Source organism: Eleutherodactylus coqui, chromosome 9 (genome assembly GCF_035609145.1).
Source record: "Eleutherodactylus coqui strain aEleCoq1 chromosome 9, aEleCoq1.hap1, whole genome shotgun sequence".
Lineage (NCBI taxonomy): Eukaryota > Metazoa > Chordata > Amphibia > Anura > Eleutherodactylidae > Eleutherodactylus > Eleutherodactylus coqui.
In genome coordinates, this window is record NC_089845.1 from 138,081,876 (window position 1) to 138,214,458 (window position 132,583).

Below are 132,583 nucleotides of genomic sequence, written 5' to 3' on the forward strand. Positions count from 1 at the left end.
GTTCTTAGTATTACAACTGAACACCTTGAGAAGAGTGCGGAGTTACATATACAGCTGCCCCACATTAATAATAATAATAATAATAATAATAATCTTTATTTGTATAGCGCCAACATATTCCGCAGCGCTTACATAGACAGGGGAAATACAGAAAGACAAAAGTACAAAAAATTACAGAACCACGGTTACAATCGTAATCAGCTGATGGAAACAATAGGGGTGAGGGTCCTGCTCCAACGAGCTTACATACTACAAGTAATGGGGTGATACAGAAGGTAAAATGGCTGGAGGTGTGCACAGTATCGCGTGCTGGAGAGTGAGGGATGCTATATACAGACAACAGTCAGACATTTAGCTATGCGACGGCAGGATCAATATGACTACAGGAGCGGTTTATGATGGCTAGCAGGGATTGCAGTCAGTAGGTCAGGAAACATGTTATCAGGCGGTGTACAGAAGGGTTTGTTTAGGGAATGCGGTATGCCTCCCTGAAGAGGTGCGTTTTTAGAGCACGCCTGAAGTTCTGCGAGTCCTGGATTGCTCGGGTAGCCTTTGGTAGTGCGTTCCAGAGGACCGGTGCTGCTCTGGAGAAGTCTTGGAGGCGGGAGTGAGAAGTTCGAATTAGAGGGGTGTGCAGTCTAGTTTCGTTTGCCGAGCGGAGAGCCCGGGCTGGGTGATGGATTGAGATGAGGGAGGCGATATAGGGGGGCGCTGCACTGTGGAGGGCTTTGTGGATGAAGGTAATAAGTTTAAATTGAATTCTGTATTTAACTGGCAGCCAGTGCAATGACTGGCACAGGGCAGAGGCATCTGAGTAGCGGCTGGACAGTAATATGAGCCTGGCTGCCGCATTCAGGATGGATTGTAGAGGGTAGAGTCTGGTGCAGGGGAGGCCGACCAGCAAGGAGTTGCAATAGTCGAGCAGTGAGTGGATGAGGGCAACAACAAGCGTTTTCAGCGTGTCTATGGTGAGAAAGGAGCGGATTCTTGAGATGTTCTTTAGGTGCAGCCGACATGTTCGGGCCACTGACTGGATGTAGGGGGTAAATGATAGATCTGAGTCGAATATGACCCCAAGGCAGCGGGCATGTTGTCTAGGAGTTATGGTGACGCCACACACTGAGATGGAGATGTCAGGAGGAGGTCGGTTGGTGGAAGGAGGAAACACCAGTAAGTCAGTTTTAGAGAGGTTTAGTTTTAGGTAGAGAGAGGACATGGTGTTAGAGACAGCAGACAGACAGTTGGTGATGTTTTGGAGGAAAGGTGCAGAGATGTCACGGGAAGAGGTGTATAACTGGGTGTCATCAGCATAGAGGTGGTAATGGAGGCCAAAGCTCCTGATGGTTTGTCCAACAGGGGCTGTGTAGATAGAGAAAAGGAGGGGGCCAAGGACCGAGCCTTGGGGGACCCCAACAGCAAGGGGAAGAGAAGGAGAGGTAGAGCCAGCAAAGGAGACACTGAAAAAGCGGTCAGATAGGTAGGAGGAGAACCAGGAGAGAGCAGTGTCCTTTAGGCTGATGGAGCGAAGCATACTGAGGAGGAGTTTTTGGTCAACTGTGTCAAATGCTGCAGAGAGATCGAGGAGGATCAGTAGGGAGTAGTCACCCCTCGATTTGGCTGACAGTAGGTCGTTTGATACCCTTGTAAGGGCAGTTTCTGTGGAGTGTTGGGGTCGGAAGCCAGACTGTAGGGGGTCGAGGAGAGAGTTCTCTGATAAATAGCTTACAAGGCAGGAGTAAACCAGCCGTTCTAGTAATTTGGAGATGAAGGGGAGGTTTGAGATGGGTCGGTAATTGGCAACGTCAGTTGCGTCAAGAGTCGGCTTCTTTAGCAATGGGGATATGATGGCATGTTTGAAAGAAGAGGGAAAGATGCCAGAGGCCAGAGAGAGGTTGAATATAGTGGTGAGATGCGAGATGACCACTGGGGAGAGGGATCGGAGGAGGTGTGAGGGGAGAGGGTCGCTAGCGCAGGTGGTGGGGCGAGCAGAGAAGAGCAGTTTGGAGACTTCTTCCTCTGTTGCTGGTCTGAGTACAGACAGTGAGCAGGAGCTAGCTGCAGTGCTGACAAGACTAAGGTCAGGGCTAGTCTGGGATTGGGAGGTTATTTCTTGACGGATGTCATCAATTTTCTTTTTGAAATAGGCAGCCAGTTCAACAGCACTGAGATCCGTCACCGGGGGCTGCGGTTTAGGGCTGAGAAGGGAGTGAAAAGTATCAAAGAGCTGTTTAGGGTTGTGCGATAGTGAGGAGACGAGAGAGGTAAAGTAGACTTGTTTGGCGTGGTGGAGGGCGAAGTTGTAGGTTTTGAGCATGAATTTGTAGTGGAGAAAGTCTGCAGACGTTTGCGACTTCCTCCACAGCCGTTCGGCACTTCTAGAGCACCGCCGGATGAAGCGCGTTTGAGGTGTGAGCCAGGGTTGCCGTGGTCTACATCGGATGGCTTGGGTCCTGGGGGGCGCCGCTTCTTCCAGGGCATGTTTGAGAGCGGTGTTGTAGTGAGCGGCAGCCAGGTTGGGGCAGGAGAGGAGAGAGATGGGGGACAGAGAGGACTGTAGGGATTCAGCAAAGTCTTGTGTGTGGATGGCCTCTAAGTTCCTGTAGGTACGATAGGTAGGTGGGTGTGGAGAGATGTTAGGGAGTGTGACAGAGAAAGAGAGGATGTTATGATCTGAGAGTGGGAGAGGGGAGTTAGTGAAGTTGGAAGCAGAGCAGAGCCGGAGGAAGACCAGATCCAGAGTATTGCCATCCCTGTGAGTGGGAGAGGCTGTGAGTTGAGAGAGACCAAGGGAGGTGGTGAGCGAAAGAAGCTGAGAGGCAGATGGGGACATAGTGTCATTAGTGGGGATGTTAAAATCGCCTAAGATGAGGGTTGGGATTTCGCAGGATAGGAAGTGGGGGAGCCAGGCAGCAAAGTGGTCCAAAAACAGGCGAGCAGCACCTGGGGGGCGATAGATGACTGCTATTCGCATGGACAGCGGGCGGAAAAGCCGTAGCATATGTACCTCAAATGAAGGAAAAGTGAGTGAGGGTACAGGGGGGATGACCTGGTAGAGGGGCCGCTGGTTACAATATTTTCAATGAACAACTCTCTGTAATTGTGACCCCTGTGACACAAGGACAGTTTATGGACACCCTTCACAGAAAAACAAAACAGAAAACAAAAACAAAAGAACACTTTACTGAAAAGTTAAATAAACTAATTTTAACAGCTAAATTCCAACAGATTCAGAAAATTCTCAATTTTTAAAGCAACTGTCTTTGGTGGTCTTTCTGTCCAACACCGCCCCTCTCGCACTGTGCTGTATAAGGCCCCCTGTCCACAAGCGTCGCGAAGTCTCGCGGCACACCTCCACCGCTTGAGCCGCCGCCAGGGAGCAGGAGCCGCACACGAATCTCTGCGGGTCAGCCTAATCTGATAGATAGGCTGACCGCGGAGAATTGGGGCAATTCGCAGCATTGCGATTCTCCGCTCGTGGACACGGGGCCGGCGCTTTCCATAGCAACGCCATGGAAAGCTTCAGCCTGCTCCAGCCTGCGTGATTCTTCGGCGATTTACCGCCCATGAATTCACAGTCGTGGACAGGGGGCCTAAGACTGAGCATGGGCTCTGGTGCTTGTGGACAGATCAGCTGGCTCCAACTGTGCATGCGCCACTAATTCCCCACTTCCTGATATACAATTCTCATGTCTGTCATCACATCACAGTACCAGAAAGCAGCTGTGGTAGGGGGACCTAGTCCATCCCACACACTTGACTGCGTGCCGTGAATTTACATGCAGCGCAAAAAAGTTTATATCATTGTTTAAGAGCCAAAACACTTTGCATTTGCAAAACTTCGTAAAAGTACTCTTACAGTTTAGCAGGGTTTTTTTGGTACACACACTGACATGTTCCCTTTAAAAAGTTTCCCAGGCAGTACCTGCTGTCAGAGCCAGGATTGGAGCGGAAGCCGCTACTCTAACCCCTGTGTAGTGGCCGATGCTAGTAACTACAGGTGCAGGTGTGGTGTGCTACAGCTGCCAAGACACAAGGCCCCCACTGAGGAGCTGGCGGGGCAGAGATGGCACTTGTCATGGTGGCTCTACCAGACTCCTCCCCAGAGGGATGCATGTAACCTCAGCCAAGTTACTGCTAGGCCTCTTCCAGGCAACGCTGGGATAGTGGTTACCTGTATATATGTGTAGTGGGCTGAAGAAGTTGTCACTCGTGACGCCACCGTTCCTTCACACTGTTGATTTTCCAGCGATAGAAAATAAGAGAGTTCATACATGGTTTAACTTGGGAAACTCAATCACTGGGAACGGACCGTGATCGGAAACTCTACTTCTTGCTTTTCAAGATACAGCTTTGCTCGTCAGTGCAGAAAGACAGTTTAGCAGACGGTCAGGGAGGAAGGACACAGAATGAAATAGGGCCTACAGTTGCTTTCTACATGACTTCGCTCCTGGACACACACACTCCGGGATGCAGGATAACACCATAGGGGGACACAACACTCCGCAGGCACTCACTTGAGATTTAGGAAATTAATTGCTCCACTACGGACTCTTTCTGTTCTCTCTCACTCCTCACAGGCGATTCCTGGAATAGGAGACCTCAGGATACCTTTGTTCTGCTTTCATCCATTCACTACATGAGGGTTTAAGGTACCCCTATGTGGCCGGCGTTCTAGCTCCTCTCACAACTGTTGAAGAAGATAAAAGCCCACACCTAACTCTCAATCACTTGTATTTATATCATTCAACACCACATAACTAGACAAACTTGTTACATTTTCCAGACACTCTCAGACATTAACCTCTGACATGCTGCAGCTGTGCAATACACATAAGTGAAGACAAGACCGCTTTGCACAGTGCATCAACACAAGACATACATGTATCACATTAATGGAGGGGACCAGAATGAAGTACTGGGTCACTACACAAACTGTACATGTAATTCTGTAAATCATATTCTGTGTTGCAGATTATATAAAACCAGATGGTATTATTAACTCCTTCTGTCACAGACTGGCTAGGTTCTACAAAACCACATGTGCAGCAGGGATAAGGACGACATTTAAAAAGCAGTCTTTCTGCTGCAGCCATATGCACTTAGAACACTTCTTATATTCTCGGAGGAATATTTCTATCTCTAAGTCTAAGGTTGGATCTCTCCTATAAAACACATTGTAGCCAGGTTGCACATTGCTGTGCAGTAGTAAGTTTAGTTTAGGTTTGGAAGAACTGCCTACTACACTATATAGTCAATGTTGGAGTCTTTAGCTCTGTTTCCTTAAAATTTGCCACCATTTAATAATTCTGTACAAATATCTTGCATGAGATACCATTGGTGCGATTTACCACAACCTAGGATTTCCACAGGAGGCTAATCTGACTTTAGTACTTCTTGTTCATAATCTGATACCTCCGAGCGATTGTGTGTAGCCTGTATAATAGTGCATTCCCTAACTGGTATGGCCCCATGTAGACCCACACCGAATACAACATAGGTCAGTCAGATATTTAGTAGACTAGCTGTATGGACAAAAATCAGTAGCGGAAGAGTCAATGCAGATATTTTTCTTAAAACAAAAGTGCACATGGACAGTGGATGTACATGGATGAAGGGGCAGGTTTCTCAATGATGCAGTTATATTCGGGCAGAGTTTATAAAGAAAAACGATGTCTAGAAATAAGACAAAGACCAATGTTACACACAAATCCCCCCCACTGTCATGTGTCCTGGTGCTGCTTTTACAGACCCTCAGATGAAGGAGAGAACAAGGAGTTGGCAGTGGGTCGGTCTCTCTCTCTCTCTCTCTCTCTCTCTCTCTCTCGTAGTAGTAGCTTGCCTTATCTTGGGACAACTCAAAGCCTTCTGGTTTAGTTGCTTCCTCAGCTAAAATTAGGAAATCCATATACAGTGCGTTCTTTATGAGTCTCTTTACACAATACAGTCCTTCTTGCTGCAATTAATACAGTTATAGTGTAAAGGTGGTAGTGAAGGTATAACTGCTGTCCCAAGAGCACAGAACATCAGGAAGGCAACATTTAACTGTTCAAATTGCCCTTTTACAACACCCTCGCTCTAAGGATTAAAGCCACGTGGGCTGTGGATGTGACAGCTTCATGCTGTTGGCTGCCGGAGCTGTCATGGGGATGGGGCTGCGGCAAGTGACCCCCGGTCATGCCATTGCCGTTATCCAATAGATAGCGGCGATTGCATGAATGTAAATAAAAAGCAAAGAAAAGTTAAAGCTTCAGCTTCCTTCACACATCAAATCCATGAGGGGATCTGAAAATACTCACCCCTGGCCTCCTTGATGTCTCACAGCGATCTGGTCATGAAAGGACCTGCAACAGTCTTCTGTGCATGCACGTCAAAGAAGACGTGGTTTTTGGACCACTTTGCTGCCTGGCTCCCCCACTTCCTATCCTGTGAAATTCCAACCCTCATCTTAGGTGATTTTAACATCCCCACTAATGACCCTCTCTCCCCATCTGCCTCTAAGCTTCTTTCGCTCACCTCCTCCCTTGGTCTCTCTCAACTCACAGCCTCTCCCACTCACAGGGATGGCAATACTCTGGATCTGGTCTTCCTCCGGCTCTGCTCTGCTGCCAACTTCACTAACTCCCCTCCCCCACTCTCGGATCATAACCTCCTCTCTTTCTCTGTCACGCTCCCCAACATCTCTCCAGACCCACCTACCTACAGTACCTACAGGAACCTTAAGGCCATTCACACCCAGAACTTTGCTGAATCCCTACAGTCCTCTCTGTCCCCCATCTCTCTCCTCACCTGCCCCAACCTGGCTGCCGCTCACTACAACACCGCTCTCAAACATGCCCTGGATGACGCGGTGCCCCCCAGGACCCGAGCCATCCGATGTAGACCACGGCAACCCTGGCTCACGTCTCAAACGAGCTTCATCCGGCGGTGCTCTAGAAGTGCTGAATGGCTGTGGAGGAAATCGCAAACGTCCGCAGACTTCCTCCACTACAAATTCATGCTCAGAACCTACAACCTTGCCCTCCACCATGCCAAACAAGTCTATTTCACCTCTCTAGTCTCCTCACTATCCCACAACCCTAAACGGCTCTTTGATACTTTTCACTCCCTTCTCAGCCCTAAACCACAGCCCCCGGTGACGGATCTCAGTGCCGAAGAGCTGGCTGCTTACTTCAAAAAGAAAATTGATGACATCCGTCAGGAAATAACTTCCCAATCCCAGACTAGCTCTGACCCTAGTCTTGTCAGCACTGCATCTAGCTCCTGTTCACTGTCTGTACTCAGACCAGCGACAGAGGAAGAAGTCTCCAAATTGCTCTTCTCTGCTCGCCCCACTACCTGCGCTAGTGACCCCCTCCCCTCACACCTCCTCCGTTCCTTCTCCCCAGTGGTCATCTCCCACCTCACCACTATATTCAACCTCTCTCTGACCTCTGGCATCTTTCCCTCTTCTTTCAAACATGCCATCATATCCCCACTGCTAAAGAAGCCGACTCTGGACGCGACTGATGCTGCCAACTACCGACCCATCTCAAACCTCCCCTTCATCTCCAAACTACTAGAACGGCTGGTTTACTCCCGCCTTGTAAGCTACCTATCAGAGCACTCTCTCCTAGACCCCCTACAGTCTGGCTTTCGACCTCAACACTCAACAGAAACTGCCCTTACAAGGGTATCCAATGACCTACTGACAGCCAAATCGAAGGGCAATAACTCCCTACTGATCCTCCTTGACCTCTCCGCAGCATTTGACACTGTTGACCACAAACTCCTCAGTATGCTTCGCTCCATCGGCCTAAAGGACACTGCCCTCTCCTGGTTCTCTTCCTACCTATCTGACCGCTCTTTCAGTGTCTCCTTTGCTGGCTCTACCTCCCCTCCTCTTCCCCTTGCTGTTGGGGTCCCCCAGGGCTCTGTCCTCGGCCCCCTTCTTTTCTCTATCTACACAGCCCCTATTGGACAAACCATCAGGAGATTTGGCCTCCACTACCACCTGTATGCTGATGACACCCAGCTATACACCTCTTCCCGTGACATCTCTGCACCTTTACTCCAAAACATCACTGTCTGTCCGCTGTCTCTAACACCATGTCCTCTCTCTACCTAAAACTAAACCTCTCTAAAACTGACCTGCTGGTATTTCCACCCTCCACTAACCGACCTCCTCCTGACATCTCCATCTCAGTGTGTGGCGCCACCATAACTCCTAGACAACATGCCCGCTGCCTTGGAGTCATATTTGATTCTGATCTCTCTTTTACCCCCTACATCCAATCTCTGGCCCGAACATGTCAGCTGCACCTCAAGAACATCGCAAAAATCTGCTCTTTTCTCACTGTGGACACGCTAAAAACGCTTACTGTTGCCCTCATCCACTCTCGGCTCGATTATTGCAACTCGTTGCTGATCGGCCTCCCCTGCACCAGACTCTACCCTCTCCAATCCATCCTGAATGCGGCAGCCAGGCTCATCTTCCTGTCCAGCCGCTAGTCGGACGCCTCTGCCCTGTGCCGGTCACTGCACTGGCTGCCCGTTAAATACAGAATACAATTTAAACTCGCTACCTTCATGCACAAAGCCCTCCACAGTGCAGCGCCCCCCTATATCGCCTCCCTCATCTCAATCCATCACCCAGCCCGGGCTCTCCGCTCTGCTAACGAAACCAGATTGAGCGCCCCTTTAATTCGAACTTCTCATTCCTGCCTCCAAGACTTCTCCAGAGCAGCACCGGTCCTCTGGAACGCACTACCAAAGGCTACCCGAGCAATCCAGGACTCGCAGAACTTCAGGCGTGCTCTAAAAACGCACCTCTTCAGGGAGGCATACCGCATTCCCTAAACAAACCCCTCTGTACTCCGCCTGATAACATGCTCCCTGACCTACTGACTGCAATCCCTGCTAGCCATCATAAACCGCTCCTGCAGTCATACTGTTTCTGCCGTCACACGGCTAAATGTCTGACCATTGTCTATGTGTATATCACCCCTCACTCTCCACCTCGCCATACAGTGCACATCTCCAGCCCCTTTACCTTCTGTATCACCTCATTACTTGTAGTATGTAAGGTCGTTGGAGCAGGACCCGCACCCCTAGTTTCCATCAACTGATTACTATGTAACCGTGGTTCTGTAATGTTTGTACTTTTGTCTTTCTGTATCCCCTGTCTATGTAAGCGCTGCGGAATATGTTGGCGCTATACAAATAAAGTTTATTATTTAAGAAGAAGTGGCGACACATGCATAGAAGACCAGATCACCCGGGAGATTTGAAGTTTGAAGGTAGCCAAGAGATGTCACCGAGGACCATGGTGACCGGTCCCGTGATCGCCGTTATGCAGTGGATAAAGGCGATTATGGAAAAGTAAAAAAAAGTAAAATGAAAAGTTAAAGTTTCATCTTCCCTCACGGATCAGATTCATGAGGGGAGATGATAATACTCACCTAAGGTCCCCTGAAGCCTCCTATAGTTCCGGGTAGCTCCGCTGATCTGCGCATACACTGACAAAACGGCAGCGCTTGCGCTGTAGAACATTATGGCATAGTAACCAGCAGGGACCATAGTGATTGGTCCCTGCTAACATAGACGGCTGTGATATACTTATCACAGCCATCCATGCCATAGGTTTATAAATACGGCACAGGATTAGTGCTGTGTATCTCTCTCCCCTCACTGAGAGAGCTTGTGAGAGGAGAAGTAGAAGAGAAAAAAATCCTGTGCTGTATAGGGTAGAGCAAAAAAAAAAAAAAAAACACCAATCACCTTGTTATTACTGCCACAAACACCTTAATCACCCCGCTTCATCTACAAAGTGAAGAATACCCACGTCAGTTATTTTGGGTTAATTTTTTATCATTTTGTCTAAGTCAATAAAAAAAAATTTCCTAAAAGGGAATGTAGACGTTATAGTGTAAAGCAGGCATACACCCTGTTTGCTAGCAGTTCAGGTAATGATACCGAAACTGCATCGGAAGACCTAGATTCTGACAGCGACGACTCTACTGCTAGTCCTATGGAGGTTGTGCAATGCCTAAGAAGGGGTAGTGGTGGGGAAACGACCAAAGAGCGGACCACGGCCTAAGAGATGGCGAGGTAGAGTCTGGGCCTAGTCACGGTGGCACTACCATCTCCCACCCAGAGAGCAACCGTGCTGCGTCCAAGGGCTGCGAGCAGGTTGATAAAAAGTTACCTTAGCTCTGTTTGTCATTCGTGATACCACCATTTTATCTGCGACGGGGATCCCTGGTTGGCGGAGTAAATCCTCCCAAGTGCAGCTTCCATTGGGGAATTCCAAGTTGGCGGAGTAAATTCACACGAGTACCTTTTTAAGACACAGCGTCCGGAAATGGACGGGTGACTGGTCGCTTTACTAAACTTTAACAACTCGCAAACTTAAGAGTAAACTAGTCCAGTGGTATGACAGGGAGAATTCACGGAGAAACAGGAGAAACTACTGTCCAAGTTAACCGCAGGTCCTGGTCTGGTTTCACTCTAACTTTACGCCGCCCTTTGCTTCTCTACCGATCCACACACACTGGCCACTCCACTGTACGTGGCTTCTCAGGCTTTGGATCATCACACTACCAGAGGTTTATTCTCTCAGCTTCCTCCATTCTGTGTCTGTGGGTTGATGGCACCCGCAAACAGCTGCCTTGAACACCTCTCCTCACTCTCTCCGAACTCAGATCTATCCAGAGCACTCTAGCATTTTCTTGCATTCCAATGAAAGGTCTTGGTCACCTGATATACACAAGAAACATCACTCAAACATTTAACACATTCAGTGCCGCCAGTTATGCAACACCCCACAATTACACAACACAGAAAACACTAACAAGACAATATACAACATCCACACTTCTTAGGAGGGGTCCCATTGTACTGGGCCACTACAGTTGAGGAAGTAATTGGATCATCAGGGCGGAGTAGTGCAGTGCCTCCCAAATTTATTTTCACCCCCTTCCACAGAAGCCCCAGCAATCACAGTGACCCCCCTTCCACAGAAACCCTAGCAATCGCAGTGACCTCACCCCCTCCACAGAAGCCCCAGCAACCACGGTGACCCCCCCCCCCCCCCTCCACAGAAGCCCCAGCAATCACAGTGACCTCCCCCCCTCCACAGAAGCCCCAGCAATCACAGTGACCTCCCCCCCTCCACAGAAGGCCCAGTAGTCACAGTGACCTTCCCCCCTCCACAGAAGCCCCAGCAATCACAGTGACCTCCCCCCCTCCACAGAAGCCCCAGCAATCACAGTGACCTCCCCCCCTCCACAGAAGCCCCAGCAATCACAATGACCCCCCCCCCTCCACAGAAGCCCCAGCAATCACAGTGACCTCCCCCCTCCACAGAAGCCCCAGCAATCACAGTGACCTCCCCCCCTCCACAGAAGCCCCAGCAATCACAGTGACCTCCCCCCTCCACAGAAGCCCCAGTAGTCACAGTGACCCCCCCCCCCTCCACAGAAGCCCCAGCAATCACAGTGACCTCCCCCCCTCCACAGAAGCCCCAGCAATCACAGTGACCCCCCTTCCACAGAAGCCCCAGCAATCACAGTGACCCCCCATTCCACAGAAGCCCCAGCAATCACAGTGACCCCCCATTCCACAGAAGCCCCAGCAATCACAGTGACCCCCCTTCCACAGAAAACCCAACAATCACAGTGACCCCCCTTCCACAGAAAACCCAGCAATCACAGTGACCATCCCTCCACAGAAGCCCCAGCAATCACAGCGACCCCCCCTCCACAGAATCCCCAGCAATCACAGCGACCCCCCCTCGACAGAATCCCCAGCAATCACAGCGACCCCCCCTTCCACAGAAGCCCCAGCAATCACAGCGACCCCCCCTTCCACAGAAGCCCCAGCAATCACAGCGACCTCCCCCCCTCCACAGAAGACCCAGCAGTCACAGTGACCTCCCCCCCTCCACAGAAGCCCCAGCAATCACAATCACAATGACTGCCCCCCTCCACAGAAGCCCCAGCAATCACAGCGACCTCCCCCCTCCACACAAGCCCCAGCAACCACAGCGACCTCCTCCCCTCCACAGAAGCCCCAGCAACCACAGCGACCTCCCCCCTCCACAGAGGCCCCAGCAACCACAGCGACCTCCTCCCCTCCACAGAAGCCCCAGCAACCACAGCGACCTCCTCCCCCCCACAGAAGCCCCAGCAACCACAGCGACCTCCTCCCCTCCACAGAAGCCCCAGCAACCACAGCGACCTCCTCCCCCCCACAGAAGCCCCAGCAACCACAGCGACCTCCTCCCCTCCACAGAAGCCCCAGCAACCACAGCGACCTCCTCCCCTCCACAGAAGCCCCAGCAACCACAGCGACCTCCTACCCTCCACAGAAGCCCCAGCAACCACAGCGACCTCCTCCCCTCCACAGAAGCCCCAGCAACCACAGCGACCTCCTCCCCTCCACAGAAGCCCCAGCAACCACAGCGACCTCCTCCCCTCCACAGAAGCCCCAGCAACCTCCTCCCGTCCACAGAAGCCCCAGCAACCTCCTCCCGTCCACAGAAGCCCCAGCAACCACAGCGACCTCCTCCCCTCCACAGAAGCCCCAGCAACCACAGTGACCTCCTCCCCTCCACAGAAGCCCCAGCAACCACAGCGACCTCCTCCCCTCCACAGAAGCCCCAGCAACCACAGCGACCTCCTCCCCTCCACAGAAGCCCCAGCAACCACAGCGACCTCCTCCCCTCCACAGAAGCCCCAGCAACCACAGCGACCTCCTCCCCTCCACAGAAGCCACAGCGACCTCCTCCCCTCCACAGAAGCCCCAGCAATCACTTCGACCTCCCCCCCTCCACAGAAGCCCCAGCAATCACTTCGACCTCCCCCCCTCCACAGAAGCCCCAGCAATCACTTCGACCTCCCCCCCTCCACAGACGCCCCAGCAATCACTTCGACCTCCCCCCCCTCCACAGAAGCCCCAGCAATCACTTCGACCTCCCCCCCTCCACAGAAGCCCCAGCAATCACTTCGACCTCCTCCCCTCCACAGAAGCCCCAGCAATCACTTCGACTTCCCCCCCTCCACAGAAGCCCCAGCAATCACAGCGACCCCCCCCCCTCCACACAAGCCCCAGCAATCACAGCGACCCCCCCCTCCACACAAGCCCCAGCAATCACAGCGACCCCCCCCCCTCCACACAAGCCCCAGCAATCACAGCGACCCCCCCCCTCCACACAAGCCCCAGCAATCACAGCGACCCCCCCCTCCACACAAGCCCCAGCAATCTCAGCGACACCCCCCTCCACACAAGCCCCAGCAATCAAAGCGACCCCCCCCTCCACACAAGCCCCAGCAATCAAAGCGACCCCCCCTCCACACAAGCCCCAGCAATCAAAGCGACCCCCCACTCCACTCAAGCCCCAGCAATCAAAGCGACCCCCCCCCCCTCCACAGAAGCCCCAGCAATCACAGCGACCCCCCCCCTCCACACAAGCCCCAGCAATCACAGCGACCCCCCCCTCCACACAAGCCCCAGTAATCACAGCGACCCCCCCCCTCCACACAAGCCCCAGCAATCACAGCGACCCCCCCCCTCCACACAAGCCCCAGTAATCACAGCGACCCCCCCCCCCCTCCACAGAAGCCCCAGCAATTACAGCGACCCCCCCCTCCACACAAGCTCCGGCAATCACAGCGACCCCTCCCCCTCCACACAAGCCCCGGCAACCACAGCGACCTCCTCCCCTCCACAGAAGCCCCGGCAACCACAGCGACCTCCTCCCCTCCACAGAAGCCCCAGCAACCACAGCGACCTCCTCCCCTCCACAGAAGCCCCGGCAACCACAGCGACCTCCTCCCCTCCACAGAATCCCCGGCAACCACAGCGACCTCCTCCCCTCCACAGAAGCCCCGGCAACCACAGCGACCTCCTCCCCTCCACAGAAGCCCCGGCAACCACAGCGACCTCCTCCCCTCCACAGAAGCCCCGGCAACCACAGCGACCTCCCCCCCTCCACAGAAGCCCCAGCAATCACAGTGACCTCCCCCCTCCACAGAAGCCCCAGCAATCACAGTGACCTCCCCCCTCCACAAAGAAGCCCCAGCAATATGTGACCCCCCCCCCAACAGAAGCCCCAGCAACCACAGCGACCTCCTCCCCTCCACAGAAGCCCCAGCAACCACAGCGACCTCCTCCCCTCCACAGAAGCCCCAGCAACCACAGCGACCTCCACCCCTCCACAGAAGCCCCAGCAACCACAGCGACCTCCTCCCCTCCACAGAAGCCCCAGCAACCACAGTGACCTCCTCCCCTCCACAGAAGCCCCAGCAACCACAGCGACCTCCCCCCCTCCACAGAAGCCCCAGCAATCACTTCGACCTCCCCCCCTCCACAGAAGCCCCAGCAATCACTTCGACCTCCCCCCCTCCACAGAAGCCCCAGCAATCACAGCGACCTCCCCCCCCTCCACAGAAGCCCTAGCAATCACAGCGACCCACCCCCCCTCCACAGAAGCCCCAGCAATCACAGCGACCCACCCCCCCCTCCACAGAAGCCCCAGCAGTCACAGCGACCTCCCCCCCCTCCACAGAAGGCCCAGCAGTCACAGCGACCTCCCCCCCTCCACAGAAGCCCCAGCAATCACAGTGACCTCCCCCCTCCACAGAAGCCCCAGCAATCACAGTGACCTCCCCCCTCCACAAAGAAGCCCCAGCAATATGTGACCCCCCCCCAACAGAAGCCCCAGCAATATGTGACCCCCCCCCCCAACAGAAGCCCCAGCAATTTGTGACCCCCCCCCCCCACAACAGAAGCCCCAGCAATATGTGACCCCCCCCCCCCAACAGAAGCCCCAGCAATAACAGTGACCTCCCCCTACACCCACACTGGGACGACTGGTCACCTTATGCTAATGCATGTCACCATACCACTGATATCACAGTGCAGCCAGCATTCATACTGAACAACAATGCACACCACACACACACACCTTTCTTATATCTGTACCCTAACAAGTGTAGTGTTCAGGGTGGGAGATACACTAAATGTAAATATACCTTAATAGTTGGAACATTCAGTATTAGTGTATCTTGACGCCACCAGCTATAGCTAGTGGAGTCAAGATTGACAGGGGAGTCACACCCCCTGTAGCTGATTGGCTGGACCGCTTCTTTGTCACAATGTCCTGGAAGAGTACTAAAGCAAGGTAGAAAAGGCATGGAGCGGCCGCCGGGGGTGCAGCCACAGCTGCAAGATGCCCGACGGTGCCCCATAACATGGTAGCCCACCTCACAGCACAAGCTATGCGGCACCTGGTCAGCAGGGAGGCAAAAGGGAATGGACAGTGTTAGGCCATTGAAACAGCTGTCAGCGGGTGTCGTGGGGTCGGCGGCACAGAGGTCACAGCCGACGGCTGCCACGGAGCTGACAGCCGCCGTGCGCAAGGTAGTTCAGTGCCGTTGGGTGCCACACAGCTCACAGTCGTCTGCTGTTCCGCACCGCTCTGCCATCCATGCTGTGTGGCTGCAGTGTGTGTGCGGTCGGCTCTGAGAGTGGCTCCCCCTGGCGCTCCCAGCTGCGGCAGACTTCTTTACATGACAGCAGCCCAGGAGCGCTTCTGCACTGCAGGAGAAGGTGCTTCAGCGCTGTTTATCCTCATTGTGTTCTCCGCTGCAACGGCTCTTCTCTGTCCTTCCAGAACCTACAGCCTTGCCACATGAACAACCAATCAGGGACAAAGGGGTGTCACCCCCTGTCAATCTTGACTCCACCAGGACTTCCTGGTGGCGTCAAGATACACCAATACTGGAACATTCTCTGTGGGAGATACATATCCATGAAGGCTTTTTCCCAACACAACCGAGTCTCCCAAGGATCAGTAAGATAACGAGAAGTTGTGTTTCTTCACATGGCAGTTTCTCAGCTGCTGATAAAGAAGCTTCTGCCAAGTAGATGTGCTCAGTTCCCCTATTATATAGAACAGGGTAGGGATCCATCACCAGCAGTCAGTAATATCCCCATTACAGAACACTCAGTACTTACCTGCTGCTCCATCTCACCCAGATTACCTGGAATCACCTGCAAGTAGGAAGATAAGTCAGACAACAGCCGAGAACCCACCTCTAGCAGCAACCACCCTAAATCACCAGCCACCTACTCAGTCAGAAGATCCAACAGAAGAAAAGAATGACTACTCCTGGAGGGTCTGAGCACTTATAGGCAGCTAACCATACCCAGCGGGTAATGCCCCTGGTGCGTATGATGTCATTAGAGGATACTGGAGTGGAATTTATCAGCAGCATTTTTTTCCTTTTCCAGTTGAAAATGCATCAAATTTGAACTACATGTAGTCACAGTGCAGGTTGCAGCTTCCTGGGACTCTAATAAATCCAATCTTTGTGTGACTGCAATGTCATAGTCTTGGAAAACTGTGATTTTGTTTAGTTCAATGGCAACATAAGGGCTTATTCAGCCCTCCTATATTGGCCGGTATCTTTCTCTGCAGGGGGAGGAGTCTGGAAGAGCCAGGAGCAGTGCACTGAGCTCTGGCCCCCTCTCTGCCCCTCGGCACTATTTGTAATGGGAGGGAGCGGTACGGGGGAAGAAGCCAAGTTTCAGGACTTAGCCCCGCCCCTGTTCTGCCCCTCCCATTGCAAATAGTGTCAAGGGGCGGAGAGGGGGCGGGAGCTCAGAGCACTGCTCCCGACTCTTCCAGCCTCCTCCCACTGCAGAGAGGGACACTGTATATCAGCTGGGCGTGAAAACCCGGCCGATATACGGTCGTCTGAATAAACCATAAGGTTGCAATGCTACACAATGATCTTTGTTCACATAACATGTTACTGCCTAATTTACCCTAGCTGGGTATGGGGGGAAATTTATTATGAGGTGGTTTTTTTAAGTCACTTTTGCTGAAAAATGGGAAAATTTGCTTTTCGTGTAGTCTTTAACACCACTTCTAGCAACTTTTTTCTTTTCTCCAGTTTGAAATGTGAGAAATGTACCAAATGTTGCGCGGTGTTGCTAAATTTGTTGCCTTTTTAACCAGGTGTGCAGATGTGGAGTCACTTTGTACACCAGCCATCCACTGCAACAGATTTTGCGACTGTTAAAAAAGTTGCATATCATAAGTGTCTCTGAATTGTGGTAAAGCAGCAAGTCACCAGGTCACACCCATTTTTCATCCCACTTTAAAAAATACTTGTAGAAAAATTTAATCGGGACAGCGCCCTGGGGTACTATGATGAAATAAATGCCGAGGGAGACTGTCCAATCCACATGTGATCCACTCAGTGGAGAGCTGCAATAGACAAAAATAAACCTCCCATCAAAGGTTGGTGGGGGTCACACAATCAAAATTCTGGGTGATCCTACTGCGCTCCAAACAAGAATGAACAGGAGTATATTCACTTGGGAGAGGGGAGAAAAATCCAGTAAATACCGGGTAAATAACTCCCCCCTCTAGATCCAGGAAAGCCTTGTATAATAGATTAGCACGCAGGATCTACATTACTATTATACAAGGCTTTCCTGGATCTAGAGGAAAATACTGATATGGATGTCAGACATGGTTCCAATTTATGTGCAAATGATTAATAAATATTTCCCACAGCAGTTAAACATTGGGGAAAATTTGAAGGGGTTTTCCAGGTAGCACCTTTTGTCAGAGCTGGGATATACCAGGGTCAAAGCGGAAGCCACTGCAACCACCCCTGTGTAGTGGTCGGCACTTGTAATTGCAGGCTGAGGTCTCATTGAAGAGAACTGTGCCTGCAATTTCAAGTGCTGGGCACTACACAGCGGTCGGAGCAGCGGCTTCCACTCTAACCCCTGTATATCCTGGTTCTGACAGCAGGCACTGGCTGGAAGACCCCTTTAATGAAAACTTGCACCACAATTCTGGTATTGAAAAGTTGCAGGTTTTTGAACCTGCAGGTTGGATAAAATTCCAGCGAGATTGGATTTTTTCTAATCCATGGTAACCTGTTAATCACCTCGTGACCTCATCGACTTCAATGACAATGTGAGGTTGCAGGGCTTAACAGTAAACTTGCAACCCCTTTTTAGCCAAAAGGTGCCATGTAGCCCCAGCCTTACTCATCATAAGGAGGTTACAGACGTTGCCGTTTCAGCCCCGCATGGCTTATGTCAGACTTCATAGGACCCAAAACATTTTAAGTTCTCGGAGGCTTGACAAAGGCCTTGCAAGGCTGAAACGTTGCCGTCTGTAGCCTTTTCACGATGAAGCAATAAGCGCTGTAGGGAGAATTTATTATTATACTTGCACCAAAATTCTAGCATTATAAAGTTGCCATCTTCACATGGTGAGGTGCATATTAAGACTGACGTATGAAATCAGCCTCTAGGTGTTATATGGATATTCCGTTGCCTTCAGCTTGGATTTCGCCTTTTACACCAAAAATTGGCTTAAATTATAGCTGAAATCTACACCAGCTGTATTCTTTTATAATATACTAGCTTACCCGTCGCACATTGCTGCGAAGACAGACATACATGCATTCGTTTTTATATATAGATGACATCAGGAAGTGAGAGAATTAGATTCCTTACATCAAATTTGGATGCTACTGCTTTTGCGCTTAGAATTGAATAATCGAGTTGGGACCCATTAGCTTTTCCTATTTTTGACATAATCAATGCTCGTGCCAAATTTCAAGTTTCTATGACATTGGGAAGTGAGAAAATTAGATTCCGTACGTAAAATTTGGACGCTAATTCTTTGGCGCTTAGAATTAAATAATCGAGTTGGGACCAATTACTTTTTCCTATTTATTACATAATCAATGCTCGTGCCAAATTTCAAGTTTCTATGACATTGGAAAGTGAGAGAATTAGATTCCGTACGTACAATTTGGACGCTAGTTCTTTTGCGCTAGAATTGAATAATCGAGTTGGGACCCATAAGCTTTTCCTATTTATGACATAATCAATGCTCGTACCAAATTTCATGTTTCTACGCTTTCGGGAAGTGAGAGAATTAGTGGCAATGATGGAAATCGAACGATCTACGTGGGGGGGGGCATAACTGTCGACGACGCTCGCACGCGCGCCATTTATCATAGCATAGTTGTACTATGCCTATAATCTTCCCAGGAGTGTACTCAACAACTTCCCAAAGTTTCATGGCGATCGGATGAATGGTGTAGTAGCGCATAAAGGACAAGCAGACAGACACACACACACACAGACAGACATACATTCAATTTTATATATATAGACTAGCTTACCCGTCGCGCGTTGCTGCGAAGACAGACAGACATACATTCATTCGTTTTTATATATCTAGATAACAACCAATCACAGCGCAGCTTTCATGTTACCTCAGTGGTATAATATATAACAACCAATCACAGCGCAGCTTTCATGTTACCTTAGCAGTATAAAATATAACAACCAATCACAGCGCAGCTTTCATGTTACCTCAGCAGTAAGAGAAATAACAACCAATCACAGCGCAACTTTTATTCTGCCTCAGCAATATAAAAAATAGCAACCAATCACAGCGCAGCTTTCATGTTACCTCTGCGGTATTATATATAGCAACCAATCACAGCGCAGCTTTCATGTTACCTCAGTGGTATAATATATAACAACGAATCACAGCACAGCTTTCATGCAACCTCAGTAGTATAAGAAGTAGCCACCAATCACAGCACAGCTTTCATGTTACCTCAGCAGTATAAGAAATAGCAACCAATCACAGCACAGCTTTCATGTTACCTCAGCATTCTCAATATCCAGCAATTGTCTTGCGAAACGTTCGGCGGATGCATCATTTTCTGGTTGAACACTCATCCCGTTGCTCGTAATGCCTTTTGCTTTCGTGCTTGAGATGGAAATCAAATGATCTTTGTCTGGGGGGCATAACTGTCGACGACGCTCGCACGCGCGCCACCTATCGTAGGATAGATGTACTATGCCAGTAATCTTCCCAGGGGTGTACTCAACAACTTCCCAAAGTCTCATGGCAATTGGATGAATGGTGTAGTAATGCATAAAGGACAGACAGACAGACAGACATTCATTTATATATATCAGGAAGTGAGAGAATTAGATTCCGTACGTAAAATTTGGACGCTAATTGTTTTGCGCTTAGAATTGAATAATCGAGTTGGGACCCATTAGCTTTTCCTATTTATGACATAATCAATGCTCGCGCCAAATTTCACGTTTCTATGACACCGGAAAGTGAGAAAATTAGATTCCGTACGTAAAATTTGGACGCTAATTCTTTGGCGCTTACAATTGAATAATCGACTTGGGACCCATTAACTTTTCCTATTTATGGCATAATCAATGCCCGTGCCAAATTTAATGTTTCTATGTGAGAAAATTGCATTCCGTACGTGAAATTTGGACACTAATTCTTTTGCGCATAGAATTGAATAATCGAGTTGGGACCCATTAGCGTTTTTTATTTATGACATATTCAATGCTCGTGCCAAATTTCAAGTTTCTATGTGAGAAAATTACATTCCGTACGTAAAATTTGGACACTAATTCTTTTGCGCATAGAATTGAATAATCGAGTTGGGACCCATTAGCTTTTCCTATTTATGACATAATCAATGGTCGTGCCAAATTTCACGTTTCTATGACACCGGAAAGTGAGAAAATTAGATTCCGTACGTAAAATTTGGACGCTAATTCTTTGGCGCTTACAATTGAATAATCGAGTTGGGACCCATTAACTTTTCCTATTTATGACATAATCAATGCTTGTGCCAAATTTCAAGTTTCCATGACATTGGGAAGCGAGAAAATTAGATTCCGTACGCAAAATTTGGACGCTAATTCTTTGGCGATTAGAATTGAATAATCGAGTTGGGACCCATTACATTTTCCTATTTATGACATAATCAATGCTCGTGCCAAATTTCATGTTTCTACAACATCGGGAAGTGAGAGAATTAGTGGCAATGATGGAAATCGAACGATCTACGTGGGGGGGGGTCGTAACTGTTGACGGCGCATGCACGCGCGCCATTTATCATAGCATAAATGTACTATGCCTATAATCTTCCTAGGAGTGCACTCAATAACTTCCCAAAGTTTCATGGCGATCGGATGAATGGTGTAGTAGCGCATAAAGGACAAACAGACACGCACGCAAATTCCGTACGTAAAATTTGGAAGCTAATTCTTTGGCGCTTAGAATTGAATAAGCGAGTTGGGACCCACTAACTTTTCCTATTTATGACATAATCAATGCTCCTGCCAAATTTCAAGTTTCTATGACATTGGAAAGTGAGAGAATTAGATTCCGTACGTAAAATTTGGACGCTAATTCTTTGGCGCTTAGAATTGAATAATTGAGTTGGGACCCATTAGCTTTTCCTATTTATGACATAATCAATGCTTGTGCCAAATTTCATGTTTCTACGCTTTCGGGAAGTGAGAGAATTAGTGGCAATGATGGAAATCGAACGATCTACGTGGGGGGGGGGGGGGCGTAACTGTCGACGACGCTCGCACGCGCGCCATTTATCATAGCATAGTTGTACTATGCCTATAATCTTCCCAGGAGTGTACTCAACAACTTCCCAAAGTTTCACGGCGATCGGATGAATGGTGTAGTAGCGCATAAAGGTAAAACAGACACACATACACACAGACAGACATACATTCAATTTTATATATATAGATTTCTGACAGTGGGGCTGCTATTAAGACTAGCGGACAAAATGCTGGTCTTACTAGATCAGCCTCATGATTTTGGAGTATAAAATAACAGAAACACAGTCACAAGTGCATTGATAAATGTGGGCTTTATTCTTCCTATTACTAGAAAAAATACTATAAACCCCGCCCCTCATATGACATCACTGCTGCCAGGAGCATTACTTAGTGGGTGTGGTTAGAGGCCTCTAAGTCTGTGGACTGGCCAACAACAGTTGTTTTTTCCCCCCCCCCCTCTTTGTCTGGAGCTCCTGGTTGGGGAGGTGCAGGGTGGGTTCGGCTTGTGATGAGTATAGGTGGTGGCAGCAGGTGTGGGATTGCTTCTGTTTATGGCCTTTGGAGGTGTGGGGAGACTATGATGGGTGTTGTGGCTGGAGGTGCAGGATAGTTGCTGCTTGTGGTGGGTTATTAGCTCTTGTGTCTGACCGTCTTCCTTCTTGCAGGTGATTCCAGGTTATCTGGCTGAGATGGAGCAGCAGGTAAGTACTGAGTGTTCTGTAATGGGGATATTACTGACTGTTGGTGATGGATCCCCACCCTGTTCTATATAATGGGGGAGCTGAGCACATCCACTAAGCTGTAGAAGTATTCTTACAGACATGCAAACATTGTTAAAAATTGCATGGCCTTATAAATCACCTGTAGTTTGTTTTAAATTAAAAGAAAAAAACTGCAGGTGGTTTTCGGCTGTAGTTCAAAATAAGCTGCAAAAAACACCAAGTGTGAATGCATTACATGCAGGTTTTAGGCCTCCTGCAGACGTGGGTTCGACCCGGTACCTGGCCAGTGACCGCTGCGTACCTGTCACTGTCTTTTTTTTTTTTTGTCTGCTGGAAGGCATGGAAGTGTGACAATGTCGTGTAGACATTTCTGAAACCCCCTTGTGTGTGCGGCCGAGCATAACCCTCTTGGAAGCCACCATGAGAGGAACACATCTGGCTGCAGGATGTCCTGAACATATCGCTGAGCTGCTATTGTCCCTCATAATGCTACTGGAGGTGATTGTCTTATGCAAGGGCTCTTCTCATTGTATGCAGTATCTAACATTGGTGACCCTGGAAAAGTTGGATAAATTACAATGTTCTAATCTCCCCTTCCTCCCCCACATCTGATGTGACTTTTTCCATAGCAATTCTTTGTCCCAATGTCAATACAACTGACTTTTGACAGGCAGATGCTAATTTCCTCTCCCTCGTCTGCTGGATGTTGCCTTTAAGGCTTATTCAGATAACTGCATATCAGCTTGGTTTTCACGCCCAGCCGACATATGGTGTCCCTCTCTGCAGAGGAAGGAGGCTAAAAGAGCCAAAAGCAGTGCCCTGAGCTCCCGGCACTATTTGCAATGGGAGAGAGTGGGGTGGAGCTAAGTTGCGGGACTTGACTCTGCCCCATCATGCTCTCTCCTATTGCAAATAGTGCCGAGGGGCGGAGAGGGGGCAGGCGCTTGGTGCACTGCTGCTGGCTCTTCCAGCCTCCACCCCCTGCAGACGGTCCTCTGAATAAGCCCTTAGAGACAATTGCATTACCTCATCTTAACTGTGATGTAAATAAGCCCTATTCTCTCCCAGCCTCCAGACCCCAAAAAATCTGCTTAGCTAAAGTTAGCATGAGGAAGTCTCATTGTTTAAATCATATGCCTGTTAATGAAGTTTCAGGAAGTTAATTTATGCAAAGCTTGGTTTAGATGCAACAACTATCACTCAAAAGATGTCTTTTGAGCGATAATCGTTGTGTGCATTTAGTGGGCAAGGTGATTGCTCAAGCGGCAGGTTGACTGACAGTTTTGAGCAATCCCTCTGCGTTCCAAGCGGGGTATGCAGAAAACAAGCAGGGCCGTTGGTATACAGCTGAGCGCTCCGAGCGTGGTATGCAGAAGACAAGCGGGGACACTTTCCTTCTGCATCCAGATGCTCTCTTCTCGGAGCACTCAGCTGTTATACAGCTGAGCGCTCCAAGCAGGGTACGCAGAACACAGCTGGACCGCTGTGGTGTTCATACTCCGCTGTGTTCACTGAGCGGGATACAGCTAAAACAATAGTATCAGCTGTATCCCGCAGTGAACTCCTGATAAGGCTAATCGTTCTTTCAGCATGCTGAAGGAATGATCAGCGATCCGTTAACAAAAACTGCACTATGTCAGTGCAGTTAGGCACAACGATTATCCCTTAAAAGACTGCTTTTGAGTGATAATCGTTGTCTAAATGGGCCTTAAAGGGGTTGTCCCGCGGCAGCAAGTGGGTCTATACACTTCTGTATGGCCATAATAATGCACTTTGTAATGTACATTGTGCATTAATTATGAGCCATACAGAAGTTATAAAAAGTTTTATACTTACCTGCTCCGTTGCTAGCGTCCTCGTTCCCATGGAGCCGACTAATTTTCGCCCTCCGATGGCCAAATTAGCCGCGCTTGCGCAGTCCAGGTCTTCTCCTGTTCTCTATGGGGCTCCGTGTAGCTCCGTGTAGCTCCGCCCCGTCACGTGCCGATTCCAGCCAATCAGGAGGCTGGAATCGGCAATGGACCGCACAGAAGAGCTGCGGTCCACGGAGGAAGAGGATCCCGGCGGCCATCTTCACCAGTAAGTATAGAAGTCACCGGAGCGCGGGGATTAAGGTAAGCGCTCCGGTAAGCTTTCTTTAGGTCCCTGCATCGGGGTTGTCTCGCGCCGAACGGGGGGGGGGGGGGGGGGGTTGAAAAAAAAAAAAACCCGTTTCGGCGCGGGACAACCCCTTTAAGGCTGAGCTTTTCCAGACGTTTAGGCACAGTCAAGGGGAAATTTTGTTAAAGATTTTGGAACATATGAAGGTCCTAGCCCGATATGCATTATATTTTTAGAATCAGGAGGGCCCACTGAGCAAAACGCATTAACATGCATTGAGGTCTGAGGCCCAGAAGACCCAAAGCAATATTCTGTATTTGAACCCAGCCGTGTGTAGACTGTCAGTAAAATCATAACTAAAAATATGCCGGAACTATATTCCCGATCAGATAACCTTGTGCAGAGTTCTCTGTATGACCTCAAAGGCGGCAGGGAGAAGGTGTGTACTAAGAGACCCTTTATAGTGTGGGACCCCTCGGGTCCAAAGTGTTGATCCACAGAGCTATACTACAGTATATGGGCCGTCCCTCTATTGAACTCAGCCAGCCAGATCCTTTGGGCCATGTATCCCAAAATCTGGTAACTTTTTGTTAGGTTTCTCCAGTTTTTTTTAAGTGTCTTGTGTATTCATACTGTATTCCTTAACTCCCTTGTAACAACCTTTTTTGTATATCTTTTCTACATACTATATTGCACTGCTAGACCTTTGCTAGAATAAATCTGCAATTTATCAGTTCAAGCCTTGTCCATCTTAAAAACGAACCACATACTCCGAAGATTGCGTTCATAATTACCAATCGGGTTACAGTTTACCAATAACAAAACTAGTAATGGCAGCGTGTAATTATGAGTATTGTAGAACTCTGGATTGCGTTAGAACAGATCAGGTGGATGATTTGAGCTTTCGCTTCACATGCATGCCGAAGCCCCAGGAAAGCTGGGTACAAATCAGACGGGCTCTGCTCCTGCATGGAAGTTACCCTACAAACTGCCAGACATGCCTCAGCATGTCTGCACACGAGGAGACGCAGATGCCCTACAAACCGTGAGTGGCTATATGCCAAAAAAGGAATAGGCAAACTTGTCACTGTGATTGATTGTATATATGTTCCCTTTCTCCCCCTTTCCCCCATTCTCTGCAAGGGTTAGACTGATAAGGAAGGTCTGAAGATTAAAGCAGACTCTAGGAAAAAATCTAGGAAGTGCATTATCTGTAAGAAGAGACTAGAAGATAACTACAAAAAGTCTCTATGTGAAGAATGCACTGGGAAAATCCTAGGGGAGAAAAGGGCAACGTTTAAAACAGATATCGGGTGCATGATCAAGGAGGAATTGCAGGCCTCTATAGCATCCTTCTCTCACCCTCAGCCTGGACCATCAAGGCCCCCTAAAAGGTCAAGGCAGGCAGAATCGGCAAGTTCTATCTCCGGGGAGTCCCTGGAACCCCAATCAGAAGGGGAACTACCAGATGCGCTGCCGCTAGCCAAGGATGAGAAAAAATACTACTTTTCCTCAGATGACATGGGACATCTCATTAAAGCAGTAAGGTAAACTATGGAGATTGAAGAAGACCATCCACCCAGAACCATCCAGGACCAGATGTTCGGGGAACTTCAGTCAAGGAGGAAAACTATATTTCCGGTTAATCAAACCCTGCAACAAGTCATCACGGATGAATGGCAGGAACCAGAGAAGAGACTATCCTTCTAAAAAGAGATTAGAAACTGGCTGGCATTCACTCCAGAAGATGTCCGTCTGTATAGAGACCCCAAAGGTTGACATGCAGATCACCAAGGTAACTACCCTTTGAAGATACGTCTCAGCTCTCAGATCCTATGGACAAAAAAGTCGATGGACTGATGAGAGTCCTGGGAAGTGACTTTCTTCACTATTGAAGCTAATATCGGGGCAACAACAGTAGCCAGATCTATGGTCCTGTGGCTGAACAGAATGGAAACCTCAATAAAAGAACGGGCTCACAGGGAAGAGTTAGCCAGCTGCCTTCCCCTTCTGAAAATAGCCACTGCCTTTCTAGCAGACACATCAGCAGAATCCGTTAGATACGGCGCAAAAACCGTGGTCCTCAGTAACACCGCAAGAAGGGCGCTGTGGTTAAAATCATGGGCAGCAGACATGACATCCAAAAACAAACTCTGCGCAATCACGTTCCAAGGTGAATATATGTTCGGGTCCGTCTTGGACAAGATTCTCAAAAGCAGGAGAAAAAAAACAAGATCCTTCCAGATAGGAGATCCTATAAGAAGCCATCCTTTCAAAGGAGGATGCGGCAGCCGCCTCCAGAAGCTAAGGGGGAGATGGTTGTACCCCAAAGGAGGTAGGAGTAAGGAAGGAAATCCAACCCATTTCTTACTTAACAGTTGGTAGACTAGCATGGTATCTGGACCAGTGGCGGGGGATAACATCCAACCCCTGGGTACTATAAATAATCAAAACAGGGTATCAAATCAAATTTAACTCCTTACCTCATAAGCGTTTCTTCCTAACCTCCCCAGGGTCCCCGCAAGAACAGAAAAATCTGCTAAAGGGCATCCAGGAACTTAAGGACCTAGGAGTCATTATGCAGGTTCCCGAACACAAAAGGGTGAGGGATTCTATTCCCCCCCCCCCTTTTCTTGATCAAAAAATGCAAACGGCTCTATCAGAAACATCTTTAATCTCAAAGCTTTAAAAAATTTATTTCCTACAAGAAATTTTAAAATTGAAACCGTGAGGTCCATCGTACCCCTGATAGATCCCGACAGCATCATGTGCACCATAGACCTTAAAGACGCGTATTACCATGTCCCAATAGCCGCAGTCCATCACAAATATCTGAGGTTTGCTCTGCAAGATGGAGACAGTCAATGACTACCAAATTATGGCTCTACCGTTCGGTATCTCTGCCACTAGAGTCTTCACTAAGATAGTGATAGAAATGATAGCTTACTTTAGGCAAAATCAAATTCTCATCTGCCCTTATCTGGACAAGCTGCTCCTCCACACATTATTGTCTGGCTGACTACATATTTTCAGGGCTTAAGGCCATTGCGCCTGCCCTACAGCGATTGTGCCGGTGGCGATTGTGCCTGCCTTATGGCGATCGTGCCTATGGCGACCGTGTCTGCTTTGCAGACTTTCAGGTATTTTTGGCTTTTTCAGTGAATATGTGTTTTTTTTTCTTTTTCCTCACCTCTGTGATTTTATGTAATTTATTGTGAGTTAGCGTAGGTACTGACGGAAGCGGTGTGACCTCGACGCGGTCCGTCAGCCTATGCGTTTTGGCCAAAATGCAGTACTAACACCCGCATTTTATTAGTATGCGTTAGTATCTTTGTATGTAGTTTGCTAGTTGGTGGGGGAGCCCAAGATGTCAGCCAGTGTGGCCCACCTTGGAGATACAGGGCAACCCGCTGTCATATCAGCCAGGGTTGATATCCTGTATGGTGGGTCACCACCCATCTATGGCTGACATCTTTGGTATCGTTCACATATGCAGGCTATTAGTATATGCAGTCACTCCTCCCCAAACTGGGCTGGGTTGAGTGGGTGACTGCATATTAGCCTGCCAGGAACAAGCTGCTCCTCCACACATTATTGTCTGGCTGACTACATATTTTCAGGGCTTAAGGCCATTGCGCCTGCCCTACGGCGATTGTGCCGGTGGCGATTGTGCCTGCCTTATGGCGATCGTGCCTATGGCGACCGTGTCTGCTTTGCAGACTTTCAGGTATTTTTGGCTTTTTCAGTGAATATGCCCTTATCTGGACGATTTACTGCTAGTATCAAGGACAACAGAAGCCATACGTGCAGACTTGTCCGTAGTCCTGTCCATTCTGGATGACTTGGGGTGTCGATAATAAAAACAAAAGTCAGACCTGATCCTGGATACACAGAAGATATACCTAGGGGTACTCCTAGATTCCCGCACCCAGGAATCGCGGCTTCCACCGTCCAAGAGTAAGGATCTTATTCAATCTGTATCATCCCTATGTCAGGCCACTACAGAGTCCATCAGAGAAGCAATGAAAGTGCTGAGCCTGTTGACAGCCTGCATGCAAATAGTTCCAACGGTTCAGCTACAACGGTTCATCCTTGCCCGGTGGGGAAAAACGACAGACCTCCCTAGATAAAAAGGTGAGCCTATCCGTCCACGTTAAACAGTCCCTGCGCTGGTGGACTTTACAGAGTAACCTGAGAAAGGGTATCTCTTGGCACGAGAAACCTCTATATCCGTCACAACGGATGCTAGCAAGACCGGGTGGGGAGCACAGGTAGCAGACATGACCCTGTAGGGAACCTGGGATTCCTGAATAGCCGCACGCTTGTCCAACTATAGGGAACTAAGAGTGATATGGGAGACCCTCTGTGCGGCAGAACCCCACCTGGAAAGGAAAGTATGTCAAAATCTTAATCTATAACATGACAGCCCTGTAGTTTTGTTCATCACTTGGGGGGAGGGGGTGGACATGACACCCACACCTCCAACAGTTGGCGGCAAGGATACTTCGCTGGGCGGAATCCACAGTGCTATCCCTCTCAGCAATCCACCTGAAGGGGTCCACAAATGTCATCGCAGACTTCCTCTGCAGACAATGCTTCCTTCCAGGAGAATGGTGTCTGAAACAACAAGTCTTCGATCTTCTAACACACCAGTGGTAGCAACCACAAATCGATCGGTTTTACACAAGGGCAAATACAAAATGTCGGACTTTTTTATTACCTCAAACCAAGGGACAACCCATGAGGGGTAAATGCCCTGTCTCAAAACTGGGACATGGACATGGCCTATGCGTCTCCCCCCCCCCCCCCCCCCCACACACACACACACACACCCACCCTCCCGCTGATCCCGTACACCCTCAGATTCAGGTCAGCCAGGCAGCAGTAATCCTAGTTGTCCCCATGTGGGACAAGAGACCCTGGTATCCCCTATTGAAGGCCCTAGCAATCCAGGGTCCACTTCAACTGCTGGCCATGCAAGATCTCCTTTACCAGGGCCAACTAACGTATTCTGGGGTAGAAAGACTGATGCTAGCAGCCTGGATGCTGAAGGCGTAATACATCGAGGGAAGAGTCTCTCATAAAAGGTAATCACCACCTTGACTAAAAGTTGCAGACTTATAACCACAGCCATTTAGAATAAAATGTGGAAGTTGTTCTCAGAGTTCTGTAACTTGGATCCAAGTGAAGTTCCAAGTATAGATATGCCTATAATCTTTGCAGGTGGGCCTGGAAAAAGGCCTTAGCCCAAGAACTCTTAGAGTTCAGGTGGCAGCATTAGGATCCTACTTGGATTTTCCCTTGGTAGAGCATCGCTGGGTCCGTAGGTTCCTTAAGGGAGCAGACAGACTCCGGCCCTTCATTAGGGAAATGTTTCCTACATGGTACCTGAATTTAGTCCTAAATAGTTTTTGAAAACTACCCTTTGAACCTCTCTCCCAACTCCCCATAAGGTTGCTTACGCTAAGTTTCTCTCCTAGTCGCCATAACCTCTGCTTGGAGAGTAGGAGAACTACAGGCCTTATGCTGAGTCGAGCCACACATGCTGGTACAAGATGATAGAATCACCTTTTAATCTAGATCCAGCTTTCCTTCCAAAAGTGGTGTCTAAATTCCACAGAGCAGACAATTACCCTGCCTTTTTGCAAGTACCCCTGCAATGACAGAGAGAGCGTTCCACAGCTTAGATGTCAGAAGGGCTGTTTTAACAAAACTAGAGGCTACCCGTTTTCTCGGAAACATAACCTCTTTGTCCAATTTCAGGGGCCGGGCAAAGGAGAGACTGCATCTAAGAGTAACATTGCAAGATGGATCAGGATGGCCATCCAGGAGGCGTACAAGGCCAGGGGTCTCAATCCTCCAAGGAAAATTAAATTCCACTCCACACGATCCCTCTCCTCCTCATGGGGAGAACAAAGCCCAGGCCTCTGCTGAGCAAATATGTAAAGCAGCTACCTGGTCCAGTCTGCATACCTTCATTAAACACTACAGGGTCAATGTACAGTTGGACAAAGACCTAGGATATGGACGGAAAGTCCTCCAGGCAGTAGTCCTGCCCTAAAGTCACCTATAACTTGGTATTGCTTCATTGTGAATGGGGCCGTCGGGATGACGACCAGGAAATATACGGATTACTTAGCGGTAGTCCTTTTTCCGGGAGTCATCACGACGGCCCATAGTTCCCTCCCTTATAGAATATTTGTTTTCCAATGTAAATATGAACGAATAAAGGTAAATCTTGGTTCAATAAACATTGTCCACTGTAATAATTTGAGTCACTAAAGAAATGGTGGAAAGGGAGGTGCTTTTAAGGGCTCTTCCTGTCCCTACCGAGGTTAGAGGGCAACCACCATTGTGAATGGGGCTGACGTGATGACTCCTGGAAAAAGGACTACCAGTAAGTAATCTGTATATTTTCAAATGCTTTAGAAAAATCCAGATATGAGTCCAATAGACTCTCCCAGGTCCAGCCTAGAACTTACTTCATTGGAGAAGATGATCAAGTTGGTTTGACATGATTAACCCCTCATGAACCCAGGCTGATGAGGAGTTATACCTTTTTTTTTTTTTTTTTGTTTTCTTCTTTTGTCCCCTTAATATATTCCAGGATGGCATTTCTCAGAAACCCCTTGAATACTTTTCCAGTTATTGAAGTGAGATTTGCTGGCTGATAGTTACCAGGCTCTTTTTGACCCCTCTTTGTATACTGGAACCACACTGACAAAGTGCGAATCCAGTGTACAACCGCAGTCTCAATGTAGTCCCTAAATATAAGAAATGTCAGCCTATCATGTCACTTTGTTCCCTTAATACCTTTGGGTGTATTCCATCTCAGCCCGGTGATTTATTGATCTGAATTGTTTGTTTTCTTTGTTTTAGCCGACTCTGCACTTCTTCCTGCGTTAAGCAGGTGATATTTAGTGGGGGGTTCATTTTATGCCCTTGCATCTCGTGTGTCCATGTGGTAAACACTGCAGTTAAACTCTCCAGATCACTAACCCCTTAAGGACAGGCCCCCTTTTTTTTTTTTTTCCCTCTACCCCCCCCCCCCCCTTTTAAAATATACAACACTTTTCCATTATCCATTAACGTAGATGTCTGAGGGCTTGTTTTTTTGTGGGACGAGTTGTATTTTTCACTGATACTTTGTAATGTACTGAGAATTTTAAATTCTAAGTGGAGTAAAATGGGTAAAAAAAAATTCTGCCATCTTTGCGAACATCCCGTTTCTACGGCATACATACTGCAACAAAAATAACCTTATTCTAGGAGTCAGCTCGATTACTAAAATACCAAGTTTACATAGTTAGTGTTTTTTTTTTTTTTTTTTTTTTTTTTTTTTTTGGGACACCCACTGAACAGGGTAAACTATGCGTTACTTTGATAGATTGGGGGGGGGGGGTGTCTTCCAAGGTAGCCACACAGTCCTCAGTCATGAAGCACCTGGCTATGTGCTTTTGCGGAGACATAGGTGTCGTACGTCAGAGACCCTGTCTTTTCCCTTTCTTCACGGGCTTAAAGGGGTTGTCTCGCGAAAGCAAGTGGGGGTATACACTTCTGTATGGCCATATTAATGCACTTTATAATGTACATCGTGCATTAAATATGAGCCATACAGAAGTTATTCACTTACCTGCTCCGTTGCTAGCGTCCCCGTCGCCATGGATCCGTCTAATTCTGATGTCTTGCTTTTTTAGACGCGCTTGCGCTGTGCGGTCTTCTTCCTGGTGAATGGGGGCCGCTCGTGCCGGAGAGCTGGTCCTCGTACCTCCGCCCCGTCACGTGTGCCGATTCCAGCCAATCAGGAGGCTGGAATCGGCAATGGACCGCACAGAGCCCACGGTGCACCATGGGAGAAGACCCGCGGTGCATCGTGGGTGAAGATCCCGGTGGCCATCTTGGTGAAGGATGAAGGAAGACGTCGCAGAGCGGGGATTCGGGTAAGTAATTTTTTTAATTTTTTTTTTTTTTTTAACACATCCTTTGGGGTTGTCCTGCGCCGAACGGGGGGACTATGGAAAAAAAAAAACCCGTTTCGGCGCGAGACAATCCCTTTAAGCTATCTGCCCGGCAAACAGCTTGCTGTTGATTGGCTGCTTGTCATTCTATCCCTGATTGGTAGAGGGGGGGGGGGTGAGATTCAAGAGCCAGAAAATAAGCAAGGTGAGGCAGGATGTTGGGGAGAGTTTGGAGAAAAAGTGCAGGAGTTAAGACAGGAAGTGAAGGAGGAGTTAGGGGGGCTAATAAGGAAATTGTCAGAGGAGGTGTGCTGCAGAGAATTAACGTTACCCGGAGGGGAAAGCAAGAGGCTTCATCCCTTAAATCAAGCGCAGTGTGGAGGAGAAAAGAGTGGGATCCATCTACACAACAGAGTTGCACGAGCCCCTGTAAAAGTAAAGCCAGGAAAAGTGACAGAGGCCCATCTCTAAAATAACTTCATCAACTGCTTAGTAATCCTGGACAAGAACCCTCAGATAACTAGAACTGTGGCAATTCATACAGAGTAACCTTTAAATGCAAAGAGTGTTGAAGTGAAAAATTGTATTGTTCTGGAGCTTGGAGCAACGCAAGCAATACCTCTGCATGTCTGAACTGTACATGCTGTTTTTGAACATTACAAAAAGCTGAAGTAAACTGAGTATCTCCGGTTTGCAAACAAACCTAAAATGACTCGTCCCTTATTTCTTGGACTGCCATTGGAGTTCCTTAAGGAGGTACTGGTGCCATGTGACAAACCATCTTTGCTACCCGTAGTAAACCTTTTGCCACTGTGCGCGATTGAGCCAGGCCCTTTGCCGCTATTGTCGGGAGGGATTGCAGAGCCACCTGTGACCTCTTGTTTCCCTGTGATCTCCCTCACATTGCTTGCCTCTGCTCAGGTACAGCACCTATAGTGTTAAAGGGGTATTCTGACTACACTGACTCTTGGCATTTAACTGGTCAGCAGAATGAAGGGGTAGGTACAGGACTGGTAGACTACACATCTTTGCTTTGCTGATCAGATGGCTTTCAAGAGTCAGGGGCTGTTACCTCGATGAGCCCTATCATATACCCCTTTGCTCTGCTGATCAGAGACCTACTGGCTAGCTCTGCCAATCGCACATCAGCACATCCTCATGTTTTTCAGAAATATAGCTGAATGTTGATCCTAGAAGACTACACAATATAAAATAATTGGCTCTTATTTGTTTCAAGCTACAATAGAGCCCTATTGTGTGGTTTAGGCTCTTGCCTTATACTTCACGAAGACTTCAATGTCTCTCTTGTTCCACCTTAGAATGTGCTGGTAAGGTTGGTGAACCTCCCATTGGTGAGCTCCACTTATGATCTGGTGTCTTCTGCCTATGTGACCACCAAAGACAACCATCCCTACCTGAAATGTGTATGTGTCATCGCAGAGACAAGTGTGAGAAGCATCACTTCTGTGGCTATGAGCAGCGCCAAGCCCCTCCTACAGCGACTGGAGCCTCAAAGTAGGTGATCTATGGAATGAATGAGGGTCTGATTATCAGCTTTGAGTGAACAAAGTCAGTTTTGTACCCTCTGGGCCTCACAATCTATATTCACCTATTAGTGTGTTTTTGGAGGGGGGTGTGGTTAGATTTGAACCTAGGATGCCAGTGCTGCAAGGCAGCGGTGCTAACTGCTGAGCCACAGGAGGATCACCTCTTCCCATTTCAGGGGTTTTGGTGAAGTTTCAATTCAAACAAACTCAGACAAAAACATTTTTCAAAAGTTTGCTCCTCATTGAGATGTTGAAGACTGCTTTCTTTACTTCTGTACCGTGAGATTATAAATTATGGAAACTTCAATCAGACTTTTGCAAATTGAGAGGATGTTCACAAGTTATGTTCACTACAAATTGGAAAAGGGATAGCAAGGCAACATGTTATACAAAAAACTTAAAGAAATACCTGTAACATCTTGACTTCTGCCATGATATTGGGATTTTGCTTTAGATGTCCTGTTTGTTCCCTCCTAGCTTAGAAGTAGCTTAGTGTCATGTTCTACAGACAGTCTGGTATCACAGGTGCTCTGGCTTGCTATGTACTAATGAGTTGTATCACAATGAAGGATAATCTTTCTCCCTCTTCAGTCACTCTGGCTAACAACATGGCCTGTGTTGGCCTGGATAAGATGGAAGAGAAGCTGCCTATTCTCCATCAGCCTTCTGGAAAGGTAAGCTATTAAATCCCGGAACCTTATAAACGACCCATAAACTAACCTCTGTAATAGCAGTGCAGTGTGAACAATAGCGGGGTGGGTTGCTGGGTTGGAGCTCATGGTTATAAATGTCTCTCCTGGCAGGTAGTGGCTAATGCCTCAGAAGCAGTTGTTGGGGCCAAGGATGCCGTTCTTCAGAGGATCACAGGAGTAGTGGATAAAACCAAGGGAGCTGTTCAGGATCGTGTGGAGAGGACTAAGGCTGTAGTAAATGGCAGCATTAGCACAGTCCTGGGAAGCGGTGTAGTGGAGATGATGAGCAATCATGTGGACGCTGCACTATCCAAGTCTGAATCTCTTCTGGAGAAATACCTGCCGCCGACAGATGAAGAGTTGGGTAAGCAGAAAGCAGCGCAATAAAATGCTAAAAAAAAAAAATTCCCTCTTGTAAAGCTGCAGTTTTTCTGTACCTCTCTGGGATGGATTATATATATATATATATATATATATATATATATCTGAATAGAACGACTTTCTATGTGTGATTTGTAATGTTGATGTAAGGGATTACAATATCAAAGCAAAAAAAAAAAAGAATTATTGCCGAAAACTAACCCCTTAAAAAGAGTTTCTAATACCCTGTTGGGTCACCTCTAGCTTGGATGCAAGATGTGATACAGGCAGGCATGGAGGCTCTAGTGCCCTGTTATACCACATCTAACTGGGATGAAAGATGTGATACAAGCAGTTCACATTTGCTGTAACTTGGCTTCTAGATTGTGTAAAATTGTAAGCTGTTGCAGTTGGCATCCCAGATGGTCCATACACATTCTATCGGTGGTAAATCTGGAAGTTCATTGAAGTGTGACTATGTTGTGGGGACATTCCTATGACACGTGTGTGTGTGTGTGTGGCTATTACCCTTCTAGAACATACTTCTTGGAAGCCACCATAAGATGCAACAAATGTGACTGCAGGATGTCCTGTACATATCACTCAGCTGTCACTAACACAGCCATTGTCTATTCCCAAAGTAAACCTGGATTCACTGCTGATGACATCCTGGTTCAGTTCCATAGCAGTCAAGTTTGTCATTCACGACACCACTGTAAAGAGTGGCAACTGTAGATGAGTTGCAAAGGCAGTACACGGAACAGGCACTGTTAGACCAAATGTTCAGCCAAGTGCTTAGAAATTGTTTAGACATACACAGGCCTGTAACAATGATGCCATTTGTCTCTGGATGGTGGACTACAAAACAGTTGGCACTGCTCACGTTTGTCAGACAATCAGATGTTGCCCTCTACTGATGATCTGTCATGGGTGTCCTGAGCCTGGTAGTCTTGTGTGCACCCTCGTACATCCACTGTTCCCAACCACTCCTAACTGTCTGGTCAGAACAGCCCAGGTGGTGGGAAATTGTCAATACAACCCACCAGCTTCTTGCATAGGGCATCCTCTCTCAAACTCTAACTGGGCTAAATCTCTTTGAATGCATCATAAATGCATGTCTAGTGATTAACAAGCTCTACACAAACAGAAAGGGGTCCACTACACAAAAGTAGCCTCTGAGAGCCTTTCTATAGGCCAAGGGTGAAACCATTAATCTAATCACTTGCATAAGTGCATGTCAATTTTTACAAAAACTCCTCCTAGGTGCTTTTTTTTTTTTTTTTTTCTCCTGACCATGTAGTTAGTAATTGGCAAGTACTTATTGCTTATTAAGCTGTTGTAGACATGTCAACAATTGAAACAAAGATCCCATCCTGGTGGTGGGGTAACGAAAAAGGGGGTGGGGGTGGGGGGGGCACTTAGGTGCTGTGGTCAGCATTGATCTATGTTTCTCTGGCTCAATAAACTAGAGGACAGTCTAAAACCATTAACCTCCAGGGAAGAGATATGCAAGGGTATCCCTTTTACTTAAAAAAGCAAAAGGTTTCTTGGTGAATGCATCCATAGAATCCCTTAGGATTGCTGCAAGAAATGCAAGTCTGAATAATGCCTTTAGGAGGGTATTTTGGCTGAAAGCATTGAGGGTGGATTAGACCTCCAAAACCAGTTTATGCATCATCCACTTTTGGGGGGAATAAAATCCTGGAAAACTGGGAAAGAAGGGACTACCCAGAGTTTAGGCCAAGAGACACTCAGTCCTGGCTATCTACAGACAGACTATAGGGAAAGGAAAATTGAACAAATGGTCTTAAGACCCATTTAGACGGGATGAATGTCGGGCAAACGATGCCTGAGATTTGTACCCGCTCACATGCTTCTGCACAACAGCGAGTATTGCTTCACTGGTGAGCGGCTGGAGGAGATTTCTCTCCTCACGCTCCCCCATCCCTCTCCATTCACTTAACATAGTGGCCGTTCAGCACTGAACGGCTGCTATTTACACTGAACTATCATAGTTCAGGATTTCATGCAGCTTAAATGACTGTAAATAGCAGCCATTCGGTACTGAACAGACGCTATGTTAAGTGAATGGAGAGGGGTGGCTGAGTGCGAGGAGAGAGGTCTCCTCCAGCGATCCACTGTGAAGCAACGATATGCACTCTTGTGCAAAAGCACAAGAGCGAGCAGGTACTTGCGGGAACACGTGTCGGGTATCGATCGCCTGTCATTCGTCCCATCTAAATGGGCCTTTTATCCGAAGACAAGCAAAGGGTTAAAAACCTTCTACTACCATTCGCACTCTAAATATCCTCTGAAGTCAAACAGCCAGAGGGAGGCAGATTGCTCCTATACTATGGAAAATGGACTCTGTTTTCTGATAATGCATGGGTACAGCTGGGTTCTAGGATACAATTTTACCCACTTCCTCCTAGGAAATTTGTGATTGCAACTAATCAGTCCATACATTTCCAGCAAGAAATACAACAAGGGGTGAAGGACCTTCTATGGATAGGTGCAATAGTGCCAGTTCCTCTTAGGGCTCTTGCATATGGACTGATTTGCATTGCGAAATCTAGAGCGGGATTCCATCTCCAGATTCTGCAGCAATTCCAGCCTATAGCATGCTATGAGAACGCGATTCACAAGTGGAAATCTATTGCTCTACCCTCCCCCCACCCTTCCCACTCGCTGGGGAGAAATCGCAGCATGCTGTGATTTTGTGCTGGTTACGCACGGTCGGCTTCCATTGAAGTCAATAGAACTTTCAGCCAGACTATAGAGTTTTTGTCAGGTCTGAAATGCATAGTTATAAAAAAATTAAGCCTGACCCTGGATACTAAAGTATTCCTTGGGGTACTCCTGGATTCAGGCTCATCATTCCTTCCATAGGAAGAAGAAAGGCCGATGATGGAATCGGTTAAGAGATTTTATAAAGTTATTTTTTAAAACTTATTAAAGAAGCAATGCAAATTCTGTGCAAAATGACTGCATGCATAACCATAGTGCCATGGGCTCTGGCACATTCTAAGCTCCTCCAAAGAGAGGCTCTGTCCAAGTGGGACAGGAGACAGATATCCCTAGGAGAGAACAAATAAAATGTAATTAAAGTAAGTTATCCCCACCACTCACTAAGAGGTCATTGACCTGGTGGACTCTATCCAATAACCTGGACAAAGAAATACAGTGAGAGAGGATCCTTTTGGTTTGCTAACCACTGATGCAAGTAAATCAGGTTCGGGGGCTCAAGTAGAACCCCTGAAATTGTTTGTTCTCGTCTCCTCGTTAGTTCCGAGTCTTAAGTATAAAGAACTTGGAGCAATCCGGGAAGTCCTGATGAACGCAACAAAATTTAAAGGGAGACATGTCAGAATATAGTCTGATTTATGACTTTCCCTTGTCTGTCATTAGGGAGGGTACCAAACTCGGACACTTACAGAAGCTGACAAAGAACACTTTCTCCTGGGCAGAGGACAATTTTCAGTCCATAACAGCAGTCCATCTGAGAGGATCTCAGAACGAGATGGCCAACTAACTCAGCAGGCAACAACTCTACCTCGGGGAATAGTCCCTCAACACTGAGGTGTTCAAGCAGCCAGAAGCCCGGTCAGGGAAACCCAATGGGTTGGATGCATTCGCTCAAAATCAGAAGTGTCATTTGCTTATGCTTTTTCCTCTTTTACTGTGATAGCTTGGGCTCTTCATAGATCAGCAGAATAAAGGTCATATTGATCGCTCCACAGTGGCACAGGAGGCTGTGGTATCCTGATTGAGTCTAGCAGTTTGGGCTCCAATTCCTCTACGATGCAGTGAGGATCTGCTCATGCAGGGCCCAGTAAACTGCCCCAGCATTTGCCAGTTGCAACTGGTGGCCTGGTTACTGAGGGGCAGAGATTAAGAAACCAGAGGCTATCGGGGGCATTTGTGGATACTCTTATGGCTAGTAGGAAAAGGTGACATCTAAGAAATTTTCCTACAAAAGGGACTAGGAAAAGGACAGAGTCCTAGAACGCTGAGTACAAGTGGCAGCTCTAAGTGTTTGACATCTGCCCTTGTAGAACATAAGTGGGTTAAAAGGTTTTTAAAAGGTGCTAAAAGTAAAAGACATTCATCAGGGAAGTAGACCTAAATACAGTCAATTTTTTTTTTTTTTTTGTTATTTCATTAATGGGTTCAAAAAGGATTTTACAAATACTAGCAATTAAGACAGTCTTCTTATTGGCAATATCCACTGCTAGGATAGGGGAAATGCAAGTCATATTGTGTAAAGAACCATTCCTTAAACTTTTAGAGATCCATATATTTTTTTTTTTTCAGAGAGCAAAACGTAAAAAAAAAAAAAAAACAGCAGAGAGGATTAAAGCTAGAGATGAGTGAGCACCAAAATGCTCGGGTGCTCGTTACTCGGGACGAAATTTCCGCGATGCTCGAGGGGTCGTTTCGAGTAATGAACCCCATTGAAGTCAATGGGCAACCCGAGCATTTTTGTATATCACCGATGCTTTCTAAGGTTTTTATTTGTGAAAATCTGGGCAATTCAAGAAAGTGATGGGAACGACACAGCAACGAATAGGGCAGGTGAGGGGCTACATGTTGGGCTGCATCTCAAGTTCCCAGGTCCCACTATTAAGCCACAATAGTGGCAAGAGTGGGGCCCCCCCCTCCCAACAATTTTTACTTCTGAAAAGCCCTCATTAGCAATGCATACCTTAGCTAAGCACCACACTACCTCCAACAAAGCACAATCACTGCCTGCATGACACTCCGCTGCCACTTCTCCTGGGTTACATGCTGCCCCCCCCCCCCCCCGCATGACCCAGTGTCCACAGTGCACACCAAACTGTCCCTGCCCAGCCTTCAGCTGCCCTCATGCCACGCCACCCTCATGTCTATTTATAAGTGCGTCTGCCATGAGGAGGAACCGCAGGCACACACTGCAGAGGGTTGGCACGGCTAGGCAGCGACCCTCTTAAAAGGGGCGGGGCGATAGCCCACAATGCTGTACAGAAGCAATGAGAAATATAATCCTGTGCCACCGCCATCAGGAGCTGCACACGTGGGCATAGCAATGGGGAACCTATGTGCCACACACTATTCATTCTGTCAAGGTGTCTGCATGCCCCAGTCAGACCGCATTTTTTTATAAATAGTCACAGGCAGGTACAACTGGGAATCCCCAACTCCGCAATGGGAATTCCGTGTGCACCCTCAGCATGGGTGGCTCCCTGGAACCCACCGGCTGTACATAAATGTATCCCATTGCAGTGCCCTGGACAGCAGAGCTAATGTCAGATTAAATGCAGGTGGGCTTCGGCCCACACTGCATGCCCCAACCTGACCGGGCTTTTTAATTCATAGACACAGGCAGGTACAACTCCCTATTGTGAAGTCCCTGTGGACCGACAGCATGGGTGGGTGCCAGGAAGCCACCGGCGGCACATAAATATATCCCATAGCATTGCCCATCACAGGTGAGGTAATGTCATGTTTAATGCAGGTGGGCTTCGGCCCACACTGCATGCCCCAGTCAGACTGGGGTTCTTTAGAAGTGGACACATGTAGTTACAACTCCGTGTGGACCGACAGCATGGGTGGCTCCCTGGAACCCACCGGTAGTACATAAATATATCCCATTGCAGTGCCCAGCACAGCTGATGTAACGTCAGCTGTAATGCAGGTGGGCAAAAAATTAATTGGATTACACTGTAGGCGAGGGCCCCAAAAAATTGGTGTACCAACAGTACTAATGTACCTCAGAAAAATTGTCCATGCCCAACCAAGAGGGCAGGTGAAACCCATTAATCGCTTTGGTTAATGTGGCTTAATTGGTAACTAGGCCTGGAGGCAGCCCAGTAAAAATAAAAATTGGTTCAGGTGCAATTTTCAACGCTTTAATGAGCATTGAAACATATAAAAATTGTTTAGAAAAATTATATGACTGAGCCTTGTGGGCCTAAGAAAAATTGCCCGTTCGGCGTGATTACGTGAGGTTTCAGGAGGAGGAATATTCTACACAGATTGATGAAGCTAAAAGGTCCACGTTTTTGATGGTGATAGAGAACGATGCTTCCATCCGCGGGTGCAGCCTACGTATTGCTTAGGTATCGCTGCTGTTCGCTGGTGAAGAAGAGAAGTCTGGGGAAATCCAGGCTTTGTTCATCTTGATGTGTAAGCCTGTCGGCACTGTCCGTTGACAGGCGGGTACGCTTATCCGAGATTCCCCCAGCCGCACTAAACACCCTCTCTGACAAGACGCTAGCCGCAGGACAAGCAAGCACCTCCAGGGCATACAGCGCGAGTTCAGGCTACGTGTCCAGCTTCGACACCCAGTAGTTGTAGGGGGCAGAGGCGTCACCGAGGATGGTCATGCGATCGACTATGGACTCCCTCACCATCCTTTTACAGTGCTCCCGCCAACTCAGCCTTGACTGGGGAGCAGTGACAGTCTTGCTGGGGAGCCATAAAGCTGGCTAAGGCCTTGGAGAATGTTCCCCTGCCTGCGCTGTACATGCTGCCTGATCTCTGTGCCTCCCCTGCTACCTGGCCCTCGGAACTGCGCCTTCTGCCACTAGCGCTGTCGGATGGGAAGTTTACCATCAGTTTGTCCACCAGCGCCCTGTGGTATAGCATCATTCTCGAACCCCTTTCCTCTTCGGGAATGAGAGTGGAAAGGTTCTCCTTATACCGTGGGTCGAGCAGTGTGTACACCCAGTAATCCGTAGTGGCCAGAATGCGTGTAACGCGAGGGTCACGAGAAAGGCATCCTAACATGAAGTCAGCCATGTGTGCCAGGGTACCTGTACGCAACACATGGCTGTCCTCACTAGGAAGATCACTTTCAGGATCCTCCTCCTCCTCAGGCCATACACGCTGAAAGGATGACAGGCAAGCAGCATGGGTACCCTCAGCAGTGGGCCAAGCTGTCTCTTCCCCCTCCTCCTCATGCTCCTCCTCCTCCTCCTCAACGCGCTGAGATATAGACATGAGGGTGCTCTCTGACTATCCAGCGACATACTGTCTTCCTCCGTTTCCGAGTGCAAAGCGTCTGCCTTTATGCTTTGCAGGGAACTTCTCAAGTGGCATAGCAGAGGAATGGTGATGCTAATGATTGCAGCATCGCCGCTCACCATCTGGGTAGACTCCTCAAAGTTTCCAAGGACCTGGCAGATGTCTGCCAACCAGGCCCACTCTTCTGTAAAGAATTGAGGAGGCTGACTCCCACTACGCCGCCCATGTTGGAGTTGGTATTCCACTATAGCTCTACGCTGCTCATAGAGCCTGGCCAACATGTGGGGCGTAGAGTTCCACCGTGTGGGCACGTCGCACAGCAGTCGGTGCACTGGCAGATTAAACCGATTGTTGCAGGGTCCGCAGGGTGGCAGCGTCCGTCTTGGAGTTGCGGAAATGTGCGCTGACCCGGCGCACCTTTCTGAGCAGGTATGACAAGTGTGGGTAGCTTTTCAGAAAGCGCTGAACCACCAAATTAAAGACATGGGCCAGGCATGGCACGTGCGTGAGGCTGCCGAGCTGCAGAGCCGCCACCAGGTTACAGCCGTTGTCACACACGACCATGCCCGGCTGGAGGCTCAGCAGCGCAAGCCAGCAGTCGGTCTGCTCTGTCAGACCCTGCAGCAGTTCGTGGGCCGTGTGCCTCTTCACTCCTAAGCTGAGTAGTTTCAGCACGGCCTGCTAATGCTTGCCCACCGCTGTGCTGCAACGCCACGCGACAGCGACTGCTGGCGATGTGCTGCTGCTGACACATCTTGATTGCAAGACAGAGGTTGCGTTGGAGGAGGGTGGTTTAGTGGAGGAAGCATACACTGCCGCAGATACCAGCACCGAGCTGGGGCCCGCAATTCTGGGGGTGGGTAGGACGTGAGCGGTCCCAGGCTCTGACTCTGTCCCAGCCTCCACTAAATTCACCCAATGTGCCGTCAGGGAGATATAGTGGCCCTGCTTGCCTGTGCTTGTCCACATGTCCGTTGTTAAGTGGACCTTGGCAGTAACCGCGTTGGTGAGGGCGCGTACAATGTTGCGGGAGACGTGGTCGTGCAGGGCTGGGATGGCACATCGGGAAAAGTAGTGGCACCTGGGAACCGAGTAGCGCGGGGCCGCCGCCGCCATCATGCTTTTGAAAGCCTCCGTTTCCACAAGCCTATACGGCAGCATCTCCAGGCTGATCAATTTGGCAATGTGCACGTTTAACGCTTGAGCGTGCGGGTGCGTGGCGGTGTACTTGCGCTTGCGCTCAAACAGTGGCGTTAGCGACGTCTGGACGCTGCGCTGAGAGACATTGCTGGATGGGGCCGAGGACAGCGGAGGTGAGGGTGTGGGTGCAGGCCAGGAGACGGTAGTGCCTGTGTCCTCAGAGGGGGGTTGGATCTCAGTGGTAGGTTGGGGCACAGGGGGAGAGGCAGTGTTGCAAACCAGAGGCGGTGAACGGCCTTCGTCCCACCTTGTGGGGTGCTTGGCCATCATATGCCTGCGCATGCTGGTGGTGGTGGCTCCCCAGCTGATCTTGGCGCGACAAAGGTTGCACACCACTGTTCATCAGTCGTCAGGCGTCTCTGTGAAAAACTGCCACACCGTAGAGCACCTTGACCTCTGCAGGGTGGCATGGCGCGAGGGGGCGCTTTGGGAAACAGTTGGTGGATTATTCGGTCTAGCCCTGCCTCTACCCCTGGCCACCGCACTGGCTCGGCCTGTGCCCACACCCTGACTTGGGCCTCCGTGTCCTCGTTCTCGTCCTCTAGGCCTACCCCTACCCCTCAGCATGCTGTATTACCAGTAGTGCAGAAACAGAACGCTGTAATTAAATGTGCCACTTATTGGCCTGTGGTTGGAGGCTGACTTCGCTTACGGAACGCACAGCAGAGCCAGGAAATAATTTTGTGCAAGCCTGCTGTAACACTTAGCTGGCTGCGTATGAATTAGGACAACTACCTCCAGCACAGACCCAGTACACTGAGGACAGTCACAGGCAGCCCAAATAGATTTTTTTCCCCAAATGTTTTTGGAAAGGCCCACTGCCTATATTCAATAAATATGTCTTCTGTCCCTGCCTCACCACCACTACTGGCCCTGGACTATGTATAATTACTGCAGGGCGCAATGCTCTGCACGGCCGATATACAAAAAAAAAATAATGTGCAACACTGCAAAAAGCAGCCTCCACACTACTGCACACGGTTAGATGTGGCCCTAAGAAGGACCGTTGGGGTTCTTGAAGCCTAAAATACTCCTAACGCTCTCCCTATAGCAACTCCCGCAAGACAGCTCTTTCCCTGATCTCTGTCAGAACGCATCTGTGGCGAGCCGCGGGAGGGGCCGATTTCTATACTCGGGTGACACCTGATCTCGCCAGCCACTCACTGCAGGGGGGTGGTATAGGGCTTGAACGTCGCAGGGGGAAGTTGTAATGCCTTCCCTGTCTTTCTATTGGCCAGAAAAGCGCGCTAACGTCTCCGAGATGAAAGTGAAAGTAACTCGAACATCGCGTGGTACTCGTCTCGAGTAACGAGCATCTCGAACACGCTAATACTCGAACGAGTATCAAGCTCGGACGAGTACGTTCGCTCATCTCTAATTAAAGCCCATTCCAATAAAGCTCTTTGGTCTTCATGGGCTGAGAGGGCTAAAGCCTCAAGCGAGCAGATATGCAGATCAACCAAATAGACTGTTCTCCACACTTTTAGGAACAAAAAAATTTATCATTTAGACTTGGTCTGCAGGACTTTTCCCCCAAAAGCTGTATCTTTACCAGACCGTGATCACACCCTAAACCGGTTTCTAATCTGGTATTTCCTCCAGTAGTACTGTCAGGATGGAAAAATGGAAAGTACAGAATTTAGTCTTACCCACTAATTCCTTTTCTGTGAGTCCATCATGACAGCAGACCTTTCCCACCCACTATAAATTTATATTTTCGTAACCTAACGATATATTATGTTATAAAATGATACTAATGAAGTTCTTTTGGGAGACAAAGGCCGTCATAGTAATTTGAAGTCACTGGATAGCGAGGGAGGCGGCCTCTTAAACTCTCCTTACTGTTCTGGAAATGTCAAAGGGCAACCTCCGGTCGTGCTGTCATGATGAACTTGCGGAGAAGGAATTAGCGGGTAACACTAATTCTGTATTTTACATAGCAGTGAAATGTTCTATGTAGAGCTCCAACACCTCAGCATCTATCCCAGGAGATCTCCTAATCCAGGCTTCCTATTTTAGGAGCCCACCTGGAGTAAACTTCATAACACTAGTGCTGTTAACTCTCCTTAATGTGGTCACAGAAGTTTCTGTAAGATGTTGGCTACACAGTTGCATCCTTCCCATTACCACAATTATATTGTCTGTATTGCGGCATGAAGTCTTGTACTGTGCAAACACTAAATGATCTGTATAGTGATTGAGCCCTTGAAGAACCTATCTAGACATAACTGTAATGTCTCCTGAATTCAGCTGAGGAAGCAACTCAACCAGAAGGCTTTGAGTTGTCCCAAGATGAGGCCAGCTACTATGTCCGCCTGGGATCCCTCTCTACCAAGGTCTGCCGACGGGCTTATCAGCAAGCTGTGACCTGGATCAAGGATGCCAAATGCAGAAGCCAGGAAGCCATTGCTCAGCTCAAAATTACAGTTTGTCTGGTAAGTGTATTGATTTGAACAATCTTACAACTTGACTCAGCTTAAAACATCTGGCATAAAATTATTTTGCAGAACTCCATGTCAATAGAGGTATACACAATCTAACCTGCAATGTAAGGGTTATCTTGTAATCGAAATGACTAGTCCTAAATGTACATTAGGAGTTTCTAACTTTTCTGTAGTCACTGATTCATAGGTTTGAAAATCAATCTTTATGTAGAGGTATCAATTTTCTTTAAGTAATGGTGCAGCAGTCTCCAGAAGTTCAATAATTGCATAGCCTGTTTAGGGCACCGTGTAGTGGGTGTAATACCACCTATAGAGTGCTCAAAGCTTGGAAAGTGGAGGAGGAATTAAGGATAACTGTTTGCTTCTATAATTCATTTCGAGGGAATAAATGCATACCAATGTAACTGTTGCATAAACCATATGAGGTCCATGTAACATAGTATGTTCGGCTGCATGAAGACAATTTCCAACCTGGTTCAACCTATTTTCACCCTCTAGTTGATCCACAGGAAGGCAAAAACCCAAAGAGGCAGAAGCCAATTGGCTCATTTGGGGGAAAATTCCTTCCCGACTCCATAATGGCAATCAGAATAATCCCTGGATCAATCTTCGATAGTTCCTACCTGACTGTAAGACACGGAACTACAAACCCGCTGATCACCTAATGTCTCTATCCTAGAAAATACTTCTGCACTAGAAAGACATCAAGTCCCCTCTTAAACTCCTTTATGGATTTTGCCATCACCACATCCTCGGGCAGAGTTCCACAGTCTCACTGCTCTTACAGTAAAGAACCCCCTTCTGTGTTAATCAAACCTGCTTTCTTCTAGACGTAACAGATGCCCTCTTGTTACCTTCACAGTCCTTGGTATAAACAGATCGTGGGAGAGATCCTTGTATTGTCCCCTCATGTATTTATACATGGTTATTTGATCGCCCCATTGCCGTCTTTTTTCCAGGGTGAATAATCCTAATTTTAATAGCCTCCCTGGGTATTCCAGTCCCCTCACTCCATTTACTAGTTTAGTTGCCCTTTGAACCCCCTTAAGCACTGCAACATCCTTCTTGAGCACCGGTGTCCAGACCTGTGGGGCCTGACAAGTGCCTGTATATAGTGGAAGAATAATGTTCTCGTCCCTCACCCCTATACCTCTTTTAATGCACCCCAAGACTTGATTAGCCTCTGCAGCCTTTGCAGCAGCTGACTGGCATTGGTTACTCTCGTTAAATCTACAATCCACTAGTACTCCAAGTCTTTTTCCATATGACTTTTCCCTAGCAGTACCCCATTTAGTGTATATTGGCGACATCCGTTTCTCCTGCCCATGTGCATAACCTTACATTTATCAACATTGAACTTCATTTGCCATTTTTCTGCCCAAGCCCCAGTTTATCTAGGTCCGTTTGTAGCTGTACATTGTCCTCTGTATTAATTGTCTTATATAGTTTTGTATCATCTGCAAATATTGATATTTTACTGTGCAGCCCCTCTATCAGGAATGGAGCCTAGTACTGAACCCTGTGGCACCCCACTAGCAACGGTGGCCCGGTCAGAGTACCAACCGTTTATTGCCACCTTTCTATCTCTGAGCCTGTTCTTTACCCAGATACACACATTTTCACCCAATCCAAGCTGCCTCCTTTTATATACCAACCTATTATGCGGCATGATGTCAAATGCTTTAGAGATCTCCAGATATACGAGATCAATAGGCTCTCCCCGGTCCAGCCTAGAACTTACTTTATCATAGAAGCTGATCAGATTGGTCTGACCCCCCCCTCCCCCCCCCTCCTCATGAACCCATGCTGGTGAGGAGTTATACTGTTCTCCTTGAGGTACTCTTTGATGGTGTCTCTCAGAAACCCCTCAAATATTTTTCCAGTTACTGAAGTGAGACTTATCGGCCTGTAGTTACCAGGCTCTCTTTTGGACCCCTTTTTGTAAATTGGAACCATGTTGGCAATGGTCTTACTGTGTCCATAAATATAAGAAAAAGTAGTCTAGCTAACACATAGTTCCCTTAGAACCTTGGTTGATCTTTTTTTTTTTTTTTTTTAATCCCCTTTAACCCCTTAAGGACATGGCCTATTTTGCCGTTGAGGACCAAATAATTTTTGGTAGATTTTCATCTCCATTCTTTAAAAGCCATAACTTTTAAATTTTTCCGCCAACGCTGCCATATAAGGTGTTTTTTTTTGTTTTTTTTTTCCCGTGGCGAACTGTAGTTTTTATCAGTGTCCTTTTTGGGTACATAGACTATATTGTAAAACTTTTTTTTTTTTGTCTTTTTTTTTTTAGGATCATACACTACATCTCTTTCTGCATTCCAGTATGGTTCCAACGATACCAAAATTCTTACCCTTTTTTTAGGTTTTTCCACTCTTCTGTAATAAACGCCTTTTTTGGATTTTTTTTTTTCCCCCTAAATCGTTGCATTTAAAGACCTATAAATTTTTTTTTTTTCCCATGGCCGGAGCTCTGAGGGCTTATTTTTTTTGCAAGATGAGCTGTTTTTATCGGTACCATTTTGGAGTACGTTTGTTTGTTGTTTTTTTTTTGTTTGTTTTTTTAATCACCTTTATTGCTTTTCTTGGGAGGCAAAATGTTAAAAATTAGCATTTTTGTCTCAGTTTTTGAGCCTTTTTTTTACGCTTTTTGCTGTGCAGAATAAAACGTGTGTTCGATTTTTATTATACGGGTCTTTACGGACACAACTATGCCAAATATGCGTGTCTTTGGTTTTAGTTGTGTGTTTTTTGTTTTGTTTTTTTTAATGCTAATGAGAAAGCATAAAGTGCGTTTGTCGTTTTTTGTTTTTTTATTACATTTTTTTATTTTTGAACATTATTTAGACTTTACACCATCTGTGTTCTTCTGAGGAACTTTCACCATACCACCGATCGCTACGATAAGGCATTACAGGACTTCTCTCCTGCAATGACTTATCGCTTATACAGCAATCACAGGCTCTGGCAATACAGGCCGCCGGTATCTGGTGTCCTGTTGCCATAGTAACCAGCCGGGCTCTCTGCGATAACATCCCGAGAGCCAGCTGAATTCACAGAGGGAGCGCTCCTTCTGTGAACCCTTTCCCTGCAGCGATCTACTTAGATGTCAGCAGGGAAGGGGTTAACAGCGGGGGGCACGTTTCTGATGCAACACCCCTGTTGCAGCGGGAGGCTGGTTATCAGGGACAGCCAGCTCCCACTGCCGGATAGCGCAAGATCTGTCATGATATCGCTCTAATCCTATGATGTAAGGGTACGTCACTCTGCGGGAAGTACCCTGCTCCCATGACGTACCCTTACGAGGGAAGGGATTAACCGGCTCTGCACTTCCCTCTGTTAGGTATGCTATATGTAGGGGGGGGGGGGGGTTTAAATTCCCCTGCATCTCATGTAATATTTCATTTTCCTTCGTGAATACACTTGAAATGAAATATTTAAAGGGGTTGTCCCGAGGCAGCAAGTGGGTCTATACACTTCTGTATGGCCATATTAATGCACTTTGTAATGTACATTGTGCATTAATTATGAGCCATACAGAAGTTATAAAAAGTTTTATACTTACCTGCTCCGTAGCTGGCGTCCTCGTCTCCATGGTGCCGACTAATTTTCGCCCTCCGATGGCCAAATTAGCCGCGCTTGCGCAGTCCGGGTCTTCTCCTCTTCTCTATGGGGCTCCGTGTAGCTCCGTGTAGCTCCGCCCCGTCACGTGCCGATTCCAGCCAATCAGGAGGCTGGAATCGGCAATGGACCGCACAGAAGCCCTGCGGTCCATGAAGACAGAGGATCCCGGCGGCCATCTTCAGCAGGTGAGTATGAAGACGCCGGACCGCCGGGATTCAGGTAAGCGCTGTGCGGGTGGTTTTTTTAACCCCTGCATCGGGGTTGTCTCGCGCCGAACGGGGGGGGGGGGGGGTTTAAAAAAAAAAAAACCCGTTTCGGCGCGGGACATCTCCTTTAATAGATTTGCCTTCCTACCATCGTCTTCTATCATTTCTTTATGTAGTAAAGGTATCCTCCTAAATTTCTCCTATGAACACATGGTGAATATAACATTACCCTATTTTTCCAAGGTTGAATTTGCAAAAAAGAAAATGGATGTTGCTGGTCAGAAAATCCAGAATGCACGGGAGAAGATGTACAATAAGTGGCTGGAGTGGAGTAAAGGCACAAGACAAGATGCTAGTGGGAACCCTGAAAGCACAGAGGTAATGCCAATCCCCTATAGTGTATGCTGACATCATCTGGACCCTGGGAATCTCACATGTCTATTTCTCTATAGCACATGGAATCCGGCACTCTGGCTATTGCCCGCAATCTCAGTCACCGGCTACAAACCACATGTCTGTCTCTGGTCACCAGTGTCCAAGGTCTGCCACAAACCCTTCAGAAGAAAGCGCAAAATGTGAGTGCAATAGCTGCAGATGTCTATCAGACCACCACTAATGGTTCTGAATTTTTAGCCCGATGTTACGAGCTTCGATCAACACGTGTGTCAATAAGCGCTCGCTTTACTTTCTTTTACATGGGCCGGGATCTGCCTTGTGGGGACGAAGAATCGTTAATGCAATCGGTTGCCACTATAGGCCGGCTGTATATCGCCCTGTTTATAAGGGGAGATGTACCTCCAATCACTGAGCATTTTGAAGGGCCAACAAATTGACTTTTTTATAATATGGCCTGATTTCTCAGATAATCAAGCGTTTGCAAGGACACTTGGGCCTGATGGCCTGTGTAAAAGTAGCTTAAGAACATTTCACAAAATGGAGTCTCTAGAGGATGTGATGGATCTCTTGGTAAACAACTCTCCACTAAATTGGCTGGTGGGTGGCTTCAACCTCCAGCTGGCTGGTAGCATAGAATGCCAAGAAGTTGAAGACTCTGCCAACCAAGAGGGTTGGATTTTTTTTCTTTTTTACGGTTTTTAAAAATTTTCAATAAAAAAGTTTGAAAGGTCATTCAGTAGCAGCAATTTTGTACTTTAAATACTCAAATCCCAAAATGCGTTACCAAAGTCCTCGTTCTCAATGTTAAAAGGGCTGATGGCAACAGCAGGACACATGACAGCTGTGATGATTTGTCTAACATTAGTGTTTGTCTTACACTTCAACATTTGCTGATCTTCATAAATTCTACCCAAATGTAACCTGCACAATGTACACCGACAGTTCATACACCTTTGTAGTAATAAAACTCCTACATTAGCCGGTCTAACTTGAGTCGTCATATGTACCAACCTAAAATCTGCATCTGACCTCATTTGTACTGAACTTGCAGAAACACCCCTACGGTAGGACAAATGCTCCATATAACACAAGTGTTAGATATAGAAGGGCAGGATCTAGCATCTTTGGATTCTTATGACTGATGGTAAGTTACATGATAGTGACTGGAATATTAAAACTCCCAGGTTCAAATGGGAAGTCTGAATCAAGGGAGATCTCAAATAACTGACGTGAGTCATGTGTTTGAAGCTGCAGCAGTTTAGAGTGCAATGATTTGGCAAGTGGTGGAGTGTTGGCCAAAGCGTGCTTCAAAGCCTAAATCAAGATGGTATCTGTGGTGGCTGGGTAGTACAACAGTAATGCAATCAATAGCTGGCACATTTCAAACAAATTCAGCCAGTGATCTAATGCCACACATCCTAAAATGGTCATGTTTAGAACAAACTGGTTGCCAGGTATTTTGCCTTGGTTCAGAAGGACAGCTTCTAGGCCATTGCCTATATACAAACCTAGCCTTGCGACTAGTGCTTTTATAACTTTATCACAGCAACACAGCCACCCCCAAATAACTACAGTGACTACATCCTTAACCAGAAGGTGTTCTTTATTGTGCTCAAACACCTTCAACAGAAAAACAAATACAACACGTTTACCACACATGGGAAGGTTTGAGGAATGTACAGCAGGGAGGGAAAAAAGCCTGTATGCCGTCATGACTCCAGAAAGGGAATTAACGGTAGGATACCTTCCCATGTTCCTCTCTTCGTCATGACAAATGCACATGAAGGAATACCAGATCAAGAGGAAGGGCTTAAGGTGGGACTACAGCCTGTAACTTTTCTTCTGAAGGCCATATCTCAACCAGCCTTTAGATCTGGTCTCGAATGCTTAAAGGTATGGATGTTTGAGCAAATCTGCAGAGCTGCCACGTGGTCTGGGGTGGTGTGAGCTTTTTCTGCCCAGGAGCAAGATATGGGTCTTGTGAAGTGGGCTTTCAGTCCTTCAGGGGGAAACCGCCCTGTGATTTGTAGGCCTCCTAAATAGCTTGTTTGACCAATCAGGCAATCTTATCCTTAGAAGCAGCCTTTCCCCTGGCTAGCCCCTGAAATTCAATGAAGAGGTTATCAGACTTTCTGAAGTAATGTGTTGCCTCTAGGTAAGCTAATGCTGCCCTCCTGACATCCAAATTGGAACTTTTTGTTTTTTCTCATTCCAGGGGTCTTGGTGGAAGGAAGGGTTATTTGTTGCCCCCTATGGAAGTCCATTAGGACTTTTGGTTGAAAGAAGGGATCTAGTGTAAAAATGTTTGTCCGGATGGAGCATGATATAGGGAGCCTTATAGGAGAGGGCCTGTATCTTTCCTACCAGTCTAGCTGACGTAATTGCTACTTCATACGTGAGGGTAGTAATAGAGAAATCCACTAGGGGCTCAAAGGGAGGCTCACAGTGATTGTAAAACCAGGGTTAAATCCCAAGGAGGAGGAGTAGTCCTGACAAAGGGGTGAAGCTTGCTAGCTGCTTTAGGGAATTTCCTGACCCACATGTGTTCTGCCAGGAAAAGGTCAACATGCACCTTTTAGGGTATTTGGGATTAAACCTTTATCTAATCTTGCCTACAAGAAGTCAAGGAATTTGAGGATCTCTGGATGAGGCAGGTCCTTGATATCCTGACCCATGATCATAAGGATTATTGACATCTACAAAACAGTCTCAAAGCTCTTAAGGTTTGTCTATATAAGAAAATAACTGGAGTCAGGGTATTATCACATTATACACTAGTTCTGTTTACTAACTAGGTCTTTATGTTAATATAATTTAGTATTGCTATTCTTCCTCTTATCTGTTAATCCTTGTTACCGGCACTACAAATCATAGGTTTTAGTCTTCTATATAAGCGCCAATAGTCCAATCAGATAAATACACACACTTATTGTATTCTGAAAATTAACAATTTACGTGCTGTGACACACCTTCACGCATAAATCCTCTATATCGAATAGATTTCAAAATATTCTCTCTCATTGGTGCAGGGTGCCCTGCCGCCTCCCCACCATGATGCCTTCTGTATCTCCACTTTGCTGGAGATGCAGGAGAGAACGAGGTACTCTGATGCATATCTTTTGTATTGGCCAGCTTCTGGTCGGAGGTATGGTGCATTACATCCAAATTTACACATTTCCTATTACCTAAATTTGTCATTTTTGCTGTACTTGGATATTGGAATGTCACTTTTAGGTGCTCTGTGGTACGTCGTCTGGTGCATGAAACTTAGGCATGTATCCCGAAGCTTTGGTGTGAGTCAGTGCCACCTCGGCTCTATTTATGGTTTAGTATGATACAGGAAATCAGACACAGAAGACCTTACAGCATCGCTTAAAGGAACACAAGACAAATTTCTGAAAACATGCTTTTATTAGAACAAATTCCAAAACTTCCCCTGAATATAGATCTTTACATTGTGCCTAATAGACATCTATACCTGCTGGTCCTCTTGGCTAACCACTTTTTCTCTGGCCCTGTACATCCCTAACCTTTTACCTTCCCTTACCCACTTTACCTCAATTCTCTCCTCTCCCCCCCCCCCCCCCCCCCTTACAGTTCCTGATTTGGGTTACAGTTAAAATATCTATAAAGAAGAAAGCCATGCCTGCAAATAGTGTTTTGATGTTTCACGGCTATACCTCTTATTTTACTCGACTGTCATGACATAAGTTTGACTTTCATAGTGCTAAGTGTCTAGACATGCATACCATGCCACTGACAGTTGTAAATTAAAAATAAGGGAAGCATTGATGGTTTCTTTTTATAAATTCCTAATGTCCTAAACAGCAGCACAATAGTGGGTACTTTAAATTGAAGTAACACCATCTGGAGGATCCTTTCGATGGACATAATACAGAACATACCTCATGAAGGTAGGCCCTTCCAAAATGCTAATACAACCTATAATAGTTGGTAACCGTAAACTCTAAAGTCCAGGAGGCTGCACTACAAATCCAATTGGATAAGATTCCATTCTATGCATGAAGTGAAAACCACATGAGTAGTGTGGACTGTTATAAACCTAGGAGGTTCTAAATTCTGGGATATAAAAAAATATATATGGCTTCTTATCTAAGTCTGGGATGGTTAAAGAGCTTCATGACTTTTTTTTCCTGCTGGGAAATCAAATTCTTCATCTTTTTTAAACATCTACAGAGATCAAGATAATGTTTATGCTCCTTCTGGAAGGAGCAACTTGTGAAAGGAAATTACCTGATTAATATTTTGGAAAGGGTATATGCTGGCTAAAGCCAGTACTGCAGGAGGTGACACATTGGACAACCACATGAGGGTTGAAGGTACCCCCATGGGGCTGGTACTCAGAAGAACTCCTGATGACCAAATTCTGAAGAAGCAGCCGACCTCTTATCACACCCAATCACTAGTCTTTATAGACTCCAAATATAGCACACGATGGATACAGACATTAACTCTTCATCCCCCCTGCAGCTGTGCAATGCACGTAACAAATGACAAGATAGGTTCACTGTGTAGAAACGTCACAAGACATTTACATATATGACATCTAGGAGGGGCCAGGAATAGGCATTCTGGGCCACTAAAACTAGATGATACTTAGAAACCAATGGTTTGGAGTGCAAGAGGGACAAATGTCTAGGGGAAAAGAGTGTAAAGACCTTTGCCTGGATATCTTCTGCCGCCAGGAAAATATACAGAGAACACTGGACAGCAGAACTTTTGATCTGTGTCTTAACTGATACGAAGGTGGTTCCTAACACCTTTTGGTGTGATCTCATGCTAGCTGGCAGCGGGAACCAGCTGTCACTAATTGCCGGGCTCCCCCTGCAACAGCCAGGGTGCATTGAAGCAGTGACCCCAGTTGTGATCTATGTAGATCACAGCATAAGATATAATCATGGAGCCCAACTGGTTACCATGGCAACAGGATGCCAGATAGCAGCATCTCATATAGCCTATGTAACCCTGTAACAAGCGATAAGGCATTGCAGAAGAGAAGTCCTGCAATACCGTCAGTGATTATCAGTGCTATGACGCAAGTCCCCCACAGGGACACAAGTTGTGTAAGAGAAAACCTACCTTTTTTGCGCTATATTAGCATTAAGAAATCAAATGCCACATATTTGGTAGCGTTGTATCCGTAATGACATCTACAATAAGTTGCACATGCTTTTTATCTTGCATGACAAATGCTAAAAAAAAAAAACAAAAAAAAACAAAACAAACAAACAACACATGTTGGAGTTGAAGTGGCCACACATTCTCCCTCCCCCCCCCCCCCCCCCCCCCCCTTTCAAATTCAGGTGACATAGTGAACATGGGGAAAGATTCCATCACGATATTGCCACTATTGAGGAGGGAGGAAGAAAAATATATAGATTTTAAATCCAGATGAGAATGTGAAGTGAATTGAGTGACATTCAGCCGCCTTGCTGAAAGTCTGCAGACATGTTTACAAGAAAGTTCACACAACTGACAAACTGCATGGCACGCAGCAAGTTCCAGGGTGCTCAATTTAGATCTGAATGTGCCACACATTAATTCATGGATTTGTTTTCCCAAACTTGCCCTTCAGATATTGGAAACAATTTCCATTATGACCTATAGCCACGTCAAAGCTTTTCAATAGGCCTATCTTAACGTAAAGTGGTGGAAGTTACACTTTCATTGATCAACCAGTGATGTGTGTAGCACATAGTGGTCATCCAGAGTTGAGCACTGTCTCACTTTGTAATGATTGCCATCACAAGTGTTCCACAGGCACAGAAAGCACATGTTGTGTACCCCAATTGTAGAGCTAAAAGAAGTGCCACAACCGTCAACCCACTGCAAATGTTTGTTAGGATTTAAATAGCTGATCAGCTTCAAAAGGAGTTCCATTGACTGGTATGTCTTTTATTCCAACATCAATAATTGGAACAGAAGGCTTTTTTGCCATTGCGTAGCAATACAGCTTTCAGGCTTGGCCATAGTCTATTAACCCTTTGCAATCCAGTTTTGTATTTGGGTTTCCTAGGGGGCCTTCTGTTTCTGCCATTATACAATGTCGCCATCTGCTGGCTAGACCCAGTACTGCAGTATGTGACATTGAGTATATATGCAGCAATTGCCTTGTAATACTGAGGATTTGTCTTCTTGTACCAGTATCATTCTAACTTCAAGAAGAGCCACATTGAGCACAAGAGATCAAACTGGATCTTACATTTGTATGCACACAAGTGGATACAGACATTTTATTAATACAAAAGTGCATAGTGGTTACATATCAGTGATGTGGGTTGTATCTGGGTATACTATATAAATAAGTGTAAGACAAAGACCAATATTAGACAAATCCACCCCCACTGTCATGTGTCCTGCTGTTACTGGCCCTCAGATGAAGGTGGAGAACAAGGAGTTAAAGGTGAAATGGTGATATGTGATTGAGATTTGTCCATTTAAGTACAATGTTTATTCACCTGAAGCTTTTAATGCTCCTGGTTGGCAGAGTCCCCCCCATGAGATTCTTGCTCTTCTTGGCTAACAGCCAGTTGGGGGTTAAAGCCCCCTATCAGCCAGTTTAGGGGAGGGTTGTTCACCAAGAGATCCAGCACATCCTCCAGAGACCCCTTCATGTTTATGAGCTGCTCCTTAGTGGTGGTTAAGAGGCCAGCAGACATTTCTCTGAAGGAAGAGGCATCATGGAAGGTCTGATAGACATCTGCAGTCATGGCACTCACATCTTGAGCTTTCTTCTGAAGCGTTTGTGGCAGACCTTGGACACTGGTGACCAGAGACAGACATGTGGTTTGTAGCCGATGACTGAGATTGCGGGCAATAGCCAGAGTGTGGGATTCCATGTGCTAGAGGGAGAAATAGACAAATATGAGATTCCCAGGGTCCAGATGATGCCAACATACACTATAGGGCATTGGCATTACCTCAGTGCCTTCAGGGTCCCTGCTAGCATCTTGTCCTGTGCCTTTACTCCACTCCAGCCACTTCTTGTAGATCTTCTCCTGTGCAGTTTGGATTTTCTGTCTAGCATCATCCATGTTCTTTCTTGCATATTCAATCTAGAGAGATTAGGGTAATGTTATATTCACCATGTGTTTATGGGAGAGATTGTGGAAAACCCCATCACTACATAGAACCCTATGGTTTATGTATAATTTACACCTGTGTGCAATTATCCCTTTACAATACAAGTTATAGAGAACAGCTAGAAACCATCTCCAGCACAGACTAAAGGAACAATATCTATATTATACCTCACTATATGGAGCCCCAAACATGCCATCTAGGGAGGAACCTCTTGAAACTACTGCAGCATTTCTCGAGCCAATTGAGGCCTCTACATATTAAAAAAAAACCAAAAACAACACTAATGCTACATCATTCATAGGCTTGCCTACTTGACAACTGAATATAGACAAGAGTGGATCTGTCTCATTAGAAATAAGACAGGTCTAATTTGCAATCTAAGCTACATGACAGATGACTAAAGCAGCATTTGCAAGAATTTTGCTGACAGATGTCTGAAGGTTAGCAAAAACCATAACAGATCCCTCAAGTAGATTTACTTACCAGGCCAACTGTGATCTGGAGCTGAGCAATGGCTTCCTGGCTTCGGCATTTGGCATCCTTGATCTGGGTCACAGCTTGTTGATAAGCACGTCTGCGGGCCTTTGTAGAGAGGGATCCCAGGCGGACATAGTAGCTGGCCTTATCTTGGGTCAACTCAATGTCTGCTTGTTTAGAAGCTTCCTCAGCTAAAGTTAGGAGACATTACAGTTATGTCTATATAGATTTTTCAAAGGCTCCATCACTATACAGATCTATGCTTTCAATATAAGCATTTGGTACTAGGGGTGGTAGTGAGGAGGGTATAACGGTAGCTCATTTACTTTATGCAGAGACTGTTATGGCCATGTGGGACTCACTTGGAGAGCACCAGTGAATTAGTTTATGACGTTTGCTGTAGTGGCGGTTTCTTAGCTCTTACATTAATCACCTATCCACAGCTGATCAGCAGGGGTCTGCCACCAAGAACTCCCTCTGAAGAGGTGTGTGGCCGATGCCATGCTAATCTATTGATTATCCTACATTAGGACAAGTTTTAATACTTGGAAAACAAGACACCCTCCAAGGACAGAGGCTGAGGTGATATGGAGTTTGACAGATTCTAAAACATTGCACTTCTATGCAGACAAGTGTTGTACCTCCTGCAGTGGCAGCACCAGAATCTCCAAGTGTGTTTCGGAGACCAGCCTTCATCTTACCCAACTCTTCATCTGTTGGCAGCAGGTATTTCTCCAGAAGAGATTCAGACTTGGATAGTGCAGCATCCACACGATCGCTCATCATCTCCCCTACACCGCTTCCCAGGACTGTGCTAATGCTGCCATTTACTACAGCCTTAGTCCTCTCCACACCATCCTGCACAGCTCCTTTGGTTTTATCCACTACTCCTGTGATCCTCTGAACGATGGCATCCTTGGCCCCAACAACTGCTTCTGAGGCATTAGCCACCACCTGCCAGAAGAGACATTTATACCCATGAGCTCCCACCCAGCAACCCACCCCACACTGCTATTACAGAGGTTAGTTTATGGGACATTTATAAGACCCCCAGGACTTAATAGCTCACCTTTCCAGAAGGCTGATGGAGAATAGGCAGCTTCTCTTCCATCTTATCCAGGCCAGCACAGGCCATGTTGTTAGCCAGAGCGACTGAAGAGGGAGAAAGATTATCCTTCATTGGGATACCACCCATTACTACATTGCAAGTCACCAGAGCACCTGGAATACTGGACTGTGCGGGATATTAAGCTACTTCTAAGCTTGGAGGGAACAGACTACTCATCTAAGGCCACATTCAGATGGAAGTATGTGATTCTCAGGCACAACTCCCATTTACCAGCACTCAGACTGTATGTGGAGACAGTGGATATTGCAAGTCCTACTAATCTGTGACCTGGACCAGAGTAGGACATTCAGCAATGTTTTTTTTCCCCCCCAACATAGATCATCCATGTGAAAAGCCCTATAGACAATAATGTGTCCATGTAGTACACAGACAATATATACCTGCTTGAATAGTCCTTAAAGGGGTTGTCCCGCGCCGAAACGGGTTTTTTTTTTTTAACCCCCCCCCCGTTCGCCACGAGACAACCTGACGCAGGGGTTAAAAAAAGAACACCGGAGAGTGCTTACCTGAATCCCCGCGCTCCGGTGACTTCTTACTTACCTGATGAAGATGGCCGCGGGGATCTTCTCACTCGGTGGACCGCAGGGCTTCTGTGCGGTCCATTGCCGATTCCAGCCTCCTGATTGGCTGGAATCGGCACGTGATGGGGCACGAGCAGCCCCATTGAAAAAAGAAGAAGACCGGGACTGCGCAAGCGCGGCTAATTTGGCCATTAGACGGCGAAAATTAGTCGGCTCCATGGAAACGAGGACGCTAGCAACGGAGCAGGTAAGTATAAAACTTCTTATAACTTCTGTATGGCTCATAATTAATGCACAATGTACATTACAAAGTGCATTAATATGGCCATACAGAAGTGTATAGACCCACTTGCTGCCGCGGGACAACCCCCTTTAAAGCAAAGCCAATATCATAGTGTTGTATTTATTCTTTAAGCTTCCCGTAGAACATATTGCCTTACCATTCCTCTCCATTTCTTGACCAGAGAGAACACACACACACAATAATAAAACAGGTGTTAAACGACTATGCCATCAATGAAAGTGAAAACTTGTTTAGCACAAGACCCCTTCTTCCATAGACCACCTACTTTGAGGCTCTAGTCGCTGTAGGAGGGGCTCGGCGCTGCTCATAGCCATAGAAGTGATGCTTCTCACACTTGTCTCTGTAACGTCACATACAGATTTCAGGTAGGGATGGTTGTCTTTGGTGGTCACATAGGCAGAAGACACCAGATCATAAGTGGAGCTCACCAATGGGAGGTTCACCAACCTTACCAGGACATTCTAAGGGGGAACAAGAGACACTGAAGTACAGGGAAGGGTTAAGAGCATCAACCAGACTTCTGTATATATGGATGTTGTGTGGTAGTAGTAGTAATATACATTATAAAAGATTGTTGTAAATATTTATATGCACACCAGGTATTTGGGTTGACCACCATAGATCAGGAGAACACTACTCCTTTCAGGTTAGCAAAACTCAACTCAAAACCAAGTGTGATGTGAGACCGTTCTACTGGTTTGGCTTGTTCAACACTGGTGTATTACACTGTCTAAGGCCACAGGCAAAAGAGTACAAGTCTTGTGTGAGTTTTGCGCGTTGAGATGCTCAAATATGAACTCCCCCCTCACAGCAATATTTTGAAAACGCTGCATGTCCCATTTTTCACATCCCTCAGAATGCAATGCCAATTGTTTTCAGCGGGACAGTGAAATACACTGCATGCCATGCGAGGTACACCCAAGTGCAATGTGTTCCCTATTGAAGTCAGTGGGAGATACTTGCCAATCCTCTGATGCACATGAAACAAGTGGCAGAAGAGTGACACACACACACACACACACACACACGTGTCCTACATCCGCAAACACTTTATATCCCCCTCAAATCCAGCAAAACCTGCCTTCCTCGTCTCGTGGGAGAGAGAACTTCATATATCATTATCTCCTAGCGATAGCAAACTCGTATTAAAGACCACCTTTGGTCTCTCCTTGCGTCACCTCCCAGGAATCGCATTATAAGCTTCTAGCAAGGTGGTATAGAACCCCACAATGGCTACATAACCATAAATTAGTTGCACTAGACAGGTGTTGGAGATGCAAGATGGATACTGGATCATATTTGCATATTTTGGTGGGAATGTCCCAGCATATCCCCCTTCTGGAGTGACGTGGGCAGGGTTCTGAAAAAGCTGTCACCTGGCCTGACGCTCTCCCCTGAGGTGGTTCTCTTGTGGAGACCGACTTCTGCCTTTCATCCCATCAAACACAAGCTGATTGCTTTGCTAATACACTGCCAAGGCCCTAATCCCCTTGCTATGGAAAAAAAAAGCCTGCCACTGTAGACTTATGGAGAGACAGAGTGAACCTCCTCGCAAACCTAGAGGAGCTCTCAAGCTGGGCGAGTGGGACCCATGATAAATTTATAGAAACATGGAGTCCCTGGCAAGCAGTGGGGTACGTCCGTCCTGGGGCCAACGCAGAGCAGACAAGTTAAGATCACTGTATAGAACCTGCACAATGAAAGTACCTTGATCCTTCGCAGAGTCCCAACTCCCTCCTCCATCATTCCTCCACTGGGAGGCTTTCCTCTTTGGAGGCCATCCGCTGTCCTCCTGATACGCTCTACAAATATCCCCCAGAGCAGACTGAGCTTCTTAACCCAACCTAACCCCCCCCTTCCTCTCCCTACTCCCTCCCCACCCATCACCCCTCCTAGCCCCTGAACCCATATGTTTCCCCCTTTTCTTTTGTTAATAAGGGGTCTATGTTTATGTCTTTTATTGAAAATGCACTCCAGTGTCCTGGCACAATCGCTTAAGATCATTCTTGTATCAGGACTTCGAGCTAGCTCGAGCTATTGTTTGCTATAGGCCACCTGCACACGGGCGGAAATCCCGCGGCGGGATTTCCCACGGGATTTCTGCCACTGAAAGCCTGCATAGGAGAGTATTACACTACGCACTCCTATGCAGACGGCCACGGTTTGGGGATCCGACCCGCTCGTCTGCAGGCGGCCTTACTAAGAGTATATATTTTGCCATGATGAGCCAGGTGGATACCGAGCTCAGACCCATTCTGTGTCAGTTTGTATGTTTATATCGAAAAAATTTCAATAAACATTGATTTAAAAAAAAAAAAAAAAGTGATCCAGGCTTCTTAACCCTGATTCTGCGTTTGCCCATGTGAAATGAGACTAAGAGCCATAAAAGCCATCTACTCTCTCTAGCACTAAAGGCTTTTATAGCTTAGAGTTACACCTTCTGTAGTGAGACTAAAGACTTTATTCTATGAGTCACTACCGGTATAACAAGAAAGTCTTTAAAGTTAGCACATCTTTTCCTGCACCATAAAAATCCATGTCTGTTGGGGGCTCTTCCACATGAGTGACCAAAAACCACACGAATGGGTGCACAAATCTGCCGTTTGAGCTCCGGGTTTAGACTGCCCAGGCCCATCGCATATACACCGAGCCTGGATTACCATCAAGCAGTGGGTGGTGGAAGCAGACAGTTCAGCTCTGCTACACTGCCTCCCCTTTTCCGACTCTCGGCAAGTGAAGGCGGCTGGAGCTAGTTTGCTAAGCTCCTGCCCCTCTCCGCTGCCTCCCATTGCAAATAGCCGGCAAGGGGTGGAGAGAAGGAGGTGGGAATTTAGCAGACACTGCTAAAAACTCCCTCCCACCGCCCTTCTCTGGCAGCTACCAGAGGAGCCACCACATTCCAGCCAGGAAGATAGTTCATGAACTGTCTTTCTTGGCCAATGTAAAAGCGCCCAGCAAAATACACAGCCACTTTTCTGCTGCGGGAATATGCCCATCTGAACTGATGCATTGTAAGCCAATGCATCAGATGGGCAGCGTATATTGGCAGGGTGTGAAAGCGCAGCCAGTATACGCTGGTGTGAATGAAGCCTTAAGCAGAAGCACTCCTGACTGCTTATTTTACAATTGGTGGGGGTTTTATAACCCAGAACCCCACCAGTCATTACTTATGCATAAGACGTTTTGTATAAGCTTTAGTTACACTATAAAGCCCTTGGTGTGTGCCACAAATCCCTTTTCTATTGGATTTATATAGTAATTCTCTTGAATTCCATATGGAGCCCCAGAGAGAAGGAAAAGGAGTATAGGCCAGCCAAGCACATTAGCTCCAATGCACCTATGCAAAGAGCTTCTGGATATCTATAACAACTTCCAACCCAAGAGCCACTTAGAGAGAATAGAATGGTTGCAGATACTGTGCAGTTGAGATTATGCAGAAACATCACTCACTGCATCATATATGGATGGAGAGATGTACACCATCATAGTTTCTGGTTCTGAAACACATATTACCAGTAGCATAACAATAGGGGTTGTAGGGGTCAGAACTGCGACCTGATGCATAAGCCGGGAGGCTCCTCAACACTAACAAACTTGCAAAAATGGCAATATACTGCATAAGACCCAGAGCCACTGTCTATTGGAAAGCCCTTAGTGGCTCTGCATAATGCCCCCCCCCCCCCCACTATAGAAATTGGTGGTCATGGAGGTTTTATATTGACTAACCCTTAACCCCTTAGTGAGGTCAGTAAAAAGGCATATTGGCTATCACTAATGGGCTTTAAACATGCAATTTTGCTGCATGTGATTCTCTTTTACATAAACGGCAAAAAAAAAAAAAAAAGGGGGGGCCTGCTTTTTTTTGTGCAATGCTTTTCTAACATTACAAAGTCTTGTTGAAATTTGCATTACACAGGCAGCAATATCATGATCACAAGTGTGAAGGCACCCTAACCGCCAAGAGAGAAACCTCCCATCCTGGCAGTTTAACCCCTTACATGCCGCAATAGCAGCTACAGCATGTAAGCAAATGACAGAGGGAGGGGGGCTTATTCTGACACCCATCAACATCCTGCAGTGCAATTGCAAGGTATTTATGGGTTTCCATGATAGTTAGAGGCCTGACAGTCAGTAATAACCCCATTACAGAACACTCAGTACTTACCTGTTGCTGCTGCTCCACCATTTCAGCCATATTACTAGTAATAACCTACAAGAAGCAGCCAAACACAAGAGCTGACACTCTGGCACCGCTCACCAGCCAAGAGCTGTAGGAGAAGAAAAGCATGACTGCTCCTGGGGAGTCTGTGGACTTATAGGCAGTTAACCACACCCACCAGGTGCTGCTACTAGTAGGTGTGATGTCATTAGATGGGTGGAGTCAATTGGAAGGCAAAGAGCCTCCCAAGATAAGGGTACATGCACACGGGCGTATGCGCCCCAGGTATTTTTCACAGGCGCAAAAAAGTGGATTATACCCACCTGATAATCAGGTTTCCAGTAGTCTCCACGACAGCACCAATGAGATTGCCTCCTCCTGGTAGGACAGGAACATACTGAGAGGTTAAAAGCTCCCCCCCTTCCCCACTTTCCTCAGTGGATTCTAACGAATTGCCGGGGCAGGAGCTAAACTTACATTTCTTCCCCTAACCGGGGTTTTTTTATTTTTAAATTTATTATTTTACTTTTATAGGGCGGGAAGGTACGGGTGCTGTCGTGGAGACTACTGGAAACCTGATTATCAGGTGGGTATAATCCACTTTTTCCCCCAGTCGTCTCCACGACAGCACCAATGAGACGTACCAACTAAAGTTTATTAGGGTGGGATCGCTGCCGAGAGGACTTTGCGGCCGAAGGCCATGTCCTCGTCCTGCTGCACTTTTACCCTATAGTGTTTAGTGAACGTGTGGGGTTTTTTCCAGACTGCGGCCTTGCAAATTTGCTCGACCGAGGCTGAACTGTGTTCGGCCCATGAGGACGCTACTGCCCTTGTGGAATGGGCTTTAAGAGCTAACGGGATCTCCTTCCCGAGGGCCGTATAGGATTCTATGATGGCCAGGCGGATCCACCTGGCTATGGACCTTTTTGCTGCTTTGCTACCCTTATTTGGGCCACTGAACTGGACGAACAGGTTGTCGTCCCGCCTCCAGTGGCTCGTTGTATCTATGTAGGTTAGGACTGCTCTCCTAACGTCCAGGCAGCTTAGGGTTCTTTCCTCCTCGTTTTTTGGGTTGCTGAAGAATGAGGGGATTATTATATCCTGGGACCTATGAAAATCTGACACTACTTTCGGCATAAAGGCCGGGTCTGTTTTAAATATTAGTTTGGTGTCTGCAATTTTCATAAGCGGGTGGCGGATGGACAAGGCCTGTAGTTCGCTAACCCGTCTTGCGGATGTAATGGCTACTAGGAAGATGGTCTTGATTGTAAGCATTCTTATAGGTAGCGCCTCGATCGGTTCGAATGGTACCGCTGTCATGGCCCCTAGAACCCAATTAAGGTTCCAGTCTGGGAACAGGTTTATGGGCCTAGGGCGTAATCTAGCTGCTGCTGTCAGGAACCTGTGGACCCATCTATCGTCTGCGAATTTTGTGTCGCAGATAGCGCTAAGGGCTGAAACTTGGACTTTTAGGGTGCTCGGGGAGAGGCCCATCTCTAAGCCCTCCTGCAGGAATTCTAAGATTAGCGGAGTGTCGGGGATAGAATCCCCACGATCCCTTCCCTGTCTCCATGAGGAAAACTTTCTCCAGACCTTCTGGTAGATCAGGTGGGTCGTCTTTTTCCTACTGGACATTAGGGTTTCTACTACTTTCTCTGAGAATCCTTTCTTTCTTAGTGAGGATTCCTCAAGAGCCATGCCGTTAAATGGAGTTTGTCTAGGCTGGGGTGGTTCAGTGGCCCCTGCGATAGAAGATCCGTCCAGGTAGGGAAGGTGACTGGGTCCTGGACGCTCAGTGTTGTCAGAAGACCGAACCAGCTTCTTTTCGGCCAGAAGGGGGTCACTAGGATTAGCGTGCATCCCTGGGTTCTGAAGTGCTGTAAAACCCTGGGGATTAGTGGTATGGGAGGAAAGGCGTAAGCCAGCCCTTGTCCCCAGTCCTGGCCTAGGGCGTCTACCGCTATCGGACAATCTCCTGGCCGGAGGGAGAAAAAGTTGCCTACTTTTGTGTTCTCCCTGGTTGCGAAGAGGTCCAACTGTGGGGTCCCCCACCGGTTGGTTAAGATTCTGAATGCCTCTGGGGAGAGGGACCACTCTCCAGGGTCTATCTGCTTCCTGCTGAGGAAGTCTGCTTTTTCGTTTAGTGTCCCCTTTAAGTGGGTTGCCGTGATCGAGAGGATCCGGCCCTCCGCCCAGTGAAAGATTTTCTGTGCGATGCTTTGCAGTGGGGGAGATCTTGTGCCCCCTTGGTGTCGTATGTGAGCGACCGCGGTGACATTGTCTGACAGTATTTTTATGTGTTGGTTCTGTAGCGAGTTGCCCAACTGCTGTAGAACCTGCCAAACTGCCTGTAGTTCTCTGAAATTTGAGGACTGTTCTTTTATCCTCTGAGGCCAGGGACCCTGAAAGAATTGGTTCCCCACATGCGCTCCCCATCCACAGGCGCTTGCGTCTGTTGTGATGTGGATGGCTGGGTTTTGTAGCCAGTGAACCCCTCTCCGCAGGTTCTCTGGGGATGTCCACCAACGCAGGGATGTTTTTGCCCTGTTTGGGATGTACATCCTTGCCCCTAACGAGGACTGCCTTTTGTCCCACGAGGATAGGACTACGGCCTGCAGGGCTCTGGTTTGGGCCTGGGCCCATGCTACTCCTGGGATGCATGATGTCAAGCTCCCCAGGAGAGACATTGCCTCCCGAATTGTGCAGAATCGTCTTCGTAGGAAGGTTTTGACTATTCTGCGGATTTTTTGTATTCTCTCCTCGGGAAGGTAGGAGCATTGCGATTCTGAGTCGAGAGTTATTCCCAGAAACGTCTTCTGCTTGCCGGGATCTAGGCTGGATTTTTCCCAGTTTATAATCCATCCCAGTGATTGGAGAAGTTGTAGCACTGTCTCCAGGTGTTTGGTTAGGAGTTTTTTGGACTCTGCTATTAATAGAATATCGTCCAGGTACGGTACTACTAGGATCGATTTTTCTCTCAAGTGGGCGGCTACCTCCGCCATAATCTTGGTAAAGATTCTGGGAGCTGAGGATATCCCGAAGGGCAGGCATCTGAACTGGTGGTGCTCTATTCTTCTGCCCATGTCCACTGCGAACCGCAGGTATTTCTGTGAATCTTTGTGGATCGGGATGTGAAAATAAGCGTCCTTTAGATCGATGGACGCCATGTAGGCTCCTCTGGGGATCAACTTTATTGTCGAGGAGATGGTTTCCATTTTGAATCTCCTGTATCGGACGCAGGTGTTCAGGTCTTTCAGGTTTATTATCGTCCGGTGTTTCCCGCCGGGTTTTTTTACTAAAAAGAGCCTGGAGTAATAGCCCTGGGTTTCCTCGTTTCGCGGTACGGGAGATATTGCGTTTAACCGTTGCAAGTCGCGCACGCTTTGCCCTAGTAAATGTAGCTGTTTTTTTGGGGCTCGCGTGGTAATAAATTTCCTTCTGGGGATGGACACCAGCTCTATCTGGTATCCGTACTGTAGGATCTTTGGGATCCATGGGCCCCCGCAGATTGCGGCCCATTGATCCACAAAGCTCCCCAGCCTTGCCCCTACGGGGATGGCGTCAGGGTCTTTGCTTCGGCTCCCCCTGGTGGGGGTTGAAGAGGATATTCCTTCCTCTGCCCCCCTTGGGGTAACTCCAGCGGCCTGTCTTGCCCTTGCCTCGGTAGGCCTCGGGCTGCTGCATTGGGGCCCGGGGAAAGGTCTTCACTCTCTGTGGTTTTTCCTCAGGGAACCCTTTTTTCCTGTCGGCCGCCTTTTCTAGAATTTTGTCTAGGTCCGGTCCGAATAGAAGTTGGCCGTAGAATGGGAGGGCACACAATTTGTTTTTCGAGGCCAGGTCGCCTGACCATGATCTCAGCCATAACACCCTTCTGGCTGAGTTAGAGCGGGCTGTGGCTTTTGCTGAGAGTTTGACGGTCTCGGCCGCGGCGTCCGCTAGGAAGTTAGTGGCCATGCGCAAGATGGGAAGGGAGTTAAGGATCTGATCCCTCGGTGTTTTGTTGGTCAGGTGTAGTTCCAGCTGCTCTAACCATACCCCCAGGGTCCGCGCCACGCAAGTGGCTGCGATCCCTGGCCTAAGGATGTTTGCCGCTGCCTCCCATGATTTCTTTAGGAGTCCCTCTGCCTTGCGATCCATGGGGTCTTTTAGCTGTGCGGCATCCTCAAAGGGAAGAGTCGTCCTCTTGGCTACCTTGGCCACCGGGACGTCTACCTTAGGTATTTCGTCCCAGCTTGCGCAAGCTTCCTCCTCCAGGGGGTATCTCCTTTTTACGCCTCGAGCGGAGAAGGAACCTGCGTCTGGTTTACTCCACTCTCTCTGAATTATTTTAGAGATGTTTTTGTGGACCGGGAAGGTATGTTTACGCCTCTCCCTAAGTCCACTGAATATCTCATCCTGTCGGGTCCGCGGCTCTCTGGGCTGTTCTATTTTTAACGTAGCCCTGACTGATTTAATTAGTTCCGTCAACTCGTCTTGATGGAACAAATATTTCCTGTAGTCCTCCTCCTCTGAGGACTCTTCGGCCGCCTGTTCCTCTTGCTCTGATCCGATGGAATTCTCGGAATCAGAAGGCTCCTCGGGAACATACGCCTTTCTTTGGCGTTTCGCTGGCGGTGCCGGCAGTGACGTTAGAGCTGATCGCACCTCCTCCTTCACCAGCTTCCTAACGTCATCCAGGAATCCCCCCGATTCCTCTCTGACTAGCCTAGCCACGCATGCCTTGCATAGAGGCCTCTGGTACGTGGCTGGCAGTCTCGTCCCGCATTCCACGCACTTTCGCAGTTTTGTTCTGGGGGGGATGTCTTTTTTATCCCCCTGACAAACAAAGCATTTTTGCGGGTAAACATGCAATTTTTCCATATACAACATCTGGATATTTGCATTGTATTTTTGCCGCACTGGCTACTTACGGCCGCTGAGGCTGAGGTTTCAGCTGTCTCTGGGAATGGAGCACTCATCTTTATACCAGTGCTGCAGACACCCTGCGACCTGTAGTGCTGGTGTTCTGGCTTCTCTCAGGTTCCTATTTGAATTTTCGCGCTCCTGCGCTAAGCCCCGCCCCCTCCGCTCCTAATGCAGACGCGATGACGTCATCGCGCTGGACGCGAGATGCAGCGCCCCGCCCCCTGCCGTCAAAGGGCTTCCTGGAGTGCCGCGCTGTAATTTCTGCCGGAGGACGAGGGGGACTGAGGCTCCCGCTTTGAACCCCCCATGGGCCGCCGCGGGAGGAACCTGGCCCGGGGGTTACCACCCTGATGTGGCGTCCCGGGAGTCGTCTGGCTGCGAAGGGATGACAGGGTGAGCCACTGCCTTCCGATCCGCCTGTATACTTTCGCTGGTTTCTCCACCAGCTCCTCTCATAGATCCTGCCTCCTGGCAGGACAGGAAGACACTGAGGAAAGTGGGGAAGGGGGGGAGCTTTTAACCTCTCAGTATGTTCCTGTCCTACCAGGAGGAGGCAATCTCATTGGTGCTGTCGTGGAGACGACTGGGGGAAATATCCGGTACACAGCAAATACACATCTACGTATTCTGCACAGCGCACTGCAAATTTCGATATAGAATTGCCGTCAGGATTCTGCTATTTTCAGCACCAAAATCTGCATGTTAGCAGCGCAAATTTTGTGCTGAATATTCCTCAGGAGGACAAATTACACAACGCTGTTCTGTTCTGTGCGAAACATCCATAAAGGGAATATATCATCACAGGATGTTTAAGACAGCCTTTTTTACTCTTCTACAGCTTAAAATGCACCAAATTTATCAAACATCACAATCAGTTATATCGTTAAATACGTCTAGAGATGTGGAGACACTTTGTATAACGCCCAGCTTCTGCAGTGAGGTTGCGACAAATGTATGAATCAGCTTTCATTTGATAAATCCCCCATTTATGCCATGCACTTCAGTTCTTAAAGAGCAGCTACACTTTTCAGAAACTTTTTATCTATGGGGTGAGCTCTGCAGCCCCCTTATTCTAGCAATCACAGAGGTCTCAGCAACAGAAACCCCACTGAACAAAACTTTTGACTTATCTCCATGACATATCAAAAGTTTCTGAAAGCTGCAGCTACTCTTTAAAAGTGAGCATGACTTACGGGATTTAGAGATAGTTATCACATGCACATTTTTAAAAAGTCATATCTTGTAAGACTAGTCTTCTCAACAGGCATAGGTTGCAGCAATGCTGCGACTGCATCTAGGTTGTTTTTTTTGCGATTGTGACATCAAGCTTTTGGCACCCTACGACTTGCACTTCATTGAGTTCAAAGGCATTCTAAGGTCACAGTACTACACAGTGAGTCCCATGTACCCCTAGCTTTACTCTTCCTGTTATGTGTTGAGTTCTACAATCCTGCCCTGCCCCTCCAGTGACATCACACCCGACATGACCATTACCTGGTTGGCGTGGTTAGCTTCCTATATGTCCCTGAACGCTGTCATTCCTTTCTTCTGTTGAAGCTTTTGGCTGGTAAGATATGGGGTAGATTGCTGCTTGATGTGTTTGGAGGGCTGTGGTGGGTACAGTTTTTGCTACTTGTTGAATGGCTGCTGCTTGTGGCAGGTTATCACGTCTTCTGTCTGACAGTGTCTTGCTTAATGCTAGTAATAAGGCTGAAATGGTGGAGCAGCAGCAACAGGTAAGCACTTTGTGAGAAAAGCCTTAAACTCCTGGGGTAGCGTTCTATTGTTCTCTGGAAGGTGCTTTTACATCAATTGGAATTATCCCGCAGGATAATCTGTAGAACTAGATGCTAAAATCCGCAGGTCTTACTGGGTTTTGATGCCAAATGGAATCCTTATAGAGCAGAAGCAATCCGGTGGAATATGCAACTCTACTGCGTGTTGGTATGGTAAGGATGTGAAACAACATAAAATATTTAGTTTGCCAAAATGGACATAGCACCTCTAGATTCAGCTTATTCAATGATTACATGCCAGATAGCATATGTAGTGGATTGCCCATGCTGCTCTGTCCTATCTCCAATAGTCTTGGCTGGGTTAGACCTAACTACACAAGATACCTTCTATAGCCCCCCCCCCCCTCCCCATATAGACCCATAGATAAAAAAAAACAAAGGACAGCGATGTAGAGTCTCCAACTCAGATGGTAGGTTGGAGAGCAATGAGGAGACAGCAGAGGTTCTTATGTTTTATAGTTAGTTCATGGTCCCTCCTCACCATGGTTGGAATGCCAATCAACTAATAGACATTGAGACCATGCTTGGGTGGCGGTAGCAGAGCCGCCCACATTTAGGTTGACATAGTAAGTACGGGCATCGGGATGATAATACAAGACAAACAGTGTCCCATAGCAGACTATATATACTATCTACCTAATTGGAGAGAGGCACATACCTATACATGGGAAGCAACCTCCTCTGATTTTAATCTTAGCCAGTTCCATTAGCAGCCTCCGTCTGGGGTCAGGTCACGTGATACCCACATGACCTGGTACCCTAGCAGCCAGTATCCTATGTAACCAGCAAAGACAACCATCCTAACCTGAAATCTGCATGTGATGTCACAGAGACAAGTGTTAGAAGCATCATTTTTGTGACTATAAGCAGCACCGAGCCCCTCCTAGAGTGCCTGCATACTCAAAGTTGGTGGTCTATGGAAGGAGGGGTCTCATCCTCACTGTCACCACTATTGTTCACAAGTTTTCTTGCTTGCTTATCTAGCATTAGATGCTCATGTTATGTGGCAGCATCAATTGGCTCTGTAGAAATGCTGTAGGAGTTTCAAGACGTTCCTCCGTAGATGGCATGGTAAGGGCACCATATTGTGGGGTGTAATATTGCTTATAGAAAATGTAATAAGTGTTCTTGCTTAAAGGAGTCTGTCCTGGAGATGCTTTCTAGCTGCTTCTATATCTCATATTGTGAAGGAATAAACTCATATTGGTGTACCTGATAAACTATGTAATAATGGCATCTTCCACAATCTCTCTCCCATGAACACATAGCGATTATAGCATTACCCTATTCAATCAAGGTTAAATATGCATTAAAGAACTTGGATGATGCCAGTCAAAATCCAGACTATAAAGGAGAAGATCTACAATAAGTGGCTGGAGTGGAGTAAAGGCACAGGACAAGATGCTAGTAGGGACCTGAAAGCACTGAGGTAATGCCAATTCTCTATAGTATATGCTGGCCTCATCTGGGCCCTGGTAATCTCACATGTCTATTTCTCTCTATAGCACATGGAATTCCGCACTAGGTCTATTGCCCGCAATCTCTGTCACTGGCCACAAACCACATGTCTGTCTCTGATGACCAGTGTCCAAGGTCTGCCACAAAGCCTTCAGAAGATAGCTCAAGATCTGCGTGCCATGGCTGCAGATGTCTATCAGACCTTCCATGCTGCCTCTTCCTTCAGAGAAATGTCTGCTGGCCTCCTAACCACCATTAAGGAACAGTTCACAAACATGAAGGGGTCTCTGGAGGATGTGCTGGATCTCATGGTGAACAACTCTCGCCTAACCTGGATGGTAGGGGGCTTTAATCCCCACCTGCCTGGTAGCTGAGAAGAGGGCAAGAATCTCTTGGGGAAGACTCTGAAAACGAGGAGCATTAAAAGGTTTCTGATGAAGAAACATGCTTAAATGGACAAATCCCAACCGCACCTCACCATTCCATTTCCAACTCCTTGTTCCCTTTCATCTGTGGGCCAGTAACAGCAGCACCAGGACACATGCTGTCTAAACAGAGTTTTGGTCTCTTTCAAACAAGAGGGCAGCAAAAAAGCGCTAAAAAGGAAAAATAAATGTATGCAAAGTTGGAGACATGTATATTTTAAGAGGGTGATTAGTAAGCAAATCTGGTAAAATATACTTTCTTTCTCCGGTGTATTCAGAGTAAAAGGAAATGTCAGATGTGATGTAGTGTGATAATGTAAAATCTCCACTAGATGTCACCAGCTTAAAAAAGAAAGTGCAGACACACTTTAAAAATATTAAAAGTCATAAATTGCTGGATCCCAATGGCATACACCCCGCAAGGTTTTTGGGCAATTAAGTAATGTGGAAGGCAGACTATTCCTCCTTACATTTTAGGGACTCTACAGTGACCATTGTCTGTTCCACTGGATTGGCACATAGCAAATGTGGTGCCCATATTAAAAAAAAATAAAATAAAAAAAAAGGTCAAAAAGTGAACCTGGAAATTTCTGGTGGGTAAGTCTTACTACTATTGTGGGTAAAAATCCTTGAAAGATTTCAAAGATGCTTTCCTAAAGTAGCTCAGGTGAAGTAGCTGTGTAACTCAATCCATATTTGTAGGGTTAGAAGGGACCTTCCAGGGTCATCGGTTCCAACACCTTGCTCAATGCAGCATTCACTAAATCCCAGATATCTGTCCAGCCTCTGAAGATTTCCATTGAAGGAGAACTTGCACCTTGTTAAAGAAATCACCAGATCAGGTAAAATTAATACTTAGTCGCATATGACCACACCCTTAACAAGCACTCAGGTAACATAGATCTGAATTATAGTAATCCATGTTTGAGCTTCTGATAAAAGACAATGGGCAGTTTCTATTCGAGACAAAAAAAGATGTTACTAACATAGAAGAGGGAAGGATGAACAGGCTAACATCTGAGGATGACCGTTCCAAATTACACAAAAGCTGGACAATAGAGAGGATAACTCCCTACAGAACTCAACATATCTTGACCTGTTTTAGCATCTTGTGGTCCATTTCTGGGGATATATTGGCACATCAATATGTCTCCACAATTCTGAGAAAAGTATGTGATTATAATTAACTCAAGGCCCATGGAGAGGTCACAAAAAACCTCATTGTCTTAAAGGCATCAGCCACTTAAAACAACTAGATTTCTCTAATAACTCCCTCCTTTTACCATCAGACAGGGTATCACAGGATGTTCCCCTACCGCACCTAAAGCAGAGTAGACCTGCTATCCTTGCTAGCCCTTCCTACCAAAGCCTGTCCTAAGGAATGTCAAGAGATCTTCCTCTGACCCCTCAACCCAAATTTCCCCCTCCAACTGGTTCAAGCTTCAACTATCCCTCTTCTGTTCCTAAGGTCACCAGTCTCAAAAGTTTGAAGAATTAAACTATGAGAAGATAAACATAAACGGATTATATGTATATGGTTGTTCAGTTAGTACATGAAAAATAGAATTCCAATAATAGTCCATTGCATATAGTCCAATATATATAAATTCTTTGGACTTTTATGATAGTTGGTGTCCACAATACATGCAGTTGTTAACTTCTTGCAGTGTATATTTTCCACACGGGGTACATGGTAGCTTAGCAGTTGTAAGAACAGTCATAGCATGCACATCAGGAATGGATTGGTCTACTAGTTTCACTGTATATTTTCCTGAAAAACATCTGAAATTAGTGCTCATGGTTTTCCAAAATCAGTACAATGAGAACCTTAAAGGGGTTGTCTCGCGGCAGCAAGTGGGGTTAAGCACTTCTGTATGGCCATATTAATGCACTTTGTAATATACATCATGCATTAAATATGAGCCATACAGAAGTTATACACTTACCCACTCCGTTGCTGGCGTCCCTGTCCCCATGGCTCTGACTAATTTCTGTATCTTCTGGCTTCTTCAGACGCGCTTGCGCAGTCACTTCTTCTATGCGGACGAGCCGCTTCAGCGTGCTTGCGCGATACAGCTCATCTGCGCATGCGCAGACGAGCTGTCACTTCTCGGGAGCACACTGGAGCAGCCATTCTGCTACCAGCCTCCCTACTGCACGCCGTGCCGTTCAGCCAATGGGGTGGCTGGAATCGGCATTACAAGCAGTAGAGGTCCCCGCCTCCCGCGATGACGTCATCAACTGAATCACGTGACCGGCGTCTCGGGAGCGCGCACGTAGGGCTACAGCAAGCGCGGTGCACCTTGGGAAAGGACCGGCAGCCATCTTTAAAGAAGAAATTTTAAAAGTTCGCGAAACGAGGTAATGGTGAGTAGAACCGCTCTTTTATAACGCTTTCCACGGGTAGTGTAGTATGTTTGCTTTAGCAGGGGGACTGGGAAGAAAAAAAATTTTCATTTCTGCCGCGGGACAACCCCTTTAACAATAATTACAACAACTGAAATTAGGAGTACGACTTGTAAGAACATATGCACGCCAGTAGATACCATATCTCCCAAACCTTTAAACCAATTGACTGGGTTTAATTCTGACAGGCACTCTGGCCATGCCATTTCCTCATTAGATAAGGAATAGCTCCTTCCTTCTGTCTTGTCGAATGTCATGTGTGATCTGCAATGTTCCTGATAGATTAATGTAATGACAATAGGGTGGGCCAACTATTTTACATAGGCCTCCTGGCGAAGCTGCAAGATAATCCAGCACCATAGTGTGATTGGTAACTAAAATTAACTGTTTAGTGTACTCATTTTGAACCCCCAAGTATATCAAATAGTTTATCAGTGATGTAATCAAAAGCATCTCCTTGTGCTTTTATCATGTGTGTTTCTCAGTGTATTGAACATCATAACTATGGGTCTACCCAGAAGTTCACCAGCCTTTCAGGCCCAGTGAGTATGAGCAAAATGTACCTTTGTATCAGGTGTGTCACATTTATACAACATGTGAGAAGGAATGCGTTGGTAGGGAAATTCATCATTTTACCAAACCCATGTTGCTGGTTCCAATTTAGCTAAAGTGCATAACCCTCCTGCTCCTCCCAGAATCCACGTATGTGTTTTATTACCACATACTGTGTAGATTCCATCTGGTAGCTTAATCTGTGTCTCATGTATGAACGCATTTGCAATATAAGCTAATAACACAGTATCAGGAAACCCCAAGCATAATCTTTACTATTGGTAAGTGATGCATAGTAAGCTTTAGATCTACATGTGATTGTAGGCTGAACATTTCCTGTGTGACCCTCATATTTTTCATATTTCTCCCTCTAATCTAGAATACCCTCCTAATTCCCTACACTGTATAGGATCCCCTATTGGAAATTTAATGGCATAACTCCAAGAGGAATTATGTAACTCCCAAAGAAGAACTGGAGGTCTCCTCACCTACACTAGTTCCTAGGTTAATTTCAGATTGTACAATCTCTAATTTATCCTGGATAGAAAAACTGATCTGCATCTCATATGTTAGTATTCTGGAAAAGGGTAATGTACCAAGTGGCTTATTATACCATCTTCAAACTCAAAGAGTTTATTGATCCTAGTAGTTATATTAACCTGCCACCAAGGGTGCTTGATCCATCCAGTCACAGGGAATGCTACAGCTGATCTACCTTGTTCCTCAGAATTATAAGAAGGAGATCCCAACATGCAGTTTGTAGCAACTCTTGTTCCGTTAGCAGAGATGCAAAATATGGCATTGCTTTAGCTGACACCAGGGCATATGAACATATCCAGCAATCTGATACATTTCCATGATATTTAATGAATTTGTTACTGCAGCCTTCATCTAATGCATGCTCGCTAAAAACAATTACAATTATCGCAAATACACAGAGGAAAGTAAAATACTTCTTTTTATTTAGTCCTTGTGAGCTGTAAATACTTTACAATGAGACACATGTATCCATGTTTCTTTTCCTTGCCCCTTTTACAGAAGTAGGAGAGGCCAGTGGGCCTTGGTGAGGACCTTCAAAGCGAGGTTCCAGAGCTCTTCTGATGTGCCTGTGGATAGTCACCCAGTCTCTTGGCTGTAGGTTATGAGCACTTTGCAATGATGATGGATCTGGAATGGAACTGAAAACGCGTTTATGAATCTGCTGCAATGTTTTCTGTAAAGGCCCTACGTAAGTTGTCAATTCAAAATGTAACATCTATAACTACTGAGAAAAATACAAGTCTGGTTTGGGAGGAACGCCAAAGAGCACCTCATTAGGACTGAGATCAGTCTTTTTGTTAGGTGTCATCCTGATAGAATGCAATGCTATGGGCAGACAATCTGACCAAGGCCTACCTGTCTCTCCTGAAGCTTTTGATCTTTTTGTCTTGAGAGTACCATTTAAACTGTCCACTTTGCCACTACTTTGTGGTTGGTATGGAGTGTGCAATGCCGTTTCTATCCCTAATGCTCTTGTAACCTTTTGGCACACTTCAGATGTAAAGTGTGTACCTCCATCACTCTCAATCATCTCTGGTATTCTGTGCCTGCATAAGACTTTTGACAGGAGTTTTTTGCAACCGTTTTTGCATTAGCCCTGAGAAGATATCCACACAAACAAGGACATAATCATAGGCCCCACTTTTAGGAAGCTGGATAAAATCAACCTGCAGTTACTGATGTAAGTACAAGGGCTTTGGAGTGCATTTAAGTGGGACTTTAACAGTTTTCTCAACATTATGGCAGGCACTAATGACACAACCTTGCAAAAACCTGGCTGCAGCGTGATGAAAACATGATGCTATCCAATGCTGGTTTACTAGACTCAACATTGCCTCCTTGGACCGATGGGTTGGTCCATGTAAGAGGGTACAGGTCATGGGGTGAAGGACCCTAGGTAAGTACAACCTTGACCCCACTCTCCAGAACCTGCCAACATCTCTGGACCCAGAGTGCCTGTGCCACTCCGTTCTCCTGTGCTGTAGCCTGGTCCTGAATCTTTTGCAAAAGGCACAGATCTACCTTTCCCAAATAAGATTCCATTGTCAAAAAATAAAGGTTGGGCAAAGGTAAGAGAGCTGTGGCCTTAGCTGCCAGGTCTGCCTTACGATTGCCTGAGGCCTCCGGTGATTGCTCGCTGGTATGAGCACGAACCTTAATGATACCGACCTTCCTAGGCAGCTCAAGAGCCCTCAGCAACTGGGCTACCAGTTTGGCATTCTTAACGGCTTTTCCAGAGGAGGTGGTAAAGTCTCTGGCCCGCCATAAGGGTAGGTAGTCATGACATATACTAAAGCAGTACTGGCTGTCAGTGTAGATGTTGGCTACACGATGCTCTGCAATTAAACACACCTCAGCAAGTGCAATAAGCACCGCCTCCTGTGCTGCCATAGAGTGAGCCAGCTACTCGTGCCTCAAATGAATGGGACTACCAGACACATCAAAATTATCTGTCCCATTCCCTCCCTCAAATGGAGTAGATGAAGAAATAGCCAGCTGATGTATTACAGGGTTACATTTCTGTTCAGGGGAGGAAAACACATCATGGGGTGCTGCAGGATCAGAAACAGAAGTTGTTACACGCCTTTTGCGGTGCAATTCCAAATCATCATCTTTAATCACAAGGGGATCAGAGTGTAGGTATGTGGTGACCCACGCCTCCACCTGCATGCCATAATCATGTTCATCTATCCACCGTGCTTCCTTCAATGCAAAATCTCTCCAACCCTGCAGGTTCAAACTGCCCATCTTAGGCATGCCAACCTTCGTAAGAATAGCAACTGCAGTTTTCACAGCCTGTTTGCCAAAAGTTATCCTCACCAAGTCAATGATTGTGGTCTTGTATTGAGACATTCTGTTGCATTTGGTAAGGACCACACCCATGGCAATTTTTCAGGGAGATCCAGTCCCATCTTCAAATACCTTGCTATGTAAATTACTTTCTCCCACATGAAATACTGCAAGTAGAAGATAGATTTTTTTTTTCCCTCTGTGATCCAATGATATCATTCCTATGGGCTCTCCGATGAACCAGGTATGTTATTTGTTTCTGATCTAGATAAGCTCTAGCTAACCAAGTCTGTAGCCAGATTATGCCTAGGACATCACGTTCGGAAGGTATACATAGTATCATTGGCTAGTCATAGAGAAACTGATTTTCTGTTTTTTATACAGCCACTGTACAAAACTAAATTGTGACTGAGATTACAAAAACATTCACATTAACAAACATGTAAATCAAAGGTTCACTTGAGTCTTTACACATTACACTGTTCAAAAGTACTTTTGCACTTGAGTCTGTTGTCCTTCAGATAGTGGACATGGTTTCCAATATGATCTATAGCCATGTCAAAAGATTTCCATTAGGCCCAGCTTAATGTAAAGTGGTGGAAGGTACTTTCATTGTGTCAACCTGTGATGCATGTAGCACATTGGGGCTGTCACTGTTGGCAGGTACATAGTGTTTTTATGTCCTTGGTAACTAGGCTTTATTCCTCAGGGATGTAAAAACATGCATCCCCTGAGGATTAAAGCCACATGGGCTGTGGACGTGACAACATCATGGGGGGCCACGGGAAGCCCCCACACCCTGACAATGCGATTGACGCTATCCAATGGATAATGCCAATTGGATAAAAGTAAATAAAAAGTTAAATAAAGTTAAAGATGCAGCTACCCTCATGGATCAGATGCATGGGGGCAGCTGAGCATACTCCCCCCCCATTCTTCGCAATATCCCACTGTGATCTGGATCTGCCATGGGCTTCTGCATATGTGTTAAATATGGCGTGCATGTGCAGAAGGCTGGAGAGCCTGGCAAATTTAAAATCTGCCTGCACCCTGCTGTCAAAGATAGCCAACTGCAGGGAGATGTCACCAGGGACCGCTGTATGCAGTTCCCAGTCACATGATCACTGTTATCCATTTTTAAGGAGTCAATTTTTTCCCCACAAAAGAGTGTGCAATGGGGCCTGGAATTTATTCAGTTGTGCCCTGAAATACAACGGGTTTTCTATTCGTCACAGAAATAAAAAAAAGTTACTCACCTCTCCTGCTGTCAGCCACGTCCTGCGGCTGGCTCCCCGACACTGCTACTGAGCTCTTTCAGCAGACTGGGATTTAAAAATCCCTGCCTGCCGAAAGGGCTGTGCGGATTGGCTGAGGGCTCAGCCAATATCAGCTACTGCTTAGCTATTGGCTGAGCGCTCAGCCAATGACAGATAGCTATTCATGAATGAATAGCTAGGATATTGCTATCTGTCATTGGCTGAGCGCTCAGCCAATAGCTAAGCAGTAGCTGCTATTGGCTGAGCCCTCAGCCAATCCGCACAGCCCTTTCAGTAGGCAGGAATTTTTAAATCCCCGTCTGCTGAAAGTGATGGACAGCAGTGTCGGGGAGCCACCCGGAGGACGCGTCTGAGCGCCGGAGAGGTGAGTAACTTTATTTTTTCAACCACTTTTTCAAGCCTTTCTCCAATAATCATTCTGCAGGGCTTGTCAGAAACCACTGCTTTCAATGGAATCGGCAGCAGTGCCGATCCCATTGAAAGCAATGGGATAGCATGCTGCGGACTTTTGCCACAGCTGTGACAGAGGATTCCTTCATCCCTGCGGGATGAAGGAAACTCCTGCCACAGCTGTGACAGAAGTAAGCGGCATTCTCCATATCTTTTCAATGGGGCTAGCGCTGCTGCCGCTGGCCCCATTAAAAAGACTGGCCATGTCGCAGCGATATCACAGCGATTTTGGGATATCTGCCTGCGTTTTTCCTCGCACTGCGATGCGAGACTAACTTTAGAATCGCATCGCAGTGGAGAGAAAAAAAAAAAAAAAAGCCAGTGGGTGGGAGCCCTTACATTTGTATATTAGTTGCATGTACACAAGTCAGACTAGTTGATGCAGACATTTTATTAATACAAAAGTGCACATGAACATAGTGGTTACATGTCAGTGATGCTGTTGTATCTGAGTAGAATATATGAAGAAAAAAAAAAAAAAAGAAGGCAGAAAACCCAAGAGTAAGACAAAGACCAGTGTTACAGCCCCCTGCTGCCATGTGTCCTGGTGCTGCTGTTACTGGCCCTCGGATGAAAGTGGAGAACAAGGAGTTGGAACTGGAATGGTGATGGGCGATTGAGATTTGTCCATTTAAGGACAAGGTTTCTTCACGTGAAGCTTTTAATGCTCCTTGTTGGCAGAGTCTTCCCCATCAGATTCTTGCTCCTCTTCTTGGCTAACAGCCAGTTGGGGGTTGAAGCCCCCTACCAGCCAGTTTAGGGGAGAGTTGTTCACCAAGAGATCCAGCACCTCCTCCAGAGACCCCTTCATGTTTATGAGCTGCTCCTTAGTGGTGATTACAAGGCCATCAGACATTTCTCTGAAGGAGGAGGCAGCTTCCCAGGGTCCAGACGATTCTGGCATACACTATAGGGGATTGGCATTACCTCAGTGCATTCAGGGTCTCCACTAGCATCTTGTCCTGTGCCTTTACTCCACTCCAGCCACTTATTGTACATCTTCTCCTGTGCAGTCTGGATTTTGACTGGCATCATGCAAATTTTTTAATGCATATTCAACCTAGAGGGAATAGGGTAATTTTATAATCACCATGTGTTCATAGGAGAGAGATTGTGGAAGACAGCAAACATTACACAGTTTATCAGTTACACCATTATGTATTTATCCCTTCACAATATGAGATCTAGAAGCAGCTAGAAACCGTCTCCAGGACAGACTCCTTTAAGCAAGAACATCCGTTACATTTTCTATAGGCGATATTACACCCCATTATATGGTGCCCTTAACATGCCATCTATGGAGGAACATATTAAAACTCCTGCAGCATTTCTACAGAGCCAATTGATGCTGCCACATGAAAAGAGCATCTAATGCTAGATAAGCAAGCAAGAAAACCTCTGAACAACTGAGTCTATACAAGTGTGGAACTCTTTATATTTAGGACTAGTCATTTTGCTTGAATGCAAGATATACCAAGTCTTATCTGAAATCTAGACTGTATTACAGACCAATATACACACTTTTGCAGGAGTTTTGCTGACAAGATTTCACTAGTTTTCAGACATCAGATTCCTCGAGTAGATTTACTCACCAAGTCAACTGTGATCTGGAGCTGAGCAATGGCTTCCTGGCTTCTGCATTCATCATCCTTGTTCCGGATCACAGCTTGTTGATAAGCACGTCTGTGGGCCTTGGTAGAGAGGGATCTCAGGCGGACATAGTAGCTGGCCTTATCTTGGGACAACTCAATGTCTTCTTGTTTAGTTGCTTCCTCAGCTAAAATTCGGAGACATTACAGTTATGTCTATATAGATTCTTCAAGGGCTCCATCACTATACAGATTTATTCTTTCAATATAAGCATTTGTTAATAGTGGTGAAAGTGAGGAGGAGATCCTCCATCCATCCATAGACCACCTACTTTGAGGCTCCAGTCGCGATAGAAGGGCCTTGGTGCTGCTCATAGCCACAGAAGTGATGCTTCTTGCGCTTGTCTCTGCGACGTCACATACAAGTTTCAGGTAGGGATGGTAGTCTTTGGTGGTCACATAGGCAGAAGACACCAGATCATAAGCAGAGCTCACCAATAGGAGGTTCACCAACCTTACCAGCACATTCTAAGGGGGAACAAGACACACTGAAGTACAAGGAAGGGTTAAATGGAGTTTTTCAGGGAAATACTAATGAGCCATCATCAGGATGAGTCATCACCAGTTGATCGGCCAGGGTCCGTCGCTCCAGACCCCTACCGATCAGCTGAGCGGGCGCAAGCTATCAGCACCCCAATTACAGAGGTTGGAGCAGAAGCCTCCACCAATCTCCGTGTAGGGGCCCGGCACTTGTAACTGCAGACACAGCTCCAATTGACTTATCCCATTGCTTACAGCATGCGCCTGCTCAGCTGATCAGTTGGGGTCCTGAACAACGGACCCTGGCTGATCAACTAGTGATGACTAATCCTGATGATAGGTCATCAATAGTATGTCAGTGGAAAACCCATTGTAGGCTGCATTCAGACGAATGCATATCAGCTCGGTTTTCACGCCGAGCCGATATACGTTGTCCTCGTATGCAGGGGGGGAATGGAAGAGCCAGGAGCAGGAACTAAGCTCCGGACCCCTCTCCGCCCCTCTGCACTACTTGCAATGGGGAGAGGCGGGGCAGGGCTAATTCTCAGAACTTAGCCCCGCCCCCGTCCCGCTTCTCCCCATTGCAAATAGTGCAGAGGCGCAGAGAGGAGGCAAAGAGGGGGCGGGAGCTCAGTTCCTGCTCCTGGCTCTTCCATCCTCCCCCCCTCCTGCACACGAGGATGACGTATATCGGCTCGCCGTGAAAACCGAGCCGATATACGTTCGTGGGAATGCACCCTAAGAGCGTGAACCAGACTAAATAACTACTTCCTTCTGTTTGATTAGATTTTATACAGTGGAACCTTCCAAGGGATAACCATCGAGATGAATATTCTGAGAAACCTGAAGATAAAGCAGTGTGTGAATGGCAGAGCTGACCACAAGGCCTGCAACAATTAGTATATGCCCAATATACTCAAGCCCCACAGAAATAACAGTTGTCTGTATAGACCAATTCCATTCTGCATAACAAGTTCCCTCAGGGGCTAATGCCCATGGATGGATTACCGCTGCTGAATTCATGGTCAGACGCCCATCGCAAATTTTGCAGTAATGACCATCTATAGACATGCTGTGTTAAAAGATTCTCCCCTGCCCACAAGCAGGGAGCCGTCTGTCCTGCGATATTCCACACTAGGCACTGCGGAGTATCACAGGAATCTGCATCACAGCCCAGTGCGTCATGCTCTGCACTACAAACGCACACTGACTCACCAGGCGAGACACTCACAGCAGATCCAGACAGGTGAGCATAGGGTCTCTGTGGGGCACCGGGTCTGATTCCACTGCAAGACCCAGCCATGGGGATGAGGCCTAAGGTGCTTTCACAGAAGCTGGAGTTACCCCTTAAGATGCACCACAAACAGCAGCAAATTCTACAGCTTACCTGTCAGCAGCATCAAAACCTAGTTAGACCTGCAGACTTTAGCATCCAATTCTGTAGATTTGAATGCATCCTGCAGGAGAATTCCATCCAGTGAAGAATAGAGCACTACCCCAGGAGTTTAAAGGGGTTGTCCCGCGCCGAAACGGGTTTTTTTTTCTCAACAGCCCCCCCGTTCGGCGCGAGACAAACCCGATGCAGGGACTTAAAAAAAAAACAAAAAAAAAACAAAAAAAAACGCACAGCGCTTACCCGAATCCCCGCGCTCCGGTGACTTCTTACTTACCTGGTGAAGATGGCCGCCGGGATCTTCTCCTTCGGTGGACCGCAGGGCTTCTGTGCGGTCCATTGCCGATTCCAGCCTCCTGATTGGCTGGAATCGGCACGTGACAGGGCGGAGCTACACGGAGCCGCTCTCCGGCACGAGCGGCCCCATTCAGAAAAGAAGAAGACCGGACTGCGCAAGCGCATCTAATCCGGCGATTAGATGCTGAAAATTAGACGGCACCATGGAGACGAGGACGCTAGCAACAGAACAGGTAAGTGAATAACTTCTGTATGGCTCATAATTAATGCACAATGTACATTACAAAGTGCATCAATATGGCCATACAGAAGTGTATAACCCCACTTGCTTTCGCAGGACAACCCCTTTAAGGCTTTGCTCACAAAGTACTTACCTGGTGCTGCGGCTCCATTTCAGCCTTACTACTAGCATTATGCAAGACATTGTCAGACAGAAGACCTGATGGCCTGCTGCAAGAAGCAGCCACCCAACAAGCAGCAAAAACCCTACACACCACAGCCACCACAGCCACCACAGCCACCACAGCCACCACAGCCACCACAGCCACCACAGCCACCACAGCCACCACAGCCACCACAGCCACCACAGCCACCACAGCCACCACAGCCACCACCAACCCCATCTCTTCCCAAGCAAAAGCTTTTCAAGAAGGCAGGAATGACAGCTCTTTGATAGTTCAGAGACTTATAAGAGGCTAACCACACCCACCGGGTAATGGTCTTGTCAGGTGTGATGTCACTAGAGGGGCGGGGCCTCCCATCATTGTAGGACTCAACACATAACAGGAAGAATTTAAGGCTAGGGGTACAAGAAATCGACCCTTGATGCAGTTGCAGCATTGCTGCAACCGATAACTGTCAAGTTTGAGAAAACTGCCTTACAAGATATGACAGATATGTCTGGGATGTGCAGTTACTTTGTACCCCACCAGTTACTGAATGGAGATGAGAAATATTGCAACTTAATAAAAGTGTATGCGATAAATGTCTCTAAATCCCGTAAGTCATGCCCATTTTTAAATAGTAGCTGCAGCTTTCAGAAACATTTGATATGTCATAGAGATATGTCGAAAGTTTTGTTCAGTGGGGTTTCAGCTGCTGAGACCCCTGCTGATCGCTAGAATGAGGGGGCTGCAGAGCTCCCCCATAGATAAATAGTTTTGATTTGTCAAAAGTTTCTGAAAAGTGTAGCTGCTCTTTAAGAACTGAAGTGATGGCATAAATGGGGGATTTATCAAATGAAAGCTGATTCACACATTTGGCGCAGCCTCACTGCAGAAGCTGGGCGTTATACAAAGTGTCTCCACATCTCTAGACGTATTTAACGATACAACAGATTGTGACGTTTGATAAATTTGGTGAATTTGAGGGTGCGTTCACACGAGCGAATAAACGGCGCGTTTTTGCGCCCAATCGTATATACGTGACCATCTGAGGTGTTGGTTTTAAATGTATTCGTTCGCACGGGCGATTTTACGGCACGTAAAAACGGCAACCCGAAAAAAAACGGAACATACGCGACCGAAATACGCGCCAACGCATATTCGATGGCCGAAAAGATAGTTTGCAAAGTAGGAAGAAACGAGAATTCGCTTTCTAGCTCTGGTCATGATCGCCGAAAAATGTTCTTTCCGGCGATTATACGCTGCGCATGTGCGAACGTAAATACGCCTACACTCGTGTGAATGCACCCTGAGGCTGTAGAAGAGTTAAAAAAAGGCTGCCTTAGGGCTTATTCAGACGACTGTATATCAGCTGCATATTCACGCCGGCCGATATACCGCGTCTCTCTCTGCAGGGGGAGGAGACTGGAAGAGTCGGGAGCAGTGCTATGAGCTCCCGCCCCCTCACCACCCCTCTCCACCCTTTCTCTTCCTCTCTGCACTATTTGCAATGGGGGGAGGCGGGGCGGTGGCGGAGCTAATTCCTGAAACTTAGCCCCACCCCCGTCCCACCTCCTCTCATTGCTAATAGTGCAGAGGGGTGAAGGGGGGGGGGCGAGAGCTCAGAGCACTGCTTCCGACTCTTCCAGCCTCCTTCCTCTCCAGAGAGAGACGCCGTATATCAGCCGGCGTGAATTCCCGGCCGATATACGGTCATCTGAATAAGCCCTTAAACATCCTGTGATGATATATTCCCTTTATGGATGTTTCGCACAGAACAGAACAGCGTTGTGTAATTTGTCCTCCTGAGGAATATTCAGCACAAAGTTTGCGCTGCTAACATGCTGATTTTGGTGCTGAAAATAGCAGAATCCTGTCGGCAATTCTACATCAACATTTGCAGTGAGCTGTGCAGAATATGTAGATGTGTATCTGCTGTGTACCGGATATTTTGCGCATGAGAAAAATACCCAGGGGGCATACGCTTGTGTGCATGTACCCTTATCTTGGGAGGCTCTTAGTCTTCCGATTGACTCCACCCATCTGATGACATCACACCTACTAGTAGCATCACCTGGTGGGTGTGGTTAACTGCCTATAAGTCCACAGACTCCCCAGGAGCAGTCATGCTTTTCTTCTCCTACAGCGCTTGGCTGGTGAGCGGTGCCAGAGTGTCAGCTCTTGTGTCTGGCTGCTTCTTGTAGGTTACTACTAGTAATATGGCTGAAATGGTGGAGCAGCAGCAACAGGTAAGTACTGAGTGTTCTGTAATGGGGTTATTACTGTCTGGCCTCTAACTGTCATGGAAACCCATTAGTACCCTGCAATTGCACTGCAGGGCGATGAGGGGTGTCAGAAAAAGCCCCCTCTCTCTGGCATTTGCTTACATGCTGTAGCTGGTATTGTGGCATGTAAGGGGTTAAACTGCCAGGATGTGAGGTTTCTCTGCTCTTGGCAGTTAAGGTGCCTTCACACTTGCGATATTGTTGCCTTTTTCTATAACGCAAGTCTCAACAAGACTTTATAATAAAGCATTGCCCAAAAATAGCAAGTGTGTGGGTTTTCCCACTTATTTTTTTGACGCTCATGTGGAAGAGCCCCAACAGATATGGATTTGTATGGTGTCCATGGTGCAGGAAAAGATGTGCTAACTTTAAAGGCTTTCATGTTATACCTGTAGTGACTCATAGAATAAAGTCTTTAGTCTCACTACAGAAGGTATAACTCTAAGCTATAAAAGCCTTGTATAACCATCAGTGCTAGAGAGAGTAGATGGCTTTTATGACTCCATTCAAAGGAATGGAGTTCATGTCTGTGCATCTCAATGCACCAAACTCATACGAGACTTGTGCTCGCTTAAGCCCCATGGCCTTAGACAGTGTAATACACCAGTGTTGAACAAGCCAAACCAGAAGAACTGTCTCACATCACACTTGGTTTTGAGTTGAGTTTTGCTAACCTGAAAGGAGTAGTGTTCTACTGATCTGTGGTGGTCAACCCAAATACCTGGGCTGTGTATAAATACTTACAACAATCTTCTGTATATACGGATGTTCTGTGCTAGTAGTAATACACATTATATACATGTCGTCTGGTTGATGCTCTTAACCCTTCCCTGTACTTCAGTGTGTCTTGTTCCCCCTTAGAATGTGCTGGTAAGGTTGGTGAACCTCCCATTGGTGAGCTCCACTTATGATCTGGTGTCTACTGCCTATGGGACCACCAAAGACAACCATCCCTACCTGAAATCTGTATGTGACGTCGCAGAGACAAGTGTGAGAAGCATCACTTCTGTGGCTATGAGCAGCGCCGAGCCCCTCCTACAGCGACTGGAGCCTCAAAGTAGGTGATCGATGGAAGGAGGGTCTTGCATTCAACAAGCTTTCACTGATGGTCTAATCATACAACATCTGTTATCTTAAGCGATAGGCGTATTTCATAACTCTAAAGGTGAATGCCCACAGATGGAATCGCTATGTGAGGGTGTATCCCACTTCACTTGTGGGCATGAGCCCTTATACAGACTTACTTCAGACTTTATGTTGGGGGGGGGGGGTATTTAACATTTCTGGTAGTCTAGGAATGGCAAGGCAACGTGTTCTACAGGAAGTTTAAAGAATGGCTGCAATACTTTACCATCTGCCATGATATTGGCTTTGCTTTAAGGACTATTCAAACAGGTGGATTTTCTGTCCGTGTACTACATAAACACATTATAGCCTATGAGGCTCTTCACATGGATTATCTATGTTGGGGAGGAAAACATTGCTGAATGTCCTACTCTGGTCAGGGTCACAGATTAGTAGGACTTGCAATATCCACTGTCTCCACGTACAGACGTGGTGTCTGGGTGCTGGTAAATGGGAGTTGTGCCTGAGAATCACACACTTCCATCTGAATGTGGCCTTAGATGAGCAGTTTGTTCTCTCCAAGCTTAGAAGTAGCTTAATATCCCGCAGACAGTCCAGTATTCTAGGTGCTCTGTGACTTGTTATGTACTAATGATGAGTGGTGTCATAATGAAGGATAATTTTTCTCCCTCTTCAGTCGCTCTGGCTAACAACATGGCCTGTGCTGGCCTGGATAAGATGGAAGAGAAGCTGCCTATTCTCCATCAGCCTTCTGGAAAGGTGAGCTAATAAATCCTGGGGACCTTATAAATGTCCCATAAACTAACCTCTTCTGTAATAGCGGTGCAGTGTGAACAATAGCGGGGTGGGTTGCTGGGTTGGCGCTCATGGGTATAAATGTCTCTTCTGGCAGGTGGTGGCTAATGCCTCAGAAGCAGTTGTTGGGGCCAAGGATGCTGTCGTTCAGAGGATCACAGGAGTAGTGGATAAAACCAAGGGAGCTGTGCAGGATGGTGTGGAGAGGACTAAGGCTGTAGTAAATGGCAGCATTAGCACAGTCCTGGGAAGCGGTGTAGTGGAGATGATGAGCGATCGTGTGGACGCTGCACTATCCAAGTCTGAATCTCTTCTGGAACAATACCTGCCGCCGACAGATGAAGAGTTGGGTAAGGGAATCCAGCCCATTATAAAGACCTGGCGCTCTGTTGCATGTGACGTGCTCTCCGCAGCACACTGAGAAATGCTAATGATTGTAATGCAAGGTAAAAAATGCATGATCTGGTTTTGCTCTCCCCTCCTCCAGATTTGAATGTCCTGCTTTTCTTACCTGCAGGCACTTAAATCTCTGCTACACCTGAACCCTCTTACTTCTGTTGTCCTGGTCATTCAACTTCAAACAGCTTCTAAAGTTTCCTCTTTACTTTTGGGACCCCAAAACCCCTAGGTCTCCAATTGTTTGTATATTCTAACCAGCTGATTTGATCAAGGGGTTTGGCCCAGAAAAGCATCTTCCCATGCTGGCCACACACTTTTAGATTAATAAAAAAAAAATTGTGCTGCAACATTTACAATATTTATTTCACACTTGGGGCTTATTAAGATGACAGTATTTCGGCCGAGTATTGACGCCGGCCGATATACGGCTGCAGGGGGAGGAGGCTGGAAGAGCCAGGAGCAGTTCACTGAGCTCCTGCCCCCTCGCCGCCGCCTCTCTGCCCCTCAGCACTACTTGTAATGAGGAGGCTGAAAGGGGGTGGAGCTAAGTCTCAGAACTTGGCTCCGACCAGCCTTCTCTCTCTGCAAATAGTGGAGAGGGGGTGGGATCTCAGTGCACTGCTTCTGGCTCTTCAGCCCGCCCCCCCCTCCCCCTGCAGAGAGGGACACCATATATCAGCCCACGTTAATACCCGGCCAACATACAGTCTGAATAAGCCCTTAGGGTGCTGCACCATTACCACCAGTTTTACTTTTTTTTTTTTTTTTTTTGTCTTATCCTCCTGTTCACTCGTGCCTATTCATGTGGTGCATCATCTGGTAGGTGGCCCCTTTACTTCTGTACCATCTGAGTCCTCAGCCCTGCACTTTTTTTCCTTACCTGTCACAAATATATAGTTTTTGTCCACTTTTTTTTTTTTTCTCCCCACATTCCTAACAGCAACTAGTCTCTCTGGTTCTTCCTCCCTCAGCAACTTTTTCCACTAGTCCTCCTATGGACCTCTTTAGGCAATATGACCCAAAAGTCACCCCAACTTCCTGTTCAATTTTCTTTCCACTGCCTGTTATGTGAAGTTAGCCTTTAGCAATGGAAGAGAGGGGAGATTTGTTAGGGTTCCCCACAAGCATTGGTAAATCGTTTGCACTTTTCTCAAAATTTTGTTACTATGGTGGCCAATGTCACGAAGTCACGATTAGAGATGAGCGAGCACCAAAATGCTTGAGTGCTCATTACTCGAGTCGAACTTTCAGTGATGCTCGAGAGTTCGTTTCGAGTAACGAACCCCATAGAAGTCAATGGGTGACTCGAGCATTTTTGTATATGACTGGTGCTCCGCTAAGGTTTTCATTTGTGAAAATCTTAGCAAATCACCGAAGTCATGTAAAAAACACAGAAATCGATAAGGCGGGCGAGGAGCAGCATGCAGGGCTGCATTTCAGGCTCCGAGGTCTCACTAAGCCACAAGAGTTTGCATAAAGATCATTCTCCTCTGTAATAGCTGTGGCAGAGAAGAACGATGTTAGCCCATTGAATTCAATGGAGCCAGCAATACAGCAGGTTCCACTGAAAGCAATGGGCTGCCGGCGATCGCGGGATGAATTGTCTGGAAGGGCTTAAATATATAAGCCCTTACCTGAAAGCCATCCTAAAATGTGTAAAAATAAAAAATTATAATCACCTTTCCGCTGCAGCTGGAGTTCAGCCGCGTCTGGCCGGCAGTTCTCCAGAACTGCTGTGAGTAGTATTCAGCTGCCGGCCAGATGCGGCTGAACTCCAGCTGCAGCAGAAAGGGGTATAATTTTTTTTTGTTTTTACACATTTTAGGATGATTTTCAGGTAAGGGCTTATTTTTAAGCCCTTCCTGAAAAAATTCATCCGGCGCTCCATTGAATTTAATCATCAGTGCTCGTTTAATCAAGACGAGTACCGCGTGGTGCTCGTCTCGAGTAACGAGCATCTCGAGCACCCTAATACTCGAACGAGCATCAAGCTCGGACGAGTATGCTCGCTCATCTTTACTCACGATCTTAAGAATCCCTCCCTCTTGCTCCATTGAAGTAAGCTTGTATAAGGCACTTTGTAGCTTTTGATTTTAAAGCCCAAACTAATATAATCACAGCAGTGACTTTACATCCTTTCCACTACCAGCTCGACACTTTAACTGCAGCATGAAGGCTTGTACTGTGGAAACACTACATGATCTGTATAGTGATGGAGCCCTTGAAAAGCCTATCTAGATATAACTGTAATGTCTCCATATTTCAGCTAAGGAAGCTTCTAAACTAGAAGGCTTGGAGTTGTCCCAAGACAAGGCCAGCTACTATGCCCGCCTGGGATCCCTCTCTACCAAGGCCCGCAGTCGCACTTATCAACAAGCTGTGACCCAGATCAAGGATGCCACATGCAGAGGCCAGGAAGCCATTGCTCAGCTGCAGATCACAGTTGACCTGGTGAGTATCTCTTTGAGGGATCTGTTATGGGTTTTAGTAAATGCTTTTGGCAGCAGTTTTAATCTGATGATAGACCTCTCGTAGTGGCATGTAGAATCTATCCTGTAATATAAAGGTTCTTGTATTGTAATGAAAATTAGTAGTCCAAAATATATACAAGGAGGTCTACCTTCCCCCCCCCCCCCCCCCCCCTTGTGGCATTAAGTTTATGTATTAAAAATAGTTGACACCCCCTATCTTTCCAATGTGAGCCCTGAGAACTGCTAGAGGTATATTTTGAGTCTTGTACCAATTAATTTAGAAAGTGTTTTTATTATATATTTTGGGGGTGGTTAGAATTGTATTACCAACAAGTGGCCTAATGTCTTTATTGTGAGACAGGTGGTAGTGCTCTATGGAGGGTGGTCACATGGGATGTGGGGGCATTCTCTCTAGCTGCTATAAATGAAAACAGTGTGCTATTTTGGGGACTTCTTTGGTACCAAGTGTTGTGTAGATGCTTACACAAGCTCATCTGTTCCAATGCCTCAATAGGCCCTCAAAGCCTGAACATAGTCAACATCCAGTCACTCTTGTATCCTGGACTGACTCAGCTTGCAGCCATGTTTGGTGGTCTGCATACCTCATAGTCTCTGCCATTCCCCACCCTGTTGGCTGCATCTGAGGGAGAAGTCAATGACACCAGCTTACTCCAGGCAAAACCTGGTGGGTTTGGTGAAGTGAACCCATTATAAGGGAGTTTTGATTAACTGATTCACCTGCTTATATCCATTATGTAAACAAGTTGGGCAAAAGCAGTTATTGCAATATTAAGTTACCAACCCCAGTTAGCTAACTCAGACTCTTGACACTTATTCTGACTAACAGTGGTTCCCAAGATTAATCTTTCAGATTACTAAACTATTCGTGAATTGTTCCTTCTGCTTAAATAAAATTGAGCTTTGTGTATAATCCAGGGAGCTATGACACCAGGACAGGTAAGTATAACTTTTGCATCCCCCAGACTCAGCGGGGTCACCTACTTTCAGATCACAAGCTTAGTTTATAGGGCTCTGAAGGATAACTGTCTACTTCTAAAACTCTCATATTGTGAGGAAATGCATACTGGTGTAACTGATACTCATCTGTGAAATCGTAGAATGACTGCATCTTCCACAATCTCTGCACTGACCCCATGGTGAATATAACATTACCATATTCTCTCAAGGTTGAATACACAAGAAAGCACATGAATGGTGCCAGTCACAAAATCCAGAATGCACAGGAGAAGATCTACAATAAGTGGCTGGAGTGGAGTAAAGGCACAGGACAAGATGCTAGTGGGGACCCTGAAGGCACTGAGGTAATGCCAATCCCCCTATAGTGTATACCAGCATCATCTGGGCCCTGGGAATCTCACATGTCTATTTCTCTCTAGCACATGGAATCCTGCACTCTGGCTATTGCCCGCAATCTCAGTCACCAGCTACAAACCACATGCCTGTCTCTGGTCACCAGTGTCCAAGGTCTGCCACAAACCCTTCAGAAGAAAGCTCAAGATGTGAGTGCCATGGCTACAGATGTCTATCAGACCTTCCATGATGCCTCTTCCTTCAGAGAAATGTCTGCTGGCCTCTTAACCACCACTAAGGGGCATCTCATAAACATGAAGGGGTCTCTGGAGGAGGTGCTGGATCTCTTGGTGAACAACTCTCCCCTAAACTGGCTGATAGGGGGCTTTAACCCCCAACTAGCTGGTAGTCGAGAAGAGGAGCAAGAATCTGATGGGGGAGACTCTGCCAACAAGGAACATTAAAAGCTTCAGGTGAAGAAACGCTGTAATTAAATGGACAAACCAACTCCTTGTTCTTGCCTTCATCCTAGGGCTGGTAATGGCAGCACCAGGACACATGACAGTGGAGGAGATCTGTCTGTAATTGTCTCTTTACAAAAAGTATAACCTTCATTGATGTATAACCACTATGTAGACCTACTGTTCTTGTGCACTTTTGTATTAAAATGTCTGCATGAACTCTTCAGTGTTGCTGATTTGTGTACATACGGCTGTTCAAAAAATTTCAGATATTAACCCTTTCCCATCCAATGGCAGGCCTGCCCCGACATCCTTTTCCTCCACGGCTCCAATGTCGGGACAGGCCCGTCACATCTGGTGCAGATGCACTCCTGCACTGGTCCTCATTGAGGGACCCCCGATGAGAAGGCAGAATGGGTTTTTAACCCTTTCTGCCTTTACACATTACATAGCGCTTAATTAGCACTATGTAATGCATGGAGATTCCACCCGGCGATCATGAAAATGCCGGCTGCCACCTGAGCCCAGCTGTCACATGATCGCCAATCACCGTGGGGGTAATAAGTCTGCATTTTCCCTACACACGGTGTAGTGACCTCCTGAACTCTGTCAGATGTGGAGGGTGAAGGGAAAATTTTGTGAAGGGGGGGGGGAGGAGGAAGAGAGAGGGGTGTATTCAGAGTAAGTCAGCAGAGAGGCAGGCTTAAGTATCTTGGCCAAAATATGAACCAATACAGAGTACATGTTCCATCTGACTAGGTGTGTAGGCATACAGTTGAGTGTTTTGTGCGCTATGTAGTCAGTTTCTCTGTCCTGCAGTTCTGTCTGGGTCTGCCTGTCGGCAAGTGTGGTCTGTTTCTCAGTGTCCATGTTCTGTCTGAATTTCCAAGTCCTAGATGTTTTTTGGAAGACTTAACCACTCACAATCCTGGTAAAGCTTCTCTGAACTTGCTCCAGTTTTGTCTTTTTTTTAAAGTGGGTGCCCAGAACTGGACACAGTATTCCAGATGAGGTCTTGCCAAGAAAGAGGGGAATAATTACCAGATGTGATCTAGACTCTGCTTCTCAATACATCCCAGAATTGTTTGCCTTATTTGCATCACATTGACTATACCGGTCTCTTTTAAATGTGCTGCTTGGCTCAATTCCTCCTTTCTACATGTGCATTTTCTCTTTCTAATCCAAATGTAGAATTTTGCATTTCTCATTTATTAAATATCATTCGCCGCACACTGTTCAAACTTGTCTCAATCTTGTTGAATTCTCTCTTCTCTCGAGTCTTAGTTATTCCTCTCAGCTTTGTCTTGGCAAATTTGATCAGTTCCCCCTCAATTCCCTACCCTGTGGTAGCCCACTTGCCACATTCTTACAATTGGATGTGCAGCCATTTATGACCACACAGCCAGTTATGAATCCACCTAAAGCTGTCTCAAAGCATCCTCATTGGAAAAAGGCAATCTGTCTAGTGCTTTTACTTAAGATTGGTTTGACGAGTGATCTCTCATTAGATGGGTTTATCAGCTGCTACAAGGAAGTGAGGTCTAGAGCTGAGCACGGAGAGTCACTGGCCCTTATGTATGTGAACCTTTCCCAAGTGTTTATAGATCAAACTTTTATGTAGCACAGTATCAAGCTAAGAACACCTGGTCTGGATGAGAACACAAGTGGGGAAGTAACTGGCTCTGTGATAGAGTGGTTATTTTAAGGTAACTAGTTTTAATTGAATTACTGAAACGAGTGGGGTATAACAGGAGGCAGTATTGGGTTTTATCTTTAATATGTTAATGACCAGTTAGAGCAATTTACATTGTAAAATATCTATTTGCAGTAACACAATGTGGTAAGAGACAATGCAGTTGTAAATGCATGTGGATAAGTTGGAGGTTTGAACAGAAAAGTAGTAATTAGGCGTAACACTGATAAAGGTAAGGTTATGCACATGAGCAGAGGAAATACATGTCACCATTACACACTAAATGGGAAACCACTGGGTAACACTGACATAGAAAAGGACTTGGGGGTTTCAGTTAACTGGAGCAAACAATATCAGGTAGCTGCTGCCAAGGCAAATGGGAATCATAGGGTGCATCAAGAGATTAAGGGCACATGATTAACATTGTTCTTCCTCTCTGTCACTGGTCAGACCACACTTTGAATAATGTGTACAGTTTTGGGGACCAGTACTCAAGGACATATCGGAGCTTGAGTGGGTTCAAAGGCATACAACTAAAGTAGTAAATTTGGGTATACTATAATACCCAGAGACGTTATGAAAATGGTTTGGTTTAGTAAAATGCTAAAAATGACACATCTATCAGAGGCCAATAGATCTCTCTCTCTCATGTCCCTTCAGAAAAGTAGGTGATCCAGGGATTATTTTGATTGCTGGACTTGGATTTGTGAAGGAAATTTTTTTTTTTCCCCCTCCAAAGAGGAAAATTGGCTTCTACCGCATTAGCTTTTTTTTTTTTGGTCGTCCTCTGGATCAACTTGGTGGGGGCTCCCAGATTAGGAGGCTTACCGAAATGGCCTTCCTCGATAAGTTGCCCTGGTTTGGAAACCGAGTGGACAGGGTTGAATTCCCAAACATTGCTGATATTTGCAAAAACCCTAGCTACTGCCCACTCTCCTCTACAACAGAGAATATCCAGTCCCCCTGTGTCACTTCCCATTAGAGCCACCCTGGATGCATGGGTCAAATTTATAAAAACTGACAAAAACTACGACTTCTATCATAAAACAAATCCCTATAGAAATACTAGAATACTTTATCCCAGAACTCACTCTCTCCTGGTCCAAGAAAGGTCTAAAGTAGAGATGAGCAAGCATACTCACTAAGGGCAATTGCTTGAGCAAGCATTGCCCTTAGCAAGTACCTGCCCGCTCGAGACACAAGGTTTGGGTGCTGGCACGGGGAGCGGTGAATAGCGGCAGTCAGCAGGTGGGAGCGTGGGGGAAAGAGGGAGAGGGAGATCTCCCCTCTGTTCCTCCCCCGCAGCTCCCTGCATGCCGCCGTCACCTAAACCTTTTCTCTTTGAGCGGGCAGATACTCGCTTAGGGCAATGCTTGCTCGAGCAATTGCCCTTAGCAAGTATGCTCGCTCATCACTAGTCTAAAGCATATCTCATCCCTCTTCAGTGAAGACAATATTAAGCCTTTTGAGGCTTTAGTAAATGAATTCACAATTTCTTGAAGTGACTTGTTCAAATATCTGCAAATTCGCTTGTTTCTCCAATTGTTCCATCTACAGGATATCAAAATTCCAGAAGCACTATCGCGAAGTCTACTCAAATTCCAGAAAATTACTAAATCCAAAAGAAATACACCCCCCCCCCCCCCCAAAAAAAAAAAAACACAAAACAAAGGCATGGGAAAAGAGATACCCAGTTTCATTACCCCATGTACCCATCCCAACTGGGCCTCTGTAATTACCCCTGTCTTCAGATGTACCATAAAGCTTATAGTATTACTTTTATCTAAGACATAGGAAATGCCAAAACGGGTGAGGGGGGGGGGGGAGGGATTATTTTTAGGGAGTCCTTTGTTTTTCACACGAAAGTGAGCAATGGGGCCTGGAATTTATTCAGTTGTGCCCTGAAATCCAACCGGTTTTCCATCCGTTATAGGCATAACCATGTGTCCTGTAAGTAGATTAGGGCCACAATGGGTATGTTTTTGAACACAGAGCAAACAGGAGTATCCATTGTGTGGTGAAAGGCTTCATTCCTATGTGTGTGTGTTGTACAGATAAAGCTTCAATTGACACAACTTCCCAAAAAATTAATATAACTTTTTTTCATTCTGCTTTGCTTCAATTCATTCAAAAACTGTAGGGTCAAAATACACAGTACACCCGCAGAATGAATTCATTAACGGGTCCAGTTTTCAAAATAGGGTTATTTGTGGGCCAGTCAAGGGCTCTACCAGTGAGCAATGGCGCCTAAAATGCCTTCAAGCAAAGTTTATGTTCTGAAAGCCACCAGCTGCTGTATTAATTTTGAGCCCCGTTGTACATATAGACATATTAAGGCCACCATGGGTATGTTTCTGAACAGGGGAGGGAAAGAATCCATTTTGGGGTGCAAATCCTCATTTTCATTTTAAAAAAAATGACTTTAAAATGATGTATTTGCAAAAGTATAAAACTGGGGTTAAAATACTCATGACACCCTCTCCGTGAATACATTAAGAGGTGTAGTTTTTAAAATGGAGTCATCATTGTGACACCTATAAATTTTCACATTCTTGGCTTGGTGCAGCAAAACAAAGTTTCTCAAAATGTTGACAAAGTTAAATTTCTATGTCTCCTAAATGGTTAAAAAAAAAAGTTTCAAATAAGCGTCCAAAATAAAGTACACAGATGTAAATATATATCTTATCAAAAGGTGTGCAGTATTTTTGCACACAATTTGACATTGCAATTGAAAACGTGAAAAAAATAGAGGGAAAAACTTTGAAAGTTAAATATGCCTAAAATGCTCAGATTAGTTGTATGTACACGGGTCAGACTAGTTGGTGCAGACATTTTAGTAATACAAAAGTGCACATGAAAAGAGTGGTTACATGTCAGTGATGCAGGTTGTATCTGGGTAGAATATATGGAAGGGGGAAACCCAAGAGTAAGACAAAGACCAGTGTTACAGCCCCCTGCTGTCATGTGTCCTGGTGCTGCTGTTACCGGCCCTCAGATGAAGGTGAGCACAAGGAGTGGAAGTGGAATGGTGATGTGCAGTTGGGATTTGTCCATTTAAGCACGTTTCTTCACCTGAAGCCTTTTAATGCTCCTGGTTGGTAGAGTCTTCCCAATCAGATTCTTGCTTCTCTTCTCGGCTACCAGACAGTTGGAGGTCGAAGCCCCCTACCAGCCAGTTTAGGGAAGAGTTGTTCCCCAAGAGATCCAGCACATCCTCCAGAGACCCCTTCATGTTTATGAGCTGCTCCTTAGTGGTGGTTAAGAGGCCAGCAGACATTTCTCTGAAGGAAGAAGCAGCATGGAAGATCTGATAGACATCTGCAGTCATGGCACGCACACACATTGAGCTTTCTTCTAAAGAGTTTGTGGCAGACCTTGGACACTGGTGACCAGAGACACGTGCTAGAGGGAAATAGACATGTGAGATTCTCAGGGTCCAGATGATGCCAGCATACACTATAGAGGGATTGGCATTACCTCTGTGCTTTCATGGTCCCCACTAGCATCTTGTCCTATGCCTTTACTCCACTCCAGCCACTTATTGTACATCTTCTCATGTGCAGTTTGGATTTTGACTGGCATCATCCAAGTTTTTTTAATGCATATTCAACCTTGAGGGAATAAGTTAATGTTATAATCACCATGTGTTCATGGGAGAGATTGTGGAAGACAGCAGACATTATACAGATAGTTTCAGTTACACCAATATGCATTTATTCCTTCACAATACGAGATATAGAAGCAGCTACAAACCTCCTCCAGGACAGACTCCTTTAAGCAAGAACATCCATTACATTTTCTATAGGCTATATAGAAATATGGTGCCCTTAGCATGCCTTCTATGGAGGGACATTGTAGAAATGCTGCAACATTTCTACAGAGCCAATTGATGCTGCCACATGAAAAGAGCATCTAATGCTAGATAAGCAAGCAAGGAAACCTCTGAACAACTGAGTCTATACAAGTGTGGAACTTTTTATGGTTAGGACTAGTCGTTTTGTTTCAAGTGCAAGACATACCAATTCTTAACTGAAATCTAAACTGTATTACAGACCGATATACACACTTTTGCAGGAGTTTTGCTGACAAGGTTTCACTAGTTTTCAGACATGAAACAGATTCCTCAAGTAGATTTACTCACCAAGTCAACTGTGATTTGCAGCTGAGCAATGGCTTCCTGGCTTCTGCATTTGGCATCCTTGTTCCGGATCACAGCTTGTTGATAAGCACATCTGTGGGCTTTGGTAGAGAGTGATCCCAGGCAGACATAGTAGCTGGCCTTCTCTTGGGTCAACTCAATGTCTGCTTGTTTTGTTGCTTCCTCAGCTAAAATAACAACACATTACAGTTATGTCTGTATAGATTCTTCAAGGGCTCCATCACTATACAGGTTTATTCTTTCAATATAAGCATTTGTTAATAGTGGTGACAGTGAGGCTGAGACCCTCCTTCCATAGACCACCTACTTTGAGTCTCCAGTCGCTGTAGGAGGGGCTCGGCGCTGCTCATAGCCAAAGAAGTGATGCTTCTCACACTTGTCTCTGTGACGTCACATACAAGTTTCAGATAGGGATGGTTGTCTTTGGTGGTCAAATAGGCAGAAGACACCAGATCATAAGCAGAGCTCACCAATGGGAGGTTCACCAACCTTACCAGCACATTCTAAGGGGGAACAAGACACACTGAAGTACAAGGAAGGGTTAAATGGAATTTGGAGTTTTTCAGGGAAATACTATTGATGAGCCATCATCACCAGTTGATCGGCCAGGGTCTGCCGCTCCAGACCCCTACCGATCAGCTGAGCGAGCACAAGCTATCAGCACCCCAATTACAGAGGTTGGAGCGGAAGCCTCCGCCAACCTCCGTGTAGGGGCCGGCACTTGTAACTGCAGGCACGGCTCCAATTGACATCCCAATGCTTACAGCATGCGCCTGCTCAGCTGATCAGTTGGGGTCCCGAATCAACTAGTGATGACCAATCCTGATGATAGTGAGTTTCCAGCAGCACAGCAGTAACCTCTCCTATAGAGTCAGGCAGTTCAAATGCAAAACGCCAGTCAAGAGCTCAAACCAGACGAGCTCCAAAGTTGCAGTCCAGACAAACGGTATTAACGGGCAGCATACAGAGATGTGGAAAAGTACAAAGTGCTTTATTTCCCAATTACAGAAAAAGGTAGCAACGTTTCGGCCGGATTGGCCTTCCTCAAGCTAAGGAAGGCCAATCCGGCCGAAACGTCGCTCCTTTTTTCTGTAATGGGGCAATAAAGCACTTTGTACTTTTCCACATCCCTGTATGCTGCCAGTTAATACCGTTTATGTCCAATCCTGATGATAGGTCATCAATAGTATGTCAGTGGAAAACCCATTGTGGGCTGCATTCCCACAAACGTATATCGGCTCGATTTTCACGCCGAGCCGATATACGTCGTCCTCGTGTGCAGAGGGGGGGGGGGAGGATGGCAGAGCCAGGAGCAGGAACTGAGCTCCCGCCCCCTCACTACCTCCTCTCCACCCCTCTGCACTATTTGCAATGGGGAGAGGCGGGATGGGGGCAGGGCTAATTCTCGGAACTTAGCCCCACCCCCTTCCCACCTCCTTTCATTGCAAATAGTGCAGAGGGGCGGAGAGGAGGCAGAGAGGGGGCAGGAGCTCAGTTCCTGCTCTTGGCTCTTCCATCCTCGCCCCCCTGCACACGAGGACAACGTATATTGGCTCGGCCAGAAAACCGAGCCGATATACGATCTTGGGAATGCATCCTAAGAGCGTGAACCACTCTAAATAACTACTTCCTTATGTTTGATTAGATTTTATACAGTGGAATCTCCTAAGGGATATCCATCGAGATGAATATTCTGAGAAACCTGAAGATAAAGCAGTGTGTGAATGGCAGAGCGGACCACAAGACCTGCAACAATTAGTATATGCCCAACATACCCATTTAACCCTTCAAGACCAGGCTTTCAACAAAAACAATTAAATATATGGGGGAAAAAAGTTCTAAAGATTTCAACTGGGTAGAAATATATAATATTAAAAAAAAAATTATATATATATTTATTTTTTTTTGGGGGGGGGGTAGTTTTTAATAACATTTACAGTGCAGTAAAAGGGACATATGAACTTAGCTCGATGTGTAAGTATTATACGCTTTGTAAAAGTATTCCACTACTCTGAGACTGCAAGACTATCTTAAAAACAGGCTTAGGCTGGATTCACATAAACGTATATCGGCTTGGTTTTCACGCCCCCCTGCACACGAGGACAACGTATATTGGCTCGGCCAGAAAACCGAGCCGATATACGTTGTCCTCATGTGCAGGGGGGGGGGGAGATGGAAGAGCCAGGAGCAGGAACTGAGCTCCCGCCCCCTCTTTGCCTCTTCTCCGCCCCTCTGCACTATTTGCAATGAAAGGAGGTGGGACAGGGGTGGGGCTAAGTTTCTAGAATTAGCCCCGCCCCCGTTCCACCTCTCCCCATTGCAAATAGTGCAGAGGGGCGGAGAGGAGGTAGAGAGGGGGCGGGAGCTCAGTTCCTGCTCCTGGCTCATCCATCCTCCCCCCCTGCGGACGACGTATAGCAGCTCGGCGTGAAAACCGAGCCGATATACGTTCGTGGGAATGCAGCCCAAGGGCTATTTCAGACGACCATATATCGGCCTGGTTTTCATGCCGAGTCGATATACAGTGTCCTTGTCAACAGGGGGAGGAGGATGGAAGAGCCAAGAGCAGGAACTGAGCTGAAAATAGGAGAATCCTGACGGCAATTCTACATCAAAATTTGCAGTGAGCTGTGCAGAATATGTGCAGAATATGTAGCTGTATATTTACTGTGTACCAAATATTTTGCGCCTGTGAAATATACCTGGGGCGCATACGCCCCTGTGCATGTACCCTTATCTTGGGAGGCTATTTGCTTTCCAATTGACTCCACCCATCTTATGACATCACACCTACTAGTAGCAGCACCTGGTGGGTGTGGTTAACTGCCTATAAGTCCACAGACTCCCCAGGAGCAGTCATGCTTTTCTTCTCCTACAGCTCTTGGCTGGTGAGCGGTGCTAGAGGGTCAGCTCTTGTGTCTGGCTGCTTCTTGTAGGTTATTACTAATAATATGGCTGAAATGGTGGAGCAGCATCAACAGGTAAGTACTGAGTGTTCTGTAATGGGGTTATTACTGACTGTCAGGCTTCTAACTGTCATGGAAACCGATAGGTACCCTGCAATTGTACTGCAGGGTGATGAGGGGTGTCAGAAAAAGCCCCCTCTCTCTGTCATTTGCTTACATGCTGTAGCTGGTATTGTGGCATGTAAGGGGTTAAACTGTCAGGATGTGAGGTTTCTCTGCTCTGGGCAGTTAAGGTGCCTTCACACTTGCGATATTGCTGCTTTTTTATATAATACAAATCTCAACAAGACTTTATAATGTTAAAAAAGCATTGCACAAAAATAGCAAGTGTGTGGGTTTTCCCACTTTTTTTTTTTATTTTATTTTTTTTTTTTTTTTGACGCTCATGTGGAAGAGCCCCAACAGATGTGGGTTTTTATGGTGTCCATGGTGCAGGAAAAGATGTGCTAACTTTAAAGGCTTTCATGTTATACCGGTAGTGGCTCATAGAATAAAGTCTGTAGTCTCACTACAGAAGGTATAACTCTAAGCTATAAAAGCCTTGTATAACCATCAGTGCTAAGGAGAGTAGACGGCTTTCATGGCTCCTTTTTATGACTCCATTCAAAGGAATGGAGTTCATACCTGTGCATCTCAATGCACAAACCTATACGAGACTTGTGCTCACGTAGGCCCCATGACCTTAGACGTGTAATACACCAGTGTTGAACAAGCCAAACCAGTAGAACTGTTTCACATCACGCTTGGTTTTAGGTTGAGGTTTGCTAACCAGAAAGGAGTAGTGTTCTACTGATCTATGGTGGCCAACACATACCTGGGGTGTGTATAAATACTTACAACAATCTTCTGTATATACAGATGTTCTGTGCTAGTAGAAATAAAGATTATATACAAGTCGTCTGGTGGTTGCTCTTAACCCCTCCCTGTACTTCCGTGTTTCCTGTTCCCCCTTAGAATGTGCTGGTAAGGTTGGTGAACCTCCCATTGGTGAGCTCCACTTATGATCTGGTGTCTTCTGCCTATGGGACCACCAAAGACAACCATCCCTACCTGAAGTCTGTATGTGACGTCGCAGAGACCAGTGTGAGAAGCATCACTTCTGTGGCTATGAGCAGCGCTGAGCCCCTCCTACAGCGACTGGAGCCTCAAAGTAGGTGATCGATGGAACTAGGGTCATGCGTTCAACAAGCTTTCACTTTCACTGATGGTCTAATCATGCAACATGTGTTTCTTAAGCGATAGAAGTATTTCATAACTCTAAGGCTGCATTTACATGATCATATATCGGCTCGGTTTTCGAGCCGAGCCGATATACGTCGTCCTCCCCTGCGGGGGGGGAGTGGATGGAAGAGCCAGAGCAGGAACTGAGTTCCCGTCTCCTCTGCACCCCTTCTCCACCCCCTTTGCAGATGAGGATGACTTATACCAGCTCGTCAAGAAAACCGAGCCGATATACGTTCGTGTGAATGCCCAAGATGGAATCGTTACACGTTTCCTGCTGCGGAAAAACACGTGAAAATTCTGCAGCTATTAGTTTCTATTGAACCTAATAGCTTTCTGCCTGCCAATGTGCACATGTGGATTTTCTATGACTTCTCCACAGATTTATGCGGGAGGTCTCCATTATAGAGACTGGAAATCCACGATCATTTTGTCTTTAATCGTAGTGTAAATCTGAGGGTGTATTCTAATTTGCTTGTGGGCAAGAGCCCTTATACAGATTTACTTGAGACTTTATGTTGGGGGGGGGGGGATATTTACTATTTCTGGTTGTCTATAAATGGAAAGGAATGGCAAGGCAACGTGTTCTACAGGAAGCTTAAAGAATGGCTGCAACACTTTACCGTCTGCCTTGATATTGGCTTTGCTTCAAGGACTATTCAAACAGGTGGCTTTTCTGTCTGTGCACTACATACACATTATAGCCTATAAGGCTACTCACATGGAGGATCTATGTTGGGGAGGAAAACATTGTTGAATGTCCTACTCTGGTCCAGGTCACAGATTAGTAGGACTTGCAATATTCCCTGTCTCCACATACAGACTGGGTGTCTGGGTGCTGTTGTCTAAGTTTCACACATGTCTATCTGAATGTGGCCTTAGATGAGTAGTCTGTTCCCTCCAAGCTTAGAAGTAGCTTAATGTCCTTCAGTCTGGTATTCCAGGTGCTTTGTGACTTGCTATGTACTAATGATGAGTTGTATCACAATGAAAGATAATCTTTCTCCCTCTTCAGTCGCTCAGGCTAACAACATGGCCTGTGCTGGCCTGGATAAGATGGAAGAGAAGCTGCCTATTCTCCATCAGCCTTCTGGAAAGGTGAGCTATTAAATCCTGGGGACCTTATAAATGTCCCATAAACTATTCTCCTCTAGAATAGCAGTGTGGCCTGGTTTGGAGCTCATGGCTATAAATGTCTCTTCTGGCAGGTGGTGGCTAATGCGTCAGAAGCAGTTGTTGGGGCCAAGGATGCCGTTCTTCAGAGGATCACAGGAGTAGTGGATAAAACCAAGGGAGCTGTGCAGGATGGTGTGGAGAGGACTAAGGCTGTAGTAAATGGTAGCATTAGCACAGTCCTGGGAAGCGGTGTAGTGGAGATGATGAGCGATCGTGTGGACGCTGCACTATCCAAGTCTGAATCTCTTCTGGAACAATACCTGCCACCGACAGACGAAGAGTTGGGTAAGAGAATGCAGCCCAGTATAAAGACCTGGAGCTCTGTTGCATGTGACGTGCTCTCCGAAGCACACTGAGAAATGCTGATGATTGTAATCCAAGGTAAAAAATGCATGCTGTTGTGGTTTTGCTTTGAGAGGAGGTGAGATTTATTAGGGTTCCCCACAAGCATTGGTAAATGGCTTGCACTTTTCTCAAAATTCTGTGTACTACAGTGGCCAATATTACAAAGTGTCACGACCTTAAGAATCCCTCCCTCTGGCTCCATTGAAGTAAGCTTTTATAAGGCACTTTTTAGCTTTTGGTTTTGAAGCCCAAGCTAATATAATCACAGCAGTGACTTTACATCCTTTCCACTACCAGCTCAACACTTTACCTGCAGCATGAAGGCTTGTACTGTGGAAACGCTACATGATCTGTATAGTGATGGAGCCCTTGAAGAGCCTATCTAGATATAACTATAATGTGTCCTTATTTCAGCTAAGGAAGCTTCTAAACTAGAAGGCTTTGAGTTGTCCCAAGACAAGGCCAGCTACTATGTCCGCCTGGGATCCCTCTCTACCAAAGCCCGCAGCCGCGCTTATCAGCAAGCTGTGACCCGGATCAAGGATGCCACATGCAGAGGCCAGGAAGCCATTGCTCAGCTGCAGATCACAGTTGACCTGGTGAGTAAATGTCTTTGAGGGATCTGTTATGGGTTTTAGTAAATGCTTTTGGCAGAAGTTTTAATCTGCTGATAGACCTCTTGTAGTGGCATGTAGAATCTATCCTGTAATATAAAGGTTCTTGTATTGTAATGAAAATTAGTAGTCCAAAATATATACAAGGAGGTCCACTTTTGCCTCAACCTATTTTCTTATTGTTTTGTAGAGGCATCCGTTAGATCTGTGAGCAACAATCCAGTGGTCTTGAGACATGCATAGAGAGCATGTTTAGAGGAACATATAGTGGGTGTAATGTGTTCTTGCTTACTGTCATCCACTTTCTTTTCCCCCTCGGCGCTAAGTTTATGCATTAAAAGTAGTTGACACCCCCCCCTGTCTTTCAAATGTGAGCCCCAAAAACTGCTATAGAGGAGGGGGGGGGGGGAGATATAGGTGTATTTTGAGTCTTGTACCAATTAATTTAGAAAGTGTTTTTTATTACATACTAGCTTACCCGTCGCTGCGAAGTCGGTCGGTCGCTTTCATGTTACCTCAGCATTCTCAATATCCAGCAATTCTTGTGAAACGTTCGGCGGATGCATCATTTTCTGGTTGAACACTCATCCCGTTGCTCGTAATGCCTTTTGGTTTCGTGCTTGAGATGGAAATCAAACGATCTTTGTCTGGGGGGCATAACTGTCGACGATGCTCGCACACGCGCCACCTATCGTTGGATAGTTGTACTATGCCAGTATCCTTCCCAGGAGTGTACTCAACAACTTCCCAAAGTCTCATGGCAATTGGATGAATGGTGTAGTAATGCATGACAGACAGACATACATTTATAAATCAGGAAGTGAAAGAATTATATTCCGTACATAAAATTTGGACGCTAATTGTTTTGCGCTTACAGTTGAATAATCGAGTTGAGACCCATTAACTTTTCCTATTTATGACATAATCAATGCTCGTGCCAAATTTCAAGTTTCTATGACATTGGAAAGTGAGAGAATTAGATTCTGTACGTAAAATTTGGACGCTAATTCTTTGGCGCTTACAATTGAATAATCGAGTTGGGACCCATTCCTTTTTTCCTATTTATGACATAGTCAATGCTCGTGCCAAATTTCATGTTTCTACGACATCGGGAAGTGAGAGAATTAGTGGCAATGATGGAAATCGAACGATCTACGCGGGGGGGGGGGGGGGGGGGGGGGCGTAACTGTCGATGGCACACGCGCCATTTATCACAGCATAAATGTACTATGCCTATAATCTTCCCAGGAGTGTACTCAACTTCCCAAAGTTTCATGGCGATCGGATGAATGGTGTAGTAGCGCATAAAGGACAAACAGACATACATTCAATTTGATATAGATATAGATATAGATATATTATTTATTTATTATGAGTGTGTGGGTGGAATTGTATTACCAACAAGTGGCCTAATGTCTTTATTGTGAGACAGGTGGTACTGCTCTATGGAGGGTGGTCACATGGGATGTGGGGGCATTCTCTCTGGCTGCTATAAATAGAAACCGTGTGCTATTTTGGGGAGTTCCTTGGTACCAAGTGTTGTGTGTAGAAGCTTACACAAGATCATCTTTTCCGATGCCTCAATAGGCCCTCGAAGCCTGAACATAGTCGACCTCCAGTCACTCTTGTATCCTGGACTGACTCAGTTTGCAGCCATGTTTGGGCTATCTCCCATTCCCCACCCTGTTGGCTGCATCTGAGGGAGAAGTCAATGACGCCAGCTTACTCCAGCAAAACCTGGTGGGTTTGAAGTGGACCCATTATAAGGGAGATTTGATTAACTGCTTCACCTACTTATATCTCCATTATGTAAACAAGTTGGGCAAAGAGGCAATTATTGCTATATTAAGTTACCAACCCCAGTTAGCCAACTCGGACTCGACTTATTCTGCTTAACAGTGGTTTCCCAAGACTAATCTCTCAGATTACTAAACTGTTGAGTTCTGCTTAAAAAAAAATTGAGCTTTGTGTTTAATCCCAGGGAGCTATGACACCGGGACAGGTAAGTAACTCTTGCATCCCCAGACTCAGCGGGGTCACCTACTTTCAGATCACAAGCTTAGTTTATAGGGCTCAAGGATAACTGTCTACTTCTAAAACTCATATTGTGAGGAAAATACATACTGGTGTAACTGATGCAGTCATTATACGATTTCATAAATGTGCATCTTCCACAATCTCTGCACTGACCACATGGTGAATATAACATTACCCTATTCTCAAGGTTGAATACACAAGAAAGCACATGGATGGTGCCAGTCAGAAAATCCATATTGCACAGGAGAAGATCTACAATAAGTGGCTGGAGTGGAGTAAAGGCACAGGACAAGATGCTAGTGGGGACCCTGAAGGCACTGAGGTAATGCCAATTCCCCCCCCCCCCCCCCCCCCCCCCCCTATAGCATATGTTGGCATCATCTGGACCTTGGGAATCTCACATGTCTATTTCTCCCTCTAGCACATGGAATCCCGCACTCTGGCTATTGCCCGCAATCTCAGTCACCAGCTACAAACCACATGTCTGTCTCTGGTCACCAGTGTCCAAGGTCTGCCACAAACCCTTCAGAAGAAAGCTCAAGATGTGAGTGCCATGGCTGCAGATGTCTATCAGACCTTCCATGCTGCCTCTTCCTTCAGAGAAATGTCTGCTGGCCTCTTAACCACCACTAAGGAGCAGCTCATAAACATGAAGGGGTCTCTGGAGGATGTGCTGGATCTCTTGGTGAACAACTCTCGAGGGCTGGTAATGGCAGCACCAGAACACATGACAGTGGAGGGGATCTGTCTGTACCTGTCTCTTTACAAAAAGTATAACCTTCATTGATGTATAACCACTATGTAGACCTACTGTTCCTGTGCACTTTTGTATTAAAATGTCTGCATGAACTCTTCAGTGTTGCTGATTTGTGTACATACAGCTGTTCAAAAAATGTCAGATATTAACCCTTTCCAATCCTATGTCAGGCCTGCCCCAACATCATTTTCCTCCACGGCTCCGATGTCGGTACAGGCCCAACACTGCAGGGTTGTCAGACAATCTGGTGCAGATGCATTCCTGCACTGGTCCCAACCGAGGGACCCTGAGGACAAGGTTTTTAACAGTTTCTGCCGTCTCCTTCACACATTACTTAGCGCTATGTAATTCACGGAGATGTAAATGCCAGGTGCCATCTGCCCCCTGTAAAACAAAACTGTTTAAACAACTAAAACAAAGCGGCAAAGAAGCTCTAAAAACCTATTTTAACAAAATGCAAAGGTGAAGACAGCCAAAAAGCAAAACTTACCTTAAACTGTTCAATTATATAAATAAAGATTAATACTGAAAATGGTGGCTTTTTTGGGGGTGTATTCAGAGTAAGTCGAGAGGCAGGATTAAGTATCTTGGCCAAAATATGAACTACAGAGTACATGTTCCATCTGACTAGGTGTGTAGGCGTACAGGGAGTGTTTTGTGCACTTGGTAGTCTGGTTTATGCCTGTCTATGTAGTCAGTTTCTCTGCCCTACAGTTCTGTCCGGGTCTGCCTATCGGCAAGTGTAGTCTGTTTCTCAGTGTCCATGTTCTGTCTGAATTTCCAAGTCTAGATGTTTTGGAAGACTTAACCACTCACAATCCTGGTAGCTCTTCTCAGAACTTTCTCCAGTTTGTCTTTTTGCTTTTTTGAGTGCTCTCATCTGGAATACTGCTCTCATCTGGCATACTATGCCCAGTTCTGGTCTTACCAAGAAAGAGGGGAATAATTACCACGTGTGACCTAGACTCTATGCTGCTTTTAATACATCCCAGAATTGTTTGCCTTATTTGCTGCATCACAGTGACTATACCCAAGTCTCTAGTGTGCTGCTTAGCTCAATTCCTCACATTCTACGTGCATTTTTCTTTTTCTAACCCAAATGTAGACTTTTTTTTTGCATTTCTCATTATAAAATGTCATTCACCGCACACTGTTCAAACTTGTCTCCATCTTGTTGAATACTCTCTAGTCTTGGTTATCCCTCTTAGCTTTGTATTAGCAAATTTGATCAGTTCCCCTCAATTCCCTACCTTGTGGTACCCCAGTTGCCACATTCTTACAATTGGCTGTGCAGCCATTTATGATCACAATTTCTGTATGATCACTTTTTGGCGTCACCGTCTTCATTCCTATGTACGCTGTACAAAAAAACTGTTTTTAAATTGAAAAAATTGCCAAAAAGTCTTTTTTTTTTTTTTCCTTCTGCTTTGCTTAGATTCATTCAAATACTGTGGCGTCAAAATATGCAGTACACCGCTAGATGAATTTGTTAAGGGGTCTAGTTTTCAAAATGGGGTCATTTGAGGGGGTTCCTTATAGTTTTGGCCACCCATTGGCTCTAAGTGGGCGATGGGGCCTGGAATTCAGTTGTACCCTGCAATCCAACGGGTGCTCCTTCCATTATAGGCCTAGCTAGGAGTCCTGTAAGTAGAGAGTAGGGCCACAATGGGTATGTTTCTGAACTCGGGACAAACTGGTATCCATTTTTGGGGTGAATGTCTTCATTCCTATATACGATGTACAACAAAACTGTTTTTAATTGAAAAATTCTCAAAAAAACTGAATTGTAATTTTTCCGGCGTCATCCTGATGGCAGACATGGAGGTTGCACCTTGACCTCGTAGGGACAGGAAGCAAGAGACTTTAAAAGGCTCCTCCCGTCTCCCATTCACCAGTGCTTCCTGTCCCTACAGGGACATGCAAGAGGAGCTCCCTCCAGGGAGCTGCAGGATGACAGCTGGGGGAACGGGTCCATAGGGCTGTTTTCCCCCCTCACCCTTTTCCAAGCAGGCTGACTGTAGGGATTGACGGTCCACAGGGCTGCTTCCCTTATCTCCCTTTGGGGTGTCAGCGCGGTCCGGGAGCACGGCTGGCCACAGGTCTGACCGCCCGGGGTTCACCACCGCAACGGTCGGAGCGGCGGACCAGAGGTCCTTGAGTCCCCTCCTTCCTCTTCCAGCTCGGAGTTGTTTTTCAGCCGGGGAGAGCGGCGGGCCACAGGCTCAGATGCCTCTCTCCTCCAGGCATGCTGGCGCGGCCGCGCGTAGCCAATGACGCGGTGACGTCAGACGCTGTCAGCTGACCCGGAACAGCGGGAGATTTGAAAATGGAGACCCCCCGACAAGCTTCCACTGACAGCACACCTTCAGAGAAGGATTCATCTGTCTAATCTGGTTCTGTCTGCGTTTCTGCATCATGACTACAAAGGAACCAGAGATGGAAGCCCTGCAAACTGTAAGTGTTACTTGTTGCAGGAATGTTATGCTCAGGGATTTAGCATTGTGTGGAGGGTTTTCCCTTATGTGCATGCATGTATATTCTGCAGGACAGGGAATCCACTCGGTCTAAACAGGACCTAAAGGAAAAACACAGGAAAGGCGCTCTGTGTCTTTAAAAAAAAAAAAAAAATGGACGAGGCGTATAAAAAAGCCGCTATGCCCCGATTGTACCTCCAAGATCCTTACAGATGAACAGGCGCATTCAGGGAAGATATTAGATCCCTGGTTAGAGAGGAGGTCCGGGGCATCGATTTCCAGTCCCTCCCCCCCCCCCCCCCCCCCCCCCCCCAGCTCAGCGGAAGGAAGGGCCGCTAAAAGGGCGAGCCACATACCGCTAACGAGCTCAGAGTCTGAGCAATCCCTGGGCGACTTGTCAGATGGCGAACTCTTTGACCGTCCCCCTGACGCCAGGGATGAGAATAAAAAGTACTATTTCTCATCTGGGGACCTGGTTGACCTGATCACAGCAGTCGGGGATACAAGGAAGGTCGAGGATGTGGTCGAGCCAAAGTCCGTACAGGACTTCGTGTCCGGCGGGCTCAGACCAAGGAACCGCACAGTGTTCCGGTTAATGATACCCTGAAGAAAGTAATCACGTATGAGTGGGCTGCGCGGACAAACACCTCTATTTGTCCCGCGAATATAAAGAGAGACTCCGCTTTGCGGAGAAAGACGTGAGCATCTACGCGCGGTCCGGGAGCACGGCGGGCCACAGGTCTGACCGCCTGGGGTTCACCACCGCAGCAGTCGGAGCGGCGGACCAGAGGTCCTTGGGTCCCCTCCTTACCCTGCCACAGCTCGGCGCAGTGGTTTCAGCTGGGGAGAGCTGCGGGCCATAGGCTCAGATGCCTCTCTCCTCCAAGCAAGCCGGTGCGGCCGCTCGTGGCGTCGGGCACAGGTGGCCATAAGGGCCAAAAAGACAGCCCTGCCATTCGAGGACTCCTCTCATCTTAAAGACCCGATGGACAGGGTTGACGCCTTGATGAAACGGGCCTGGCAAACAACGGCCTATACGCTGAAGTCCAATATCGCAGCGACTTCTGTGGCGAGGTCGATGTTCCTCTGATTGGGGGAACTCGACGACCAGATTAAACAGAAGGCCCCTAGAGATGTGTTACTGGAATGCATGCCTCTACTTAGATCAGCAACAGGCGCTCTGGCTGAAAACATGGAAAGCAGATATGGCTTCCATAGGAAGGCCGTGTAACATCTCGGTTTCATGGCCAGCACATCTTTGGCGCGGACTTGGAGGAGATCCTAAAAAGAGCTACCGACAGGACCCGCAGTTTCCCGGACCAAGCAAGAACGGGATTTCCCCACAAACCTCAGCCATCCTTCAAGCCATACCGAGGCAAAGGAAAGACGGGGTGCTGGTCCTACCCCAAAGGAGGCAGGAGTAAGACAAAAACAACCCCTTCCCCTGTAGGCGAATACCAGGTGGGGGGCAGACTATTGAGCTTTCCCGGCCCCCACGCAATCCCCCGCCCTGCAGGGTATCTTTAGAAATGAAATTTCTAAGGTGCTACAGATGGGGGCGGTAGTCCAGGTCCCCACAGTAGAACAGGGCTTGGGGTTCTACCCACCCCTATTTCTGATCAAAAAACCGAACAACAGTTTCGGATGATCCTTAATCTGAAGGGCCTGAACAGGTTGATTACCTACAAAAGGTTTAAGATGGAAACCATCAGGTCTACAGTAACTCTGATCAAAATAGGGGACTTTATGAGTACCGTCGATCTAAAGGACGCGTACTACCACGTCCCAGTCCTGTCGGAACATCACAAGTACCTGCGGTTTGCCATCAGGATGGGCAGCCGTGTACACCATTTTCAATTCCAGTGCCTACCCCTCGGAATTTCAACGGCACCCAGGATATTCTCTAAAATAGCGGCAGAGATGGTGGCGCATCTCCATGTGGCAAACATAAACATTGTCCCATACCTGGACGATTTCCTGGTAATGGCATCCGCGCCGAAGATCCTCAAAGAGGATACCAGCCGAATCATCTCCCTATTTCAGAGACTGGGGTGGATAGTTAACTTCCCTAAATCTAGTCTTCTCCCCGAGACGCGAAAGACCTCCTGGGGGTACAGATAGACTCAGTGTCTCAGATCTTGTCTTTGCCTCCACCCAGGCAGGAATACCTTAGGCTGGCAGCACAGAAATGCGGCCAGAAGAAACAAATAACGATTAGGGATGACCTCCTGTATCGGCATTATTCCTTGGGCCCAGGCTCACTCAAGGACGCTACAGAGAGCCACCCTGGGCAACTGGGACGGGGCAACAACCTCTCTGGACCGCAGAATGCCCGTGTCATCAGCGGTCACAAGGTCCCTCCGCTGGTGGCGGTCAACTGGCAACCTAGAGGCGGAGTCCCCATGGGTGACAGAGCCCTTCATCTCCGTAGTCACCAACGCAAGCCAGCCTGGCTGGGGAGCGCAAGTGGGGCAGCGTTTGCTCCAGGGCAAATGGGGTCCGACATTGCGTGCCTAGACCTCAAATTTCAGAGAGCTTAGGGCCATCTGGGAGCATGTTAAGATCTTCTCGGATAAGGGGACCGCCGTTTCACTTATTCACCACCAGGGAGGCACCAGAAACTTTCACCTGCTGAAATTGACAGCCCGGATTTTCCGATGGGCCGAGTCCACGGTACAGTCCCTGACAGCGGTCCATTTCAAAGGATCCCAGATCCTGACAGCCGACTTTCTAAGTCAGAGGCCTAGACCCCGGGGAATGGTCTCTGAATCAAGAGGAATTTTGTCTCATTACAGAAACCTGGGGCAGTCCACAGGTGGACCTGTTTGCGAGCAGCAAAAACTCAGAATGTCCCGCCTATTTTTCCCTAGATCCGAGGGACAAGTCCGAGGGGTTAGACGCTTTTTCCCATAGTTGGGATTTCAGTCTGGCGTACGCCTTCCCCCTCCCCCATACCCCTGATCCCGAGAGTTCTTCAGAAGGTCCAGCAGAGCAATATCACGCTGATCCTCATCACCCAACACTGGGGAAAAAAGGGCATGGTTTCCGGTGCTCCTAAAGCTCGCCATCTCGGAGCCAATCCGCCTTCCATCCAGGAAGGACCTTCTAGCGCAGGGCCCAGTTCTTTGCCCCAACCTAGAGAGACTGAACCTCGCAGTGTGGATATTGAGGAACAGACGCTAAGACAAGGTCTGTCCTCCAGAGTTATCGCGACTCTACGCCAGTCCCGAAAACCTGTAACCTCAGCTACTTATAATAAGATCGGGGAAGAAATTCTCCTCCTGGAGGGGGCTGGAGGTCTCCAATCTTGACACTTTGGTGGCGGAGATTTTGGACTTCCTCCAGATAAAAACCTGAGACCAGGAACCCTGGAAGTACTGGTAGCAGCGCTTTCAGCCATTCTAGACCAACCTTTGGCGGATCATAGACTGATCCGCAGGTTCATGAAAGCGGCAGAAAGAATGAGGTCAGTTAGCCGTAGTACAGTCCCCCCCATGGGACCTGAACCTAGTTCTCCAAAGCCTCTGCAAAGACCCCCTCAACCTCCTCAACCTATCGATCAGATTCCAATTAGGTTCCTCATGTTTAAAACTGTGTTCCTGGTAGCTATCACAGCAGCAAGGCACGGAAGCGAGCTCCAGGCCCTATCTTGTAAGATGTCTTACCTATTAAGCCAGGACGATAGGGTCATAAAAAAAACAGACCCCCGTTTTTCTTCCAAAGGTAGCCTCAAAATTCCACAGACAGCAAGAAATTATTCTCCCATCCTTCTGTCAAAATCCCCAAAACGATAGGGAAAGAGACTACCATAGCCTGGATGCAAGGAAGGCCATTCTATGCTACCCAGAGCAGACATTATCCTTTTAGGAAGGCTGACTGTCTTTTGTTCAATTTCAGGGGCCAGGCAGAGGAAGAGCGGCTTCTAGGAGACCCATTAGCCACCGGATAAAATCCACCATCCAGCAGGCCTACTCGTCCTGCAACAGCGCTATCCTGGAAGGACTCAAGGCCCATTCTACCAGGGCAGTATCCTGCTCCTGGGCAGAGAGGGCTATGGTGACGCCGGACCAAATCTGTAAGGCAGCCACATGGTCCAACCTGCACACATTCGCAAAACATTACAGGCCGAATGCGGACCTCTCCTCCGATCTCTCTCTTTCGGGAGAAAGGTCCTGCAGGCAGTGGTCCCTCCCTAAAGAGTTAATCTGGTATACTCCATGTCTGCCGTCAGGATGACGCCGGGAAAAGGGAGTGAATTTCTTACCGAAAATTCCTTTTTCCCGAGTCATCCTGACGGCACGTATTTCCCTCCCAAAAATTCCCACGTTTATATAAACGTTTATGCGGGCACGAATCTGTAGCCCAGATGCTCCTATGTTGGACATTTCCTTTTATGCGGAAAATTTGTGCATATTATCTTGTGTTATGTCCGGGTAAGCTACCCTCTTCTTGTTTATGTTCAAATGAAACTAACCATGTTATTTTTTTCGGAGCAAATAAATATCTTCCTTGGTTAACCACGACATGTCCATGTAAGTAAGTTAGAAGACACTGGTGAATGGGAGACGGGAGGAGCCTTTTAAAGTCTCTTGCTTCCTGTCCCTACGAGGTCAAGGTGCAACCTCCATGTCTGCCGTCAGGATGACTCGGGAAAAAGGAATTTTCGGTAAGAAATTCACTCCCTTTTCCTTCTGCTTTGATAAGATTCAGTCAAATACTGTGGGATCAAAATACGCAGTATTACACAAGATGAATTTGCTAAGTGGTCTAGTTTTCAAAATGGGGTCAATTTAGGGGTTCCTTATTTTAGCCGCTCAATGGCTCTACAAGTGGGAAATGGGACCTAGAATTTATTCAGTTGTACCCTGAAATTCAACGGGTGTTTCTTTCATTATAGGCCTAGTCATGTGTCCTGTAAGTAGATTAGGGCCCCAATGGGTATGTTTATGAACACTGGACAAACAGGGGTATCTATTTTGTGGTGAAAGTCTTCATTTATATGTGTGATGTACAAAAAAAAAAGTTTTAAAATTGACGCAATTGCCCCAAAAATGAAAATTGTAATTTTTTTCCTACTGCTTTGCTTAGATCTATTCAAAAATTGTACGGTTAAAATACGCAGTACACCCCTAGATGAATGCGTTAAGAGGTATAGTTTTCAAAATGAGGTCATTTGTGGGGGTTCTCTATTGTTTTGGCCGCTCAAGAGCTCTACAAGTGTGCTATGGGGCATAAAAGGCTATCAAGCAAAATTTATGTTCTAAAAGCCACTGACCGCTCCTTTCATTTTGGGCCCCGTTGTGCATCGAGACATAAGATTATGGCCACAATGGGTATATTTCTGAAAACGGCACAAACGGGTATCCATTTTGGGGTGCAAGTCTTCATTTATATGTGTGCTGTACAAAAAAAGCTGTTTTTAAAATGACAGAATTGCCAAAAAATGAAAATCACAATTTTTTCCTTTTGCTTTGCTTGAATTCATTCAAAAACCGTGGGGTCAAAATGGGCAGTACACCCCTAGATAAATTCGTTTAATGGGTCTAGTTTTCAAAATGGGGTCATTTCTAAGGGTTTTCTATGGTTTTGGGCGCTCAAGAACTCTACATGTGTGCTATGGGGCCTAAAACGCCTTCAAGCTAAATTTATGTTCTGAAAGACACCGACTACTCCTTTCATTTTGGGCCCCGTTGTGCACTCAGATATAAGATTAGGGCCACATTGGATATATTTTTGAACACAGGACAAACAGGGGGATCCATTTTGGGGTGTAAATCCTCATTTTCATGTAAACTATAGAAAAAAAGTCTTTAAAATGATATTTGCAAAAATATGAAATTTTAATTTTTCTCCTCTAAATTGAATTAATTCCTGAAAAAAACCTGTGGGGTCAAAATACTTATGACACCCCTCAGTAAATACATTAAGGGGTTTAGTTTTTAAAATAGGGTAATTTGTGGGGGTATCTATTCTGACACTCATGAGCCTTTGCAAACTTGGCTTGGTGCAGGAAAAGTGTTCCTCAAAATGCTGAAAAGTAATGTTAAATTTGTACATCTCCTAAATGGTTAAAAAAACATAAGTTTTTCAAATGTGCATTCAGAATAAAGTAAATAGATGGAAATATATATCTTAGTAAAAGTTTGTACAGTATGTTTGCACATATTTGATATTTACAATTGAAAATGTGAAAAACGATATTGTTTTCAAAATTTTCCCAATATTGGCACTTTTAATAAATATATACTAATTATATTGGACTATTTTCACCACCTAAATGAAGTACAACATGTGGCGAAAAAACTGTCAGAATCACTTGGATATGCAAAACCTTTATGGAACTATTCTATGTTAAAGTACACAGTCAGATTTCCAAAATTTGGCCTGGTCATTAAGGCGCAAACAGGCTTGGTCACTAAGGGGTTAAGATTGGTTTGACGAGTGATCTCTCATTAGATGGGTTTATCAGCTGCTACAAGGAAGTAAGGTCTAGAGTTGACCGGGGAGAGTCACTGGCCCTTATGTATGTGAACCTTTCCCAAGTGTTTATAGATCAAACTTTTATGTAGCACAGTATCAAGCTAAGAACACCTGGTCTGGATGAGAACACAAGTGGGGAAGTAACTGGCTCTGTGATAGAGTGGTTATTTTAAGGTAACTATTTTAATTCAATCACTGAAACGAGTGGGGTATAACAGGAGGCAGTATTGGGGTTTATCTTTAATATATTAATGACCGGTTAGAGCAATTTACACTGTAAAATATCAATATTTGCATATGGCACAAAACTATGTAAAGTAATTAACACAATGTGATAAGAGAAAACACAGTTGTAAATGCATGTGGATAAGGACGCCTGCACACGGGCGGAAATGCCGTGGCATTTCCGCCACTGAAAGCCTGCATAGGAGTGCATTACAATACGCATTCCTATGCAGACGGCCGCGCGGCAAACAAACCGTGGCATGTCCTATTTTTGTGCGGGGCTCGCAGAGCCTCGCACAGAAACGTCACTCACCCGGCCGTCGGCTCCGGTCTGCGCAGGCACCTCATTAGCTTTGTCTTCCTCTGGATCAACATGGTGTGGGCTAATAGGCTTCACTGGATATTTTTTCAGCCTAATATATTGTGTTAATGGTACATGTTGCATGTGGTTTTTTTTGGTGCATTAAAAGTTGTCTGTTGTGACAAGACTAATATCACTTGGGCCATCTTGCATGTCAAAGATAAGTGTGCAGAAGAGAAAATTGAACAGACCCATGAACTTTGTTAAACCTTTCACAAAGATGAAATATTTCTGCAGGACACTCAAAAGGAGCAGAAAGTTTTGCACCAAAATCTGAATGTATACATGTGGTCTATGAAGCAGGAAGCTGCAGCTTAAGCTGCATCTTTAGGGCACATTTACGTGTGGAAATGATGCAGAATCTGCACTACCAAAAATTACACAGCATTTTTCGCATACAAAATGGTCATACTCTGCACCTTATTAAGTCCACTTTACAAAAATTGCAAAATAATATAGATCCTCAGGGGAAACCCCTGTCCTTATGTACCAGGCTAGGTAAACTTTAAGGAGTCTTGCATATAATCTTTGTAGAATCCACTCTGGAATACTGTATTGTTTAACACTGCTTCAGAGATCCCTCTACCTCATAGGTACTATGATGTGAGCAGAGCTGTGTTCCCAGAGACACCAGGTTCTGCCTGGAGTAAGCCTCTGGAGTGGCCCAGAGGCTCCTCCAGAATAGCCACACATTAATGGTCCTGTCACATCTGCCTATATGCTTCCAGAAGACCTAGAAAGTACCTTATGTTCGAAAAACCTTGTTTCCCCCTTAAGCTTAAAAGCTTGGCATCAGCTGGCTGCATGTAATGTCCCTACTGATTGGTCAAGAGGTGTATTTGGAGCTGAGAGCTGGAAACTACAGAGTGAGCCTCTATGCTGGGGAGAGGAGAGAAAGTGCGGGAACAAGACAGGAAGTGAAGGAGGAGTTGGAGAAGAGTCTGCTGAGAAGGACATGTAAGAGGAGGTCAGCAGAGTGAGCAGCTAGGATTCATCAGTTCCCTAGCGTGACAGCAGTGAGGAGGAGAAAAGCTGGCACCCAGTTCACTTAAACAGTGAGTTACACCCAAAACCCAGTGAAGTCAAAACCAGGGATATTCAAAGGTCCACAAAAATCTTCATCTTAAAACTGCATCAACAACTTTACAATAATTCCAACAGTTGACTAGGCCTGTGGGAATTTCTGTGTCATCTCTAGTTTTCATAGAGAGAGCATTGAAGATAGAACTGTGTTTGTTCCGGATTCAATTGTATTAGATAGTGTTGTCTACTGCAACATTAATTGCTCTGCTCAAGACTGCCATTGTTTTATTCTGTTGATTACTTAAGAGCTTCATTAAACTGTGCACTTCACATTTACTACTAAAAGCTACCAGGACCTGCGTTTCCTGACACCTGACTCTTACAGTTCTGGGTGAAGTCCTGGCGTCACGTGATAAACTGTTCATTATCAAGACTGTATCTATTTGCACTACTGTGTGGTGACTGAGCAGGCACCTTGCTGCCATGGTTGGGAGACATTACAGAGCCACCTGTGACACCCATCTTATAGTCCCCATGCTCTCCCCTCCTTTGCCCATCTGGTTGAGGTGCTGCACCTCCACTAACTCCCTTGACTCTTGCATCAGCTGATAGAACCAAAATCTCCTGGGCTAGAATGGTATGATGGTTATTACCATTGCTTTCCTCAATACCCTTGGCATCATGAAAACTGAAGGGAATATGTAGGCCAACCTGAATCTCCAAAGGATTGACAAAGAACCGATTGCTAGGGAGTTGTCCCCCTAGTATAAGAAGCAAAATCTCTCCACCTTGATGTTGAGTTGGATCATCATCAGGTTGAGCTGGAATATGGTTTTCTCCAGCGGGCTTTAGGGTATTCTGTAGCTTCCTAATTGTGTAAAAAAAACCCAGTATGCGCACACTGACCAAATTAGACGTAAGTTATCAGTCTCATGTCCAAAATGGCTCTCTGGGCAGGAATGTCCAAACAGCCTCTTTTATTGCAAGACATTACACCTGCCCTTTATGGGCGTTTAACAGATTACATCAGTAACATATATATATTCTTATTCGCTGGGTTATATAGAATTCCCCGCCTCCCCCTCTCCCCACCTCTCTCAAGTCCGGTCTACATAGGAGCCTTTTGTCTTAACAACATGTGGTCAAAACTGAAAGTAAGTATCTCTTTGTTGGAGAAGTTTCTGTGTGGGGAATGGGAAAGGACTGGGAAAACACTCAGTATTGAATACAGGTATACATGTAACACTAGGACTTTAACTCTTAGAGGCTGCTTGTGCAACTTATATATATTCAGCTAACATTATACCACACATCTTTCACAATGCCATTGTCCAGCAACTACCATGATGAGATTGTGTGGCCATTAACCTCCACAGAGCTAAGTCATTACAGTAGCGTAATACATTTGGTTTATACAAATCAATAGACATTTTATACTAACTAATCATCATGTCTACTACAATCCCCCTTTAAAATGTCTATCCTCTAACTCTTCCTGTCAAATTTTCACAGTTCTCTGCTCGTGAGCCTATAGTCGGAGTGCGTTGAAGGTTTAGGGTCTTCAAGGGGGTGTAGGACTTGTCCACTCCTTCTGGGGATGCATCCAGCAAACTCATTGTGGGAGTGACTTTTCCAGCATCAGTTTCACAGGTCTCTCTGACACAGGGGATAACACAGCAGACTAGAACGAAAAATATAATCAGTTCACATACAACAGCGACGCCCATCTGTGCCAGGGTCCTTTACCACCCACTCATCCATGGCAAGTACTGGTCCCAAAGGTTAGCTCTTTTTAGTTAGTGCGGTCAGCTTCTTTAATGGCAACTGCGTCTTTACCCGCGGGTCACGTGTCTTGGATGTAGATACAACAAGTCTCCCCTATCATCTTACAGACACTCCCCTTTTTAGCTAAAATCATATCTAAGGCCATTCTATTTTGAAAAGTCATAGTCGAGGCAGGTCTTAATTGGTCAGCTAGTCCCTGTAAGGCATCTCTGGTGTAGTTTATAAATCGCTGCTGATTGTAATAAATATAATTAATCCAGTCAACATTTTTATTTACCGTAATGATTGGGAAAATGGACTCGAATCCAGCTTTAACTTGGTCTCTAGCTTTATACTCGTCAGGTACCCCCCTTGGCTGTCCTATGGCGTCAATGTACACGTGTAAATCGAAACTACCGCCAGGAGCCTCTCTTCTCGCTCTAGTATAATGTTACAATACTAGTAGTGTGCACAGGTACGCACGGCGTGGGACTCCCTAATCTTCACCCACACCAATGTCCCTCTTGGAGATAGCCCCAAAGGTGGACACGTCCAGGCCGCCGACACTGACCCTACACTACCTAGTGACAAGACTGGAAGGAACCGCCGTACCTATGCGGAAAACAAGGATAGACCAACATGACAGGATAACCACAAAACACAGACTGAGTTGGATCGAGATAAATTAACTATTGGGGGGGGGGGGGGTAACCTCATTATCCTCAATGCTGTCTGACAGGATATGTGGAGGAGCATAAGGGCTTTACTAAGGCACACTCCCCTGTCCTATTACCCTCCAGGAGGGTCCTCTACCTCATGTCTCCACAAAGCCAGTAAACATCTCCTAAGGACTGGACCTGATTCTGCATCCATTCCCCTCCTATCGTACCGTAGGAGGAGCAATACCCGTTAGTGAGTTCCCCAAAAATCTCCCTCCACCCTGCCCATTTGCCTGGCAGGTGTAGTTTCCAGGGTAGTCAGTAATACTCTCTCCGGTGCAAAACACTTAAGTGGTTATAGAGTATTCCTTCTTCCACTTCTCACAAGCAGTGTAATTAGCGGAAATGTTCATGAAGAGACTAAGAAACCACTCTTCAGCATCTACCGGGAGATTTCGGGGGACCATCCCCGCGTGTAGTCGGGCACTACCGCACACGCAACAGTTAGACTTGTTGCTCCTGTTAGCATTGTACCTCATCAACTCCAACCAGAGATTCTGGTCAGAGTAGCCAGTCGCTACTGTCAAGGTGTCCACAAAGGTAGGGTCGGCTATGATCATCATGTTCGTCAAGGTTTTTATCTTACGGCGGAGGGGGTTAATTATGGGCATGGGACTAAGTGAAGGCTTCCATTCGGGTGCACCTACCATATCCCTTATTTTAAACTTCCCTAAGGGATCTGTCCTCCCGTACCGGTATGTCCCTAGACTGTAAGTCCCCCGGGCTTGGATCTCCCATGGTTAGTGTAAAAACCGCATTAAAACCAAGCAACATACTAAGTTCAGCCTTCCAATACCTGCTGTCCTTATTATTCTCAAGGAGGGTTATACGACTAATTAGGGATTTCCTGCTCTTATCTTTCTTATTTAAGGCACTTTGTGGTTTATACGACTAGTCTGTTACTGCGTTCCATCCCACTAATCCCCAATAACGGCAGTCTTCTCCCCAGACATTATCAGTGGCACAAACATATTGTATTCCCCGGGTATATAAGTCATATAACCAGCTGGACTGGGCTAAATCTGGTCCGCGGTGGGATCTTGCGCCTAGACACGGGACCACAGTACAATAGTCGAAGGGATATGCGGCTACTTGAGTGTTGGATGAGTTATACCAGAAGGTAACCATACCCTCATATTCTTCCGACTAAGGATTCCAGTTGCCACCCTCCTCTCTCACTAGCCCTAACCAGAGTAATGTCCTTGGCACAACTAAGACTGGTCTTCCAGATCTAAAGCTTTCTTACAGTATGAAGCATGGATCCATATAAGTCTTTCGGCTAGTTTCACAGCTGTGGCAGTAGTCAGAAGCACCTGGTAGGGGCCATCAAATCGGGGCTCAAGAGGAACTTCTTGACGCACACCCAATCCCCAGGCTGTAAGATATGTGTCCCAGTGTCTGCCTCTGAGTCTGGAAGAGAACACCTGTGCATAGGCTTTGATTAGTGCTTTAACAACGGAAATCACATACTTAGTCAACACATCAGATTGTAATAATAATAATAATAATAATAATAATCTTTATTTGTATAGCGCCAACTTATTCCGCAGCGCTTTCAGGCATGGATAAATGCAAAACAATACAACAATTACAATATAAGGTACATTGGGTTAGACACAAATGGGTTGAGGGTGGTACAGGAGGTGCAGGGGGTGGGGAACACAGGCAATAGGAAATTTTATGTACAGATCATTTATCAGAAGGCAAACAGGGTACAGCACCATAGGGAGGGGCGAGGGACTAGGTCAGGAGATTTGGTATGCTTCCCTGAAGAGGTGCGCTTTTAAGGCACGTCTGAAATTTCGTGCATCGGGAATTGTCCGGATGCCTTGGGGTAGAGCATTCCAGAGGATGGGTGCTGCTCTAGTGAAGTCCTGTAGGCGAGCATGAGAGGTTCGTATTACAGGGGTGTTTAGTCTGAGGGTGTTAGCCGATCGGAGTGAGCGGGCTGGGTGGTGTACTGACAGTAGGGAGGCGATGTATGGTGGTGCAGTGCCATGCAGAGCTTTGTGAGTGAGGTAGAGGAGTTTAAATTTAGTTCTGCAGTGGATGGGCAGCCAATGCAGCGACTGGCATAATGCAGAGGCGTCTGAATAACGACTGGATAGAAAAATGTGTCTAGCTGCTGCATTTAGTATGGATTGGAGCGGAGCGAGTCTAGTGCGGGGGAGGCCAATGAGTAGCGAGTTGCAGTAGTCAAGCCGGGAGTGGATGAGCGCAACCACGAGCGTCTTTAGCGTGTCCGTGGTTAGGAACGGACGTATTATAGCAATATTTCTGAGGTGCATGTGGCATGTTTGGGCCAGAGATTGGATATGGGGGGCAAAGGAGAGGTCAGAGTCCAGTGTGACGCCAAGGCATCGGGCATGCCGTCGGGGGGTTATGATGGTGCCAGACACTGGAATGGAGATGTTGAGGGGAGGTCGGTTAGAAGGTGGAAAGACAAGGAGGTCAGTTTTAGAGAGGTTTAGTTTGAGAAAAAGGGAGGACATAGTGTTAGAGACAGCAGACAGACAGTCGGTGATATTTTGGAGGAATGGTCCAGAGATTTCACGAGAGGAGGTGTATAGTTGGGTGTCGTCAGCATAGAGATGGTATTGGAGGCCGAATCTGTGGATGGTTTGTCCAATTGGGGCAGTATAGATAGAGAAAAGAAGGGGACCAAGGACCGAGCCCTGGGGTACCCCGACAGCGAGAGGAAGTGGAGCAGAGATAGAACCAGCAAAGGAAACACTGAAAGAGCAGTCAGAGAGGTAGGAGGAGAACCAGGAGAGAGCAGTATCCTTTAGACCAATAGAGTGGAGCATAGTGAGAAGGAGATTATGGTCGACCGTGTCAAATGCAGCAGACAGGTCAAGGAGGATTAGTAGAGAGTAATATCCTCTCGACTTTGCAGTCATCAGGTCATTTGTTACTTTTGTAAGGGCAGTTTCGGTCGAGTGTAGAGAGCGGAAACCAGACTGGAGGGGGTCGAGGAGTGAGTTGTCAGAGAGAAAGCGAGTAAGCCGGGAGTAGACCAGGCGTTCCAGTAATTTGGAGATAAAGGGGAGGTTTGAGACGGGTCGGTAGTTAGCAGCATTAGTCGGGTCCAGGGTTGTTTATTTAAGCAGAGGGGATATAATGGAGTGTTTGAATGAGGAGGGAAAAGTGCCAGAGGCCAGGGAGAGGTTGCAGATTGTGGTAAGGTGAGTAATGAGAGCTGGGGAAAGGGAGCGGAGGAGGTGAGAGGGGAGAGGGTCGCTGGCGCAGGTGGTAGGGCGGGCAGTGGAAAGGAGCCTGGAGACTTCTTCCTCTGTCGTTGGTTCTAACGTAGATAGTGAGTAGGTGCTGGGTGCAGTGCTGATGAAGCTGGGATCAGGGCTAACCACGCAGCTTTCAGAGATTTCTTTTCGAATGTGGTCAATTTTTTCTTTGAAATAGGCAGCTAGCTCTCCAGCAGTCAGGTCTGTCGCAGGGGCCTGTTCCTTGGGGCTGAGGAGGGAGTGAAAGGTCTCAAAGAGTTGTTTGGGGTTGTGGGATAGTGAGGAGACAAGGGAGGTGAAATAAACTTGTTTGGCATGGTGAAGGGCTAGGTTATACATTTTAAGCATGAATTTGAAGTGGAGGAAGTCTGCTGGCAGCTTTGACTTTCTCCACAGCCGCTCGGCGCACCTAGAGCACCGCCGGATGAAGCGTGTTTGGGACGTGAGCCAGGGTTGCCGTGGTCTGCGTTTGACAGCTCGCGTCACGGGCGGTGCCACTTCATCCAAGGCACGGCTGAGGGTGGTGTGGTAGTATTCGGCTGCCAGGTTAGGGCAGGGGAGGCGAGAGATTGTAACTACTGAGGATAGTAACAACCTAGCCTTGGGGCTAGCCCAAACAATCTCGTAGGGAGATAGATATGAACCCGGGGGGGGGGGGGGGGGGATCATGCACTAACACTGATTAGGGCTATTGGATGACAGTCTTTCCAAAGTGGCATCATTTTTAAGTATCTTACTTTTTAGCGTGCCACTACGTCTCTCCACCTTTCCACTACTCTAAAGGTGGTAGAGTATGTAAAAGGCCTGGGATACACCCAGAGCAGACATGACATGTTACATTCACCTGCAAAGTTTATACCTCTGTCTGACTCTGAATCACTTCTGGTACCCCATATTTACAGTTTACCTCGTTCATGAGCTTCTTTGCGGTTACCTACTTGTTTGCCTTGGTAACAGGGTCGGCCTCCAACCTGCAAAGACATCAACAACAACAAGCACATATTCATACTTCCCAACAAGTGGGAGCTGAACGTAGTCAATTTGCAATCCCTGAAATGTGTAGAGTGGTCCCGGCACGTGTGATGTGGCAAATTTACTTCTGCCCTGACTCACCTATGGCATAGATCATGCTAAACTGAACAAATGATGCAGCAGCTACAGAGAACCCAGAAGTCGCCCGTCCTCTTTCAAGCGTCGACGTCATTGCTGCTTTACTAGGTGGGTCTTTCCGTCCATCAGCTGGGCCATCATGGGATACAGGAACTGTGGTAGGCAAGTGCTGTTGACTGTTCACCATACGCTGTCCTGTTTCTGCTGCTCCCATATTAGTCCATTTATTCTTTCCTTCCTTGCTGGCTTGTAACTGTAAAGTCTTTAGCATATCAAAGTCCCAATTTTGTCAATGTCCAAAGTTTTTACCACTGACTCATGCTGTCAGTATCTTTCTTCCACGGCTTGAGGGCCGCTGCCTTTGCTGTGCTGTTGGCGAGGGTGTCGTCTCTCGCTTCTCCAGTGTAGGAATCGGTGCGAACTCTCAACTTTGTCAGGTAGAAGTAGGGCCTCCATGAGACTCTGCACCGCTGCACCATTCTCAATTGGTTGTCCTGCTAAGGTAAAAACTGTCTGGCCTTCCATATTGGGCCGTAATCATGAGCTATGCCAAATGCATACCAGGAGTCAGTGTAAAGGGTTGCCGTTAGGGATGAGCGAACGTACTCGGATAAGCACTACTCGTCCGAGTAATGTGCTTTATCCGAGTATCTCTCCGCTCGTCCTGAAAGATTCGGGGCGCTCCGCTGCTGACAGGTGAGTCGCAGCAGGGAGCGGGGCAGAGCGGGCGGGAGAGAAGGAGAGAAAGATCTCCCCTCCGTTCCTCCCCGCTCTCCCCTGCAGCTCCCCGCTCCGCAGCGCGTCCCAAATCTTTCAGGACGAGCAGAGAGGTACTCGGATAAAGCACATTACTCGGACGAGTAGTGCTTATCCGAGTATGTTCGCTCATCTCTAGTTGCCATCTTACCTCTCGCCACTCTACTCGCCTCAGTGAGGGCCTTCAATTCCGCTTCTTGTGCTGAGACATGCGGAGGCAGAGCTTCTGCTTCTAGGACATCTTGTTGTGTGACCACTGCATATCCGATGTGGAGTCATCAATCCTCACCCTGGTACAATCTGCAAAAAGCTCAACATATGCATTATCAACAGAGGTTCCAGTAACTGTTTGCATACCTGCAGTTTCTTACTGTATTAGTACTAAATAATCATGTTGATGTTCTATTTCACATGGTTCGGAATCTTGTAGCACAAAATCATTTATTTCCTTTTTATCTTATTTCATTTATTTATTTTTTAAAAACCCAATAGCTGATCTACAACACCTAGATCACCTATGCCTCCCCCCCTTTTGAACCAGAATACTCAATGGAAAAAAGAGTAATCGCATTCAAACTAGTACAACGTTGAAAAAGGAAACCAAGAGGCACAAAAACAAGCACTTTGTAGGTCAAGGTGACATTGTACGCAGCGAAGTCTGAGCGAAAATCTCCTTAAATTTTTTATTTTTTTTTTCCAGGTCGCAGTTAGCATTTTTTAACACAAGGGGGCGCAACACAAGTAAAATTTTACGTCACCCAGTGTAATAGTATTTCAGGGAACATCCAGCGTTTAACTTTCACTCTCCTGTCGGAATATAATTATAGCTTCAGTGTAGACTTACACTAGAATATACAAAAGACTTAAGGAAAAAAACTAAAGAATAAGGATGAATTGACATCCTACTCTGAGCAATTCAGTCCCTCTTTCTCACATAACTAAAATTACTTCATCAAATTGCGTGAAAAAGTTTGCTGGGTGACTATAGGGAAATTATTCCATCTATAGGAGCCTTCCTTAACATCATCTGTCTGAACATCCATTGGAGAAGCGGGCAGTGGAAAACAGAGCCCCTGGGAACACACCATGAGAGAGTGTCCCCTGTCATGGATCCCTGGCCTCTGTCCCCCATGCATCAACTCCAATCTTCCATACACTATAAACCAGCTTAGTCATCTACTATGTCCCAAGCTGCATCTTCACAAAGGTTTGTTTCCCTGAACTTATCACACATCCAAAGTGGCCACATCTTGGAGTGTAACAAAGTCCGGTCAAACAAGACCTTACTTCAGACAATCATGAGGTTAGCACTGGATACAGTGGCATTAGGGAATGTAGGCCTCCCAAGTGCAGCAAAATGGCCACCAGAGGCAGAAAGGGGCAGGGCTACAAATCTCCCAGGTGAGGCAAGATGGCTGCTGGAGGAGGAAGGGGCGGGGCTTAGTCCTTTCCCGGATTGGAATGGTCGGAAGTAACATCACACACCCTGAAAGTGAGCACATGGGGGGGGGGGGAAAAGTAATTTCAGGGTGGGGGCAGAGCTCACCACGCTTGCTGCAGAGGCACACTATGTGGGGTTTTAAACATTGCAAGTGTGGCCGCCATTATAGGAAGGGGCTGTAGTCAACACAAAGGCATTACATTGTTCATAATACAGGCAATACACATCTCCCACTATACTTTCTAATCTTGAATGCTTTCCTACATTATACCTCCTCCTAGCAATCTAAAAACACCTTTCTTTCTGCTTATCTGTCCATAACCCGACATTTCTTTCTGTAACTTTTCCTGATCCTTTTCTTTGTAAAACGTTTCTACATGTTTTGCATATTCCAAAACATCCTGCACTGATCCCGTATTCTATTCTGCCTGCTTATTCTATCCTATTTGAAATTTCTGAACACAATAAGACTCCTTTACCAAATTCCACCTCTTCTTATATCCCTGGTAAATCACGATGCACATTAACACTACAAAACACAAGACAAAGGGAACAAACGGGTTAACTGGGAAATGCTTTCAGTGGCTTAACTTCAGTCCACTCTCTTATCAGTAACCCTCCCCCAATAATAAACACTGCACATTCTTTAAACAAAACGTCTGAAACACACAGACTTATGATTATTTTCAATGACCAAGAGCTTCTGGAGCCTATAATTCTCCGCGTATACTTTTCACATATGAGAACATAACACGCTCAATCATACAGGCAAATACACCTTTTTTTTTTTTTTTTAAACCCTGCGTATTCTTTCACATATGAGAGCACATAACACGCTCAATCATACAAGTGCATACGCGTATAATAAATTTTCCTGACCTCACTAGTTACCTAGGAGTAAGTGTGTCCCTGTGGCGCGCGCCCTCAGGCTTAAACAGCCAAGCCTGCCCTTCGACACATTAACCCTCACAGAATTTATCTCTTGGTCTTGTACACACAATCTTTAACCGTCTGAGACACAGCAGCCACAGCATACAAAATACCCCTAGACAGGTAATATGGTGGTAATCGGGTGGACAGAACTAGAGTTATTACCTGTCTTTCAGTGAACGTCTAGTCTGGATCAGATACAGGCAGATTAGCAGTTGGAAATCAGCTTGACACAGGTAGATAAAGCAATCTTACCGTGTTCTGTAGATTTTTGGGCCCCTGAGTTCCGCGTGCTATCTGCCGGTCTCTATACGTTCCAGGCTCTGACTTCACAGATCCACCCGCTCACTGAGGGACGCCACTGAGCTGGAATATGGTTTTCTCCAGCAGGCTTTAGGGTATTCTGTAGCTTCCTAATTGTGTAAAAAACCAGTATGAGTACACTGACCAAATTAGACGTAAGTTATCAGTCTCATGTCCAAAATGGCTCTCTGGGCAGGAACGTCCAAACAGCCTCTTTTATTGCAAGACATAACACCTGCCCTTTATGGGCGTTTAACAGATTACGTCAGTAACATATATATTCTTATTCGCTGGGTTATATAGAATTCCCCGCCTCCCCCTCTCCCCACCTCTCTCAAGTCCGGTCTACATAGGAGCCTTTTGTCTTAACAACATGTGGTCAAAACTGAAAGTAAGTATCTCTTTGTTGGAGAAGTTTCTGTGTGGGGAATGGGAAAGGACTGGGAAAACACTCAGTATTGAATACAGGTATACATGTAACACTAGGACTTTAACTCTTAGAGGCTGCTTGTGCAACTTATATATATTCAGCTAACATTATACCACACATCTTTCACCATGCCATTGTCCAGCAACTACCATGATGAGATTGTGTGGCCATTAACCTCCACAGAGCTAAAAGTCATTACAGTAGCATAATACATTTGGTTTATACAAATCAATAGACATTTTATACTAACTAATTATCATGTCTACTACAAGGTCAACCTCATATATGTCCCATCTAAGGATGATTTGATGAAAGTTTCTAGGTTCAGAGCCCACTATCTCCTGAAATAGAGAGAGACCTTGACTCAGTCTTCTGTTACTACATTCCATGTCCCTCGAATGTGCATTGCTGTAAGGTGGGTTAATTTCTTCTCTGCTTGGGGGGCATGGCCTAGCTGAGCACCAGCATGGCCGCATAATCTGGAGCTCAGGGAAGCCAGGCTTTTACCAGCGACTTCAAAGCTCCTTCAGCGGCTGTAATCTCCTGCGCTGACAGTCCCTCTCTGCTACCGCAGCAAGTCCCCCCGTGCTCTGCCTGGCCACTTGGAGACTTTCTTAGTGCACGGCCAAACTCATAAGATGGTGCCGGGATCTCCTGCTCCGTATAGAACCACGAGGCAAGAGAAAGTAGATAGCCCGACATCTGATGCTACCTTACCGCTTGAAAGGAGGTCAAGATAGGGAGATACTTCCCTAGGAGCTTTCACTTGCATGCTGCAAAGCTCAGGGAAAGGCTCTGCACACACAGGAACATTCTCTGCTTTCACTCTCCAATAGTTCACTCAAACAGCGCCCAAGCTGTTCAAAAGCCCATCGTCGTGGAGAGAAGCTCTCTCGAACAGCGCTAATATATTATGTATACAGAAGACCCATTTCGCTGCTTCTGCCTGTCCAAAAATATTTTTAAAAAAAATTTCCAACATGTACCTGGCATGTGCACCCAACAAAAAAGCAGGAGTTATGATTGCATTTAGAGACTCTCTTCTGCTGGAAGTGTCTTTTCAAGAATTAGAGCCTAAAGGTAGATTCATAATTCTAGCTGGAAAATTAAATTCAGTTCCGTTCACCCTGTTCAATTTATATGCACCCAACAAGGCACAAATTAGATTTTTAAATAAGACCCTTAAAAAACTGCAGAGGCACGAAATGGGTAAACTCAGGGTGTGTGGCGATTTTAATCTTATTCCAGACAGAATGATGGACTCGTCAGGTGGAGTCTCTAGAGGTGCGCCTTCCTTGCTCCCCTGGATCCAGAGGGAGGCACTTGACAATAGCTTCCGATGTTTAAATGCTTCAGCAAAAGAATACATCTTTTACTCCCCGTTCAACAAGACGTTCTCACGAATTGACTTGGTGCTGGTGGACAGATGGTCCCTCCCCTTTGTAAAAGATGCCAAAATTATTACAGCCACTTGTTCTGACGACTGCTTGATTTTTGGCGACCTTTTCGTGGGGGAGCTCTGGAGAGGGAGCTAGGCCTTGGAGAAAATCCTTTTTTGATAGGTATTCCTCAATATTCAAAACAAAGCGTTAATAGAATACTTTGACTTTAGGCTACTCCGGAAATATCTCCTCTTATGGTATGGAATGCCCATAAAGCTTTTATTAGGGGGTGCTTACTAAACTGAGTGCTAAACATAAAATGGAGAAGGCAGCGCAAATTACAGAGATTCTCTCAGCATTACAAACTCAAAGCAGGGCTTAGACATTCTCCTTCGGATCTCTACCATGAAAAACTACGCTCCCTTCTCATGGAAAATTTTGATAAATCTTTAAGAGCTTATCGTAATATTATGCAGCAATGAATAAACCCTCCCGACTAATGGCCAACTTACTCAAAGAAAAATGTTAAAGCAAAAATCCCTTATATGACCAACCCTATGGGCCGAGGTGAGAAAGTGTCTCACCCTAAACAGATAGCAGAGATTTCCGCCAATTTAAATGAGAAACTGTATAACCTTAATACAGATGTTAATACACCTCAACCAACCCACCATGGGATTTCAAAACTATTAAACTGCAAAAATCCCCGGGATCGGATGGTTTCTCCAATGATTATTATAGTTTTTTTGCCAAGGTTCTTACACCACATATGACCCTCGCTTTTAATCAGGGAATGGCCCAAGCTGAACTCCCTTCAGAAAAGGTAGAGGCCATAGTGGTCACCATCCCTAAACCTGGCAAGGACCCTACCTCCCCAGCAAACTTTCGACCAATATCGCTATTAAACTGCAGCACAAAAATATATTCAAAAGTTATAGCACAACACCTCCTTACAATACTCCTTAGTATAATACTTTCAGAGCAAGTTGGATTCATTAAGGGAAGACAAGCTCCAGATGGCATGCAAAGGGTTTAAAACCCTTGCATAAAATCGAGTCCTCCTGCACCCTGTCTATTTTATTAGCCCTAGATGCTGAGAAAGCATTTTTGATAGGCTACATTGGAGTTTCGCTTTCTCAGTGCTGGAAAAATTCGGCTTTACGGGAAAGATTATCAAAGCAATAAAAGCACTTCATTCGACCTTAAAGCCAAAATTTTGATAGTAAAGGTATCGGATAAGGTACCAGCTATCACAAATGGCACCTGGCAGGGTTGTCCTCTTTCTCCGCTCATTTTTGTATTGGTAATAAACCCTATGGCTGAACATAGACTGCACCCCGACATTCATAGTATCCATGTGGGAGGGAGACAACATAAAATAAGCCTATTTACGGACGACATCCTATTAACACTGACCTACCCTTCAAGTTCACTTAGAACAGCCTATACGGTGCTTTTACAATTTTCTGAAGTTTGCTACTATAAATTGAATGTCTCCAAATCACAAGTCCTGGGAATACATGTGAGCGTGAATTTGGAAAAAGATCTAAAAAGCAGGCATTTCCCTTCCAGTGGCAAACGAAAAGTATCCCTTATCCGGGAATACAGCTTTGTTTTCCCTCAAAGGATTTAGCTAATGTTAACTATTTCCCTCTACTAAAAGATCCCCAGACTGAAATCAACTCTTTTAAAAAACAGCAAAACAAGTGGATCGGCTGTAAAGTTCTCTATAAGATGGTAATCCTCCCAAAATTATTATATTACTTCCGCACTTTACCGATTCTGGTTCCTCAGTCTATAACAGCACAACAGCTGCCTTTGAAATTTGTGTCTGTCTGGGCTGGAAAGCCTCCCAGACTCTCTATCTACCCTAGCCTTACATAAAACTTAAGGTGGAGTCAACCTCACAAATCTGGAGGCTTACCGAAATGGCCTGATTTTAAACCAATCCTTTTCTTGGTTTGCACAGCCTTCCTCGATAAGTTGCCCTGGTTTGGAAACAGAGTGGACATGGTCGAATTCCCAAACATTGCTGATATTTGCAAAAACCCTAGCTACTGCCCACTCTCCTCTACAACAGAGAATATCCAGTCCCCCTGTGTCACTTCCCATTAGAGCCACCCTGGATGGGTCAAATTTATAAAAACCTCTCTGACAAAACCACGACTTATCATAAAACAAATCCCTATAGAAATGCTAGAATACTTTATCCCAGAAGTCAAACTCACTCCTGGTCCAAAAAAAGGTCTAAAGCATGTCTCATCCCTCTTCAATGAAGACAATATTAAGCCTTTTGAGCCTTTAGTAAATGAATTCACAATTTCTTGAAGTGACTTGTTCAAATATCTGCAAATTCGCTTGTTTCTCCAATTGTTCCATCTACAGGATATCAAAATTCCACAAGCACTATCGCAAAGTCTACTCAAATTCCAGAAAATTAGTGGTGTATTTCTTTCGGATTTACTAAGCACCAAAAATGGG

The 132,583-nt window shown here is 46.4% G+C and overlaps 3 protein-coding genes and 1 pseudogene across 3 annotated transcripts; 3 read left to right on the forward strand and 1 right to left on the reverse strand.

Annotated features, from left to right (window-relative positions):
• Nucleotides 1-25,926: 25,926 nt before the first annotated feature.
• Nucleotides 25,927-50,215, forward strand: LOC136578699 (perilipin-2-like). Its single transcript, XM_066578883.1, has 8 exons — nucleotides 25,927-26,049; nucleotides 33,532-33,727; nucleotides 34,351-34,433; nucleotides 34,563-34,815; nucleotides 45,267-45,451; nucleotides 49,540-49,674; nucleotides 49,749-49,871; nucleotides 50,159-50,215. Exons 1-8 carry the CDS (start codon nucleotides 25,927-25,929, stop codon nucleotides 50,213-50,215), a joined length of 1,155 nt encoding a protein of 384 aa, XP_066434980.1.
• A 5,965-nt stretch (nucleotides 50,216-56,180) lies between these two features.
• Nucleotides 56,181-63,422, reverse strand: LOC136578700 (perilipin-2-like). The gene is made up of 7 exons (XM_066578884.1): nucleotides 63,393-63,422; nucleotides 59,493-59,688; nucleotides 58,343-58,425; nucleotides 57,975-58,227; nucleotides 57,280-57,464; nucleotides 56,634-56,768; nucleotides 56,181-56,555 (listed from the first exon to the last, which is right to left on the reverse strand). Exons 1-7 carry the CDS (start codon nucleotides 63,420-63,422, stop codon nucleotides 56,181-56,183), a joined length of 1,257 nt encoding a protein of 418 aa, XP_066434981.1.
• Nucleotides 63,423-85,905: 22,483 nt separating this feature from the next.
• LOC136578702 (perilipin-2-like) lies at nucleotides 85,906-92,527 on the forward strand (annotated as a pseudogene).
• An 8,770-nt stretch (nucleotides 92,528-101,297) lies between these two features.
• Nucleotides 101,298-107,492, forward strand: LOC136578703 (perilipin-2-like). Its single transcript, XM_066578885.1, has 7 exons — nucleotides 101,298-101,327; nucleotides 102,267-102,462; nucleotides 103,549-103,631; nucleotides 103,742-103,994; nucleotides 104,469-104,653; nucleotides 106,893-107,027; nucleotides 107,127-107,492. Exons 1-7 carry the CDS (start codon nucleotides 101,298-101,300, stop codon nucleotides 107,490-107,492), a joined length of 1,248 nt encoding a protein of 415 aa, XP_066434982.1.
• Nucleotides 107,493-132,583: the final 25,091 nt, after the last annotated feature.

Excerpts from the sequence above, each read along its gene's own strand:
- LOC136578699 (XM_066578883.1), top strand. The coding sequence starts at position 25,927 with ATGAATGGCAGGAACCAGAGAAGAGACTATCCTTCTAAAAAGAGATTA. Across the intron at positions 26,050-33,531 it reads TTGACATGCAGATCACCAAG|AATGTGCTGGTAAGGTTGGT; the intron begins GTAACTACCCTT and ends GTTCCACCTTAG. Across the intron at positions 34,434-34,562 it reads TCCATCAGCCTTCTGGAAAG|GTAGTGGCTAATGCCTCAGA; the intron begins GTAAGCTATTAA and ends CTCTCCTGGCAG.
- LOC136578700 (XM_066578884.1), bottom strand. The coding sequence starts at position 63,422 with ATGGCTGAAATGGTGGAGCAGCAGCAACAG. Across the intron at positions 58,228-58,342 it reads TCCATCAGCCTTCTGGAAAG|GTGGTGGCTAATGCCTCAGA; the intron begins GTGAGCTATTAA and ends CTCTTCTGGCAG. Across the intron at positions 56,556-56,633 it reads GGGACCCTGAAGGCACTGAG|CACATGGAATCCCACACTCT; the intron begins GTAATGCCAATG and ends TTCTCCCTCTAG.
- LOC136578703 (XM_066578885.1), top strand. The coding sequence starts at position 101,298 with ATGGCTGAAATGGTGGAGCAGCATCAACAG. Across the intron at positions 101,328-102,266 it reads TGGTGGAGCAGCATCAACAG|AATGTGCTGGTAAGGTTGGT; the intron begins GTAAGTACTGAG and ends GTTCCCCCTTAG. Across the intron at positions 103,995-104,468 it reads ACCGACAGACGAAGAGTTGG|CTAAGGAAGCTTCTAAACTA; the intron begins GTAAGAGAATGC and ends TCCTTATTTCAG.